The sequence below is a fragment of the Solanum dulcamara genome, chromosome 4 (genome assembly GCF_947179165.1).
Source record: "Solanum dulcamara chromosome 4, daSolDulc1.2, whole genome shotgun sequence".
In the NCBI taxonomy this organism is placed as follows: Eukaryota; Viridiplantae; Streptophyta; class Magnoliopsida; order Solanales; family Solanaceae; genus Solanum; species Solanum dulcamara.
The window spans coordinates 6,116,118-6,255,704 of record NC_077240.1 but is presented as its reverse complement, the minus strand read 5'-3'; the positions used below and the strand labels follow the sequence as shown (position 1 = coordinate 6,255,704).

General features: G+C 33.7%; 18 protein-coding genes and 1 non-coding gene across 37 annotated transcripts in view; 8 read left to right on the top strand and 11 right to left on the bottom strand.

Moving 5' to 3' along the window:
• The window catches only part of LOC129885787 (serine/arginine-rich splicing factor SC35-like), a 5,563-nt gene extending 950 nt beyond the window's left edge, over positions 1-4,613 (top strand). The window contains exons 3-10 of one of the 7 annotated variants that reach the window (XR_008766129.1): positions 17-96; positions 268-334; positions 557-628; positions 2,562-2,765; positions 2,848-3,028; positions 3,120-3,244; positions 3,515-3,783; positions 4,178-4,613. Coding sequence is in view for 2 of the 7 variants with exons in the window: in XM_055960205.1 (XP_055816180.1) it covers positions 17-96; positions 268-334; positions 557-628; positions 2,562-2,765; positions 2,848-3,040 (616 nt within the window). In the remaining 5 variants the exon portion in view is untranslated. Of the gene's footprint in view, positions 1-16; positions 97-267; positions 335-556; positions 629-2,561; positions 2,766-2,847; positions 3,041-3,119; positions 3,392-3,514 lie in introns of those variants that run through there. The other 6 variants (XR_008766128.1, XR_008766127.1, XR_008766125.1 and 3 more) reach the window with 6 other exon arrangements.
• A 3,043-nt stretch (positions 4,614-7,656) lies between these two features.
• LOC129885786 (uncharacterized) lies at positions 7,657-11,332 on the bottom strand. Its single transcript, XM_055960203.1, has 3 exons — positions 11,127-11,332; positions 8,377-8,533; positions 7,657-8,079 (listed from the first exon to the last, which is right to left on the bottom strand). Exons 1-3 carry the CDS (start codon positions 11,298-11,300, stop codon positions 7,946-7,948), a joined length of 465 nt encoding a protein of 154 aa, XP_055816178.1. The 5' UTR covers positions 11,301-11,332; the 3' UTR covers positions 7,657-7,945.
• Positions 11,333-21,450: 10,118 nt separating this feature from the next.
• Positions 21,451-29,971, top strand: LOC129885784 (protein LNK1-like). 5 transcript variants are annotated; one of them, XM_055960198.1, is made up of 10 exons: positions 21,451-21,625; positions 22,024-22,131; positions 22,213-22,257; positions 24,496-25,073; positions 25,247-25,586; positions 25,674-25,748; positions 25,946-26,551; positions 28,001-28,149; positions 29,308-29,443; positions 29,524-29,971. In XM_055960198.1, the coding sequence occupies exons 2-10, from the start codon at positions 22,108-22,110 to the stop codon at positions 29,620-29,622; spliced, it is 2,052 nt and encodes a 683-aa protein (XP_055816173.1). In that variant the 5' UTR covers positions 21,451-21,625; positions 22,024-22,107; the 3' UTR covers positions 29,623-29,971. The 5 variants fall into 5 exon arrangements, with proteins under 5 accessions (XP_055816173.1, XP_055816177.1, XP_055816175.1 ...); XM_055960202.1 differs by having other exon boundaries at positions 29,511-29,971; XM_055960200.1 differs by lacking the exon at positions 22,213-22,257.
• Positions 29,972-32,165: 2,194 nt separating this feature from the next.
• Positions 32,166-40,483, top strand: LOC129885783 (uncharacterized). Its single transcript, XM_055960197.1, has 13 exons — positions 32,166-32,560; positions 34,473-34,546; positions 34,790-34,873; positions 34,996-35,076; positions 35,467-35,547; positions 35,651-35,743; positions 36,244-36,423; positions 36,556-36,623; positions 37,377-37,428; positions 38,270-38,323; positions 38,411-38,503; positions 39,422-39,488; positions 40,009-40,483. The coding sequence occupies exons 1-13, from the start codon at positions 32,419-32,421 to the stop codon at positions 40,098-40,100; spliced, it is 1,161 nt and encodes a 386-aa protein (XP_055816172.1). The 5' UTR covers positions 32,166-32,418; the 3' UTR covers positions 40,101-40,483.
• A 680-nt stretch (positions 40,484-41,163) lies between these two features.
• TRNAV-UAC (transfer RNA valine (anticodon UAC)) lies at positions 41,164-41,236 on the bottom strand. The gene has a single exon. It is a non-coding gene; the product is annotated as a tRNA-Val (tRNA).
• A 575-nt stretch (positions 41,237-41,811) lies between these two features.
• On the bottom strand, positions 41,812-45,761 carry LOC129885782 (uncharacterized CRM domain-containing protein At3g25440, chloroplastic). Of its 2 annotated transcripts, XM_055960196.1 has the most exons (7): positions 45,380-45,761; positions 45,206-45,232; positions 44,217-44,685; positions 42,909-43,310; positions 42,602-42,797; positions 42,282-42,482; positions 41,812-42,140 (listed from the first exon to the last, which is right to left on the bottom strand). In XM_055960196.1, exons 1-5 carry the CDS (start codon positions 45,451-45,453, stop codon positions 42,672-42,674), a joined length of 1,098 nt encoding a protein of 365 aa, XP_055816171.1. In that variant the 5' UTR covers positions 45,454-45,761; the 3' UTR covers positions 41,812-42,140; positions 42,282-42,482; positions 42,602-42,671. The 2 variants fall into 2 exon arrangements, with proteins under 2 accessions (XP_055816171.1, XP_055816170.1); XM_055960195.1 differs by having other exon boundaries at positions 41,812-42,482.
• Positions 45,762-45,982: 221 nt separating this feature from the next.
• On the bottom strand, positions 45,983-49,064 carry LOC129884585 (probable inactive receptor kinase At2g26730). The gene is made up of 3 exons (XM_055958873.1): positions 47,358-49,064; positions 46,865-47,206; positions 45,983-46,491 (listed from the first exon to the last, which is right to left on the bottom strand). Exons 1-3 carry the CDS (start codon positions 48,646-48,648, stop codon positions 46,154-46,156), a joined length of 1,971 nt encoding a protein of 656 aa, XP_055814848.1. The 5' UTR covers positions 48,649-49,064; the 3' UTR covers positions 45,983-46,153.
• A 2,473-nt stretch (positions 49,065-51,537) lies between these two features.
• Positions 51,538-53,266, bottom strand: LOC129885781 (peroxidase N1-like). Its single transcript, XM_055960194.1, has 3 exons — positions 52,779-53,266; positions 52,199-52,361; positions 51,538-52,075 (listed from the first exon to the last, which is right to left on the bottom strand). Exons 1-3 carry the CDS (start codon positions 53,190-53,192, stop codon positions 51,657-51,659), a joined length of 996 nt encoding a protein of 331 aa, XP_055816169.1. The 5' UTR covers positions 53,193-53,266; the 3' UTR covers positions 51,538-51,656.
• A 15,486-nt stretch (positions 53,267-68,752) lies between these two features.
• Positions 68,753-73,158, top strand: LOC129885780 (uncharacterized). The gene is made up of 4 exons (XM_055960193.1): positions 68,753-69,177; positions 69,260-69,320; positions 69,521-69,665; positions 72,590-73,158. The coding sequence occupies exons 1-4, from the start codon at positions 68,958-68,960 to the stop codon at positions 72,839-72,841; spliced, it is 678 nt and encodes a 225-aa protein (XP_055816168.1). The 5' UTR covers positions 68,753-68,957; the 3' UTR covers positions 72,842-73,158.
• A 78-nt stretch (positions 73,159-73,236) lies between these two features.
• Positions 73,237-74,411, bottom strand: LOC129885779 (chlorophyll a-b binding protein CP24 10B, chloroplastic). Its single transcript, XM_055960192.1, has 2 exons — positions 74,114-74,411; positions 73,237-74,016 (listed from the first exon to the last, which is right to left on the bottom strand). Exons 1-2 carry the CDS (start codon positions 74,329-74,331, stop codon positions 73,467-73,469), a joined length of 768 nt encoding a protein of 255 aa, XP_055816167.1. The 5' UTR covers positions 74,332-74,411; the 3' UTR covers positions 73,237-73,466.
• Positions 74,412-75,643: 1,232 nt separating this feature from the next.
• Positions 75,644-80,247, top strand: LOC129885777 (protein WHAT'S THIS FACTOR 9, mitochondrial). 2 transcript variants are annotated; one of them, XM_055960189.1, is made up of 3 exons: positions 75,645-76,311; positions 76,814-77,659; positions 79,401-80,247. In XM_055960189.1, the coding sequence occupies exons 1-2, from the start codon at positions 75,844-75,846 to the stop codon at positions 77,612-77,614; spliced, it is 1,269 nt and encodes a 422-aa protein (XP_055816164.1). In that variant the 5' UTR covers positions 75,645-75,843; the 3' UTR covers positions 77,615-77,659; positions 79,401-80,247. The 2 variants fall into 2 exon arrangements, with proteins under 2 accessions (XP_055816165.1, XP_055816164.1); XM_055960190.1 differs by lacking the exon at positions 79,401-80,247 and having other exon boundaries at positions 75,644-76,311; positions 76,814-77,774.
• A 186-nt stretch (positions 80,248-80,433) lies between these two features.
• LOC129885778 (chlorophyll a-b binding protein CP24 10A, chloroplastic) lies at positions 80,434-81,608 on the bottom strand. Its single transcript, XM_055960191.1, has 2 exons — positions 81,265-81,608; positions 80,434-81,069 (listed from the first exon to the last, which is right to left on the bottom strand). Exons 1-2 carry the CDS (start codon positions 81,483-81,485, stop codon positions 80,520-80,522), a joined length of 771 nt encoding a protein of 256 aa, XP_055816166.1. The 5' UTR covers positions 81,486-81,608; the 3' UTR covers positions 80,434-80,519.
• A 104-nt stretch (positions 81,609-81,712) lies between these two features.
• Positions 81,713-88,685, top strand: LOC129885775 (probable protein phosphatase 2C 62). Its single transcript, XM_055960188.1, has 9 exons — positions 81,713-82,765; positions 82,866-84,238; positions 85,405-85,532; positions 85,797-85,869; positions 86,161-86,248; positions 86,448-86,617; positions 87,338-87,481; positions 87,579-87,707; positions 88,260-88,685. The coding sequence occupies exons 1-9, from the start codon at positions 82,576-82,578 to the stop codon at positions 88,437-88,439; spliced, it is 2,475 nt and encodes an 824-aa protein (XP_055816163.1). The 5' UTR covers positions 81,713-82,575; the 3' UTR covers positions 88,440-88,685.
• A 9,927-nt stretch (positions 88,686-98,612) lies between these two features.
• LOC129884584 (non-specific lipid transfer protein GPI-anchored 31) lies at positions 98,613-100,412 on the top strand. Its single transcript, XM_055958872.1, has 3 exons — positions 98,613-99,038; positions 99,326-99,352; positions 100,040-100,412. Exons 1-3 carry the CDS (start codon positions 98,687-98,689, stop codon positions 100,216-100,218), a joined length of 558 nt encoding a protein of 185 aa, XP_055814847.1. The 5' UTR covers positions 98,613-98,686; the 3' UTR covers positions 100,219-100,412.
• Positions 100,413-101,894: 1,482 nt separating this feature from the next.
• Positions 101,895-104,355, bottom strand: LOC129884583 (protein SODIUM POTASSIUM ROOT DEFECTIVE 3-like). The gene is made up of 3 exons (XM_055958871.1): positions 103,328-104,355; positions 103,136-103,211; positions 101,895-102,386 (listed from the first exon to the last, which is right to left on the bottom strand). The coding sequence occupies exons 1-3, from the start codon at positions 103,646-103,648 to the stop codon at positions 102,256-102,258; spliced, it is 528 nt and encodes a 175-aa protein (XP_055814846.1). The 5' UTR covers positions 103,649-104,355; the 3' UTR covers positions 101,895-102,255.
• Positions 104,356-106,036: 1,681 nt separating this feature from the next.
• LOC129885774 (uncharacterized) lies at positions 106,037-111,004 on the bottom strand. 2 transcript variants are annotated; one of them, XM_055960187.1, is made up of 7 exons: positions 110,957-111,004; positions 110,599-110,652; positions 110,238-110,496; positions 108,909-109,044; positions 107,192-107,283; positions 106,416-106,539; positions 106,037-106,340 (listed from the first exon to the last, which is right to left on the bottom strand). In XM_055960187.1, exons 2-7 carry the CDS (start codon positions 110,636-110,638, stop codon positions 106,254-106,256), a joined length of 738 nt encoding a protein of 245 aa, XP_055816162.1. In that variant the 5' UTR covers positions 110,639-110,652; positions 110,957-111,004; the 3' UTR covers positions 106,037-106,253. The 2 variants fall into 2 exon arrangements, with proteins under 2 accessions (XP_055816162.1, XP_055816161.1); XM_055960186.1 differs by lacking the exon at positions 110,957-111,004 and having other exon boundaries at positions 110,599-110,926.
• A 1,561-nt stretch (positions 111,005-112,565) lies between these two features.
• On the top strand, positions 112,566-115,215 carry LOC129885773 (F-box/kelch-repeat protein At1g22040). Of its 4 annotated transcripts, none has more exons than XM_055960183.1 (2): positions 112,566-112,673; positions 113,473-115,215. In XM_055960183.1, exon 2 carries the CDS (start codon positions 113,598-113,600, stop codon positions 115,023-115,025), a length of 1,428 nt encoding a protein of 475 aa, XP_055816158.1. In that variant the 5' UTR covers positions 112,566-112,673; positions 113,473-113,597; the 3' UTR covers positions 115,026-115,215. The 4 variants fall into 4 exon arrangements, with proteins under 4 accessions (XP_055816158.1, XP_055816157.1, XP_055816160.1 ...); XM_055960182.1 differs by having other exon boundaries at positions 113,470-115,215; XM_055960185.1 differs by lacking the exon at positions 112,566-112,673 and adding an exon at positions 112,687-112,818.
• A 566-nt stretch (positions 115,216-115,781) lies between these two features.
• Positions 115,782-125,557, bottom strand: LOC129885771 (BRASSINOSTEROID INSENSITIVE 1-associated receptor kinase 1-like). The gene is made up of 11 exons (XM_055960177.1): positions 125,018-125,557; positions 124,474-124,606; positions 124,314-124,385; positions 122,169-122,312; positions 121,154-121,225; positions 120,987-121,058; positions 120,833-120,906; positions 119,904-120,038; positions 119,470-119,811; positions 118,558-118,952; positions 115,782-116,426 (listed from the first exon to the last, which is right to left on the bottom strand). Exons 1-11 carry the CDS (start codon positions 125,112-125,114, stop codon positions 116,109-116,111), a joined length of 1,854 nt encoding a protein of 617 aa, XP_055816152.1. The 5' UTR covers positions 125,115-125,557; the 3' UTR covers positions 115,782-116,108.
• A 7,696-nt stretch (positions 125,558-133,253) lies between these two features.
• On the bottom strand, positions 133,254-138,963 carry LOC129885772 (BRASSINOSTEROID INSENSITIVE 1-associated receptor kinase 1-like). Of its 3 annotated transcripts, none has more exons than XM_055960178.1 (8): positions 138,543-138,963; positions 137,998-138,130; positions 137,838-137,909; positions 135,685-135,828; positions 134,668-134,739; positions 134,501-134,572; positions 134,347-134,420; positions 133,254-134,096 (listed from the first exon to the last, which is right to left on the bottom strand). In XM_055960178.1, the coding sequence occupies exons 1-8, from the start codon at positions 138,637-138,639 to the stop codon at positions 134,071-134,073; spliced, it is 690 nt and encodes a 229-aa protein (XP_055816153.1). In that variant the 5' UTR covers positions 138,640-138,963; the 3' UTR covers positions 133,254-134,070. The 3 variants fall into 3 exon arrangements, with proteins under 3 accessions (XP_055816153.1, XP_055816156.1, XP_055816154.1); XM_055960181.1 differs by having other exon boundaries at positions 133,254-133,729; positions 138,543-138,961; XM_055960179.1 differs by lacking the exon at positions 133,254-134,096 and having other exon boundaries at positions 134,333-134,420; positions 138,543-138,960.
• Positions 138,964-139,587: the final 624 nt, after the last annotated feature.

The window sequence follows — 139,587 nt, the reverse complement described above, 5'->3', positions numbered from 1 at the left end:
GTTGGTCTTGTAACAGGACTGGTGAGTCACGTGGGTTTGCGTTTGTTCGTTACAAGTATGCAGAGGAAGCACAGAAGGCCGTAGATAGGCTGGATGGTACTTCACCAACTTTTTATTTCCTGAAGTTGTACTGTGCATATACTGGGAATTTATTTTTTGCATGGTGTTCTGAACTTACTTGTATGTTTTGATTGCATTTTGCTCTTGTTGAATATGTTTGGAGATACATATGTTAACAAGTCCGTGACTGTGTGATTTTTTTGGCAGGAAGAGTGGTCGATGGACGGGAAATGGCTGTTCAATTTGCCAAATATGGGCCAAATGCAGAACGAATGTGAGTAACTGGTTCATTTTGCAAGTATATTATAAGCGTGCTCTTCAAATCTTCTATTGTGCATATTCTACTGGAGCCTTGAATGAATTGCATGGTTCTGTCCCCTCTCTTTTTATTACTTAATGGACCTTTCTCTTCCTCTGGGATAATTCGACTTTACCCCTTGACGTATTGTTTGTGGACTCTTTTAAGTTTCTGATCTCATGCTTTGTTTAATCTCAGTCACCAGGGGAGGATCATTGAGAAAGATCCTGGAATCAAGGGAAGCTCAAGAAGCAGAAGCCCTCGTAGAAGGTCTCCCTTTCCAACTGTACCTACTATGTTCTTTAAACTTGCTGTGTGTTTGTATAGATATTTTCCATGTTACTGATTTTCACCCGTTGATCGTCTTTTCAAATTATTTTGGAGCTTGCCCTTTACTTGACTGTTTTGACTACTTCAGTTGACATGCCAGCCTTACACGACAATTACAAAATGCAAGGTCAAAGAGTTCCTAACTCAAGTTGATGAGCTTTGTCAGTATTTGCCAATTACTTCTCTTTGCTTTTGTTTCTAATATATAATTCTCCTAATAAAGGTATATAGGAAAAGGTAAAACAAAATGAGGCTAAAATTATATCCAGATGTTCAGTTACTTCAATGGGGAACAAGAAAGCTGTTAGGCTGTAAGCAGGCACAATCTACTTCATCATGACCAACAGTAGTAATTAGGTTGACTAGAATTCAAAGGTCAATATGTGAGTGAAAAATTGTTGATGGGAATAATTGGCACTATCTAGATCTGATGTAGTTTTTTAGTGGATAGAGGAAAGCTTGAAGTAGTTGGGGGAGAATTATTAATACATCTTTTCGCAAACTGCATTTGATAGCGACGTAGTGTTGGTTTGTGTTTAATTTATGCTAAGCTTAGATTGCCTAGTTTATGGTATTGCTCCTTGCATAAACTGAATTTGCAGAAAATGGTCATGCATCTGGTTAAATTGGAGTTGTCCGAGTGGGTCTGACATGTAGCAAGTCAATTTTATTACTATTGCTTGCTCACAGTTATTATTCTAGTTTCTTTGCTAATTCGTGGCTGTATGCTTCTATGGTTAGCACATCTTTTCAACCCTTTGGTAGTTGAAGAACTCAGTGACGAGCAAGAGGAAGATAGTGGAGGGGAAATGAACCTTTCATAGGAAAAAATCTAGGCGAAGAGAAAGAGGAATAGATATTCCTTCGTATAGATTTTATAAAAATCTGTAAATTCAGGATATTGTAATTCTCTATCATTCTGAGTATGTCAGTGCTTGACTTCTGTTCCTTCCTGCCTTGGCGTTCTTGGAAGTATAATGTGTATTGACAATTAGTTTTTCTGATAATATTGACCTCAACAAATCAGATGAATAATTTTCATGTCTTAATATATAGTAGCCACAGCGGAACTTATCATACTAGGTATTTTATATTGGTGGTGTGCTGCACTATTTTATTTTCAACAATTTTTCAGAAATTAGCTTGAAGTAGGATCTTTTAAGATGTTCTTCTCCTGTTTGGTTATCACATGCATTTTTCCTCACGCTGTTTCTACCTCTATCTTCATTTGGTATCACCTATTCTGAGGGAAAAGATGTCTAAGAGCTGAGATGTTTCTGGAGTAGCAGATGCCTAGAAGTTATATGGACCATGTGGAAAGTAAGAAAGTCTAGATATTGAAGGCAAATAAAATTTAAGATTCGACAGTTCACTCTGCTTATTTTTTCCTTTCATCTTTTTTACATCTTTAATCATATTTTTATTGTTCACAAGTTGTATAGCCGATGAAGGACTTCACTGCGAATGCAATTAGGTTATACTAATGTTGGTGCGTATATGATCATAAAATACCTTATTCTTAAGAGTAGAGAAGGAAACTGTTTGATGCTCACAAAACACAATTTGCTTGGAAGAAGGAAGAAACCCATTTCTATGCTCATCAAGTGCCTGACCTGCATATCTGGTGAAGCTAGAAGTCTGCTGATTGTTATCTCATATAGTTTTGCCTGCACAAAATGCAAGTTGAATACCTGTGTTGCTAAGACAAACACACATGGAAAACTGTTCTAGGGAAAGCTTGTCTGTAGATTATGTCCAGATGATTTCTTAGTCGCGGAAATATTCTTGGTCCGATAATGACCAACATCTTTCTTCATTTAGTGTACATGGTGATTGATCTTTGGGTTGAAGAGTTGGTTTTCACCTTCAACAGATACCGCGATGACTATCATAGAGAGAGAGAATACAGGAGAAGTAGGAGCAGAAGTGTTGATCGCTATGAGCGTGATAGGTATCGACGGAGAGAGCGGGGTTATCGCCATCGGTCCAGGAGCCGCAGCTTAAGTCCAGACTATGATCGAGATCGTAGCAGGGGACGTGAAAGAAAACACCATAGGCGGAGCCCATCATATGACAGGTTTTCACTTGATCTATTATATACGATGTGTATTGTCTTGTGTTTGCATTATATCAGGCAGTTACTGTGAAATTTATTGCAGTGCCTCCCCAGCTCGGCGTAGTCCCAGTCCTCACAGGAAAGAGTCTCCTCTTAGAAGCTTATCACCTACAAAAGGAAGTCCTGAGAAGCGCGTTCGCAATGAACGCTCTCCAACTCCTCGAAGCTGTTCGCCTCCAGGTCGAGCAATGGATTCACGAAGCCCTTCTCCTCGTGTTGATGAGGTGATAACCTGAGCTTTGGTCTGATGGATCGTATTTTTCTGATTAAATCTATTTGTTAGGTCATTTATGCTCTTTTTTTCCAACTTTTCAGGAGTAACTTTCTGGTGGCCTAATATGAGAACAAGCAGACAAGTGCATCAACTTTAGCTGTCTTCTGAATGTCTTAAAACACAAAATGTGATGCAATTTCTAGGCAGAGTATTAGCTGACATTTTGGTAGGACTGGTCTCCTGGTGTTAAATGTTTCTGCACTTTACGTACTGTATGCCATTACTATCTTTAAGTTTTCAATGTTATGGTACTAGGTTGTGAACTTAAAATGATTTGTGATGCTGAAACTATATTGATGGATTCGTCTTAGAACACTTTTTGCAGTATGCTTACAACTGTTGCTTCTCTATATTCCTTCCTACTGCTGCACTTCCCACTATAAGACTAAGTATGCTATGTATGGATGTACTAACTTTGTAACCAAACTCGTGCTAGGTTTTATAGTTATGATCGAGAGAAGGTTGGTGAGGTTGATATCAGATGATGATGGTGATGGTGATGTTGCTGTCAACCCTCATAATAGCTTATAGTTAGTTCGTGAAATTTGAGGAGGCTGATTGGTAGATTATGTGTTGATTGTCAGTGCTGATGGTTAGCTGTTGATATGCAGCTTCTGATGCTGTTTGTAGTTAATGTATTTGCAATGCATGAACAGCAGATGCTGGCTGGAGATTTTCTATGTGCACCAGTGTATAATATATTGGGTAAGCCTTTTTCTCCGGTCAAGAGCTCACAAGTCTTATCTTGTTTTCATCCATAGTAAAGGAGCTCATCACGTTCTATTATTAAATATAATAATAAGCTTCATCCAAGGATTAGTTTTCCCAAAGAATCTCTTTCTAGCTTTTACCTTCTTTTTTTTTTTTGGGGGGGGGGGGGGGGTTAGTCTTTTGCGAAGTTTGGTGCTTATAAATTGTCTGAAAAAGGGATGGGATGCAACTAGTTATGTAGGATGTACGGAGGATGAATCTACCTCTGTGCCTGATGCTGCTAGTGAGGTGTCCCATTGTCAAAGCTGATGTTAGTTGTCCTACTTGCTGGCCCCTGAATAGGGTGAACATCTCATGTGGTCTATTTTGCCCCCAACATGCATAACAGATGAGAAATATCATACCTTATCCAGCCAGATGATCATGTCTTGTTGTGATGCTTTTGTTGACACTTTCTTGCTCGTGGATCGTGATTGTAGCTGAATGAAAGGCTGGTTAATTGTCCGGTCGAACATCCTTTTAGCTTCTGGGTGCACCTGATCTTCGAGAACTTCACTTGATCTGACGTTATCCTTCGTGATTCAGCTTCAGCGCTTTTTTTTTTTGATCTTCGAGAACTTCACTTGTTTGGTGTTCACTCTGATCTGATCTTCAGCGCTTCAAGATTATTATAGATTCTGTTTTAAACCTTAAAAACCAATGACTTTGTTGTTTGAATCCCTCAACTATCCCCTTTGATCTATTAGGCTGTGAGGGTCTTTGGGATAGTTAGTATTGATGAGGTCTACTGCCTATTTGGGATAGTAATTATTGAAGGCTTGGTATATTGCAGGATAAATCATGGGTGCCTTGTGCATCTCAATATTTGTTGTATTAAGGGAAAAGGCATAAATTTTTCGGAAGTTGTATCGAAAAGTCAGTTACATATTTACACTATTATGATGACTTATTACACACTTAAACTATCCAAAAGGGAATTTATTACCTCCCTGATGTGACAAAACAAATATAAAAAAAGAGTGCGTCAGACTAAAATTAAAGTAAAAAAATTTAAAAAATAAAATCATCCACCTTCTACCTTCTTTTTTCATTACACCCACCTATCCTCTTTATTGAATCTTAATTTTTTTCTTTTAAAATTCATCAAGAAGAATTATAGCTAAAAATCTACAAGTCAAACTTCTTTTTTATTTCACTGTAGATATGGAATAGAAATTATCTTTCATTTAAATTGTCTAGATTCATGTAAATTAAATTTATAGGCAAGATCAAAGGAAAGTTATGGAGAAGTTTGTTTTTTACAAGCAAATGAGGCGTTAAGTGCCTTGTAATTGTTGTTGCGATTTGTTTTTTGGTTGAGAAAATGCTGGAAATTATTCTAACAAAAAATAAAAGAAAAATATAAAAATAAAGGATTTTCGATTCAGTTGAATTTTGCTTTTGTTCTTTTTTTTCTTTTCAAGTATAATGTGTTAATATATGGTGGTAATTTGTGTTGAATTGTGTTGAGATCCGTTAGGAAATTTTTTTTTCTGAACAAAAAGGAAATTAAATAAACCTGAAAATATCAAATTTCTTGTGCATTCTTGCAGGAATTATTGTTGGATTTAGTTGAAATTTCTTGCTACAAAGGGTGGGTCGGAAGGCTGGTGTTTAGGTGGAGAAGACGATTGGTATTGGCGAGGGGGTGGATGGGTGGTTACTAATTAATTAGGATTTAATTAGTATAAAATATAGTTAATAAAAGAAAAGTTAATTAGTAATACACTACATACTGTGAGAGTAGTGTTATAGGAGGTAATAAATTCACTTTTAGGTAGTTTAGGTGTGTAATAAATCGTCATGATAGTTTAAGTGTGTAATTGACTTTTCGATATAACTTCAGGCGGAATTTATGCATTTTCCCTTGTATTAATAATAGGCATGGCGACTGGGCATTGCTTAAGGTAAAAGCTGTGCTAATTTTTACAATTAGTTTTTAGTGCTGTAAAATTTGTGTCGTTAAGAAGTGGATTTTGTCTGCTGGTTCTATGCAGCATCCATCTCTGCTCTACCGTTGCCACTTGAGTTGTGGGTAGTGTTTACCATTGTGCAATTTCACTGTCTATTGCCATGCTTGTGTTTCCTGCAGTTACACATTTATTTGTTTGCACCTCGTGCTCTATAATTTTAGATTGATTTGACATCTAATATTCTTATGTAGTTTGTGTAATGTCCATATAGTCAATCGGTGAAAGACGCTCATATTGAGCAAGTTACTAGTTCCTGATTTTTGGAGAAATAATCTCCATAAGGAAAATGATTGTTGACTATGGAGCTCTTTGGTTCTCTGTGCTTTTCATTTAGTTCATCTACTTTATCGATGTTTGGACGTGGGTTTCTATCATCCAATACTCGAATAAAACAAATATCATCATTATATTTTCTTGAGTAATATTTCTTGTTAGCTATTAATTTAGGTCGAGCTCAACTTTAATTTTGTAATATTTAGTGAGCATTTGAAAAGTAGTGGATAATGGCCACATTTCAATACAATTTGAACAGAAACTCCATACTTAATAGCAAGTGGGATTTCAAGAGTTTTTCCTGGAGTTAGCACACCGTGTTTGAATATCACATGAAAAAGATTCGAACTGTAACGAATTGCTCTGTAATTTCATGTTGTAGTAATTTTGGATAAATTTTATTTTCGTGTTAAAAAAAGAAGCTAAACCTTAAATATTTTAGAACAAACCAGATATTGGGGCCCCCAATGATAGCTACTTGTTCATTTCTCCCTAATTAGTTCGGTACAGAATGTATAATGCACCAAGTTGTATTTTTAGTGCGATTTTCTTTATAATTGAAGGGAGGGTGATAGCGTTGAAGTGCAAGTATTCGTCATCGATGGGTTCCTCCTATCAATTAGGCATCCTAATTATAGACTTACTGAAGAAGTCTGGGATTTGTCATTTCACTATTATGATAATTTAGAAGGCCAGCAAGCATAAACTGTCTGTTAGCGAGAAAAGGGCAATTATGATATGATATACGGATTAATAGTGTCGAGAGCTTTTTGTTGTCAAAATTTAGGGGCAAATTTGGACTTATCATCAAGATCCAACTTTGCTCTTATAACTGTAAAGTTATTTACGAGCCGTATAAATTATTGCTAAGAACTTTTTAAGGGCGAATGGACTGCACTTATAGGTGACTCGTATTACTGTTTGTCACAATAATTCGGCCTTGATTTCCAAAATCAATAAGAGAGGATTTGGTAGAGGAGAAAAGAGCGAATTGAACAAGATTGAATTTTCCTAAATGTATGCTATCACAAGTAAGAGGTCATTTGGTAGAGTGTATTAGTAAAAAATAATGCATGTATTAACTTGGTGTATTAGTAATTACCTTGTTTGATACACTTTTTCATGTTATGTATTAGTTATACACTTTATTATGTATTAAAGCGTGTATTTCTAATACTATGAATTTTAGGTATTAGTAATGCAATGGGATTTAATGCATTAGCATGTTAAAAATCCAATTGTCCTTCAAAAAAATTTTTTAACATCTTTTCCGCCATATTTGTAGAGGATTTCTTTGTAAATAAATACTTTTTTAAAAAATTTATGCAATACATGCTATTTTTAATACATCAAATCAAACAATGTATAAAAAATATCTTTAATAATTAATGCAAGCATAAATAATATAAGCATTACTAATACACTTTATTTAACATTATTCTTATATAACGTACCAGACAACCCCTAAATTACACAATAACACGCCATTTATATTAAAAGAATGATATTGAAGCCATAAATACCTTTTTTTAAACAAGTATTGAAGCCATAAATACGAATAAAGGTCTTAAGACAGCCCTAATGACAGAATTGAATCTTCAAGCCATGATCTTCATTTCACTTTTCTACGAGGTAGAGGTTCAAGTTTAACGATATGTAATGGATATCCTAACACATCTTTAATTGTCAGTTGTGGTACAGCTATTACACCATTGATTGAAGAAAAGAACCAGAACATAAAAGTTGGACGCAACAAAATGACTGAAATATCCTACTTTCTGGTACCGCATTAGAAACCAAAATCTTGTTTAATATACAACGAACTGGTACAAGATGACATGGTAATTACAATCACCGTAGATCCTTCTTACTCATTCATTGGAAGAATGGGAGCCTTTGCCTCCAAGTGTCTGAATTATGGCCTCTAGAAGTTTGATTTCCTTATCTCGCTTGGCTATCTCTTCTTGCTTTGCACGCAGCTCTTCCATGTGCAGCTCAAATACTCCTGCAACCACAGAGCAACATGTAAGTGCAAATCCATTTTGTGAGGACATGGCTGGATATGACAACACACGATTCTCCAATACAAACACTCCAGATGACTGATTGTGTATTATAATGTTCACTCTTGCTTTACGACCAAACGAAACCAATTATGTAAATGACAGATAAAACTCTCTTGGCTGATCCAGACAACTTAATATTCCACTGTGCTCACCAAGCAAAATTGATTTGAACGACATAATTCATATAGCTCTTATTTAGTATAGCTGAAGTTCTAAATTTAATCAGTAGTACATACTTGTAGTATTTTCCAGCTCTCTTGTAACCTCTTGTGCACGTAGTTCAGCAGCCTTCTGAGCTGCCTCAGCCTGTCTTTTCTCAGTCCGTGCATGAGCAGCAGCAGAAATAGCATTATCTAATTCTCGCTCTAAAGTCCGAACTCTTTGTTCAAGAACCTGCAGCCATATTATAGTCATTACTTTCATAAATAGTTGGAGCAAGAATACAACAACAATTACGCCTTGTCGCAAACAAGTTGAGGCCGGTTATATGAATTTTTAATGTTTCTTCATTTAAATTCATCTCAAGCCAATATTATACCAAATTAAGACAATTGCTAAAAGTTCTTATATATTCTATTAGCATAAAAATCTCCGGTGGGTTAAGAGAATCCTACAAAGCATACAACCTAAAGTAAGCATACCAATATGATTATAGCATATTTTCAACTAATTGGTATCACCTATATAAACAATTTCTTCCATACTCACTTGTGGGACTATACTGGGTTTGTTGTATGTTGTGGTATTGGGCTCTATCTTTCACTAAATCTGCATGGATTTCAAGAGATTGTAAATCCTTCGAGACAACTTCCTTTCACGTGATTTTAGATCTGCATGGTCTCTTTTAATACCTTCACTCACCATGATTTCACACCTATGAACCAATGCATAGAGGTCAACATAGGATACGAACAAACAATCTCAAGCGACCTTCTCTCATTTACCCTTGATATGTGCTACTTACACTTCCGGGCGAATGTGGTCACTTTTAGTCTTATCTGATCTTATATCACCGCACATTCATTTTAGCATCCACAACATCTTTGTTCGGCACTCATCTTCCACCCCGTGCAATTATCAGCAATGCTTGAGCTTCTTCTATGAGGGCTGGCCTCAGTTCTCATTGAATCCCTCTCCTCATTCTATAACAATAGTTCCTTTTCTTTTGCTGTAATTTTCACAGAGATAGTTCCATCGTAAACTCACTAATGTGCTTGCTTTTATATATAATAAGACGCAGCCTGCTGACCTACTTTTCTTCACCGACTTTAACCTTTTCTTGGTTTTCCTATTCAACTTCATTGCATCTCTCTTTCAGTTTCCAGAGACAACATCGAGATCAAAGCTAGAACTTATGCTTGTAGGGCTTATGAATCAGACAAAGGTAATTTAACTCAGTCAGCTTTTTTTCTTATTTAAATAGGTGACAGTTCGCCTCTTTTATCTTTGTTCTTGCATGAAATTGTTGCTTCCTCTTAATTTGTTCATTTACACTAAAATCAAAGCTACAACGTAGATGGAATCCAACTATCTATTCAAATTCAACTTGGGGGCCCAAGTTATCCAAACGTTTCTGCTTCCTCTTGTGTCCACATTTTGGCTTATATTAATGCCACAGTTGCAGTTGTCAATTTAGGACACTAGGATGCCTTGGATAGTTGCTGACACCATCTGGAGCTAGTGGAGATAAATGTATTTTTGAAGTCTCCTCAGACCTTAAACCAAAGATTATCAGGTCATTTTCCTTTTAACCCCCGAATCTTTATAACATGTTTGCTAACGGTTTCTGAAATGTCTAGACTTGATATTTACACACTACTCGGTGGGACTTCTGATGTGGTAGCTAACGCATTTCTATAGATAATGCAACTTGCATTATAATAAGATTTGACTAGTGAAGGGGAGTTTAAAAAATCAAGATCTAAAAGTTCTTAAAGAGTCTTGTGCCTCAACTTTCTTCAACCTTTTAGTTAGTGTCTTAGTGATCTGATTTAGTGCTCAAGTTGCTCTATGTTTCTTGTGTTCAGTTTAGATCAACGTAAGATTTCTCCCTTTCTCTACTGAACAACAGCTCACGAGTAGAAAAAAGAAACATCAGCCAATTCCTCTAGCAAAAGAGTTGATCTAACAGCGGATGTAGACATCTGCTCAGCTTGACTTCCAAGCTAACTTATTACGATGACCCTTTAATTCCAACCAAAACACTCCTACATATATGCATTATAATATCAAAAGAATATGAGAGAAACAGGTCCAAACCTTTAGAAAATAAAACATATAAGACGATTCCTTACATAGGTTCTTAGGCTACACTAAATCAGGACTTTTCCTAGTTAAAGTAGACTTGAATAATGAACCTAGACACGCGTAAATTTAAATTAGAGCAGTTTTCCATGAAAAACTACATAAACTCTGGTAAGCACCTATTTCTCCTTTCGGTATGTCCTCCTCTGCTTATTCTACCTGCTACTTTTCTGCACTTCATGAACACAAAAAAAAAATTTCAGCTAAGCACCTATTCTCTCTACTCTTCTCTTGCATCATTCTCCTTTTTCTTTTGTTCTTCTCCATCTCTATACTTAAGTCTGCTATAACAGAAGTTTATCCTGCAGCGTCTTCTCTGAATTAAAACCAATCTAAACTTGTTCTTTAAGATTGGAATATAAGGCCTGCTGCATCAGACTTTCCTGTCTAATTAACACTATTGTTGAGGCATACCAAAAAATGACTATCAGTAAATAACATTTTTCATACACCAATAACAGAATAAACTAGTGTTACATGTAAGCACATTGATTTTCATTTTCATTCACCATTAACAGATTGTTTTTTCCAACTGATCAAACTCACATTGACAGTATTGCATCCAGAAAACAAAATTACACAAAACAATTCACCATCTCAGTACAAAACTCAAGATACTCGGATATAAACAAGTCATCAAAATTAAGTTAGTTGTATTGATGAACCTTAATAGTACGGGCACCTTAATAGTACGGGCTTGTTCGGAGGTGAGAGAGGCTTTGGAAAAAGTGTCGTCGTCGACGAACACTGCTTTCTTCACAAGTAGCTTTTGTAGTGAGTCCAGATTGGATGTCATCTCCGATAGATTTCCGATCGCAGCGTTCCATCTCTCACTCCCCCGTTTACCCTTCTCCATTTCCCCTCTCTCTCTCCGAACCGGGGCCGGATCCTTGAGTATATCACACTTGACCCGATAGTTGGAGCAAACTTCATCTTTGGTCCCTTGAGTTTGTTTTTACTATAGATTGGTCCACAAGTCCAATTTGTTGACAGTAGGCGACCAAAAATGTGTTCTGAAAAAAAAAGAAGTTATTTTCTGGCAACCGAATATCAAAAAAAAATATCTTATTAAAAGGATAATAAAATCATTAATAAGGTTAGTTTAGTAAAATCTATTTTTAATTAAAAATTTCTTAAAAAGTATGTCAAATTAATATAAATCAAGTAATATAAAACGGAAGAAGTGCGTTAATAAAGGGGACTAGTAAGAATTACACCGATAAGTAAATTTTATACTACTAATCACTTCTTTTTTGGTTTAAATTTTATTTTAATCGTGAGTTCACAGGCCAAACTCACAAGGATTGACTAGCCAATTATAGCAATACTAGATGCATTACCTATAAATAGACATATTACATGCAAATTTAATTTCCATTCCCATCCATACATTTCTTCCTAACATGTTCAATTAATGAAACAATAGTTATATATTCGCACAAGCCCTGACTTCACTTTTTCAGCCAAGGTCACATGTAGCGACGTCACAATATTTCAATCATGGTATTACGGATCAGCTTATATGTAATTTTATAGAATATTTGTCATTTCTTATCAATAATATATATCAAATAATTATATTTATTTAAATTGGAACAGATAAAAATAAATTATCTTATATTTTTGTCTCTAGTAAAATTTGAACCTATTATAAGGAGTATATATTGGACACTCCTTTTCATTTTTGCATCCAAATGCAAGATTAGCAAAATAAGCAGAGGCGGATATTGTACATGGTTAATGTGCTTCCTCTTCATTCACTTCACTATACTAAAAATAATTTTTTATTTTTATTTCTTTATTTTAGCATAATTAAGAGAAGTTTTTTTTCTTGTTTTGCCCTTAATGACATTAACTACTCAATCCTTGAAAATAAAATCCATTTAAATTATATATCAATATATATATAAGTGTTAAATATATATATATATATATATTATTTACGAAATCCATTGAATCCAGTAAAAATGAACTTAGTGAGTAACTATTAAGAGGAGGGAGTTATCTTCCTTGTTTCTTCTCCCTAAGAAAAAACTGTAATTACGGGCAAAAGAGTCTTGAAATTTTTTATTTATTGCCTTCATGCCTTTTACTTACTCGGTGTTCGATATTTATATTGGAGTCGGATTAAATATTGGGAGGTAAAATGTTTTCTAATAAAGATAATTCTCTACTCAGAGGAACTAGAACATAAGACCTATGGTTGAAGATGAAGGGTATTTACCACTTACTCAATTAGTTGGGATACAAGACGTAGTTACAAACTTGTCTACAAGTTCAACAAAAAATTCATAAATGTAAAAGTCTAGCTCTGCTTTAGACACTTCGATCCCTCATTGTACAATGTACATGTGTATGTAACGAAAAGTCCACGTTTCTCATATTAGTTTGGTTTGGTTAATTGCATGAAAGGCAGTGAAATTCATGTTTAGAATTTAGGGTGATGAACGTAACATGTACGATTTATTTTTTCTTTGAAGTACAATTGTTGGACACATACATAGGCACGGGATTTTGGACTGCATGCGGAGTGTGTACTCTAGAATCTAGATCCAAATTTGCATCCAAGTTAAAAGTGCCCATTTTTTTGTAAAGAGAAACATTTGCTAGCTACTAAGTGTGTTTGGTACGGAGGAAAATATTTTTATTTTATTTTCTTATATGTGGTCGGACAAAATTTTAAAAGAATATTTTTTATAAAATTAAATTTCTTAAAAACGAGGATAATGACTTTCTTAATAAAAGTAGGAAAAATGAGTTTCATAAATAACATTCTAAGTTCATTATTTCTTCCCTACGTACCCACCCAACGTTCCAGAACCCAACCCAACCACCCCTATCCCACACCCCCTCTCCCCATTCCTTCCTATTCTTGTAGTATTTCTCTAAATTATATATAGCGTCAACGGTAAATTTAAAAATAGTTTTTTTTTGTTTTCCTCCTCCGCGTTAAATTGAAGAGATAGTTCTATTTGCATTTACGCCTTTTCAAAAGAGCCAGGCTAGAGGCTGAATCGCTCACTCAATAATTTCTTTTTGAATGAAGTAGCTTACTTTTGCTTTATACAAACAATAAAAAATTAGTAAAAATATTTACTTATTTTAACAATATATTTTTTATGATAAATATTTTTCTTAGTATCAACTCCCTAAAATTGTGCTCTTTTTCTCATTGTAATGTTCAGTCATTGCAAGTTTGGCACCGAAATGACCCGTCGATCCCTTTTCTCTGCATGTCCTTTTTCTTCTTTAATTTGAAGGATTTTGAGCATGTGATTCTCATTTTATTTATTTTTTGTATACAGCTGCAGATTCAGAGTGGATTCAATGGATTTGAAGGAAAAAAAACATAATTTTTTAAAATAAGTTAGTTGATAGACTATTTAAATATTTTATTAATTTGATTCGCCTAATTCTCTCCTCCATGTGTCCATTTCATACCTCTATTAAAAATAATAGAGATGTCATATATAATACATATGTATTATCTATAATCTAAATAGCCGTACATCTATTTATAATATGTGTATATATATAATCTACGTATATTATTTTATTTTATTTTTAAAAAAATTATCCGACTATTAGTGTATCCCATTTATTTAATCATATTAGCATGTGACTGTATTATAGATAATGAAAGCCTATATATAAGGTTAAAGTTCTTGCTAGACAACATTTCTCCTTGAGATACAACATCCATGTACGCTAAGCAGTCACATCATACCGATCATCCCCAAATTAAAAGAATCCATGTTACAATAAGCTTTTTTATCATGATTATTTCTTACTCGATGTTTAGTACTAGTATTAATAATTAATGAGATTTTTGATTCATTCAAATTCATATCTTATAAAATTTATTAAAGGATAAGCTTTCAAAATCTCTAATTAAGACTGATATACAAAATGATCTTATATTCATCCCACCTTATTAATCCTCAGTATTGATGGTTACAAATTACAATAAGAAATACTCTCTTTGTTCCTTATTAATTTTACTTGCCCATGCTGATCACTTGACACTGCTCTTAAAAAAAAGTACTCCTTTTGTTTTAAATGATTTATTTGGTTTTGATTTGACATGAAAATCAGAATTTAAAAGATAAAGAATATTTTAAAATCTTGTAGTCTCAAATTAAAAATATGTAGAATGTACTCAAATCTTTTTTAATTTCGTAATCTTAAATATTTCTGGTAGAAAGTTAGTATTAAAGAGTTGTAAAAAAAAGAGTCATTATTTTTTAAAACGGACTAAGAAGAAAAGTAAGAAAAACAAATTAAAATGAAGGATTTATTTTATTAAATTAACCTTATTAATTATATTTTGAAAATCTATATATGCTTAACTGTTTTATGTAATTACTTAATGAACAGAATAATATTGAAAGAAAATAAGAAATTTATTTTTAATATAAGTGACATGTAAAAAAGAAACGGAGGGAGTACGTAAATATTGTCAACACAATACTAATTACTGCAGCCTTTCCTATGAGTTTGAAAATGTTGTTACTCTCACGTTCTCTATATATAGGCAAATCCCTTTTGACAATTATTTGAAACATGCATGCATGTGCTCTAATCAGAATTCGTATTCAACAAACTTTTGTATAGGCTTAATCATTATTGATAATTAGAAGAATGGAGAAGACTACACATAGAGATGATGAAGAAGTGAGGGAAAAAACTACTCCAAAGGGTCATTTTGTAGTTTACGTTGGGGAAGAATTGAAGAGATTTGTTCTTCACATATCTTACTTGAAGAACCCTTGCTTCCAGAAATTGCTAGAAGAAGCTGCTCTAGAGTTTGGATTTCAGACCAAGGGAATTGTTTTACCTTGTGATGAATGCACTTTTCACAAGGTTATTCATTTCATTTCATGAACATCATCAAGTGATTAAGTCATCAGATATATATATGCACCAATTATCATAGCTAGAAAATTAATTCCTCTTTATTAAATTTCTCTAGATTGAATATAAATGTTGTTGTTGATTTTTCGGATAGTTACTCAATTAATATTCATTATTATCAATCTCAGAAAATTACTTTTCTTCTTAATTCCAATTTCGTCTAATAATGAAAGTGACTTTCTAAGATAATCATCTCAAATATTGTAACTCGTAGTCCATTGTAAACTATATATATGTAACTATTCTGAAGTTGTTGTTGTGACTTATATAATGATTTTGGTTTCAAGAAAATTGAAATGACATATATGTTCAAACATAACTTTGATCAACCAAATATGGAAAAATGCAAGTTGTTCTAGCTTTCTTTCTCTCTATGTAGCGAAGAACTTTGCGCACGGTTAATTTTTTTTAATCGTGCTGGTGTCCTTTGTTGTATTGAAGCGGAGTTAGGGATAGTGTAAATGTTTTAAAAAATATATATTTACGGTATAAATTAACTCGTTATAATATATATTTTTTTAATTTACTTGTTGGATGATCAAATTAGATGTATTAATTTTTGTATAAATTTTTACATATTATTGCAAGTAACACACAGACAAGATTCACATTTATGATTTATCCCCGCCCATCCGAGCAGTTTGTCTACTGTATTGAGATTACCACGAAGATAAATCTATAACAGTATTTTTGGGTGAGTCACGAAGCGGAGTGTATAAAAAACGTTTTAATACGAATGTTTAATTTCATTTAGCCTATTTTTATTCGTTATATATTGACCAAAACATCCATGTTAGATTTATAATTGAACACGTTTCATCGGCTTATGAACACAAGGCAAATATTTTCAATGAATTTCACTATTTAGAAGCATCAAGGGAAAACTTTGATGTGTTTTAATAAGGGTCAACATGAGTTTCAAAGGGAAAGAAGATTATAATCAAGAGAGGACAATTTTGGTGAAGTTCAATGAAAGGGAAAAAAAAGAAGGTAAAAGTTGAATCGATTAGGCAATTTCTTTCAATAATTGTATGATATTTGGGTTTAATTCTATCCGAACTTTTTTTGGATTATTTGAAGTACGAATTATTTGATTCTTTGAACTTTAATTTTAGAGATAAATGTTAAAAACACATTTAAACTATCCATTTTTTTGAGTTTCAAACTTGAATTATTGAAAGTGTGAATTTCATACATAAACTATCACTTATTAGTTTAGTTTGAGAAACACACCTTGAGAATCACTCTCTCTATTTTTTGAAAAAATCTTGCCACATGGATAAAATATTCCAACTTGATAAAAATTAAATAAACTATTAATATTAATAAAGTCAAAGACTAAAGTATTTCTATCCCCCCAAAAAGAAATTATTTAATAAAAAAAGAAATTAATTTTTTTAAAAAATAAAATTTAAAATATTATTCTCACCCACTCCACCGCCCCCTCCCGACATGCCCCCGTCCTTTTATTTTTTACATTTCTTTTATAAAATATTTTTTAAAAATTCATACTTCACCTCCTCCCCCACTACTTTCTAAAAAAATGTTATTATTTTTGTTAAAAAATATATTATTATTTTTATTAAAAAAATATTATTATTTTTATTAAAAAAATATTATTATTTTTATTTTTTTAAAAAATTATACCCACCCCATCTAACCTTCCGCTCTTAATATTTTTTTAAATTTTTTTTCTCATTTTGTGTAAGATTTGTACCTATATATTTTTTTTCTACTTGCGTACCATGCGAATATAACAACAATAAAAGTCTTTAGGCAAGTAAAAAATACTTTCCTAAAATCATAGGTATATATCTAACACAAAACGAGATTTTTTTTGGAAACAGATGGTTAGGTGGGGCGGGGTAGATTTTTTTTTTTAAAATTAAAATAATATCTAAATTATTATTTGGAGGGGGGGGGGGGAGAGATGAAGTAAGATTAATTTTTTTTATAAAAGAAATTTAAAAAATAAAAGTAAATCTAAAAAAATTGGAGGGGGGGGGGAGGTGAGAGAAAGTGGTGGTGTGGGAGAAGAAAAATATTTGTATTTTATTTTATAATATTTTTTGTGGGGATAGTAATACTTTAATTTTTAATTTTAATTAATTTTAATAATTCATTTAATTTTTAATTTTGTCCATGTGAAGTGTGATGTCATAATTTTTTTTACATAAACGAAAGAGTGCAGTACACACACCATGATGAGAGTGAAATAAAAAAAAAGATATGTGTTTCTCAAACTAATAAGTGGTAGCTTATGTATGAAACTCACACTTCCAATAATTTAGGTATGAAACTCAAAAAATAGGATCAGTTTAAGTGTGTTTTTGACATTTATCTCTTAATTTTACAATTGATTGTATTTCGGATTTAACCCTATATTTAATGCTATAAAAATTAAAAGAAAGCGTTAAGAGAGTAAGAAATGTAAATGTAGTAGTAGACTCGAAATACGGTTTTGTTACTACAATAATCAAATATTTTTCAAAAGAACAAATTTTGAAGAGGTTATAAATTCGAAACACAGTATCACAAGTTTAATTTAAATCTTATAGTATCACATATACTTTTTCTATAAGAAAATGATTTTATGGTTTTCTAAGTCTACAAAACTTATGCAACCGAAATATTCTCTAATCAAATAAAATTATAATTCGACAAACGCATGAAATTGTTTAAAAAATAGCTCTTAAAATGACATTACCGCATGTATAAATTCAAGCGAGGAGTATTATTAATTAGCGATTAAGTAAGTTTTGTTTTTTCTGCACTACATTATCCCATCTGCCCTTTTTATCCCTCTTTACGAGCTATTACTTTTTTTATGACTCAAATTTAAAATTTTACGATTGGATATGAAGAACGTTCACCATTCGAGAAATAAATTATTTGATCTTATTATTCAGAATGATTAGTGTCTAGATTAATATGTGATAATGATTAGTGTCTAAACCAATATGTGATAATGATTAGTGTCTAGACCAATATGTGATAAATTTGTATTGTAATTCAAGGTGTCAAATGAGTGAGTCTGACTTTGAGCGATTAAAAAAGACAAATTGCCCAAATCACCAAATGTTACTTGCATTAAAATGAATTGAGCTGAAATGAGAGTTATAACCCATTTCGTTCAACTTTTAAGCTTTAATTACTTTATTAATTTTTTAAATAATATTTGAATACCTAATAATTATTTTTTTTCATTATGACAATATATAACGTATTAAATAAAAAAATATTTGATCCATCGATCAATTTGAACTATCAATCAATTTTTTTATGGTTAAACTGAATTGCGCTAAAATAAGATGAGCTAATAAATAAATAAATTTCTACACAGAATGCCCCTATTTTGAGGTAATCTTGAATATTTGTCCTCAAATATGTGGTTTTTAATTTTTGCCCTTGTTATTCATTTAATGGAAATTTATGGGCCAAAGTATCCTCAACTATGACCTAGATTTGCTGCGCACAACTAATTTTACATATAAAAATTTCTAGAGAATATTTTGTCTTAAAGCATAATTTCTGCCAATGAACTTATAAGCCGCGTGTTGTTAGAGACATTTTATTTATTGTTTTTTTTAAAGCTTTAAAGGATGAAAATTAAAAAATAGTGATTTTGAGAGGCAAAAATTAAAAATCACTTTAAAATAAAATCATTCGTATGAATAATCTAAAAATAAAATGAGACAATAATTCATTCAAACTTGAACTAATTAAATTAATTATATTTTTATAAATTAATTCTATCACCTCTAATTGTTCTCAATAGTCAATCCAGTAATGTAAATGAAGAATTGACAAAGCAAAAGTACGAGACAAACATAGCGGCATAAACTCGTGTTTGAAGAAGCAATGTTCACATATTTGGAAAATATATTCTTGGTAGTTTTTTATAAATTTATTTTAAATTTTATATTTTAATAATTTCTTTATTTTTATATGTAAGAAATTTGATACTAACACGCAAGAAATATTTACGAGGTCACTTTTTTATTTAAATTGTAAAAGATCCAATTAACCTAATTTCACGAGTAATTAATATGAGAGCGTATCTTATTTTCTTATTTTTTTACTATTATCAAAGCGAGAATTCTTCAGATTTATTCACCCCCTGTTTAGCATTGATTAATCTTTTCCAAGTTTTTGTCTTATTCTTTGACAATGATTTTCTGGCCGTTTACCAAATAAATGGTGGTACATAGCTGTTTCTTTATATTTCCCAAAAGTTAGTTCAATCTATTTTCTATGGTCCCTAGCTTTAATTGACTCATGAATTCGTTTTAAAACTTATTTGTGAATGGTAGAAATTAAAGTATGTTGCCAAAATAGGGAAAAAAGATTATTAATTCACACAATTCCGATAAAATATATAATCAATTTATTTCATCGAAAATGAAAAATCATGATAAAAATTATTTTCGTAAATCTGAATTAGTCAGATTAATAAATTTTGAAAACAAAATATAGAACCTAACATTACACCAATATCTTTAAGCCACTACTCAACAATAATTAAAAATAAAAAACTACAAATTAATCAATAATTATACAATGAATTAATTACTCACATGAAAAATCTAAAAACAGAAGAAAAAAAATCTGGAATAAGACCTTACAAGTGGGAGCATTAATTAAGGTTCAAGCAGGACAATGAGCCCCCTCTCATGCAAGTCGGCAAGAGGGACATAACAGTAAGTTTCGCAATAGAAAAAGTTTTAATTGAATAAAAGATAAATATAATTGAAACACACTGAGAATCTCATAAAATTCAAAACAAAGAGAAATACACGAGTCAATTCCTTAAATGATTATTCAAGTTTTAAAAATTGCCTTTAAGCATTATTTTTATTTTATTTAAAATTAAAATATCACTCAATTATCATTATTTTTCTCCAATTGAGTGATATTAAATATAGTGATAATGGAATAATATTTTCGTCTTAAGTAATATAAAAATAATAATTAAAGGCAATTTTTTAAACTTGAGTGACTATTTAGGGAATTGATTCAAAATTGACTTATAAATTGTTTTCAGTTTTTTGAGTATTTGACCAGCCAACATAATGTCATTTTGTGCTTAAAATAAGCTCCAATAAATAATTAGATTTGTTTGGATGAACTTATTTTAAGTAGCTTATAAATTGAAAAAAAATTATAAGACAAAAAAATAAATTGGGCTCTCAGAGATACACATGCTTTATTTTAGGGAAAATTACTTGATTGAGTCCTTTTAAAAAATTAATTATTGATTTTAGCGATATTTTTTATTTATTACCATTTATAGCAATACATAGCAATATTATGATAAATCTACACTTGTATTAAAAGTGAATTATGCATACAATATAAATATATTATAAGTGTTTTAAAATATATATTATGTTTGTGTAATAAGAAAGTGACATAATGTATTATAAGTTTATTAAAGAATGTGATAAATGCATTATTTATCTGTAACATTTGTATTATATATGTTTTATAAATAGTTATCTGTAATATGTATTAAAACTGTATTATAAATATATTATAAATATTCAGTATTTTTTTTTATTGCTATAGATGATAAATATTTTCTTGTAAGTTTCCTTTATTTTATACCCACCCTCAAATTCTTTGTTCCTCCACTAATTATGTCCCTGATAGGAATTAAGTAAACTGTTGTTAGATTTTTTTAAAAAAAGAAAAACCAATGAGTCATCATCACAAAAACGTTAATTAATCTGATAACCACTATGATCAACCTGTCTGTCATCAATTAGTGCAATATAACAAGAATAAACTATTGGGAATAATTGCGGATTAAGCAAAGCAGTAGACGGAAGCAGAAAGCAAGTTGCTACTTGTTACCGACACGTGGTTTTGCATATATTGAAATGCTTCAAGCCTTTATCGACACGTGTCATTTTTCTGACGTGGACCAATCGGGTCAGGGAAACGGATCGTATCGCGACCCTTCCTCTCAACCACGAATTCTGATACCCACTCTCTAAGTTATGTGACCGCAAATTTGATCCGAGTTGCCACGCGTCAACCACGCCTGACACTTATTTACATAAAATAATAAAAAATATTAAATTATTCCTGAAATTTTTTTCAAAGCAAACAAAGCTGTTTGTTCTCTCTCTCTCTATCTATCCAGAACCTCCAAGATTTGTTTTTCCGAGCATCAAATTAGGGTTCTACTGCAGTCCTTGTGCCGTTCAAGTACCGATTTTCTGCTGAAGTTCTTTATTTTTCCGGCGACTTATCGGTTTTGAGGTGAGTTTTCCGGCAGGATCTTTTTTAAAGTGATATTTGCTCGGTTAATTTTTGCTCTTCTTTATCAGCTTCTTACTGGATGTACTTCAGCGATAAGAGTTTTCACTTTTCAGCATCTGAACTGATTAAAGATTTTATCCAAAAAAAAAGAAAAAAAGAAAGTCAATTTACTACCTCATGGTTGTAATCTATAGAAAATCGTACTGCTTTTTTATTACTTGACTCACGGGCTTCAGATTTTGAAGCTTTTGAGAAATTTGCGTGAAATCATTTTTGTTATCTCAGCAAGATTGTATATTTAGGATGCTTAAAAAGTAGTAGCAGGAGAATGATTTCCTTCAATTGCTTCTAATGCTTTATTTTCCCCATTTCTTGATATGTCTGGTTGGTGGATGGAGATAAAGGGAGGATTTGGGATTTGAATATGAAATCTGATCAGTGTGTTGCATGTGGATTGAGTGCTGGTTAAACAAGTCAAAGGAATGTCAGATTTGCAGTTATATGAGGCAAGATTTTTTACTTTCTGATGTGTGTATTTTTATTATTTGATGCCCTTCTTGACTTTTCTTTACTTTTCTCCTGGCTAGCAAGAGGGTACATTGAGTTTGAACTTAATTTGGTGTGCCACAGAGGTTAGATTCATTTCAGTCGACATATGTATTCTTTTGGTGATAAATGACTGGGGAAATGGAGAAGTGGATACTTTGTACCCAACGAATGTGGTTTGGATGTAAATAGTTGGCTTTCTTTACCATTTTATTCTGCTCTGTGTGATTTTATAATAGGAAAGTAGACATTAGGATCGAGTGTTGTACATGAAATTTGATTTGTCTTTTCATTATCATAATTTGGTGGCGTGTACCGCTACTAACTAAAGATTACTTTTTACTGGCTAAAAGTCCAAAGATTTGGATACTCATGAGTTCACCGAGCCAAACTGCTAGAGTAGTTGGAGTACATTATTTTACTTCTGTACTTTTTACATTTAGGTCCACGTGAAAATGAAAATATGAAAATTAGGAGATGAGAAGTCATTATCTCTGTGGATTGGTCAAAAAACAGCATTTGATTAGAAACTTTTTCTGTCCTCTTTCAAATATGTATCAAGTTATTTGCTTCTTTTGTCGAATACGCTAGAAATTCATGGAACATTTCCCTGCTTTTGAAATTCATTACTTTTCACCTATATGACCATGGAGTCATAATATGAAGATAGAAGAAAGACAGAGTCGTCTTTGTTTGTCCCCTTTTAATGCCAGCAAATGTCTGAGGTTGGCATAATTAGTGGATACAGGCAAACATGTTTTTATTTTTTAAATGAACTCCAAGGAAGATATGCCACTGGAGATCCCAGCAAATGCTTTTGCTTTCCGGCAGGAACTTCTGGACAAAATATATGTGAAGATTTTGAGAAATATATCGTGGAGATGTGCCCCAAAAGAATTTCTAAAGAGAAATTTTATTGTCCGACTAGTGAAAAATGTGGAATATTACCTGCATTTTTTTGTAAAATGGTGCAGGACTAAGAATGTTGCTCTTATATTATATTTTTGACCGATTAGATACATAACATGCTCTTGAATCAAAGGTACAAGACAGAACCATGACATCAAGTCACTGATGTGAAGGAATTATGATTATTTTTTTTGGGAATGAATTACTAGATATCTGTCTATAGCTTTCCCCAATGACTTTGATCTAGTGGTAAGACCATAAGATCCTAGCAAGTGATGTGTGGATTAGGAGCACGCTGCAAGTTCAAATCCTGCCGCAGATAGAAGACCTGGTTATAAGTGGAAAAGGGTAGAAGGTCAGACTCGTCACCTACCAAATTTCAAATCATGTGCCACTGGCCCTCAGGGAATTCTCGATTAACCCCCCCAAAAAAGATGTCTGCCTTTAGCATATGAGTGTGGCTAGTGAGTGTGGCTATTAATCCATATTGAAGGGAAACCAAGGAAAAGCTTATGAAGGGGCTAGTTCTAGCAAATCCAAGATGTTGTTGAAAAGTATATCAAAACCAGAAGGCAGAATCTCATTAATCATATAAAGGTTTGGATCTGCGAAGTTTTTCCAAGTTCTACTTACAAGAAAAAACCCGTAAAAGCTACATTATTTATCATAAAAAACTGTAGTATTAATAGTTACTTTAGTTCCATCAGTTCCTGCATCATCAAATCGAGTACACTGAATTCTTCTGTTAGTCTTACTATGATGACAAAACTAGTTTTTCTACCCTAATAAAGAGGTATACAGTAATGATGTACTGAGAGTGCAGCATTATCTTCTTCAGCATCCTCCATTCGCTATTTCCTACATAAAAGGCGCCACACATTTTTCCGAACAATGTCATCCTCCTTTTTCCTCAGCTGATCTGCCTCCCTTATCAATTATCTGTCATGCTTTGTGAGTATCTTAGATTCTCTCTCCTCAATGACAAGTAATAAGAGAACAGTTAGCGGAGAGTTAGGGGGATTTCTTTTCATCTTCATGGGAGAAGTTACCCCGTTTCTCTCATGAAAAAAAAGAAGGTTACCCTGTACCTGCACTGATAGAAGCATGCACATACCTAGTGGAATAGTTGAGGTGTGATAAGTTGGCTTAGTCAGCACCAATATAGAAGTTGCTGTCATCTCAGTAAGGTGCGCTTGCTTCATTTGTGACTTCATTTTTTAGTCAGTATGGTGAAGGTTAGCTAGTTCCTTTCGTGATTTCTACCTATATCCTTGTAAGATACAAAAAGCATTCGACCTTAGCTGTACTACTTCATTTTCTCATATTACAATATTTAAGTTCTCATTTGAGTTACTCATTTTATGGAAGTACCCTATGCAGTAATTACAACTAAAATTCTGTAACTGGTGTTACAGCTTGATGATATATCTTGGGATGAGTTCTGCCACAATGATGATCATATAGTGCCACATCCAAGTAGTGGACGCACCAATGAACCACTCTCCCAGAATGATAGCCGTAAGAAGCCTCGCCATGAAGTAATTGGTTTAACAAGTAATGCAGGTGATCAGTCTACTGGTAAACATGCTAATCAACAAAAGGATCAAGTATTGAGTAATAGAAGCCCCAAAATGCTGGAAAAGGATTCGTGGGACAATGCACCTGATGTTGCATTTTCTTCTCAACGTGAAAAAGCCGTAGTCGGAGAAGTTTCAAGTTTACCATCTGAAAATACCAGAACATCCAATCGTTGCATCAAAAGTAATAATATAGACTCCATTGAGAGCGAGTCCTGTCCTAATGGTCGCACTCTGGATGACAAGAATACTGCTGTGGGGGAAAACTCTTACAGCTATCCACTTGGTCCCATTTCTCAGGCTGATGATGATCTCAGTTTTCTTGACAATAGTTGTGAGGATAAAGACTCTAATGATCTCTTATATTATAGCTGGCCTGAGATAGAGAACTTTGAGGATGTTGACAGGATGTTCAGGTAATGGCTTTCTTTATTTCAGTCAAGTGGACTTTATAATTCCTCATTTCATCCTTTTTAGCGGGCAAGATGTGAACAAAATTTTGAAAAAAGAGTTCTACCCATAACATCCATGTCATCTTTTGAAAGTGAATAGTCTGTTTAAAAACACTAACAATTGTAATGCATTTCAGGAGTTGTGATTCGACATTTGGATTTGGACCTGGTAGTGAAGATGACCTAGGTTGGCTTTCATCATCAGATGTTATTGAAGGATCTGGAGATGGATTGACTTCTGGTTTTAAGTTTCCATGTTCAGCATCCAGTGCGCTTGGAAGTACATCTGCCAGTCATGAAACTTCAAAGCCAAAGGAAACAAACATTTCAACTAGTAATTCTGGCATTGAAAATCAATTACTTGGCTATAATAGCAGTTCGTGGTCCTCCAAGAAAAATGAATCTGTAAATCTGAGTCATTTGTCTTTTTTAAATGGATCAAGTAACTTAGAGTGCAAGTTAGTACCTGATAAGAAGGTAATGTCTCTGTGCAATATCAATTTATTTAATCTTTAAATTCATATCATGCATCAGCTTACCTGAAAGGTGGTTGTTTTGATGAAGGCTGAGGTACTTGGTGGTGGAGTCCAGGTCGAGATTGCATCTAACAACCAACCAAGAATCAACAATAATGTAGTGGTGAGTAAAGAACGAATGGGTAGTTCCAATTTAGGTGCATTCCTCTTCAAGTTTTGTGTGAGGATGAAGGAACAATTTCTGAGTTTCTGGATTCTAACGTCTTTGAATACCTTCAGCTATTCTATTACATGCATTGATCCTGATGTGAATAATTATTCCTCCTATTTTTTAATTTTCTTATCGTGTCTTCTTTCCAGGATAGCATGCAAAAGAAACACTCCAAGCACCAGAATTGCTCTGAGGGTAAAAGAAAATGCGGTTATCTAGAAAATGAAGACACAATCAATTACACTGATAGCCATCCAGAAGAGCAAAACCTGTCTTCTGGGACCGCAAGCACTCAAGTGAATTTCGCATCTGCAGGTGTCCTGCAGCAAAAGCAAGCTCAAGATCCTGATTTTGGCTATTTGGGTGGTAGCTTCTCTTACATGCATTCAGATTACGGTCATTCAGATGGGAGTGCTGTCCATCCAACGCTACCAATTTTAAAATATGAAAGTAACGGTGTCGTGTCTCTTTCGCCCAAGGACTCTTATGCATCAAATCAGGTACAGTCCATGGAGGGTTCTCCTGAACCTTCTTTTCAGGTGGCTGCTATCACAAGAAATGAGAAGGTGGAGAAGTTATTCCATCAGTCTGGAGTTAAGGTTGAAAATAACCGTGATTTTGAAGGGGTTGGCATAAGAATTCCCACAGAATTAGGATCCTCAGGTTTACAGGAGTGTTCTTCTATAAATTCTGGGTTGGATGAAATTTCAGAAGAAGCAGCTAGTTTTCATCAGCTTCAACGTGTCATGGAACAGGTAGTCAGTTCACTATGAAATTAACTGTATTATGATCTTCATCTTCATTGATAATGAACTTAATAAGAGTTCAGCTGCAAAAGAGTCGATTCAACTCTGCATATCTGACATACCCTCATATGCATGTTCAAGGCAGGGGTGAATGCATGTACATGACACCACTTCGTTGCATTTTTTGTTAATTAATATACATATAAACAATAGTCAGAAACAGTATATATATGATCAAACGACGCCAGTTAATAGCATGCGTCGTACAGTTTGGTGGTCCAGAACTCCAGTTCTCATGCTTGAAATCGGCGATTCTCTTCCCTCTATGTTCACATTTTTCACCCAAAATTGTTTTAAAGCTGTCGTGAGAAAGGGATAGAGGTTGTAGCATGTAAGGATTGATCCCTGCTCTTATCTGGGCTTATAGAAAGGGTTAAAACCAGTTCAACCATGACTGTTTTGTGGTAATCAATGCTATCATAAATAATTAACATAAGCCCAAAATTTTGGAATACATTACTCCTTTTCACAAAAAAAGAAAAATTATTCCTCCATTTTTACTGATGTTGCTTACTATTAACTTGATGAGTTCATTGGGTTCAGAATTTAGTATTTGTTGAAATTTTATAATTTTTCACATAGATATCTATATTTATTAGTGTTAAATATATCGTGTGCAGTTGAACCCATAGCACTAAGACTACATCCACCACTGTCCACTGGTTATAGTGATCTATTGATTACTTCTTTAAATATTGACACAGCTTACGAAAAATCCTGCGTACATCACTAGATCAAGGTTGACTGATTATGTGCTAATCAGTCTATGGGTTCTGGTGCTAATAGCAGACATTATCTTGCACTGGTGTCTTATTATTTCCAAAAACATTTCATGCACCTATACTTTGTATATTCTAAAGTATTTCATCTTATTAAAATTGATGCGGGATGCAGTATATCAAAGACTTACTGCTCGCTCTCCTGTAACTTACGCATACCTCAAGGGATTGTTCTGATTTTTTAGAAAGGTGTGATACTGCAAGTACACACTTGTTTTGCACACATACTTAAAGTGACTGTTCCGATTTTTTTAGAAAGGTGTGACATGGCAGTTACACACTTGTTGATTTGTGCATACTTCAGGGTGATCTTTTTCGTGCATGTGACTGTTGCAAGAGGTAATCAAGTGATTATATTTAGGCGGTTACATATGCCGTCACCGGACTGCAGTAATATTTTGGCTCATTTTTGGCTGATTATGCAGAAACCATCATACGTGTGATATGTTTAAGTATTGTCTGGTAATTGTTCATTTGTCGGTCCAGTACACTTTGGCTAGAATGGGCTTTGCTAGCAGATGTGCCGAAAGTGGATCTTCTATGTTATACCTGTAGTTGAAATTGACTTCTCATATTTACCTCTTTGTAAATTTTACGATGTTGAACTTTCTTGGTTTAGTTGGATGTAAGGACAAAGCTATGTATAAGGGATAGCTTGTACCGGTTGGCTCGGAGTGCTGAACAAAGGCATAGACATGCTAATCTAAATATTGTCTCTGGTGATGATGGAGGTACCAGCGGACCACTGATTAGCAAAGGAACAAACAAGTATGGATGCGTTTTCAATATCTACATTTATATGCATTGGTTTCTGCATAGCTTATTGTGTTGGCTCTCTCATATTACTTCTATACAGCTTTTTGTTTTGTTAATTTATCAGTTTTTATTAGTTTATATAGTATCGTATGCTTAATTTGCATCATTGTTGAGCTTGGCTTTGTGTTGTTCACCGATGGCATGTTCAGCTTGTGGTTGAATACTAGCCCAACTCTAAGTAGTAGCATCCTAATTTAAGTCTAGTACTTCTGTAGAGTTGTTTGCCCATTGAATTATATTTTTCTACAAAAGGCATGTCTATACAAGTTTATTCGTCGAGATTAGCCACTGATCAGGGTGAAATTAATAGTATGGAGTGGAATTGTAATAGTACTACACATCTTTAGTGTTCTTCACTTCCACCTACAAGTCCTGAAAGGCGACAAGTCTGGATTTAGTTCACATGTTCAACAGCAGAAGCAAGAATTTAGCTCAGTAAGGAGTTGGTATATTTAATATTTACAATAACATTGTGGAAGGGGAGCCTTGGAGTAACTGGTAAAGTTGGTGCCATGTGATCAGGAGGTCACGGGTTCAAGCCTTGGAAACAGCCTCTGGCAGAAATGCAAGGTAAGGCTGCGTACAATAGACCCTTGTGGTCAGGCCCTTCCCCAGACCCTGCGCATAGCGGGAGCCTTAGTGCACCGGGCTGCCCTTTTTTTAATAACATTGTGGTACATAAAGTTATGATAAACAAATTTTATAGTTATAATTCCCTCAACTGTAGAATTTAAATGCGTACATAAACTTACCTATATAAATTGATAAATGGCATACATAATGAAGTGAAGATGTAAGATTGGATGAGTTTTATGCACGGTGTCTCAATTGACAGGACGGTACTGCAGGAGCTTATTTTTTCCTGAAATTATGCCCCCCCCCCCCCCATTTTGTAGTCATTGAATTATCAAAAGACAGTTTATACACGACTATACTGAGTTAGGAAAACCTGGGGTAATATGTTACAGTCAGAGAACCTTTTTAAAAGCAAACCGTGGCACGAGTGCTGGGCTCCTTTGGGGAGGTGGTGCAGCAGCGCATGTAGTAAATCCCTTTCATTTTTTTTCGGCATCATTTTAGTCAGTAATGTTTAATTGATTGTATTTTCAGGTGCACAGGATATGTAGACATCGAAACAGACACAAATCCTATAGATAGATCTATTGCACATTTGCTATTCCACAGGCCTTCAGATTCAGCTGTTACCCCTGCCCGTGATTCCTCGACTTTGAAGTTGCCTTCCATGGTAAGCTTTTTGTTATTTCCTATATTCATGTTTAACTGTTTGCTGTATGTAACCTTATCCTGCAAAGAATCATTGGGCAGATTCATGGGTCGTTGTCTAGCACACCAGTGATGAGTGACAACTTGATCTCTCATGGAGAAATTGCACCTCAAACAGATGGAGAAGTTGCTGATCGTTGACCATAACTATTTAGCAAACAGTGTGCTGTCTATTTTCAGTTTGTGGGGGGTTTGACGTGCAGAAATTATCAAAGATCTCTTACAAGGAACCTTATGTTTTCAATATTTTCTCAGGGACTGGTTTCTGGTCTCTGTGAGAACATATCCTTGTATGAGCTTTCACAATCAACTTTTATTTTAGTTTCACTCCAACCCTTCCACGCTCGGAAGGCATACACAAACAACTTTTCCTGTGTATACGTAGATTGAACCAACTGACTCTTTTTGTTGTTTGTAAGTAGATAATACCTGGAAATTTTCCGGAAGATATTTGCAAGTCTTGAAATAGCTCATGACCTGTTCCGTTGTCTTTGTTTTTCCTTTTCCCCCTTAAAGCTAATTCATAATTTAGTTCACTATGGTATGGCTACAAAATTAAACCCAATCGCAATTCAAGAAGGATCACTTGTACTAAAAAAAGCAAATGAATTGTGTGCGTCAAATTTTGATCAATTGGATCTTATCTTTCGATTGATTTCTAGTCGTTTAGGATGCCTTAGCAGGAACGACAAGGTCAACTGAAAACAATTACTGAACTATTTAGCCTTTAATGCGGGTCTTTTTCTCTACTAAAGTCTAGTCCTCGATGCTCAAAGAAGTTACCTACTCTGGTCATGAGTAGATGTCTGTTCGTTTTCTGCCTTAAGATTGATCTGAATGTATAGTTGAACATTTTTTGATGCACCCCCACAAAAATATGAACATTATATTCGCATATATTTACACAAATGAGTAGTTGGAAAACAGTACTTTTCGAAAGAGAGGTGCTTCAGTGCTTATTCTAAACAGAGCTGCTCATGTATTTTTGTCAACAAAAGCTGGCTGGGGAGATGTAGTGAGATGGGAAGAAGGCTTGGATGGGCAATGAGGCCAAACAAAGGCACCCATAGCGAATTTTCTCTTGTTAGCCAAGTCGCCTTTAGCAGGTAAACCATATTCAGCAAGAAGCTTGTCGATCATCCACTCAGGCATGTGCTGGTAGTCCTCTTTGGTGTACCTTGGATAGTGCAGAGGCATTTGGAAGTAGTCGACGCCGCTCTTTTTCTTGCTATCCATCACGTTCTGTTTCGCTGCCTACAGTGAAGGTTGGATTTATGATAGCTGATTTTAAGTAAATATTATATAAGCATGTCAAATATCACAAGGATGAAGTGATGTACCTTCCCATGTCATCCATTTTTTGGCACCTCGTGTGCTTTCAACCTTGAATAATCATGTCTATGGGCTTGTGTGTGTCCATGCAGGAAGAGGGTAAAATGTAGCTAAAGCCTAAAAGTGTATTGAGCCATGAGCTGATTTCTCATTTCTCAATATTCATTGGACTCAATACAATTCCTTCTACATTGGGCTCATATTCATGTTTATTTCACTTTTAAGACAATGCAAGGAATTCTCATATTGTTAATTTAGTTTTGGTTGGAGAAACTAATAGAGGCAAAATAGAGTGTATACTAGCCTTTAAGATCTATAAAAAGAAAGGTTTACATGTGAAAATGACTACACAAACTGTAGAAAGGGTTTCGTGGTGTGAGAAATAATTATTATTTTTAGTAAAAAATGTTAAAATTGACAAGGTTCTAGTTGAATTAATGTGAAGATTTGGTAGGAAGATAATTCTTTTTTGGTATAAAAAGTCAACGTAGGAAATTTGTAGTTGAAATGTTGATAAACCATTAAATAGTTTCACAAGATAAACCTTGACATTTTAATCCATAGTGATGTCATGGATGACATCAAGCGGAAGATTTCATTCCTATATTTTGAAGTGAAATAAATATTGGTTGGTTGTGTCAGAAGATTAAGCAAAAGAAAATAAACTTTTGCCCAACCTCGTAAATTTCTGGTGTTCTTTTTATTGTTGTGTCATTTACTATTTATTAGCTGTCTTTAGATATACTATGATATTGTCCGCTTTGGGCCAAGTCCTCACGAATTTATTTTTGGGTACGTCCTAAAAGGCCTCATACTAATGGAGTTAGGGGAACACATATATATTGGTACATTTCTTCTTCTCCATCCGACGTGGGATGGATTTATTACTCAACAAGAATTTTGACATTATTCCTTGTAAAATGAAAAAAAGTCAATTAACTCAAGCTCGCATTTAGGAACTTTTTCATCATGGTTATTGTTTCACTTCTTCAATTGAAAAGACAACATTTAGTAGGATTGGAACTTTATATAGTAACGTAATATGGAAACGTTTGTAATACTAAATTTGATAGTCAATTATCATGTCATTTACTTTCATAATTCTATCTAATGTAAGATACTAGATCTATTGTAGTACTTTCCTGTTTCAATTTACATAAATTTATTTGATGAGGCACGTTGTTTAAGAAACAAAACAAAAGACATTTGAATCCAGATATATATGTTATGATATTTGTGTGATTATTTTTTAAAACGTGTACAGATAATTAAATTAGGATGAAGTGAGTATAAGCTTAGGCCGATCCAATTGGCAACTAGTCATAGGAAATAGCAAGTACATATCAATAATATCAATGTGGACGCATTGACCGGCTGACCATTGCCTCAAGTATCAAAAGAATCTTCCAGTGCTGGTTTTTTTAATAAAAACTTGGGCGCCCGGCCCAATCGTTAAACCCAAGGCAACGATTTTGTTCGCCGGCGCCGGCGGGGTACAAACTCATCTGAATCTGAGACGTCTTTGGTGCGTTCAAGATTTCGAGAATTTGCGTTGTATAACATTGTTGTAGAAGTTTGGTTATGAAATTAAGGTAGGCGGTGAAAATGGAGAGAGTGTTCAGTAGGCTTCGGAATTTGGACGCTTATCCTAAAATCAATGAGGATTTCTATAACCGTACGCTTTCCGGTGGTATTATTACCCTCGTCGCCTCCGTTATAATGCTCGTTCTCTTCGTCAACGAGCTAGGTATGTTTCCTACATTCTCATCTCAAAAGTTCGTATTTTTAAATTGATTCATTGACTGGAATGACATTAGAAGAGAATGAATTTAAAGGATTTATATAGTCGGCCTCAATTATTTTGGATCGAGGTGTAGTTGATTTATAGATTTTGTTTCCTGTGGCTCCAGTAACTTCTGAAACTACTATTTGGTAATGAGATTGGTACGTGTATATTGTTTGTCCTGTGTGTCTTTAATTCCTTTCGGAAAGTGTATCGTGTTGATCCATTTCATGGAATCTTTTCCTAGGCTAAGATAAATTGAGAACCAAGGTTATTGTGGGTAAAGGAGAGGAAATTATTGCCTATTCTTACACCTCCCACCATCTCTCTTAGACTGGTTAAAAATGATTTTGTGGAATGTAAATACAGGATGCTGTGTGAATGAAGTTGGCTAGAATAATCCTTATTCTGGGAGATTGTAGTTATGGAATGATATTACATCATTATTGAGTTTTGAGTGGTAAGTAAGAGAAAGGACCTCCTTATTGAGTATGCATCCTTTTGCATCAAGAAGAATTGAAGAACATAAATCACTTTTCGTTGGTGTTGATTGGTTTTTGTGAGATCGGCAGATTATATATTCCATTTGCTGGCAACTTTGGAACTTGTTTTTGAGCAAGTTTGGGGCCAATTGGGTGATACCTCCATCAGTGAAAGATCTTTTCTAGATGGGCTGTTACTGCAGTAAAGAAAGATCTGAGAAAGATTTGGAGAACTATTTCAGCATGTCCATGTTTGGTGTTATGGAAGGAAAGTAATCAAATGTTTTGAGGGGAAAGTTATAGCTGTACATATTATAGGTTTTTAAATTAAGTGGTATCTGGTGGTTGTTAGAAGATTTATTCGAGGGAAATATCATGATAGACTTTATTAGCTCATTACATCATTGATATTTTGTACAAGAGGACCTGTTTTTTTTTTTTTTGTAATTCTCAATGCCGATTTAGTGCTTTGTAGTTTATGTAAATAGTACTTTGGCTTGCTTGGAAAAAAAGAAAAAAAAAGAACCAAGAATGAGTGACTTACTTCTGTGAGTGTAGATTAAAATTACGGTGATTCTGTACAATCAGAACTTCTTTTAAAAAAATAATTAAAATGATGCAACTGTCATCTGGAAGTACGTGAGCAATGGCTGGGGTATTTTCAAATAATCAAGTTCTAAGAGATGAAAGGATTGGAAAACTTCCATAAAGAGAGTTTATTCTAAGGATTTAGGGATTGTAGTCTCAAGGTTTCAGGGATTACCACCACTCAGCTTCAAGCTCAAGAACTTTTTGATAGTTTGCTTAGAACTTAAGATTTAATGATCGGCTTTTATCCTAGATACATGGATAGCAGTTCCGGACAACTCTATATGTAGATGTTCTCCTTCCATCTTCACTTTTGGGGACAAACTCCTACTTTTGGACTGAGCATGCTGGGAGTTAAAGATTTTTTTTTTTTTTGATAAGAACAGAATTTTATAGAATTTGCAAAGGTGTTACTGTCCCTAAAAAGAAGTATTTCCATTTGCATCTACTGTTGTTTCATATGTATAAGTGCGTTTGTAATTGATTTTGTATTCACAAATTTTTTCCTCGGTTTAATCTTTGTTTGGAAGTTTTATGATTCTTTGAAAATGCAACATTTTCTGTAAAAACTTGCTATGGTTTATAGTTTGTTCCAGATTTTGTGCTTGAAGATCTTACTTTTTTAGTTACTTGACCGCTGAAGTCAAAAAAATATATCTCCTCATAGCTACAAATTAATGCTCATATGTCAATAGAACTGCTCCATGGTTACTTGAAGGGAGTGAACTTCCCCTTTTCACATATTTAATTTTTAAGACAACCAAAATGTCTTGTTCATCAATCTTTTTCCACCTCTTGATTTGCAGGATTATATATCAACAGTTATACTGCAACACAGCTTGTAGTAGATACTTCAAGGGGAGGAAAATTACATATACGTGTAAAGTTCACTGCCTTCTTAAGATGTCAAATCATCCATAATATATGATCTCTGAGAGCGCTTTTTATCCCTGTATTTTTCAAGATTTTATGCTTTCTATGAGAATGTTGATTTTATCTTTGGCAGACATAATAGCTAAAAGTGTCTTTTCAGAACAGTATACTTCAGAAAAATCTGCCTGTAAAATTTGATTTTTCTTTAGTTATAGATGCAGACTTGATGTATCTTTTGTTCTTCAAGCAGTTTGATATCACTTTTCCAGCTGTTCCATGTTCACTACTCAGTCTTGATGCCAGGGATATTAGTGGAGAAGAACATTTTGACATAGTATGTGTGATGCACATATTCTTAAATTTTCTTTTTTGCTTCTACTGTAATCATTACGTCACTGTGTTTCTTTATTCTTGAAAACTCATTTTCTTTTTATTTCAACTTCAACTATCTTGCAGCGACATGATATATTTAAAAAGAGGATTGACTCCCATGGTGCTGTTATTGAAGTCAGACAAGATGGAATTGGTGCTCCTAAGGTTTGTTGGTGATTAATATTCAATGTTTTGATGTATTCCTCGGCATATTTATCTACTTATTTAAATATGAAGGCCCATGTGTTCATGAATATTTGGCAATAATCTTTGCTGTGGACTTCCGCCTTCCGGATATAATAGACTCTGCTGCATTTTTACGGTGTCAGCTATCTTAATGTTTTAGAGAATAGTGATGCTTCATTATGAGTTACTTGCATGTGATACCTAATTTCCTTCCATGGGTCCTGTAGCGAAGGGTAAACATGTTGTGTTAGCCTGGGGATCAGATATCTTATTGTCCTCTTTGTTTTGTTCTGGTTTAGATTTACTATTTGTTTATACTTCACTAACCATGGCGTGTTCTCTCTCTCTCTTTTATTTGTTTCGATATAGATTGAGAAGCCTTTACAGAGACATGGTGGCCGACTTGAGCACAATGAAACATACTGTGGGTCATGCTTTGGTGCAGAAACGGTACTCTTTCATCGAAAGATTACCAATTAGTCCTTTGTAAGAACGTAGTGTCAAAGACTACATTCCATATATGTTACATCTATGTCTCCCATGTCTATTGCAGGCAGATGATGAATGTTGTAATTCATGTGAAGAAGTTCGTGAAGCATATCGAAAGAGAGGCTGGGGGATGACAAATCCAGATTTAATCGATCAGGTTTAATCATGTTCATTTTTCTAACTGAAATTCAGAATATCAAGTACATCTAAAAAGAATAGGTGCATTCAATTGCTTGTTGACTATTATTAGCATGTGGCTGTTGACCTTGAACGCAGGAAAACAAAATGTGACAAATTAGTCAATTTAGTGTCATCAATCATTGACAATCATATTTCGACCAATTTATTTTGTATTAGCTTGTTGCTTCACCACTCTGCAAGGGGTTTGGGGGAAGTTTGAGACAATTTAATTAAATAGTGAAAGAGAGTATACAGTATTATTGTTCAGCACAACGTAGTGTGAAGGTAGAAGTTTTTATTTTCGCATAGTGGAAAGGATGAATAAAATGGGAAGTAGCAGAGGACTTGCTAATAGTTGTATTTTATATATTTTTTCAGAAGTATATTGACTCGGAATCGATGTTACTAACCTCCATACTCTTCAGCGATCATTCTTTTATTTCCGCGGTGTTACTTATTTGATATTTTAATTTTTAGTGTAAAAGGGAAGGTTTTGTCCAAAAGATCAAGGATGAAGAAGGTGAAGGATGTAATATCCATGGATCTCTAGAGGTCAATAAAGTTGCTGGAAATTTTCACTTTGCTGCTGGCAAAAGCTTTCACCAGTCGAGCTTTCAACTCTTCGAATTGATTTCCTTACAATCGGATACTTATAATGTAAGATGCCTTCTATAATAATTTACTCTTAAAAATAGATTGTTATTAGTAATTTAATAGATTGTTATTAGTAATTTGATATGTTTAGAAATGTTGGCTAACATTCAATTAACATTTTTTTATGTCATGCAGATAAGTCACAGAATAAATAAGTTGGCTTTTGGCGACTCTATTCCTGGAGTTGTAAATCCACTTGATGGGTAATTTCCTTACTCTCTGCAGACTGTACTATGTTTCGCCGTGTGCTCCTGTCTATAGGTCTAGGTCAATGTGCAGTTACCTGGCTATTTTGAAGTTTAACATGCATTTTCCCGACTTATATGTCAAAGCATAGTTATAGACTGCAATTAGCACTTAGACGAAGGAAACCTTTTCACCTTAGAACATTGGTTGTTCATGTAATTGCGATTTGGCACATTTGTCTTTCTGTTCTTGCTGAACAACTATATTTATTGTATTTTCTCTATGTGTATCGCGTACTCTCCCTCCTTTTCCACCCTCTCATTGGGAAAAGGAAAAATGGAGAACATAGTATTTCCATTCTTTTTTTTCCAAATAATCAGGGTGTTAATACCCAGCTTGAGCGTACCTCGATAGTTCCACGAGATATGTGTCGCCTCCCTCTAGAAGCAGGTACCAGGTTACTCTTTCCACCCAGGTTAGAACAAGCGGGAAGAAATCATCTAGTGTTTTTGTCTCTACTGGGATTTGAACCTTGATGATTTTCAATCCACTTTATTGACCACTAGGCACACCCTTGGGTGCGTATTTCCATGAAAGATGGGAAGAAATCACAGAGTGTTTTTGCCTTTGTTGGGATTTCAATCTGAGACCTCATGATTTTCAACCCACTTCATTAAACACTAGGCCATACCTTTGCTGCATACTGCAATTCTTTTTAATCTTTTGCAATGGTATATTGCCTAAGAAATTTTGGTTCTGTTACTTTTTAGGGTTCAATGGACGCAAGAAGCTCAAAATGGAATGTATCAGTACTTTCTGAAAGTAAGTGTTTGTGGGCATAACATTCGTCCTTTCTGTTTCTTTCTCTTCCTGGTTTGCATGTGTCTTTGTATGCTTTATAGATATGCATCTGATGTCGGAAACTGGTATGAGGAAGAGAAGGAAATAAGGAAATTAAGTAACATGATGAAAGGGAAAAGGAGGACTTGTACAGGAGAAGCATAGCAACTCATAACTTTAAATTTCAAGTTTCTATGAAGCCAAGACCCTCCCTGTAAGTGTAGGTAAAGCTGTGGTGGGAATCAGAAATATGTAAATAATTTAGTACCTCTCAAAAAATACTTCCACGGGGCTGAATGTGCTCACAAGGAAGCCTTAGTTTAAGCCCAAGAAGTGCTCTGTAAATCTATGCTAATTGCGTCATTGTTACGGTATTTAATTCTAAATCATTAGTTAACCCATTGGCCGCCAATCTTAGTTGCTATGTCCAGCATGAGCTTGGTGCTTGGCTATTTCTGTTGATAAAAAACTTAATTATTGATTAAAACATTCAATTTTAGTTGCTTTTGAGGGAAAACAAAGTTTTCTAAAAATTGAAATAAAGTTTGTGAGCAAAATATAGAAAACTGAAATTAAAAAGAATCATTGTTATGCTTCATGATCTGGAATGTTGTCTTGCCAGCAGCGGACGTTACATTAAAGACAAACGCCAATTATTGCATTATTACACAAAGTACAGATTACAACCAAAACTGCAACGCAACATATGAATCTCCTACCCATACTTGTGATTTAATTAGGAATTAATTGGCAAGAATCAAACTGTGTTTATTTCAATGTTGAGAAAATATGAACTAACTCAAAGTGTCTGCTGGTGTTTTAGGTGGTCCCTACAATATATAAAGGTGTTAGAGGGCGTACTATTGATTCAAATCAGGTATTTTTTAAACCATTTTTAGACGAACATTTTTTCTTGGAATTTTTGTATATCATCCTAATGTGAAAGGACATTTGTTATGTATAGTTCTCAGTGACCGAGCATTTCAAGGGTTCAGATATGGGTCTTTTCCAATCAATTACTGGAGTTTACTTCTTTTATGATCTCTCTCCAATCAAGGTGAAATCTTCCATCCATTTTTCCCATTTATTCCTCTTTCTATTTTATTTATTTATATTATATATAAGTAGAGGCTAAAGTGATGGAATTAAAATATGGGTTGGAGGGCGTTTCCCTTCTGTATAATATCTATTAGATATCCCAATTTGACTATTCTCTCTAGGGGTGTCAAATGGGCAGGTTGGGTTGAAATTGGAGATATTAAAATGGGTTGAAATAAAAATCGGATTGGGTCATGACTCGCCCAATTTGACCCGCCTAATCGCCATAATTTTAACATATTGTTATTTACCTTTTATAACTACAATTTGAATTTCAACTCAAGAAAATAAAAAAAATAAGTTACAAATGGATAGATAAATCCTAGAAGATATAAAATAGATAGTAATTCATACCTCAATATGGGAACATACATTACACCAATGCAAATAAAGAGTCTTTAAACGGGTTGAAATTGAGATTAAATTGGGCTCAATTCAAGTTTTTTTTTAATGGGTTAAGGCTTGAATGAGTTGAGATTGACCCAATTCAAATTATCTTGAGCCCAACACAAAATTCCGGGCGGATTGGGCGGGCTATCTATATTTGAGCTCATTTTGACACCCCTAGTACTCTCTATCATGAACATGCAAGTATGAAGGTGAAAACTTCCCATAGGACTAAATTTTAAAATATGGTTCAATGCCAAAAGTAGCACGAGAAGGGATATATGGTACGGCACATTACGAGTCCAAATCTTGCTGTCTTAAGTTTGGTGTTTAAGTGATCACGAGTTGCAGTGGCCTTTATCAATTGAGTTTCGAAGCCGGAAATTGCTTACTTTTTGGTTGTTCAAAAATGAAAAAAGAATCTTGAGAAGTGATTAAATTTGCAGTGGAGCTAGATGGATTATTCTTCCAATTTGATTTCTTATTGCAGGTGACTTTCACAGAGGAGCATGTGTCGTTCTTTCATTTCCTCACCAATGTTTGTGCAATTATTGGAGGTAACTCACCGTCTGATATAGTATTCAGCTGATCTTTCTTTTTCTTTTTTTTTTGGGGGGGGGGGGGGTATTTAAGTTACTTGTGATTGTTGGAGTTTCTCATTCTACGACTACCGAGGAAGGTAGAATGGGTGGAAACTAGACAATTGGAAGATCTCTTTTGAGCTGCTCATCTATTCCAAATGCAATCAGGAATTCTTTCAAGTTACAGATATCAGTTTTCCCATCATTGTGAAATCCTACTTGATTTGCCATTAAGCTTGACTGAGTTGCATTGCTTTGGTAACACTTCATTGCGATAGGGTGTCAAACAAATTTCTGTCCACAACTTTGTTTATCCAAATTTGTCTTTGCATTTCATTTCAAATCAACAGTATTTAAGCTGTTGCCCTGGTCAATCAAGTGGCGAACAATCATTTTTTCTAATCACTTTGTATGAGTAATATTCGTGTTGCTCAATTTTTATTTCATACAACTTATATAGGATACTTACAGCATCATCCTTTCCCCCTTCATTCAGGTGTCTTCACAGTTGCTGGAATAGTAGATGCATGTATTTATCATAGTCAAAAGGCCATAAAGAAGAAAGTAGAACTTGGGAAGTTTGGTTAATGACACTATTGCGAGCTAGTGCTTTATCATCCTTGATGCAGTAGCTACTGCATAGTACTGGATGCTTGTTCATTTCATTTGGTCCTCGGCCCTTCTGATGGATTCATTTGGTTATTTATTATGTACAAGCCTTCCAACAAGAAGGAAGACATATGCATCAGGTTTCATAGGGTAAATTACATTCACAAGGGCTGAACTCCAAAACTGCAGAATATTTCTGTAATTCCTGCTTCAATATCTTTCTCATTTTGCTTCATCTTTCACCTTTAAGTTAGACGATCTTGTGTATTGTGCAAAGAAGAAATGATCTTTCTGTAGCTCGGATTGGAAGTCACATGCCGAATGTTTCCAGTAACAGAGTAAATTGTAATTTTGTGTTACTAGTTGACTTGTGCCGATGGGTTACCACTTTGTATACTTTAATGTCAAAAGATGAGCCTGAATTTTAGCTGCGTATGATTGGACCACCGATTTGCCCGGCAAAAATGTGAGATCATGGTAAATGTTTGCTTCTCATTTCTAATTTAATTGCCTTTATGGATGGGGGCTAACACACAAAAAGGAAGATCAAAGACGCAGAAATGCACCAGCGAAGTTTTAGCTTATCGAAGCTCGTGATAGGTTGAAACTTTGATTCAACGGGAATTCATACACCGGGGAAAATATTCTCTGTCAAAATTTTCAATGAAATACAACTAACTTTAGCTATAGATGGCGTCTAAACGAAGAACACGCAGGTGAGATCATAAAGATCTTGAGGAAAACCTGTTTTAGATTTTCTACATGACCAGCTTGAACATAAATGGAAGCCATATTGCAGTAACTGATACTGTGATTGTTAATTCGCTCTCTCTCTCTCTCTCTATTTTTTTTTTTTGATCATATCACAGTATTTTAATCTAGCTATAGATTTCTCTCTTCTAACTTTTCAAGTCTAATCTAAAGCGAGGGCACCTTAAAAATATATTAAAAAATCAACAAATAGGAAGAAGTAAGTCATTCTTACCTTAGACATGTTGTAAACTTTGGTCCCATGTCGTCAATTTGACAAGTGCAAAAATAATGTTACTGCCCAGGATCGAACTGGGGACCTTCAGTGTGTAAGACTGACGTGATAACCACTACACCACAGCAACATCTTGATATCTGTTGTCAGCTTTTAAAATATATACTGTATTTTCCTGAACATCTGAATCCATTTAAAATGAAATTCATGGAATAGGTTTTAAAGGTGGAGGACTACCCCCATAAGACTCCACTGGCCACTGGGTATGCTACTGTTGTTGTTCATGGAATAGGTCTGAAACCATAACTTTCCAATTTGGGCTTGAAAAGAGCAAGAAATGAAAAACCCAACAAATAATCCATTATATTCAATTCTTATATTTAGTTATAGTTATACCTACGACAAGGAGGCTGTACCAACGTATGAAATTATTCAATTTTTTTTTAAAAAAAAATTATTCAAATTTAAGAGGAGAGTGCCTAATATCCCGACCGTCGACTCTTAATGTTTGATTCTACGGTTATTGTATTTTTATTTTGTCTGTCTCCCCCCCCCCCCCCGGTATATAGCTCTGTTTGTGTCCATATTCATAACACACTTAACAAGAAGTACCAATTAAAGTTCCAACTTAGGTTTAATAACTCCAGCATACGTTGTTTAAAGGCTAACACACCATTGCCTGTTGTAGTAGTAAGTTGATAAATCTGCAAGAGAAACCCTTGTCAAGGGACAAGTTGTATTATCATATATACTACTTGGAATACAAGCATGAATAGTCAACCTGAAAACTTAGTAGGACCCACGTCTCCAAGCATTCAAACTGGTTGCAACATTAAAATACGACAGTTTAAAGCGGTTTTACTTTTCGACTGCTTGTTAGCATGAACTCTTCGCACTTTAACACTGAGCAACATACTTACATGGACCGGACAGAGAACACACAGCCGAAGTTACTCTGATTGCAATATGAGAACATGAAGCCTTTGCTTTTCACTGACGAGCCTTATTACCATTGAACTTCCCCAGCTTAACTCCTGCAGTAAATGTAGACACTGTTGAACGATTCTGCTAACAGATTTCGAGACAAAGACAACTTCACTTGAGGGAACATCCACTAATCAATCCAAGATTCAAGCTAGTTTATCTGCAGTAAGCTGAAAGCAGCAATTGCGAACCTTATACCAAGCTTGGCTTGAGGATTGGATCTGGATTAGTGTATCAAGGCTATCTATTTTTTTCTCGTAGATGTGATAAGATGGGAGTAAAAGAGAGATCCGACTCCTTTCATTCAACTTCTGAGGGGTTCAAAGTTTAACTCTGCCTCATTTTACCATGCAAGGTAAATGATTCTTTCTCTTCCTCTTTAAGCTCCACTCCTATGGGCCATCACACCATTCACGTAATGACGGTAAGTGTTAGGTATAATCAAAAGATACAACCAGCACTAAGCTTCATTAACAACTTAATGCAATTGATAATTAATGATTTGTATTACCTGCTTGGAGAGGTAGAAACATTTTGTAATTGCATGCACACCTTTATAATTTAACTTCAAAACCTTGGCTTCAACTATTTTCTCTTTTTCTCTTCCGAGCAAGATATTCATGATACTCTACCAATTCTTTCTCCATTTTCTCGATAAATTGACTTGTATGCTCCAAGGACTGGTCATATCGATACTTCTCCAAGGCCTGCAGTTTTACAAGCCAACAGGGTAAATTGTCTATTGGATAGAAAATCCTTTTTGTTATCACATAAAGGCTGATTCAAGCATGATATCCCAAAAAAAATGCATACATTACCTTCTCTTTAGACAGAGTATCTGGAGGAGACATAACATCTGGTTGAACATAATTCTTTCCACGATAAAATATTATGGTATTGTCTGGCTTAATGTCAATAACAATGCCTCTGCTTAGCCGAGTCAGCTCTGCAGCATATTCATGAATCTGCCCAGGCTTGCAAGGCCTGCATACAACCTTAACTGTCTCATGTTTCTTCCAGTGAAGATGCATATTCAACACCACCCCTCCAAATACTCCTCTCCTCCCAACTGGTACATAATTTTTCTTTTTCTCACCAGTGCGCTTCAAGTAAAACTTCTCCTCTTCAGTTAAAATTTCAGGATCATGTGGTTCATCTGGAGCTTTAGGTACCTCAAAATTTCTCAATTTCTCAATCAACCAAGCTTCCTTTCGTTTTGCCTACAATATAAATGCAATAACCAACATAAAAAAGTTAGATCTCATCACTCTTTTTTTGCTTTATTCATCAGTTGGAGCATTGCAGAAGAAAGTCATGTAGTTTACGCAAACATGTGAAAGCTATACCAATGTTATCAAAGGCGCGCTTAAAGCGCGCTTAAGCCCTAAAGAGAGGCTCAAAATGTGTTGAGCGCTTCGCCTCGCTTAATGTGCGCTTCAGTGTCATCATCAAGGTTCTAAGACATACTTTTCCTTGCTAATGAACCTCTTCTGAAGAGACAACACTACACAATTGATATTTCACTTTATCGTAATTATTTTTCAATTTCTTTGTTCATCTATTTGTCATTCATGCTTATCAATTATTAGTCTTGGTTTAAACATATATATTTTGTACTTTTTTTCCATTTGCGCCTTTTTTCATTAAAGCCCGCGCTTTATTTGCGCTTTGCGCTTAAAGCCCCGACAAACCTTAGAGCTTTTTTGCGCTTTTTGCTTTTGACAACACTGAGCTATACTCACTTGATGTACATACATGGATAAATAATTCTCTAAGATATCAGAACAAAAAGTCAGAGCAAGCAAGAGAGCAATGTGAAAAATGATGACATGCCAGTTTTCATTTTCTTCCTTTTTGTTTAAACGAAAAGAAAATATTTATTACTTCTTTCTCTACCCTCTACCCAGTCTAAAACTCTAAATTGTTCAAGAATGCAGAAGCCAATAGGAAAGGGGACCAAAAAAAGGGAAAGCAGCACAAACATAAGCTTATTCACATAAATAAATCAGGACAATAGAAACCACTGAAATGCTTGGTAATTTAAACTGGAAAATTACTATATAGAGGCAAATTATTCTATTCAACATATCTTAGACATGGATATCATCACCCTTAATGGATCCGACCTTCTCAAGTTTGTATCTGATCCTAACTTCAGGATTTGGAGATCTCATTTTCTTCTTTGCCTTCAGTCGGTAAAATCTGAGTTCATTCAATTTTGCTTTTTTAGACATTTTAAACTTCTTCAGGACACGCTTCGCCTTTGTCTGACCACCTCCTTTTCCCATTTCTTGACCAAATCTAAATCTGACAACACCTTTCTCTGTATTCAGCTCTATGGATGGACTAGAGAACCACCTAGCATGGAGCAATTTCAAAACAATCTCACGAGATCCGGAAGTTAATGAACTTGGCAATTGCGAAGGGTTCATTGCAGGATCTTGATAAGGTAATCTAGGAATTAATCTCATTTGATGATAGCTTCTGGAAATTGAGGAGTTGCCATGACTAAGAAAACGCATAAAGGAAGTAGCTTTACGCAAATATGGATTTCGAACACTTTGTCCAGAGTAACAATACATAAGAGGAGCTTCCCTGCATAAAGCAAAACCAATCAGCAGATAACTTACAAATATGCTTAGAAAAACTAAAAGAACATGTAAGAATATATGTCATCAATTCATAACAACCTATAACACAGGCTAAAGATGAAATTGTTGAATAACCGTAATTCCAAATGTTAAATGTCTTTTTTGGGGGGTGGGTGGGTGGGTGGGGGGTATTGACAATTCATTCTAATTAAGAGAGGTGGAAAAATCACACTTCCATTTGAAATGAAGAATATATCTGTTCTTATTGGAAACTCTAAAATAAGTTCTACATATCAGAGAGGTTATTTCTCCACTCCGGCCATGCGAGCAATGGCGGCTCAACCCTTAAGCCACTAAAGCAGTAGCTTTAGGCCCCAAAAACTAAGGGCCTCCAAAGAACCAAAAATCAATTCAGTTCGCTCAAATACGAAAACATACCGAAGATGCAGAAAAAAGAAATAAATTCGACCGATTAAACAAGAACCAAAAGAACTGAGCAGACAAAAGATGAAGGAGATACATACCTACATACATAAAAGAGACAACCAGATCTGATGAAAGGCAATGTAAAATGTTAATATTAATTGTGAGAAGCACGCAATAGCACACTCGGAAGAAACCCTAAGTAAAAGTAGAATATAAAAAAATTATCTCGATCAAGCGTCAATAAATAAAAGCCTAGATACGAAAGTGTGTACCTTGAGCCGACATTGATACCGGAATGCCTGAATATGAGGGAAGACCCTTTTATGCGTTTATTTATTGCAAACATGATATTCACGGCGGCGAGTAGTGGTTGCTCAGCCCCTCTCTTTACCGGTGAATTTTTGACCCGCCAAACGAACAACCCCAACCCAAGAACTATGGGTCCCCGTTTAAAATTGGGTCCTTATAAATTGGGTCTAATGCCAAAGCCCATCAAGAATTAATGGGAAAATTTGTTAATTAAACACTTTTAACACCTGATTTTAGTTTTGGAAAAGTGTGTATAGCAACATCGAACGGAATCCATTTTTTCCAACTTCGTCCGTGTTTCTAAAAAGATTTTTTCGATGTGAATGAGAAATAAAATGAGGATCAAATCAAAATAATTGGGGCGATGATATGAGTTTAGAACGTGCTCACATGCTCCAATAAGAAACCAAACTATAGTATACTGAGAAAGCATCAAAAATAAAAATGCAAGGAAACAAATGACTCTTTCTAAAATTATTAATTAAAAAAAAAAGAGATTTTTTAAAACCGTCCAAACTACGTAAGAAGAAACTTTGTATAGATATGTTGCAATAATAGTTGTCCGATTCATTAGTTTTACTAAATCTGAATGTTGTGACGATAGAAACGTTGTTGATCGAATTGAATATAGTATCATAAATACTAATTGCTCAAATTAATATAACATGCACATGTTACATGGTACAATATTCCAAATTATGTACTTTATGAAAAATTAATTATGTAAAACGACTTAATTATCGAGACGGAGTTGCAGTAGCTATGGACTCATCTGTCATAGATTGATCCGTAGAGAAGGAGCGATCGTCTTCATCTTCCGATTCAGGTACCACGCCGTTAATACTTTCCACTTCCCTCAACAGCTCACTCACCTCCGGTCGTTTTTCCGGCGACTTATCACAACACCTTATAGCCGTCTGCAGCAATTTCAGCATCCCTGAGTTGGCACTTCTATGAACAGCTATTTCCGTGTCAAAAATCTCAGCCGTCCATTCTTCTCGGACTGCCCTATGAACCCAACTGCAGAGATCAGCACCGGTGACTCCCGGTGGAGCAGAATGTGAAGAAATTCTACCTGTTACAATAGCGTACGTACACAAAATTTTGTATACGTTGTGTCAATCTCTTATTACGATTTGATTTATAAGTGGCTTTGAGTATGAGATTGTGGTGAAAATGTCCGTTTAAAAAAAATGATACATTTTCTACCTGCTTAGGGAATTTTTATTTTTACAAAATACCTAAATAAGCCGTGAGGTGAGGTATACTTATATATCAATGGTATCCAACAATGTGATCCATATAATGTAATTCTTACTATTGTATATCATTAAAATAATAACAAAAAATATGTATTGTATACTCCAAAGATATACATCTTTAGATAACTAATAATGTAGTGTACGCAAATATTTGATTCTGCTTAGATCAATAATGAAAAAAAATACCTGTTAACAATTCCAGGAGAAGGCAGCCAAAGCTCCAAATGTCAGATTTCTTGGACACTTTCTTGGAAGCCAGATATTCGGGTGATCGATAGGAAACCATACGTTGAGTAGCGATGGGAAGTGCCATAAGGGAAGTGAGACCAAAGTCAGCAACACGAACATCATCATTTTCGTCAAGTAAAACATTAGTGGATTTTAGGTTGCCGTGGGGAACAACAATGGCGGCAGCTTGGGAGGAACTGACGTTCACGTGTAGATGCTCTAATGCTCGAGCGACACCACGAGCAACGGCTAATCTTGAGCTCCATCGAAATGGAATTCTATCTCTCGTCCATTTTCCTCCTATTGTTCAAGCAAAACGAAAAAAAATCAATTATGTATTTGAGTGATGTAAAATAATATATTTGAAGTTAAATTTGGTTTTAGAACAGACTAAAAATAAAAGTGGATTATAGGACAAAAGGACTTTAAAGAAAAAGCAGCAGTAACATACCATGAATTCGATTGTATAAGCTTCCGTTAGGTGCAAATTTTAAGAGAAGCAACTTCTCATTCCTTGTATAATAATAACCAAGAATAGGCAACAAATTTGGATGATTCATATCACCAATAGCTCTTACTTGTCTCACAAATTCATCATTTGTCAAAGGTTTTAAATCCCTCAAACGCTTCACAACAACAGTAGGTCCATCTACCAACATGGCCTTGTAACAATTTCCAAAATTTCCTTTTCCCAAACCTTCTGCTGATGCTCTCAGTAAATCATCTAATTCAAAATTTATTTCACTTCCTAAGAATATCAATTTTCCTTTCTCTAATTCAACTTCTGATACCACACTTGTTGATTCCACGCTTCTGGTTTCCGTTGGCGTAGTTGTGATATCAATTTTGCTAGTCTCGATTTTTTCAACCTCCGTTAATCTTGTATTCTTATTCGCAAGCATTTTCTTAAGCTTTTTTGTTTTCTTGAAGTAGTAAATGACAAGAAATAAAAGAACAACAATGCCCACAACGTTAATTACTACCAAGATTGGAGTCAACATGGATAATTTTGAACTATTTGAAGATTCATTATGTGAACTACCACTTGTACTTAGAGTAGATGACTCATTATCCTTGATGGTGGTGCACGTTGTGTTAGTAAAAGGAGGACCACATAAATCATGGTTACCTAAGTACGAGGACGGACCAAATTTTTGAAGAGCTGTTGTGCTTGGAATTTCACCAGATAGATTGTTGTTAGAGACATTGAGAACTTTCAAAGTTGATTGATTAAAACCGGGAATTGGACCGTTCAATTTGTTGTTCTGTACCTGCAATGACTCTAACGAATTAAGTGTTAGAAGAGAAGGTGAAATTTCTCCATCCAATCTGTTACCGGATAAATCAATGTTCTTCAGATTTTGGTTCTTTGAGAAGTCCATCAAGTTCCCTGATATGGAATTGTTCTTGAAGCTAAGTGTTTGTAATTGAGTGAGATTGACAAGTGCATGTGGTTTGAGTTTTCCAGTAAGGCCAAGATTTTCTAGCACAAGTCCAGTGACTCGACCGTTGATACAGCTAATACCATACCAATTTGGGGTGTTATTCATGTAACACATAAGGCTGTTCCAACTTTTTTGGAGTAATTTAGGATTGTTGAATTCAGCTCGAATCGCCAAAAGAGCATCCCTTTCTGTGCCATGATAGCCTATCGGAGAACCATCTTCGGCTATGGATAAGGTACATAATTTCATCATGAAAAGCGAGACAACATAGTACTTGAAGAGACTAGAAGAACCCATTGTTGTTTGTCAAAAGGCAAAGAGATGCACACAAATAAGGTTCAAAAACAGGGGATGTAGTTGATAGCTACATTGTTGAGAGAAGAAAACAAGGACGATTGTTACGAGAAATTGGTTGTATTAGTTGTCAGCTGAGAATACTAGGAAAGCAGCTAATTACTTCGTTAACTTGTAGTACTAGGTACATATTGTTTCAGCAAAAAGAGGACATTAATCTCAAGGAGATAGGTTTGATTATAGGAAACCTCGTGGCAGTGTTTTGTCTAAGAATTTGCCGCAAGACAGGGTCTTTTTATCTTATTAGTCAAATAAGTTCTATTGGTTCAAAGGGTTCTTAGCGTCAAAGTTATACTTTCGTTTATAGTGATCAATAGTGATTTCTTCATGCTGATTAAAATTCATTCAAGAAAACGAATCTCAAAATCCAAAAAAAAAAAATGTATATCAACAGACACCCCTGCATGAAATTGCTATGGGGAAGAGGAGATTGCTCACTCCGAATGTTAGTCAATTTTGGACAGCAATTTAGAACTTATATCATGTGTTAGTGTGATCATTTTAACATTTTGTTAAATTGCAATTTAAGCAATTGTCCATTGATGACATTTAATGTCATCTTTATTATTCTTTCTTTAGTGCATAAAAATGTCTTTCATTATCATCTTTATTTAGTGCAAGACTAAATCATTTCATTATGTATTTTTAATCTAATTATCACTAATAAGTGGTACACTAAATCATATTATTATGTATTTTTAATCTAATTATTACTAATAAGTGGTGCACTAAATCATAATGGTGCACTAAATCATAATGGTACACTAAATGATGATAATGATGACATTCTATTATTTTTTCATCTTTGTATGATTTTCTCTCCTATAAATAGAGAGGTCTTCTTTGTTTTGAAAGGAATATATGAGAAGAAAAAATTGAGAGAGTTAAGTTTATATAAAAAAGAGAGTTCTTATTAGTTGAAGGGAGGTGTTCTTTGTGTAGAGCTTTAAACTCAACTCTTGTCCAGAGTTTGTTGAGTTACATTTTTGTGATAAGGCTGTTGTATCCTGGAGGGGACAAGTCAAGAGGACTACTGCTGGACCAGTGAAACGATTTACTGTAGTGGGCTTGAATCTCCTTAAAGAGAGCGAGATATCCGCGCATCAGCCAAGAAGTGAAGTTATTTTCTTCATTTTTATTTTTCAATTGTAATTTGTAATCTTATAATTTCACCAACATCATGTTAAGAAAATAGACATTGGACCAAACTCAACTTCAAAATTTAGCTCATATCATGAAAAATTGTTCAAAACCGACTACAACCTATACCCTTATTCTCGATCCAATAGTTAGTAGGTAAACAAAGAAAAAGGACACATTTGTGACATAGAGGGCAGGCCAAAAAGAAGGATTGGCATACAGACAAGTTTCTGAAGAATGGTCCAGACAAATCTGACATTTGGTATTAGTAAGGATGGCAATTGGTATGCACGTTTTTTTAGCTAAATGATGACTTAGCTCCAAAGCCGACGATATATGTTTGCATAGAATATCTTCAAAAATGACTGCTTCGAGTATAGAATTATAGACAATAGCCTTCAATTATTTGCAAAATCTCATGCAGGGTCATCAGAGACTTAGTCGCGTGTGCCAGCTACAAAATAATTTTTATTTCTCACTCTTGTAACCAAAAGTCAGTTGGATTGGGTCCATCTAATTAAGGTTTGTGTCCACTAGGAAAGCTAACCTTTCCAATTGATACATTAATCTTAATCAAATCCTCCTTTTGAACTACTAATCCATCGCACGTGAATGTGCATTGTTTTATTCAATTTCATTTGTCTTTAGACTTTTTCGTACTATTATGAATACTCTTGGTTGAATTCTCTAACTAGGTACTCTTGTAGCATCCTCCGCATAGAAATCTATCCAAGTCTTCCCAATTTTCCAAAAATTTCAAAGTGGTGAAAATACGTAAGTTGTAATGTATTAGCTTTCAGAATTACGTCCCTAGTACTTCATGGCATTCTTTCTTGGCTATAGATTGTCCTCAATCACCTAACATCATAGGCGAAGCTAGGATTTCAACTTCATTGGATTTGAATTTTACAATGACGATTTTAAGTAATGATAATTGGGTTCTATATTTAATATGTGTACATATTTAATGAATTTATTAACACAAATAAGTAACTATTTGAGCAAAATCTACTGAATTTGACTGAACAAGCATGCACGCTGCTAGCTTTGTTCCTGCCTAACATATATGTCTGAGGCTAATACTATCACCTCAAAATTGTTTGGATTTCTTAATGTATTCTCCATTCCATGTTTTAGTATGCAAGTAATTCTTCCGTAAAATTAATTATAGGAGGAAATTAAAAACAGAGCTGAGAGCACGCGCTCCAACAAATTAAAATTTTGATATAAATTCTATACATTGCCAATATAAATGTTTTTACGCTATTAATGTAGTTTTACCTATAATGATAGACTTCTCACCCAACTCTTATTCAAAGCCCATCTGCACACTCCATTTGCTTCCTTTTGAGCTAGTCAATGTTACTACAGCCATTCACATATAATTATACTTATTTATGACTTGATCACAAAATTAAGATTTTTCATAACTTTTTGTAGTTTAATTTTGCGTATTTTTAGCGTACAACTTTTTTGCATAATCAGGTTAAGTCCACCTATAACAATAATTATTCTTCATAACAAGTCTGATATGATAACCTAGAAAATAAAAAGTAACTTACGTTAACCGTTTAAATTGACATAATAGAATGAAAAAATTTCATCAGTATATATAATTTAAATCCGTTGTCTTTTATTTTTTTCGTTTTCAGGAGGTTAATTTATTAGGAGATTACCAGGAGCAACAAGAAGTTCACTGGGTAAATGCTTTTATTTATTGATATTAGATACCACTAACAATTCCATTTTGCAGCTTGCGCTTACTGAACGAAACTAATTAGTACATAAAATTAAAGGGGACAATACATGCATCAGTTGAATGCAGAGCAAACTTTACGAATTTCACCATTAGTCCCTGTCAAAACTCCAATATTGCTCATTTTAACCATGGACCTTCCAAATTCGACGCCGAATCTCAATCCAAGAAATCCCCTGAGACCTAAATACCTTTGAACAAACACCTTGGTCGAATCATCGGTCCACAATTTCTGGTCTGATTCCAGAATTCCGCGACCATTCCTCAAGTTAGAGAAATACGAGGTGTCAAAATTGTTCACGCTTCCAGTGTCTAGTGCCACACGCTTCGAGCCATCCCCGTTTTGGGGACATAAGGCTCGAAGCTGAGGAAGAAAGGATGCATCTATTGAAGGGTCAGGGCCACCAGTGGAGTTGAAATCGTATATCCTGTAGCTGAAGAATTGGCATGCTGAAGTTCCAATTGTGTGCCCACCTGACCATACAAAATTAAACATTAGGTTATATTATTTCACTTTTTGTAAAATTTGCTATGTAGTATTCAAGGATAATTAATTAGAGGGTAACATATAGTATATATTATGTTAATTAGACTTACCAACAAGGGTGACAAGATCTTGAGTGTTGAGACCCTTTGCAGAAAACTTTTGCTTTTGAGAATCAACAGATTCAGTAAAACCTGGCAAATCAGTTGTGTCGGATGCTCTTGAAACGCGTCCATCTCTACGTCCCGTGGGTACAGACCAGGTCAGTCCCTTAGTCTGCATCAATAAAAATGTAAAATTACGAACATCTTAATTTTTTATATACACCGATAATATAAGGGGGGGGGGGGGGGGGGGGAATTACACTAGCTACTTTACTACTAGTATATTTTAACTACTTATAATATGTAAGTGGTAACCTGCAATATAAGTTAGGTGACTAATTCCATCTTTTATATATTGTTACGTATAATTATCTTTTTAGATGATTTGATAGTGTCAAAATTTATGTTACTTTTTACAGAATTTAAACTCTTTTACCGTGATGCATGGGACCATATATAACTAAAACATAAAACTACGTTCTTTCATGCAATACCCATTTAATTTTCTTTGTGTAATTTATGTTATTATTCGTGTTGTGAATTTGAAGGCAAAACAAAGGGGTATATATATATACAACAACAAAATTACCACAAGAACAGAATCACGAGCACCAAGAGCAAGAATGTCAGCACATGAAACAACTCCGGGACAAATAGTTTCAATTTGCTGCTTAGCATCGTCAATAACCTCGTATCCTCTCAACAAGGAATTGGGAGGCGCTGTTCTCTCAGTGTCAGCACCAGAAATGAGGATGGAACCGTCACAACCTTGTACGAAACAATCATGGAAGTGCATTCTCAACAATCCTGGCGCCACCGTTGGATCAGACTGAAAATGAGACCTCACCGTTGATTGAACGATGGATTCGGCTCTTGGGCACGTACGGGAATAAAATCCAACACGAGTCCCTTGGCCTAATACCATAGTCACATCAATTACCAACACGAGAATAAAAATAATCGTAACCAGTTTGTTGATTGAATTGTAATAGAAGTACTCCATATATGATGTTATGTGTGTGTGTATACTATGAATAAAATTCTACTCTCTTTTTTTTACGTTGCTTAATGATTGAAATTGTATAAGAAACCTCGAAGTATTTATAGGCACAAGCAAATAAAGGATATACATGCAACTTAAGTAGCTAGATCGATGGGAGTAAGAGACCACGAGTAAGCAAAGGTGGCTAACAATATTTGAAAATGACTGTTTGGGGCCTATACGCGTTTGATTTTTTTCTTCTTTATTAATGGAGTTATTAATTGTTTTTTTGTTTGTTTGTTTGCTCTAGTGTGGTGAGTGGTGGATCAAGAATTCAACGTTGTTTTGTGGCCATGAGTTGGCATGCAACTAAGTATTTCGTCCGTCTCAATTTATGTAATGTAGTTTGATTTAATGTAGAGTTTAAGAAGAAAGAAATTTTTTTTAAAATTTATGATTTAAAATAAGTCATAAATATTTGTGTGACTAAAAATCATTTCACTAATAAAAAAATAAATATATTAAAGTCAAATTGTTACTAAATACAGAATTGTATCAATTTATTTGAAATTGACTGAAAAAATAAGGGAGTTATATAAATTGAGACATAGATGAAATAGCAGCGTTGATTCTGTCTTGTCTCTTTTAAGTCAAGTTTGTAATTAATATGAGATTTGCATGTAAATTTGTATGTATAAAATTGTGAATTTTGTAGGGTGTATAGGTGTCATAATTGATAAGTTAATAATGTGAAATGTTACTAAAAAGAAGGTAGGGATTACTAGAAATATGAGGTCATCCGATCCCCTAAAAAAGGAAAAGCAATATTCAAAGAAGCACTCACAGCTTTAATTTTGTGAAAGAATAATTGGTGGATTTCACACTTACTTTCGGTTCCATGTATTTAAAAAAGATTTCGTCAATAGATGTTAGTATTTGGTAAATATTAATTGCAGATTGGGACATATATTGGATTAGTGAGTTAATTAATGGTTTGTTAGTGGTATTGTCATAAGAATAAACCACAAGGAAAATAGAGAAGCTCATTGTAAAAATATTGTGCAAATCAGATTCATAGTACTAATAAATTGACCATTCCACTATATACAACTATACATGTATGGCACTGACTATATACATGGAAGAAAAAAAGACTGATTTTGATTCTCTAAAATTTATAATCACACATTTTAAATTAATGAAAATAGTAGAGGTAGCTCATGCTGTGCAGGGCGTTATTAATTACTTCTCACATTTTATTTAACCTGCGTCAATTTTTTTGATTAATTTTTAAAGTTAAATTAAATTAGATTAATTCAATATTTAAAATTTTATATTTAGATGTTCGAAAATTATATAAAAATATTAGCACTTTAAATTATAATTTTCTCATATTAATATAATAATAAAAAATATTTTAAAATATTAATCAAAGTTCATATGATTGAACTTTTAAAAATCCAAACGTTATAAGTAGAAAAAGTAGTTTGTAAACGGCTACAATAATAATGTACAAAATATGCTCATAAATGTTTTTGTTTAACAAAGTATTTTTAACAGTGCAGCAGGTCCCTTCCCTTAAAGATGGATAGTATGTTACTACTTCCACACTCTCGTATATTTGTCCACATTATTAAAAAAAATATTTTAAATTACTTATTAATTTATTAAATTAATATAAAATTAATTATTTTTTGAAATATAAATATTATAAAATTACAAAAAAAAATCTCAATTATTAATCTTGGTACTATTGATGGGTAAACATTTAAATAGAGTGTATTATAAAGAGTTAAAGGGTAAATTAGTAAAAATTTCTATTTTATTTATGATTACTTAAAGAATGTGTAAGAAAAGGTGGACAAGTAATATGAGATATGAAGAGTAATTTCTTCTTGAATTTAACTTATATACATTGAAAATATAGATAATTTTTTGACGCTATACTCACAAAAATATATATTGATAACCTTCCATGAAAAATGAAATTTGTAATTTGAAAAAAAGGTAAATTATATAACGTGTGTGCTACAACAAGTAAGATACTTTCTTCGTTTCAAAAAAAATGATCTAGTTTAACTTAGCACGAAGTTTAAGAAAATAAAGAAGATTTTTCTATTTTGTGGTCTTAAATTAAAGTTATGTCAAATGTACTAAAATATTCTTTTTGAAACAGATTAAAAATGAAAGAAAAACAATTTTATTTTAAAACGGATGGAGTATTTACTGTTTTTTTTTTCTTTACGCTATTAGCATATACTACGAGAATAAATGTAAACACGTTTCAGATTATTTCTTATTTTGGAGTAATTTAACAAAGTTGATTCCATCGAGGAAACTATAAAAAATGTAGCATGTTAAAATATCAAGTTTGGATTATTTTAGACCCAATTTATCATGTTTGATCTTTAGGTTAAAGGATTTATCCTCACTGAATTTATTTATTTATTCCTCCTATATATATTTCCCTAGGCTAAAGTATCATCGTATATGTCAACACCCAATTAGAATTTTTTACCTGGTATAGGCATTCTCTTTCACCACTTTTTATTCAACTTTTGGGGAAGCTACGAGAACACGCCAATTAAAGCATATATACCAATTGAGAAACGAATAATGTAACGTTACGTGTGGGCCAATAAAATGTTTTCTCCCTTTAATAATAAGTGACATTTTAAAATTAAGCACACCGTTTGAGAAACTACTCATTTCTAGAAATTAAATTGTTTTTTTAATACTATTTTCCCCCAATCAAAGAAAAACTAAATAATGGTTCTTGGTTACGTAAACAAGCATAATTTTAAAAGAACAAGATCATTTTTTCTTTTATAATTCTAAAATACCATTTAATTTAAAATAAATTTAATAAATTAAAACATCACTTATTTTTGGAATGAAAAAAATTTTAAGACGCCTAAGTTATAATTAAGGTACTATCTCCGTCTCATATTAGATGGACACTTTCAACTTTATACGGTGATTAAGACATCATTAATATATTGAAAGATTTTACCATTTTGTTCTTTGTTTATATCAATGCAATATACATAGAGTATAAAAATAACTAGTATTGAGAATTGTTTACATTCAAAATGTCATATTAATTGTAGGGGTAAAATAGAAAAAAAAAATTAATTCTATCTTGATTTAGTAAGTAATCAAATAATATAAAATAAATATTTTCAATAAGATGCCCATCTAATATGGGAAATAACTTGACTTTAGTGTCATTGACACATAATTACATATTTAAAATTATGCAAGCGGAGGAGTTATCACGTCACTTGCATAAAATTCAGAATCTATTCAAATTGTCGTGATTTAAGAATTAACAAAAAGGACGACCCACAATAATAATTGGGAATGGATAATGTCGATGTTGATAGGACCTTGGATAAGCATAAATGGCAGCTCTAATTTTATAAAAGTGTTTTAAAATTTAATTATCTAAACATAAATTGTTCCGCCTCAATTGTACTTTTTAGTAAATCAATTTATTTTGAAATGCAGATTTTTGAAAATTTGATCAAATTAATTATAATGATGTAGTAGAGTTTCAAAAGTCAAACTAATTTTTTGAATTATAAATAGCAATTTAGTAACAGAGCCAAAATTTTAGTCAAAGAAATTAAAATATAAAAAAAATAAAGAAAATTGCACACATCTTATAAATGTATAACCATATAAATTATTTTTCTTACTAATTTACATCATGTAATTTTTCGACACTTTTAATACTTTGGACAAGTGTAGGTCTACCATATTCCATGCAATTACGTATAATTATCGGTTACAAAAGAGGTAGGGGTAGGCCGAAGAAGTATTGGGGAGAGGTGATTAGACAGGACATGGCGCAGTTACAGCTTACGGAGGACATGACCTTAGATAGGAGGGTGTGGAGGACCCAAATTAGGGTAGAAGGCTAGTTCATAGTCTCGTTATTCTTCTCTATTCATAGGTGTAGTAGTGCATTACGATCTCTTGCGCTTTGACTTCTGATTTCTGTTATTTCTGCTATTATTTATTACTTTCTATGCTTTGATTACTCAACTTTACCTGTGACGCTTTCATTATTTATTAATTATTTATTTAATCGTTATTTGTTATTAGTCTTTATTTATTTGTTATCTATTCGTTATTTGTTTGTTGTTTTTCTCATAAAGCTTTTAATTTTTTATTCTTATCTAACATTTTTTATGCATTTATGCTTTTACTGAGCCGAGGGTCTCCAGGAAACAGCCGTCCTACCTTGGTAGGAGTAAGGTCTGCGTACATTCTACCCTCCCCAGACCCCATGGTGTGGGATTTCACTGGGTTGTTGTTGTTGTTGTTGTTGTTGTACGTATAATTATCGGTTAAAACTTGAGTGAAGTATAATTACAAAAAATATTAGTGGAGTTGTTTGTTTTGTCCTTTGTGTGTGAAGAATTGTATGCTCTACGAACTATAGGATTTCTTATGTCTATGATTTGGATTAAATTCATGATTACCACCTTATTATTTTAATAATATATTATTGGACAAGTTAAGTTAAAAATGAAGAAAGGAAAACTTCAATATCTTAACGTCATCCAAGGTTAAGGTTGGAATTAAGATGGAATTCTTGTGGTCGGACTCCTTTTCGAAAAACTTCAATATCTTAACGTCATCCAAGGTTAAGGTTGGAATTAAGATGGAATTCTTGTGGTCGGATTCCTTTTCGAATTCTGCACATAGTTTTTTTAAGATGGAATTCTTCTATGTTCCATTATTATTCATACTAATCAGCCAACTATATATTAATATATTATTAGATGAATTCAAAAAGAGAAGAAAAAAAATACTAATCAGCCAACTTAACTTTCGCAGCCAAGAAAAATAAAAGCAAGCAAGAGGCATTAATTTCCTTTATAGAAATATCTAACAAAAACTATAACTGTACAAGCAAGTTGTATGCAACTATATTCTAAGCAGGCATTACTCATCACACTACAGTATCAATGGCTGATGCAGATTTAATTTGGAATAAGAATTCATCCGAATCCAATATTCTTTTTTTAAAAATATATACGTGAAAGTCCACTAAAATTTCAATAAATGATAGATCTATGAACCTATATTATCAAAAATACAATAAATTCAATATTAATAACTCTAAAAACCAAACCTATTAAGCTTAATTAAATTTTGAAATAAGGATCTCTAACTAGAGTAGTGCGCTGTACATAGAAAACCTTTATTAAATTCTTCAATTTAAATTTAGTAAAATTGTGTTAGAGTGGGTAAAAGTCCCATATTAGCTGGAGAATGAACTGATAGTCTGCTTATATGGACTTGGGTAGTCCTCCTCTCATGATCTAACTTTTTGGGTTGAGTTAGGCACATGTATCATATTTTTACATGGTATCAGAGTCAGATTCATCCCCGTTTAAGCTCCAATCCACGCTCCAATTGGGCCTAAGCGTGAAGGAGAATTTTAGAGTGGGTAAAAGCCTCACATTGGTTGGGGAATGAACCGGTCGTCAGCTTATATGAACTTGGGCAATCCTTCCTCATGAGTAAACTTTTGGGGTTGAGTTAGACCAATATGTCATATCTTTACAAATTGTACCAGTGCTGGTTGAAACGCAGTAGTACTAGCACGTTGTACATTGAAGATTCATGAAATCCAAAAAGGGATAAGCAATTATTCATTCTAATTCATGTGACACAATTTGATTTGACATAAAAAAAAAATTAAAAAAAATACTTTTGAAATTTGCGATTTATAATAAATTTTATCAAAGTATATTTGTGTGGCTATAAATTAAATTATTTCAATAAAATTTAAAAGAGAAATTATAAAATTGTGATATTCTTTTATGAACTAATTAAAAAGAAATATGTCACATAAATTAAGAAATAAACAATAATAAATAAATGAATAACTGAAAAGTCGTCTCTCAAATAGTAGACCTGCATTATGTCATTATCTTCAATAATATGAGTTAGGTGAATAACGCGTTCAACTTGAGAAATATAATAGTCAGTCGGTTTGCATGAATTTCATGAAATGATCAAAATATTTGGGCACTATATAAGTAAGTCAACGTTGACCGGATCACAGTGAGTGAAAGATACATTCACCAGACATTTCTTTATCTAATGCTCCAAAAGCTTTTTCTCATTTTAAGAAATTTATTTATTTTAAAAAAATAATATTTATAATCAAATAAATTGAAGCTCTATCGGTATTTTATTGTTTTTGTTTTTGATGCAAATAAAATTGAAGCTTAATCAATTTTATTTTTTAAAAAGATTGAGGTCAAATTGATCGAATCGGTCAATTCTTTTGTCGATCATTTTTAGTAGTGTTTTCTTTTTGGTAATCGTAATTAATTTAAGTTTATTCTGTTAGTTGAATCAAACATGCTCCACTTTAGCAAATTTAAGAGACTAAACTATGTTCAAGGTTATATTTAAAAAAAAACTAAAATAGACCTACTCCTATAAATAAACGATAATTTTGACTAATAACTCCGAAAGACACCCTAAGTTGGAACATTATATTTATGCACAATGGAGGATGTCATTTCGTTTTAATAAAAGTTCTCCAATGTGAAAGGAATTAACAAAGTGGTCATGCATTTGAATCTCTTTCACAACACAATGCTATAATTTAATTAACGGGAATCCTAGCAAGTTAATTTAGTCAGTTTTAATTTACTGGCTGTCAGTATATAGATAATAAAACAAAGGACTTGTGAGAAAGTTCTTCAATTATCAGGCATATTACAACTGTTGATTGATTATTTATATAATGATTAATCATGATTACTAGCCACCATTGAAGAAGTTAATTTGACTTGGGAGCTCAGTTACAAAATTGCCAGCATACAATTGGATAAGTAAGTGACTATTAACGTCTGACTTTATGCGTAGCAAATATTGATTTGGTACCACAATATATATATATATATATATATATATATATATATATATAAAATAGATAAAAGAAAATTCAACTATATATCTATGAAATATCTTTCAACCTAAACATGAATATTCCTAGTTCATTATTTCTCATGCAAAAGCAAAATTAGGTTGGTTAGTCTATACTATTCAAATTTCAAAACAAACATTCAAAGAAATAGACATTGCGTTTTATATAATAATAAATCATGCAGAAAAACACTTGTATTAATGGTACAATAGATTGAGCTTATTAATTAATTCTAACAAGTATTGTCATTGATTACTTCGAAAAAGAATTTACTTAAATAAATATATGCAATTTAAAACTTAATTTTAGATCCGTTACGTGACAGTATTGCTACTGTACTTTTTCACCTTTATAAATTCATCCTACAAATTTTATGAAAATTAATCCTAAAATAAAAGTGAGTTTGACTAGAGCTCAGTTTGACATTTTTTAAATTAAAAAATCAGACAAAAGGTATAAGACAGATGGAGTCATGGAGCAACGTGGAAATTGCACACTTAGCTATTTTCGTTTGGGAAAAAAAAAAAGGTGGAACACTACAAAACAAATCTCGTGGGAGCTGTACATTTTGGACAAGTAAAAGATTTAATGCAATTAAATATTGGGTTGGATTAACCAAATCCTACTTTGTGTTGGGTTTAATAGATAGTTTGAATGAGAAATTGAGGGGAAAAGAAGTGGAGGAAAAAATGATATGTTCTCTCTTGCTTTATGAAATAAGCTTTGGTTCCACATAGGTGGTGGAAAGGAAAAATCTCTTACTTAAAAGTAGAAGCACTCCTTCATGTTGCTAAAGGGTCAAGAGGTCTCCCCTCGCGCCGTCGTCGCTCGCTCAGCTCGGCTTTTTGGACCAAATTTTCTTTAAATTTTAATTAATTAATGTTATTTATTTAATTAATTAATTAAGTGAAAAAATCCTGATCCGTGACCCGCGACCGAAAAGTTGCAAACCTTTTCTGAAATAACATCTTCTTCCTCTTCTTCCTGCACTTCCTAAAACTCGTGTGATATACAGTCTTAGAGTGGTTCGCAGTCACCAGAATTTGCAGTACCTCTATTTTGGTGAGTAAATCGTTCTATCCTTGGAGGAAAAATTCCAAAAACCTCAGGTACGTTGAGGGAATAATTTTCTTAAGGATACACTGTGCATTCAGTGTGTTCGATTTTGTTCTTACTTTAATTTTTTAGATTCTGTATTTTATTACTTTCAGTAGTTATTATTACTATTTTAATATTTACAATACAGTTTACTAACACTTTGTTTATTCCATTACCTGGAATTGTACATGATCATAGATCACAAATTAGCACCAAACATCGCTCCTAAGTTTAACGGATTCGAAACTTTCGAAGAGATGAAGTTAGGTATCAAGTGCAGATAGTCGATTTTAGAATCACCATTCATATGTATAGAGAGAGCCAGAGAGGATAGTATCAATTATGCTGAAGAAAAGCGGAAGAAGAAGCAACAATTTGAAGAGAAAAAAAACTGGTACATATTAAATAGTACGGTGCAAACTAAGTATCCCATTAAATTTCACGTAATTAAATTATTTATTTATTAACTCAATTTATTTTAACGCCTGTCTAATTGAGTTTATCTAAAAATTGAGTTGATTTAGACTATTGATATAATTCAAATTGACCGAAATCTTGTTATATTTGTATAAAGTTTTTAATTTATTTATTGTGCTATATCTAGCCATAATAAGGAGAGAGAAATTTCGTTAGGTAATTAAACAAACAATAATAAATAAATAAAAAAGAAATCAAAACTTGGTTAAAGTTTAGATTGTTGGGTTTTGACTCATTATTTAGTTTAGTTTAATTCATTCTTTCTTCAGCTCAAATATTTAACTCACCTATCTGTTATTCAATTTATTTTGGTCCATTTAAATTCAACCAAACACACTCATTTTACACCCTATATGACGTAAATAAGTATTTAGCTTGTACTCAAAAGAAAATATAATAATTTGCTGTGTGAGACTGTTCACAATTATATTATGATGATTAAAGATGTGAAAAGACGGTGAGATAAATTTATAAAAACCATACGAAGGGAAGTTATATACAAATATTTATGAACACCAATAATTAGAGGCACTATTACAAAAACATAAATTTCTATGGACGTTCCTATCTTAACGTAAAATTCATAGAAAACATTTTTGACAAATTTCGTTGGAAATTTGCATTTTTTTATTAGTGAGGTAACTATCTATATAACTTGGTGGAGGTGCTGCGATTGTGGTGTCTCATGTTCAAATCCTTGTAGAAATGTGCTTTTCCAGCTTCTTCTCCCGACCCATCGATACATAAGCTAGAAAGTATCGATATCTCTAATTAATTACTAACATCTATGATGGCATTCCCCCAATTAGTATGCCCTAGAAGGTGTCAATCTCCAATTCTTCTATGTTGTTATTCTCACCAATACTTAAACTAGTTTAATTGGTTCTGCACAATCTCTTCGTGAATAAAAATCAAAATGTATACAATTTATAATTTTCTCTTGAATATATATAGTACTAGCTATAAGAGTCCATGCTCGTGTGGACCCCATATTTCTTATTGTTTTTTTATTTCTTTCACATAGTGACCTGTGACCCGAAAAGGAAAGAGTGAAGTATTGGTGATTTTAGCAATTTCATAAAAATTAAATTAACCGGCTAGGTGTATTTTATTATGGGAAATGACTTGTTTTGTAATATTACCATGGGTCATTTGCAATTTGCCCTTATTTTGTGTTGGTCCTTAATTTATGCATGCCCCTCGTAACAAATATAGTAATAGTATTTTTTTGCGGGGTAAAAATTTATATTTTCGTTTCATGATATTCACAAGTTAGGTTAAGATATGACTTCAATTTCTAAAAACTCATATCCTAATCGATATAAATTCAACTATTAATAAAGGACAAAAATTTAAAAAAAAGGTCATTTAAAGAGCAAAACTTGCAATTTTATGTATTATTATTATCAATAAACCTTTTCGCAATATTACCAACGCCATTTTCCTGATGGTGGGTTTTCAATGGAACTGGAAAGTTAGGCCAAAACTTGTTATGTGCCCACTGTTTAATTTAACATTTATAGAATATATTATAAGGAGGGAGTTCTGAATTCAAGGAATGAAGATTATTATAATGTATATAAAGAGGACCAGTTATTTTTTTTTAAGGCTCATAGCCTCCAATGAATTTTTGCGGAAGTGACAAAGCTAAGATGTGGACTTTTAAGGTATTAGGATCTAATTTCTTAAAATAACTATACTTTATTTACATTTTTTATTGCAACTAACATGTATTATTTTCTAATTGTATTGGATTAATAGTGAATCTACGCGTATGTGCATTGCTAATTTGCTACATTCTAAAAATATGTAAAACATATTAAACTGAACGTAATACGTTACTACACGTTTCGTTCATACCTACCCTAATTAGTCAATATTTTACATTATTCAGTTAATCATTCTTCGTCGCACATGCAGACATGCATAAATACTAAACTAAAAAAAATAATTAAAAATCCCACCAATCTCCACTTTTAAATTACCTTGCATGAAAAAGCAACAAATGCTTTTTTTGGGGGGGTTGTTTAAGAAAAGATAGCACTATGGGAAACATTTTTAAATTTTTTAATAGGAACAACACGTGTATGAGGTGCAACTCAAATATGTATGGTTTTTTTTTCATATGTTGTCAGTCGAGGTCAAAGTTGACATAATAAGGCGGATGGCGCCTTTTGATCCCTTCTAAAATTTTAAAATTCGAAGTTTCCTTACTTTAACAAGTAAGCAACCTCAGTTCCCTTATTTTAACAAGTCGACCGTGTGGAATTGAAGAATTATAAATGACCTTACAAAAATAATTTAATTGTGTGAGTGGGAGCTTAGCTTCCGTCTGGGTATGCGACCTTGGATTGCTGTTGCATATTCAACCGCTTTTTTTTTGAATCTGCCTCAAGCAAGCCACCCCAACCCTACCGCCAAAAAGCCGATCCCATAACATAAGAAAGTCGTGGAGAACATAAGAAAGTCGTGGTGTGCATAAGCCCCTTTAGAGATCTTGAATCAGATCAATATCATGAATAACAATATCCGAACACCAACCAGGAAGAAAGATTTTGTGCTTTTCACCTTTCCGCCAAACCAGAACGAGAGTCCTCGTCGAGTGAAGTTTCTGCCCTTGTTGAGTGAGTAAGGCCTGATCGAGCTTATGTGCTTGCCAGGCCCAGCAAGAAAGAAGCATACTAAATAAGCATAAAGCAGGAAAGCAGCGAAAGTTGGACTTCCTCCAGCATTGGCTTCCTTCTTACCTATGATGATAAAGCACTAACACCTTCCTCGTTGGGGCTCCTCGCACTGGGCTAAAGGTGATACTATCTACAACTCCTGAAAGAAGGCCAAATAGTGTCTCATCCGACATTCCTAGCTATCACGCACCAAGGGTGCCAGCTTGGCGAAATCAAAAAAAAAGTTAACGCTAACTAAGTTTTTAGTTACCATGAGGAAATTTCATTCTCTTTTTTACCATCTAAAATCGAAGAAAAGAAAGAAGGCGTACTTAGTACTGGTGCCACAGAGAGATATGTTTTTAGATCTCGCATTGATGTCATGGTTAGCAATCAAATCTGAAATCTCAGACAAAGCATCTGAGACCTAAACGAGTAAGAACAATTGTTGGTACGTAGTCGCTTAAGCAAAGCGAAAGTCAGGTACCTGAGTTTAACTATTCCGAATTTGCATCGTATAGGATCAATTCGGGAGAAAGCACTTCTTATCAATTTTTTATATATATATTTAACATTTAAATCCGAAATCTTCTATTAAGGAAGGAACAACCTCATCCACTGTTCCACATGTTTTGGTAGTGACTCAATGTATGCTTTTGATAATGGAGAATACTATTCCTTTTTTACTTTCTTGAAATTAAGAAGGAAAAGGGTAGAGAACAATTCGCTGGAAGGGGAATTAAATTTTGAATAACTCTTAATTAATGAATTAAATTTCGACTGTCTTGCAAAATCTTAAATAAATCATGTCAAACACTTCCATGATAAAAACACAAAGATCAAGATATATTGTATTCCCTCCCTTCTAAAATAAATGAATTTTTATCATATTAAAAAATCTCTCAGTGACAAATATAGTCATAAGATAAGAGAAGATAGTAATTTTACGATATGATCTTGTAGTAATAATAATTTGATCCAGATATAAAAAATAAAATTAAATATGTATATTTTCTCTCTGATTAACTCCACAACTTTCTTTGTCACCAATTTTTAAATTTTCTTCATTCAGATTTTAAAACTAGAAAAATTATTATATGATACACCTGACTCTATCTTCGACTACCAAAAAGCGAAAGAAGCCCACATGCCCACTCTTCTTTCCCCCTATCGCTAGGGGCCTCGCTCATCACACCCTTAGTCTTTTTTCCATCATCCTCTGCCAGAAGGAAAGGAGCATCGGTCGGAGACCTAAGAAATGAGGCCTGACCCGATTCAAGGACAAAAAATGGCTATGTTAACAATGGAAGTTTATATCAATATAACATGAATCAAATATATAATGTCTTATAAATTTTATAAGTGCAGATGTCGTTTGGTCTAAAGAGTAATTAACTGTGCCCATCCCTTTTGCTTCACTTGAGAGTTAATAGAACACGTTTTCATATCAAACTCTTATTCTCGATTGACGCATTTAACCAATACAATTACATATATTGACAATGGGTATAGATATTTAAAAGGCATAATAAATAAGTATGCCTTTTTACTTGACCTCATTTTAGATTTATACCCTCCAAATTTAGTTGTGCACAGATAGGAACTTAAACTTGTATCAAATTGAATAAGTAGACAAACATGTCCTATGTGGCACAATACACATAGGATGCCACGTGGGACACAAAATTATCATGTAGGATATCATGTAAGATAAATGTGTCTATTTGTACACTAGTAAAGTTAGAAGTCATAGTTATAGCCAAGTTAAAAGTCATATTTATGTATTATGCCTATTTTAAAAGGCTAACTACTTCCAACTTATGAAAAATAAAAAGACACATCTTAACCACAAACTAATAAACAATCCTCACAAAAAATGTTACCCAAAAAAAGAATAGCTAACATAGAGATAGGAGGGAAATGAGGAAAGAAGAAATGGTAAGAAAATAAGCATGCAATATTTTACTTATGCAATAAAAATCTCTAAAGAACAAGAGATTTATGAGAAGTTTACTGGAGAAGGAAAAAAAACACTAAAAGCCAAGGTTTAATATAAGTGGGCATTTGGTCATATTTATTTCATTGTGAATTTTTTGAAAAGTAATTTTTGTTTTAAAGTGAAAAACAATATTTGAAAAGTTGAAATTGTGTTTAGTCATGAATGCAAATTAAAATTGTTTTTAATTATTTGTGAATAATTTCGAGTGAAAATACCTACTTATTGTTTTTCAAATTCTTAAAAATTCTGTAGGCTGAATTCTGGAAATTTATGGCTAAATATGTTTCCGAGTTAACTCCAAAAAAATTTTAAATATAAAAAATAATCATGTCATGTGCATTGAAAATTTAAAAGGGAAATTTACATAAATGTACTACATTAAGAAAATATTTACTATTTATAGCAATAATATTTTTTTTTCACTGAACACTTATAATACAATTATAATACAATTTTAATACACATTAGCGAGAATAATTTATAAAACTCATATAAGACAAGTTTTATTCATGGATACTTTATTTATCACATACTTTAATACACTTATAATACATTGTGTCAATTTCTTACCAAACAAGTATAATATATTTTAAAACACTTATAATACATTTATATTGCATGCATAATTCACTTTTAATACATAGTAGATATATCATAATATTGCTATATATTGCTATAAATGATAATAAATAAAAAGTATCGCTAAAATTAGTAATTATTTATTAAAAAATATTCTTTCTACTAATTTTTCCAATTTAAAACTGCTCTATTTAGTTCTGCCATTATTTTGCACTTTTGTCTTCTTTCCTTTCATTGAATATCCCACTCCTTCTCCCTTTTAAAAGTGGTTAGACTTAGGGGTGGGCAGGCCCAAAATTCAAATTGAAATTCGGACTTTTTGGGCTTATAATGACAAGTTACTATTAGATATCTTAGGCATAAACGTCCTTCAATTTTAGGTGTATAAAAGTAAATATTAAAATTTGTATAAAATTGAATAAGTAGTTATACATATTCGATGTGTCATAATACACGTAAAACGCCACATAGGACATAAAATTACTATGTAGAACTCCATATAGGACGAATGTGTCTAATTATGTTCACGTATTGCTATATAGATTAGAATTATTATTAGGAAAAAATACGTTCAAAAAGAAAATAAATGATATATATATTTTAAAAAGAGCATTTTTGATCCATTAAATAATAATAAGAATATTTTTATATCAAAATATTAAGAGTTTAAATTTTGTGCATCGTCAATGTATAACTTTTTAACACCATCAAGTAACACTGACCTGCTACAACTGCTACAACATTTTTGGAACACTCATTCTTTTTATTTTTCTCACTAATCTCTCTCACTTGAAAACCTCCGTATTCATAGCTCCTCAATTTTTTTTAAAAACTTTTCTGAACCCATATGTCCAGGATCCCTTCTCTATCTATAGATTGTTCATTGCGTTGTATTTATCAATAACTTCTTTTGAAAGAATGATTTGTATTTTTTTTTTTCAATTATTGAAACTAATGTTTATTTACACAAGAATCTTCTCATAACAATTTTCAGTCTCCATTACGATTCCAACACAATAAAAGTGGAAAATTGTGAGATCTAAATAAGAAAACAAAATTATCCCACCAGGAAGATAGAATAAAATGAAGTATTTTAAAAAAATTAATTATGTAATCAAAATTAAATTAATCAGAGATTATATTGCAATAACAAGAATTTATCTAACACTTTTAAGGATAGACACCAAAAAAGAACTCTGGGTCAGAGTGTTAATTAGGAATATTATGACCACTAAAAATTTGATTCATATGGAACTACAACGATTCATAATGAACATCAAAAAAATTAGATATTTGAGACAATAAAAAAATATATTTTTTAAGATTCGTAATATTTGAGGGTTGAAGAATTACTTTAGTGATTGATTTATCATAATGTTGAGAACAAATAATAATAGTTTAATAAATAAGATTCAGTAGTGAAAATTTTTTGGTCTTGAAGAATTACTTTGCTGATATGAAATCCACGAAAAACATAAGATGTAGTAAACGATGTTGAAAAGGAAAGAATTTTGATTTTATAATTAGGATTCAATTTTCTTTTAATATGTTTTAGTCATAAATTATAATTATATGAAAAAATAAAATTACTTGATGGTGCAAGAAGTCTATTACACACAATGCACAAAAGTTAAACTGAAATATTAACAACACGAATATTTTTGAACCAAATTATAAATAAAAATTATTTTTATTCATTTCACATAATTTTTAAATATTTTCTCTTACCTTTTTTTTTTTACATAAAATAAATAAAATAATCAAAATTTAATAAAAATTAAACGAATAAGTCATGTTGGTTAGCCAAACAACTCTGCGGTCGTTGCTGGCATAGATTGGTCACACTAATAAGGTTGTTCAACTTGTTCGGTTCTTTCAATATCATCAACGTTGTTATCTCCGCCTCCACTCCATTCTTGTCCTTCAAATCGCTTTCGCCTTAAAGCCTAAAACCCACTTCGTTTCTGTCGACCCCTATTCTTCTCCTTCTCCAAAGACCCCTTTTTTCAATGGCTTCTATGGCTCTATCCCAATCCGTCTTCTCCACTCCCACTTCTCAAAGATTTGAGAATGCCTCCTTTCCTTTACCCACCTCCATGCTCAAACAATCTCTTGTTGCTTCCAGATGTCATTCATTGTCGACCCATTACAAGAAGATTAGGAATACTTTCATCGCCAATTGTGCTACTCCAGAAAATGATTCCAAAACAGAAACCCCAATTGAATTGAGTATGCATTGGTGCAGTTAATTGTTTTCTTTTACCTTCTTTATCTCCTTCTAATGTTTGAAATCTTGAATTGTTCATTATAGGGTACCCTGCATTTCCTACTGTGATGGATATCAATCAGATTCGCGAGGTTTTGCCCCATCGGTATGCATTTTGTTACCAGTTTATAAAAAAAAATGGTTATTTTGTTTCATTAATGACTTCACAAGACAAATTATTTAGTATTGGGGTATGAAATGGACGCGAATGGGGTCTGATAGATTTCTAGGACTTACCGCCCACTAGTTTAGGATTGAGGCATAATTGATTGATTACTTTACTGATGAGGGCTGCATTGTATTCAGTTTTCCGTTTCTTCTAGTGGATCGAGTGATTGAATACAATCCGGGAGTGTCTGCTGTGGCCATCAAGAACGTGACCATCAATGATAACTTCTTTCCAGGCCATTTCCCTGAGAGGCCAATCATGCCTGGTGTCCTCATGATTGAGGTATGCTTATGACTTGTCTGGTATTCCATGAAACTGACTGAATTTTCATTTGTATTAGTTAAAGGTTCGACCTTTTCGGTTTCTTATTGAATGTGGCATAAATAGATTCTCTTTTCAAAACTATGAAATTGGATTAATCTAGTTTATTATCACCTATTTCTGATTTTCATGTCAATGCTAATGTAACTGATGATTGTTCTGAACTTCTCCATATAGTATGTTAGTTCATGTTGTTATTAAACAGAAGTGAAATCCTTACTTTTCAAGAGTTACACTTTTTGTGGCTTGGTTTTCAATATTTCTTGGAAGAGTGCTTCTAATGAGTTATGAAAGTACACGAGATAATTGACTCGTTTTTGGAGATTTCTTCAATTTATTACCGAGTGTTCCACAGTTAACAGAAAATAATAACTCTATTCAGAAAATGGGGCTAAATGGCTGAATTGGACTTAGAGTTTTTGACATATTTGTTAGACCAGATTTTTCTTTGATCTCTTAGGTATCCACTTAAAGATCTTTTATCATTTAAGAGTTCTTTTCTACCCCAACTCATTAACGTTTTTTCCCACCTTGGTTCTTTTGTCCACATAAAATTGTGAGAGCCAGAAGATAACTGAATTTTGTCCTCAATTTAAAAGAAAAGTAAAAAACGAATAGGATTTGATGCTCTGCTGACTGAAAATTTTTCTTATAATTAGTGAATCTCTTGCTGAATTTTTCACTATGACCTAATTGTTCGTAGGAAGAATCTGTTGTCATTTTTGTGAAACTGGAACACGAGTGAAATGCTATTTATTATAGTAGATGTTTGAGGGAAGCTTTTAAAACATCACATACTATGTACTAATTGGAGAAAAAAATCACATATTATGTCCTTCACCTTAACATTTTGCTCATTTCCCTTTTCTTTCTCTTCTTTCGATTTTCAGAGCTAGCTCCTGCAAATGTTTGAGTCTTCTGGTTAGAAACAAAGCCATTGTTCTCCATTTCAAAAAAAAGAAACAAAGCCGTTGTCCTTTTTTCTTCATACTCACTCGAACCTTTGGGAAGATGGTTATGCACTACTAAAAAAAAGTCGTTCTCATACCACAGTTCAGTATAAGATAATATATTAGTGTACCACCCCAATCTTTGCCTCACATTTGAAAAAGACGGCATTTGTGATATCTATTACAGAGTGCTTAAACTGCCATGTGCCCTGATTGATTATCTCATCCAGGTTGTCAGTTTTAGGTTGAACTCATTGTCGCAAGACATGCATCACAGTAATGGGCTAAATTTAGGCTGAACTCATTGTCACTAGTTGACCCCATGACATGCATCACAAAGAGAGAGAGAGAGAGAGAGAGAGAGAGAGAGAGAAGAGGTGGGAAGGGGGGGGGGAGGGAGAGGGGAAAGAGTTTCAATTAAGAATCGATGCTACGAAACTTCTGGGCTTGAAAATAATGAGATCACATTGCAGTAGTTTTTCTTTTTTAAAGTCACATTGCAGTAGTTTACAAATGACAGTGCATTAATTTTTTGCTTAACAATTGTGGTTGGAACTTGGAAGTACACTATAAGAGAAACTAATGAAGTCCAAGATGATTGAGAACAAGACCAATTCATTGTTCGAAGAAGAGTCCTGCTCAACACTTCTCAAGCGAAGGCTCAGACATTCGTTTGACATATATTTGTTCTTGTTTGTTCCTGTGCTATCAAAAAAATCATTTGCTCTTGTGTGGTTCGTGATATCAGGCATTTGAACCCTTTAGAATTTCTTATCTTAAGTATACTTTCCAATTCTTCCTTTCGTGAAACATCTGTGATTATTTAGAGAAATTAGTGGTTGTATTGATATTTGATACCTATTTCCTCCATGGGTTATTCTTATATGTTATCCTTCCTGAATGGAGATTCATGGACATAATCTTATCCTAGCATGGAAGATAACACTACTAATTTTAACAATCAAATAAAGATAACACGATTAATGTGGAGATAGATTACGACCTTTGATACTAGCCTAAAATGCTAAGGTATCCTCTATAATGTAATGCCTGCTCTTCATGATTTGTTAACCAATGAAAAATGAGTGCCTGCTATTCGGTGGGAGAACTAATTGTTACATGAACACCAGATTTCTCATTTTATAACTATTATGATCTATCCTTCTTGGAAACCTCCTCTAGTGGAGCTTCTTCGACCTAATGTCATTATAACATGGAAGATTATGTGTGATAATTCTAGCAATATACGGGCTGTTCTGAAACTTCTACACTTCTTTGCTCTCATCAAAATGCTTTTAATGGTAATGCAGCAGCTCCTGGTGATTTTTTAATTATCTTTTTTAATATTCATAGTTTTCTCATAATAGAAGTGGAAGTAGAGTAAGTTTAAGTGAAAAGGCAATAGCTGGACTCCATTGTTATTATACAAAAAGCATGGAGGAGCACACCTTGATGGCCTCAGAGATTAAATGACGTTAGTTACTGCTAAAGCTATACCTCCCCAGGTTTTGAATGCACCTATTCTGTATGACAATGGGGAAGTCAAAATCTCCAGCTTTTTCAGATTTGTTCCCAACTATCTGTCTATCCCAGATCCTAGAGTAATAGATTATCAGGATGTGTGTATACTAAATACAGGCAGAACTACAAGGTAAATCTTTCTTTTTTAAAAGGGAGTTCTAGAATTCAGTTTAACATGAAAAACTATTACAACAATTTATAACGAAAAGGGAAGTTAATGGCATATGTAGGTAGGACGAGTTGTATTGCAGAATCATGCAAGATTGAATGCAAAACTCATCACTTATTTTCTTCTTCGTTTTAACTTGTTTAGATGAAGTTATTGTCTAAATCTCTACTTCTTCTGTTATCTTACCTTTGTTGCTGTAAGATTAGTTTTATCAAATTCTGATGGGTGTATTTCGGTCAATCCAGGCAATGGCCCAAGTTGGGGGCTTGGTTATGCTACAACCTGAAGTTGGAGGCTCCAAACAGAACTTCTTCTTTGCTGGAATAGACAAAGTAAGGTTCAGGAAGCCAGTGGTGGCTGGAGATACTTTGGTAATGAGAATGACACTGATCAAGCTACAGAAACGATTTGGAATAGCAAAGATGGAAGGTAAGGCATATGTAGGAGGGGATGTAGTCTGCGAGGGTGAATTCTTGATGGCTACAGGCAGTGAGTAATGCTGTGAAAGCTACTACTAGGAAACTTTCTAGCATCTAGATCAGTTTTTTCTCCATGCAGCTACCCCATTAATCTTAAACTAGGGAATCTCATAAATTTCTTTATCTGAAGATTAGTTGCAATCTATGAGCTTTTGGTTTCTTTCCTTGCCAAAGATAAACAGGATGATTGTGAATTCCTGTATCTGTGACAAGGTCCCTTTGTCCTTGAGTGCATTGTTATGACAATCCTGATTTTGGTTGTATGATTATGTTTAACTTATAATCCAAGAGGCAGCAAGTAACTGACAATTCTGCCATCCTGGTTGAATTATTTAGTTGGTGAGGGTTTGTGCAGCATTTTAATCAAATTTACATTTGTGACTGCAAATTATACTCATTCTTGAACTAGGCTCTTCAGTTTAAGTCATGATTATTGAATCATTTAATTGGAACTTCCACAACCATATTGCTGCCTCTGCATTGTTACAATTTATATACTGTCCCACTTAGGCCAGAGCATACATAGTTTGTAATAGATAAACTGTCTAAAGGGGGAAAAGCTTGAAGTGGCGAATCCAAGCTTTGGTTTCTTCTTTCTACATTCAACGACTCTTTTACATTGAAATGTTTAATATGAAATCCCTTACAAACCAAGAGCTCCCAGGGGTGTCTTCCCTTGCCCAGCCTCAAAATAGAAAATTAACATGGCTAACATAGCAAGTCTAGCATGCTTGATCTCAGCAACCTTTAATCTCTCAAGCTTCTCTGTGTCGGGGATGTAAACTCCATTGTTAAGTGTACCAGCTAATGCCAAAGGATCGAAGAATTTGCCACCAGGGTAACCCTGTTCGCCTGTGAAGTTGGCAAAGTTCTCAGCAGTTTTGGACCATGGAGTGGCCCATTCTAAGGACTGAGAGTCAGGGTCGAAGAAGTCGACCCACCTTTTGCTCTCAACCCAACCCATGAGGAGAAGCTGAGTGCCAAGAAGTGATCCAAAAGAGAAAGGTGCAATAGCACCAGGATCAGCACCAGCCTCAAACCATGGAATGCCACTCCATGCTTGCCCAACAAAGATGCCCAATACAGCAGCCATTGCCCATCTGCCATGAATGAGCTCAGCTTCTCTGTACCATTTCAAGAATGCAGGGTCCTTCCCAAGACCAAGTGGATCAAAACCATAGTCACCAGGGAGCCTGCAGGTGCAAATACAAGGATAAGCCTTTGCAACAGAATGAAACAGGAGAGGAAGGGCTCTACAAGTTGAGGTAAACTTTGTAAAAGTAAACTTACGAGCCATCGAGCCACTCGGGGTCAACCAAGTTGCCACCAGCTTTTACACCAGGAATCCAAGATTTCTTAGGAGCAGCAGCAGCAGCTGCCACAATGAACCTCTTGGGAGTGGCAACTCTGGCAGCAACAGGAGCACCTAACAAGGCCTGAGTTTTCTTGCCACCGGTTAAGAAAGAGGAGCTCAAGCCATTCAGCACTGCAGCAGATGTGGTGGTCATGTTTATTTTTGATAGTGGTAAGCTGCAAACGCAAAGTTTCTACTTTTTTTTAATATAGAAGTGAGATTCCTGGTTATATGGTCATGAGATCAAAAGGAGCAGATGGTAAGGAGCCAAGTAGGATAAATGAAATCTGCACATGAAATCTAGTGGATAGATTTCGGACCAATAAGATGTTGAGCTCCATCTCTATCTCCCCCTATTTGTAACCATACACGTGGACACCTTTACATGGGGTCTCTAATGCCCCTCTCTCAAATAAGAAGATATTGGGTTCCTTAAATTTTTTAGAAAATATTTTTCAATTTTTTTTATATTTGATTGATCAAAATATTTTTTTAAAATATCAAGAAAATGAAAATAAGGTTGTAAATGACATTCTAGTACTTGAAATTTGTGAGCAACAATCAAAAGTAGGGTTTGGAGAAGATAGAATGTACCTTACCTCTATTTAGTAGAGAAAGAAAAATTATTTTCGAAAGATCCTAAATTTAAAAAAAAAAATGTCAAACAGTTTTAAAAAGGGATGCAAATATGGGGGCAGTCACAACAACACATTAATGCAAAATGGAAAGTGTTACACAACAAACAAGAGACAGAACCGCAACGGAAATGAAATAATGCAATAATTGGCACACAAAAAATACCAGTGAAAGCTAAAATCGAAGATCAAGAAACTACAAAAAGAGTGTTTATACTACTAGTAAGAACACCAGGGAAAGCCTATTCTGCAAGAAAGCAAAAGAGCGCAACTTACAACTAACATTCTATCCTATAATATTCTATCCTAATAAGCAATTTTTAAGACACTTATACTAGGTCTATTTTGTCATTTTTATTAGGTTATAGTATTAATTTGATATTACACCATCCATAGAACCTCTTTTCATCCTATTATTGACTCCAAACTTAATCAACATTACAAATGGCAAGCTTGCAAAATGCGACCCATGAACTTATGACCTCGAAGTCTTGGGCCAAGTCAAGTTAAATAAATGTGCATGTCATCAAGAAACATTTCATGAAAAATATGTCCAATTTTTTTCAGTTTGTCGAGTGTGTTAGCTCCACCCCCACTCACATTCTTCTCTTCAAATGTATTGTGTCTGTCTACCTTAATTCTTCTACTTCTCCAAATTGGCTGCACGAAGCATTTATCTGACCTTATAAAAAACACATTCATATCTGCTAAATTTGGACAAAAGGCCAAGTTTATAAACTTGTCATATCTGCTAAATTTGGACAAAAGGCCAAGTTTATAAACTTGTCCGTGATGTGTGAATAACTAAGTGAGTTACTAAGATTTTTATAACCGTATTTGTTATTATTATTATTTTTTAATATTTAGAAAGATACTGCAGTTTGAGTCATATTATGGGTGTTTAGTATAATTAATACTTTCAATTATTCACCCCCTTTCCTCATTTCTTGTTTCCTTCCCTTCTGCAAAACCCTTCCAATCGTGCTAACCCTCAAACCATATGTTTTTTTCTCACAAGCACAAACCCACATATGAATTTGTTAGAAAAATCTCTATTCTCAACCCTAAAATCCATAGCCACCCAAAACATTGTTTCCCATTATCACAATCTTCAGCAACATAGAACCATAGTGAAAGTCCGTTTGAAATGGGTGAAAAACAGAGGTTTGGACCACATTATCGATGTCCAAACGGATCTTAAAGCAGCTTGTTTACTAAAAGACGCTATTGTGCGTTCACCAGTTGGGTATCTTACTGCTAAGTCGCTTGCTGATTCCCAAAAACTCCTTGGACTTACAGTTCCTACACTTAGGTTCATTCGAAGATACCCAACTCTTTTTGAGGAGTTTCCTCACCCAAAGTACCAATCTTTGCCTTGTTTTAAGCTTACCCATATTGCTAAAAATCTTCATGATCAAGAATCGAAGGTGTTTGAAGATAACCAGACTGATTTGGTTGAAAGGCTTTCCAAAGTTCTTATGATGACAACCAACAGAATGGTACTTCTTTTTACACTTTTTTTTTTAATCATTTGGTTCCATATTTTGTTGCTAAAGAAGTATGGTTTGTGTCCAACTTTGATCTTGTTGCTAAATAATTGGAGCTTTTCTTGAGGATCTTTTTTTCTAAAAGGTACTAATTATTTTATGAAAACAGCAGTAAGACTGTGCTTTTCTTGGGATTATTGCCAATTGAATGTAATTAGACTTCTGTCACTGCATTTTACCTATAATGTATCCAATGTGGAGTAGCCAGTGGATTGCTATGAATTCGAAAATGCTTTATATCCTCAAGTTGTGGTTTTGTTATATGGTAGTTGTTGGTGCAGTAAACTGGACCAATTTGGCTTAGTTGTGAAGACTTCCCATGTAGTTTTTAAGTATCAAGATAAAATGCCATTTTGTGAATTTCAAACTACAGCAGCAGTACTGCTCTTTTTCTCTATGTGGAGCTGTTTCCCGCCCCCATCCCATTTATCAAATTTGACTTTAATATTTACAGGTGGCGCTGCAATCATTACATCCTTTGAAATGGGATTTAGGATTGCCTGATGATTTTGATAAGAAATTAACTAAGAAATTTCCAGATCATTTTAGGATAGTTAAGGGAACAAATGGGTTGGCTTGCTTAAAGCTTGTTCAGTGGCCAGAAAAATATGCTGTGTCTGAGTTGCAAAAGATGAATGATGATAGCAGCCCTCTGGCGGGGTATAGGGAATTTAAAAAGGGCAAAGCTGCATTAGAATTTCCCATGAGTTTCCCAAGGGGATATGGGGCACAGAAGAAGGTCAAGGCCTGGATGGATGAGTTTCAGAAGCTGCCTTACATCTCACCTTACGAGGATTCAAGGGGAATCGACCCCAATAGTGATCTTATGGAAAAGAGAGTAGTTGGGGTTTTACATGAGTTCCTGAGCTTGACACTATACAAGAAAACAAAGAGAAATTACTTGAGGAGCCTGAGAAAGGAATTATACCTTCCAGATAGATTTACTCGAATATTTACTAGGTATCCAGGAATATTTTACCTCTCACTCAAGTGCAAGACGACGACTGTGGCATTGAGAGAGGGGTACCGTCGTGGGAGACTTGTAAATCCACATCCTCTGACACGCCACAGGGATAAGTTTCATCATGTTATGAGGACTGGGTTAATTTACCGAAGCAAAGGAGTGGACATTTTGCCTCAGCTGGATAATGTGCTTGATGAAGAAGAGAGTGAATTGACTGATGAAGAAGAGATTGAATTGACTGATGAATGCGATGGAACTTCTGATGCAGAGACAGGTAGTGATGAAGACTAGCATCCCCTCAACATAGGAAATTCATAGAGAGGAAAAGCTCTTGAGGTACCTTGACTTCTGTTATTCTCTCTATTGAGTTGTTATATTGGTGTTGATTGTACTGGATATTATATGTATATAAATGTCCTTCTGTTATGTGAAAATGGAATCTCTACTTTAAGATCTCCTGTGGCATATGGTGGAACAATATTGAAAATTGGCAACTCTTTTGGGTTCATTGAATAGTCGTCGTTGGTAGAAAGGATGGTTTTACTAATACATATAACCTCTATCTAGAGGGTACCGTTATATTGCAGTTCATACAATATGAGTTCCTCTATCCATTTTAATTTAGAAAGAAGGAAGATGGATGTGAAAATCAATATGATCAATCGTGGACATGTTGACATGGTAAATTTTGAGAATTGGTACCACAAAGGAAGGATATTTCAATTAAATAACCTTGACAACTATAAACTAAACAACAGAAAAGATGGTTATATCAAATTTCATTTTTTTTTGTTAAAGAAATTAATAGCACACATCTTCCTAGTCTAAATATATTCCATAGAACACAATTCTACAACAACAACAACAACCCAGTGAAATCCCACAATGTGGGGTCTGGGGAGGGTAAAGTGTACGCAGAACTTACTCCTACCAAGGTAGGAAGGCTGTTTCCAAAAGACCCTCGGCTTAATAAAAGCACAAAAGCATAGAAAGAGGTTAGATAAGGCATATATGGGAAAGCAAATACAGAGAGCGACAAAGATAAAATAGAATAATCAAAGTACAGAAAGTGATAGATAATAATAGAAATCAGAGCACAAGAAATTATAGTGCGCTAATGCGCCTACTAATAGGGAGGAATAACAAGACTATGTACTAGCCTTCTACCCTAATGTGAGTCCTCCACACCCTCCTATCTAAGGTCATGTCCTCGGTAAGCTATAACTGCATCATGTCCTGTCTAATCACTTCTCCCCAATATTTCTTCGGCCTACCCCTACCTCTCCTGAAACCATCCATAGCCAACCTCTCAGTCCTCCGCACTGGGGCATCTGTGTCTCTCCTCTTCACATGCCCAAACCATCTCAGTCGCATTTTCCGCATCTTGTCTTCCACCGAGGCCACTCCTACCTTGTCCCGAATAGCCTCGTTTCTAATCTTGTCGCTCCTGGTATGCTCACACATCCATCTCAACATTTTCATCTCGGCAACTTTCTTCTTTTGAATGTGAGAGACCTTAACTGGACAACACTCCGCCTCATATAACATAGCCGATCTAACCATCACTTTGTAGAACTTGCCCTTAAGTTGTGGTGACACCTTCTTGTCACATAGCACACCGAAAGCGAGCCTCCATTTCATCCACCCTGCCCCAATACGGTGTGTGACATCATCGTCAATCTCCCCGCTGCCTTGTATGATAGACCCAAGGTACTTGAAACTACTTTTCTTTTGGATAGCCTGGTCACCAAGCCTAACTTCCGCGCCAACCTCCTGAGGTGTCTCACTGAACTTGCACTCTAAGTACTCTGTCTTGGTCCTACATTAAGCTGATATAACAGTTTTCTCGCTCATTTAATTGGCTTTTTAAATTTTGATGGTTTGTGTGCTTTTTTGTTGATGTATAACTCTCAGGCATAAGGTATTTCATTTTACTTGATCATATATTCCAAGTTTATCAGAAACATTGTTCTCACGGCTGCTTAAGGAGGAAAATATATCCATTGGGATGTGGATACTGTTTGTTTTTTGTTTTTTCTCTGGATAAAGTCTTATTTGGGTGTCTTCTAAATTACAGGAGCAAGCATTTTTTGTGACTCTTGGTACCCTATTAAGTAGACTAGGATGCAAAGATATCCTACATTTCCAGAACAAGAAGTGGAACTGTTGACTATTAAGTGATACTACCTCTGGGAAAAATTATAAGATATCTACACCTTGTACTTTGTATTATTATAAGATATCTACACCTTGTACTTTGTGGTATATACTAAGATAAAATAAAATTCTTTATGCTTGTAACCTGATGTGGGAGACTCCAGAGAGAACTTCTTTTGCTGTAATAGACAAAGGTTCAGGAAGTCATTGGTGGCTGGAGATATTTTGGCGACGAGAATGACACTGATCAAGCAAGCTGCAAAAACAATTTGGAATAGCAAAGATGGAAGGAATGGCATATGTAGTAGGGAATGTGGTTTGTAAGGGAGAGTTCTTGATGGCTACAGGCAGTATGAGTAACGCTGTGCAGCTATTAGTCTATTATTAGGAAACTTTCTGGCAGCTTGATCAGTTTTCTCCCTCCATCTGCCCTCATTAATGTTAAACTAGGGATTTTCTTCTTTAAAAAAAAGATCATCTGAAGAGTAGTACTATGAGCTTTTGGTTTATTTCCTTGCCAAGGCTAAATGAAATGGTTTGTTTCATTCAGGATGAATGCAAATTCCCTGTATGTGATCACGGGTCCCTTTGTCCTTCCGTGCATTGGAAAGATAATCCTTATTCTGATTGTATGAGCTTTTGATCTTATAACCCAGAAGGCAGCAACTCACTGAGAATGCTACCTTCCTGGTTGAATTATGCTCTTGTGAAGGTTTGTCCTGCATTTTGATCATATTTTTATTTGAGACTGCAAATTATGCTCATTATTGAACGGGGTTCTTCAGATGTTAAGTGATGATTCTCGAATCATTCCATTGGAATTTTAACTACCATATCTCCGTATCTATATCATTACAATTGTTATACTGCCCTACTTGGGCGAGAGCAATGTTATTTTCTTGAAGTATATAAATTATGTAAGATAATAAACTGTATCAAGGGAAGATTTTGAATTTTCTCAAGGGGGCAAATCCAAGCTTTGGTTTCTTCTTTCTACATCCAGTGACTCTTTACAATGAAATGTTTAATATGAAACCCGTTACAAACCAAGAGCTCCCAGGGGTGTCTTCCCTTGCCCTGCTTCAAAATAGAAAATTAACATGGCTAACATAGCAAGTCTAGCATGTTTGATCTCAGCAACCTTTAATCTCTCAAGCTTCTCTGTGTCTGGGATGTAAACTCCATTGTTAAGCGTACCAGCTAATGCCAAAGGATCGAAGAATTTGCCACCAGGGTAACCCTGTTCGCCTGTGAAGTTGGCAAAGTTCTCAGCAGTCTTGGACCATGGAGTGGCCCATTCTATGGACTGAGAGTCAGGGTCAAAGAAGTCGACCCACCTTTTGCTCTCAACCCAACCCATGAGGAGAAGCTGAGTGCCAAGAAGTGATCCAAAAGAGAAAGGTGCAATAGCACCAGGGTCAGCACCTGCCTCGAACCATGGAATGCCACTCCAGGCTTGACCAACAAAGATGCCAACTACTGCAGCCATTGCCCATCTGCCATGAATGAGCTCAGCTTCTCTGTACCATTTCAAGAATGCAGGGTCCTTCCCAAGACCAAGTGGATCAAAACCATAGTCACCAGGGAGCCTGCAAGTTCAAATATCGTTAAGCCTTTGCAAAAGAATGAAACAGGGGAAAGGAGCAGAGACAAAACTTGAGCAAGTTCAGGGATCAAACTTTCTTCTCGAACCACATATACATGTTCTGAATACACCAATTCTAAATCCTAGACTCATCTCTAGGTGATGGGGGTTGAGGGTCGGATATATAAAGTGAACTTACGAGCCATCGAGCCACTCAGGGTCAACCAAATTGCCACCACCCTTTACACCAGGAAGCCAAGATTTCTTGGGAGCAGCAGCCACCACAATGAACCTCTTGGGAGTGGCAGCATCACCAACTCTGGCGGCAAGGGGAGCACCTAACAAGGCCTGACTTTTCTTGCCACCAGTCAAGAAAGAGGAGCTCAAACCATTAAGCACTGCAGCAGATGTTGTAGCCATGTTTGTTTTGTATATGTGTAGGAATAGGATGATAGTAATAAGCTGCTATGCAAAGATCTGGATGGTGGTTTGTTGTGTCTCTACTTTGAATGAAGTAGAGAGATATAAGGTTATGAGGTCAAAAGGGGCATATGGTAAGGAGCCAAGTAGGATAAATGAAATCTGCACATGAAATCTGGTGGATAGATTTCAGACCAATAAGATCTTGAGTTACATCTCTATGTCCCTTGTTTGTACCATACACGTGGACACTTCTTTCTCCTTTAGTTTTGATTCTCTGTCTTAGTTGTTACTCCTGTACTGTATGCATATATGATCTGTAACACCCACCCACTCCCACCCTCCCCCATAAAAAAAAACACAACCTCTCAAATGCTTGAACTAAAGATTTTTCTCTTCTTTTTTGTGTCAGCAAATGTCGTTAATTAAAAGGTTGTGTTGATTTTAAGATATTGAGTATCATAGCTTCCACTAAGTTCTATGAAGCTAAGGTACTAGTACTTGTAATTTGTAACAGCCCTAGCTTTCATAATTAGTGTCTAATACTTTTATATTACATTACTCGTGATGACACTTGCAAAATGCAATCCATGAACTTAGGACCTAGAAGGGCAACTCAAGAGTTAAGTTCTAAAAATTCTAAGGGAGAAAATGATGTGGTTTTATACACCCTCTCCCCACTCCACTTCATTTGTATATTCTTTATCCGTGAATAATAATCAAGTAATACTGTATCACTCAAAAGATATCTACAATAGGACCATTTTAGGCAAAGCAACACTTAATAAAAAATTAAAATTTATAAGCTTGAAAGACAAATTAACCACTACGATAGGACCATTTTAGAGAAAGCAATAACAAAGATCTCATTTGGGTTTGCGGCCCATATAGCAATTGAGAATCGGTGGTGGTATTTGAGAGTTTCCAGGTAGCCAAAACCCGTTTTTCCCGGGTAAAACCAAACAGAAAACAACGACCATCATCACTCCCAAGAAAAGAAAAGACATGAACATCTATCCACAAAAACAACTCATCTTCAACTAAAATATTCTATCTTTAATTGCTAGATGCATTTGTTGTCATAATAGTTATGGCTGATTCCTTAACAGGTTCTCAATTCTTTGCCACCTATTTTTCTGCTCAAAAACCCTTCCTTTTACTCCCACTTGTTTCCCTTCACTACCCAACTCCTGTCAGAAGAAGAGGAAGAAGAAAACCACTTCACATTGCTTTCTGCTCCACACCCACTTCCCCAAATATTGATGTCATCTCCACCCATGGTATGTTTTCCTTTTTAAATTGCTTGTTTTCTTTCTCTCATGTGATAAAAATATGTTCTTTTCCCAATTTTTGATGTTTTATCTTTTGGGGGTGTGGCAGAGCATTCTGATGGCACTGTACTGTTTCGGTTTGGGGACCCAAGCGAGGTAGCGAAAGAGAATGAATTGGAGGAACCCCTTTTGGGGGTTGAAGAGGTGGAAAGGGATGGTGAGGAGGAAGTTAGTGTGGTGAAGGTTTTACATGGTGGTAATGAGAGAGAAGTCATTGTCAAGAAAGTAGAGAGAGAAGCCGAGGGTCAGGCTGTGACTGTGGCCACTGATGCTGGTGTCTCTGAATCAGTAGCAACTAACAACAGGAGTAATGATTTTGTTGAAAAAGAGATTGGATTGTGTGAAGATTTTCCCGCTGATGAAATTGGTTTGGTTTCACCTCTACGAATTCAAGATCAATCTGTGGCTGAAGTCGATATTGAGAATGCAGGACATGTTGAGGAGATTTTTAAAAAGAAAAATGATAGTGAAGCTTCAGTTCCACCACCAGATAATTCCAATCCTTCTTTGGAAATTGAGGAAGAAGTGAAGGGTCAATCAAGTGATGAATCATTTGAAGAATTGGATGATGACAAGTCACCTCTTTTAAGTTCACCTGCAGCAATGCCTGAATATTCTGACTTGGTAAACACTAAGGAAATTGAAGAATCTGAGGGAGAAGGTTCAAGTCAATTGACAGAGAACGATGGTGACAAGGATTGTCACGATGATTCAAATCCTTTGATGGAAAATGGTACTGCTTTGAGTGAAATTGAGGCAGCCGAGGATTATATTGAGATTGTCCAACAGACTCAACAAGTATCTGAAAATATTGATCCTATGATGGAAGAGCCCGTAGAGAGCGCTCCCGAGGTAATTAATCTGGGGAATACTGAAACTGTTGTTGATGAAATTAATCTAGAGATTACTCCCGAGAGAATTAATCTGGGGGATACTGAAACTGTTGGCGAAATTAGTCCCGAGAATGCTCCCGAGGGAATTCATCTGGGGAATACTGAAACTGTTGTTGACGAAATTAGTTCAGACAATGCTCCTGATGGAATTGATCTGGGGAATACTGAAACTGTTGTTGACGAAATTTGTCCAGAGAATGTTCCAGGGGGAATTAATCAGGGGAATACTGAAACTGTTGTTGATGAAATTAGTCCAGAGAATCCTGATATTAGACATTTGTCTATGGATGCTGAAGACCAGAGTATCGAAGTCCTTAATTTTGAAAATGATGATCTAACCGAGCTGAGTAATTTGTCTGTATTTACAGAAGATCAGGCTTCCCAAATTAGTACCTTCAAGGATAGTGGTGAGACTAATGTGATTGAAGCAATGCCTCTGTCTCCTAAGCTGGGGGCTGAACCAATTCTTGATGAGGAAGTTGATCAAAACCTAATATCAGAGTCTAATGAAGGTGAAAGTCCATTACCAGTGAGTTCTATCCACCTATCAATAAGTTTTGACGTGGTAAATTATGTGCGTGTCATTACAGTGCTCTGATTGCTCTTTCTTCATGTATATGGTAATCTTATTGTGGATCAGATGAAGTCACCTAAACAGATTAATTTGGACTGTGGTTTAATAATTTGTGCATCAAATGTTATCTGGCCGATGTTGTGATTTAGGCATTTATTATAGACTGGTGTATATTGTGCAATATGTGGCAATTCCTGAATTAAGAGCAGCATATACGTCATATTCTTATTTATTCTAGTTATGTATTTAACATGCTCCTTTGCAAGACTCCTCTCTGAGTTAAGCTACAATAAGGCTGATCTTCAAGCTCAACTAGATACGGTAAACTTGGTTTTAAATGCTACTAGATGTTTGTTGGCGTGCAGCATTTGAAAACTTTATTATTCCTCCAAGTGCACTGATGATTGAAGAATCAACAAATTATAATTTCATCATGGCTGTTTTTTTTAACCTTCAAGTTCGAAATTCTCGTAGTTAATTAGCGTAACACCTAGTTGTTGGTTTTTTATCTCAATAGAATAGTATACAAGATGGAATGTTTATTGGAATTTGGAATTGTGAAATCACATTACTACATGATATCATAGTGAGTTAGAGACATATGTACAAAGGTATAATGGATATGTGTCATCAAAGAAGCTGCTATTGGTGAAACACTTTAGCATCCCTCTTCTCTTTCATACAAGTCCCTTCTTTCTCTAGTTTCCAACACAGTGATCTGTTATTCTTCTCCTATGCTAGTAGTATGCAAGTTGGGTGATTGTCACACACACTAGTTGGTCAAAACCTGGTCACAGAAAGCTTTTACTTCAGTTATCAACTTTCACTTTGATTGTGCTTTAGAACTTATGCTTTCATCAAATTAGTAATTCATCAGCAATTTCCTGGTTAATATTTCTCATATTTGATGCTATCTTTTTGACCAAGTAGTTAGCCATCTTACGCTACTTTAACATTGATCACTATCCTAAAGATTTGGTTAGAACATATTTGGTACTTGAAAGATTCCATGTACGCCTCTTCATATAATTACATGCTTGAGTGTGTTGTTTGGGAGCAAAATGAACTGGTTCTTCCAGCACACTGCAGCTATAATTTATTCCCTTCTATACTTTTCTCAGCCAGATGCAAATTTGCCTAGCTTATCCTTGGAAGAGGAAAGAAAGGAAGATGTAGAAAACACTGGGATCATGGAAGTGTCTGGTCATGAAGTTGCTGAGGATGAATCTTCAGAAGTCTTTGATAGCAGGTATTCATATTCTAAATTCTTTAGATATATATGTTGCTAAATTCGTTAAAGATTGTTGATGTTAAGAGTTATTTTGTTTACACGTTTCTTTAGTATTATACTGTTGTAGAGCAACACACATGTTATATCCTTTAACAAATAGGAGTAGCTTATTTTGGCAACATTGCCCCCTATACATCATAAAAGATTAAGAGGGTAATGTCCTTATGTTTACTTTGAGCTAGTAGTAATGCATCTGATGTCCAATGCTCTCATTTTCAACAGCAAGGAAGCTACACCAGCAGCAGCAGAATTAATTCTGTCTTCTGGTGCTACTTTACTACAATATCCCTCCAAGGTATTTCAGATATGCCTTTCTTATAATTTTCAATTTTTGAAATTAAAAGTGATCACTTAGTCATAAGGTTGAATTGAGTTTTATGGTATTTTTACTATTAAGATGCACAAAAAAGGTAGTTCAGCTTTTAAATATATACTCACAAGTTTTGAATTTCCAGATGAAGTAAATGTTTATTCATTAAAATTGAATTTGGAATATAAGTCAAAAGATATTGATTATTATTTTCTTGTAGCGAATAAAACATCATGATTTATGAGTAAGAAATTCGAAAAACAATAAATAAACCAGGCATTCGCAGGTGGACATGAAGCATACTTTATTGCTTGTGGAAAGTGGCTAGGGGTAGCCGATGGAGTTGGTTCCTGGTCATTGGAAGGTAATTGCTCTCTGACTTGTTTTTCTATCATGCATGGCACCTGTATAGCCTTGAGTTCAGAGTGGAATTCATGAATTAACTTCCATGGAATTTTAGAAGGTTAGAGGCACCTAGTGATATTTTCCAACTCATTGATGATCAAGTCCCGGAGCATTTTAGTATATGTCTATTTTAAGAGAATGTGCCTTTTATTACTCAGGGAGTGATCCAGGAGTATATGCCCAGGAACTCATGCAAAATAGTGAATTCATTGTTTCTCAATGTGACAAGGATTCAATAAATGACCCTAAGCAAGTTCTTAATCTGAGCGTCTCAAAAACAGATTCCCCAGGATCTTCAACAGTCTTGATTGCTCATTTTGATGGAAAGGTATATTCATTACAAAATTAATATGTCTGTCTTATGCTACACAACACCTCACACATACCTATAAAAGCATAGTCCGGTGCACGAAGCTTCCCACATTCACACAGGGTTTGAGAAAGGGCCACATCTCAAGGGGGTGTGATGTAGGTGGCCTACTCTGATACAAATACAAGTATCATTGGCTGATTACACAGATCGAACCATTGAGCTATAAGTCACATGAAGACAACTTTACTGATGCTCCAAGGCTCGCTTTCAGCTCACACACACCAATATGTTTGTAAATTCATTATGGATTGACATTTGAATGAATTAAGCTGAAAACTCGATTTGAACTCTTTTTAGTATCATGCTCTTTGCTTTCTCTAGCTTTTGTTTTTCAACGAGTCAAAAAGGGAGAAACCTTCAATTTCATATTCTGCAGTAACAATCGGCGTTGTTTTAACTTTGAAATGTCTTATTCTTTAAATTCGACAACTTGCTAACGGTTTTCATCTAAAAGATATCATTGTCGTATGTGTGCACTTAATAGCAATATAAGAGTATTAGGAAGTTAACACTGCTGTACGGTGAGAAACTTTTGCTAAGGATATTGATTGCTGACATGTTACTGGAACAATCTTCCAGTTCATCAATGTGCTTATATGCCAGAAGAAAATCATGACAAGTATTTATGAATGCTCACTCATGAACTTATTTTGAAATGAAATTTATTGTTAGCAGGCTCTTTATGTGGCTAATATTGGCGACTCTGGATTTATCATAGTAAGGAATGGCCGTGTTTATAGGAAGTCATCACCCATGCTTCATGAATTCAATTTGCCCATACAAATTGATAAAGGCGATGATCCATCTCAATTTCTGGAGGTATGTATGTGCACATGTTGAATGAGGCAAGAGAGATGTATCCAAGCTTGTATCTAGAAATTACTCCATTTCTTGTGCATTGCACCTTATGCTTCAGGAATACAAGATAGAGTTAGATGAAGGGGACGTCATTGTCACTGCAACAGATGCACTTTTTGACAACTTATATGATCAAGAAATAGTGTCAATCGTCTCAAGGTCACTGGAAGCTGACAAAAGTCCTCAGGTGTTAGTGCTATTTTTTTTTACATTTTCTTGTCTTACCTTCTATGAAATGGTACTATTGTTTTCTTGTTTTTTGGGTGCTATCCGAAGGTGACAACTTCTTCTTAGAGCAATAATGGATGCAGTTAATTTCAAAATCAATAGAGTCAAGTTGGTTAGTGGCCGTCTATTTACGCAGCAAAGAAAGTCAAAGGCTTTAGCTCGAATGCATGACTTATGTCTCTTTTTCCATTTATAAATGTAAGACCATAAGTTCTAGATATGGGGGTTCACGCTATAGCTGAACACAAAGAGATGACACCTTTTTTACTGGAAAAGATTGTTTTAGTTTTATTAAATTGTTCTACCAAGTGCTTCAGGTTTTGGTATTTCTGTCACAACATGGACAAGCACTAACCTCTCCTTTTGGTTGTGCGAGTATCCAAGCTCCTCTACGACCTGCAAACTTTCAGATTAATTTTAGGATTGCTCCTCCAAAATCCATCGTGTAATTAAATCACATTTCTTGTATGTAACTGCAAAGTCTTTATATGGTCTCTTTTTTCTTCTTTAGGAAACTGCGGAGATTTTGGCAACAAGAGTGCAACAAGTGGGTAGTTCTACTTCAGGGAGAAGTCCATTTGCTGATGCAGCTCAAGCAGCCGGATATTTTGGGTATACTGGTGGCAAGCGCGATGATGTGGTTGTCATTGTATCCGTAATTCAAAAGGTAATCATGTCAAATGACAACTAGTACTATTGTATTATATATATCTAGTTGCATTCCACGTAAATTCCTTTATTTTTTCCTTCCACTTTGTAAGAGTTTTGATGTCTTGAAGAAAGTAACTGTAACATCTATGCTGATGGGGTGCAATTGCTTCATTGAAATGTAAATTGCTATAGCAGTAATTCAATTGTCATTGAGCTAGCTAAATTTCGAAACTAAATCGAAATAAACGAATGCATTTTTTTAATTTAAGGTTTTAAGTATTCAAAAGTTACATGTCGAATATTATTAGGATGCAGTTTAGGAAATTCTTTGTTAAATATCACTCAATTAAAGAGGGCATGCCAAAGCCCAAGGCATGCTTGTGATATGATTGGAATGTGAGTTGGATTGGTCCCAAAGAACCTCAAAGTCACACTTTTTGATATATTTGAAGATCTTTTTATGGGCAATACGAATTAAGTTTATTCCCAAACTTGTGTGGACCAAATCATTTTTTGGGTTTGAAAACTATTTCCTCTCCTCGTAAAGGTTGTGCAAATATGTAGAAAAATGCTGCTGCTTTATATCCCACGTGAAATCTTTCTGCTGGAACTGCAAGCTAACCAAAAAGAACTCTTGTCTAATAGTCTACCACTTAATTCCAAACACAAACATATACTTATTGGTGAATTATGTATATATGTAAATAAGGTTACGAGGCCGAAAGGCATAAAAATGCTCTCTAAGTGCATGTATGCACCGGTAAGAGTCTGTTTGGCATTACTGCTAAAAATTGTTTATTTTTTGAAGTACTTTTTTAAAATAAAATTTTAGAAAAGTGATTTTGAAACAAAATAATTTGTGTTTGGCTGATTCATTTGAAAAGTATTTTTTATAAACAAATTGTGTTCTGCTAATTTTTTAAAAAAGTGTTTTTGAGAGTCAAATTACAAAAAAATAAGTATTAATGAATTTTGTAGAGAGAAATTATTTTAAATATCTCTTATAAAAAAATTAATTTAATTTTTATTTTTATTAAATTAAAATGTACATGTTCAAATTTTCATTCAATATTATACATAGATAAATAAAAAAATATTAATATAATATTAACATGATTTAAATGTAATTAAAAATATCAAACAAAATAAATTTAAAAATCATTACACAAATTAAATCACTACATACGAAAAATTTACCACAAAAAAAAATAAGTATAAGAGACATATTGACAAATATGTATATATGGCATGGATATTTTGATCTTGAAAAAAAATAATTGTGTTTCTGCTTTCTGCTTCTGCTTTTCTTTAAGAATCAGAAATTTTTAATTTATTCCCAACAATAAAAAAATTATTTTTCTTTCTATTTAAAAATAATTTTGCTAATTGATCAAACATTTTAATTTTTTAAAATAAATATTGTTGACTTCCCAACAACAATGGCAAAAAAGCTCTTTGTGTGAAACTGTGAATATTAACATGAACAAAAAAACAAAATTGAAGTCCATCGAGAACGAGTGCTTAACCAAAAAAAAAAAGAAGAGAGAGAGACAGAAGAAGAAGTGGGAGCAAAATTCGAGTAAATTTCACCCGGTGACTATTAAAATGTGAATTTATCATACAAAACGTATTTTCAATTTTTTGCTATATAAAAGTCATTCAAATTTAAGAATTAGCACAGAAAAAATATTTTCTATTTTAGACCACATAAAAATCATCACTCAAAAGCATCATATTTTTAATTTTATTTTGTCACATAAATTCATTTAATTTTAAATAAATGAATTTCACCTATTTTTTTTAATGTTTTATACCGAAAATTGGGAAAGAGAAGAGGAATTCGTGGTTGAATTCTTTAATGTATGGAGGTGGAGGTGGTGGAAGGGACCCATGAAAGCATCACTAATCCCGGGAGAGTAGCAAAGCAACATAAAGGAATTAAGTAGCCACACCTCATTCACACTTGACTTCTTTTTTGTCACAAATTCAATCATAGGAATGAGCACCTGGTATCGCATCATGTTCTTGCATTCAAAAGGAGTTTATTCAGAATTAAAAAGTGGTTGAATATAATATTTTTTAGGCGCTTGAGTGACCTTTTAGGTGAAATAGCAAATAATAAGTGACTTTTCTGATACATATAAGATATGTACAAGCATGTGTCTTTGGAAACTACCTCTAATGAAAAATTCTCAGGTTGCCACTTATATTAGTGGTGGTACTAAAACAATGTAATAACCATTAAGATGCGCGAGCTCAATGAATCAAAATCATAGCGGAGCCACATGCATGCCTTCCCATATATTTAAGATTTACTCTTTTTCAAAATACTTATCACAATTTTCTTTTTAAGAGTTAAATAATAGGAATTTCAATCTATTTTAAGATGTATTTTTTTATTATATTGATATAAAAAATTATAATGTATAATTTTTAAATATTTAAGTTTTAGTTTTGAAATATTAAATTAATATAATTTAATTTGTCTTTAAAAATAAATTCTAAAAAAAATAAAACGTAACAACTATTTTGGAATGGAGAGAAAAATAATTGAAAGATGAAAAAGTATATGATTTTAACAGCCGTCGGTCAAGGGAAAAGCAGTACAGCTCATGATTTTGAGAAGTGGACTTCACGTATACTTTGATTAATTAACAATTGTGAAAAGATTAATCAAATTAGCACCCTGCTTTTCAAAAAAATATATATGTCGTTATTAATAATAGCAGGAAGTGTTATAAAATAAATTAAATTTAGCAAAATAAGGAGGAGAGAGTGAGATAAAGAGAGAATTAAGAAATATTGCAGTATCTATATTCATATTTTAATTGTCAAACTTTGGCAATTTATAGCTAAAACAAGATTAAAATTAGTGGGCAACTAGTGGACAACCACTTGATCTTCCTACTTGCTTTCTAACAATCCCCCTTAGATGTCCACGTGTAATGTCTCTCAATAAAAATTTTACAAGAAATAATATACATAGTTATTTTGAACACCGATTGATGTTGTGCCTCTTTAAAACTTTACTAGGAAAACCCCAGTGGAAAAAAAGCCTAGTGAAGAAAAAAGAATACACGCATCTGGTAATGCACCTTGAGTGCTGCCTCATTAAAAACCTTACCAGGAAAATCCAGTGGAACAAAACCTTGGTTAAGGAAAAAGAGTGCAGCACGTATTTTACTCCCCCTAATGAAAACTTCATTTGATATCTCAAAGACGTCGCATTCCAATTTTGTATATCATTTTCTCAAAGGTTGAAGTCGGCAATGCCTTGGAAAACATACCTACTAAATTGTCACTTGAACGAACTTGTTGGACATCTATTTCACCCTTCTTTTGAAGATCATGAGTATAAAAAAAAATTGGTGAAATAGGTTTTGTTCTATCTCCTTTGATGTATCCTCCCTTCAGTTGAACTATACATGCAACATTGTCTTCATACAATATTGTTGGAACGTTTCTTTTCAAAGAAAGGTCACATGTTTCTTGAATGTGTTGAGTTATTGATATTAACCAAACGCATTCTCGACTTGCTTCGTGAGTGGCTATTATCTCTGCATGATTTGAGGAAGTGACAATCATAGTTTGCTTTGTTGAACGTCATGATATAGTTGTACCACCACATGTAAATAAATAGTCTGTCTGCAATCGACCTTTATGGGGATCAGAAAAATATCTCGCATTTGCGTAACCAATCAATTGTGACGTGGATTCATTTGAGTAAAAAAATCTCATATCAATAGTCCCTTGAAAGTATCTGAATATATGCTTAATTTCATTCCCGTGTCTTCGTGTTGGAGAAGAACTAAATCTTGATAACAAGCTTGCAGAGAAAACTATATCTGATATAAAATTGTTGGCAAGATACATTAATGCACCAATTGCACTAAGATATGGTATTTCAGCACCAATAAGTTTTTCATCATTTTCATGAGGTCGAAACGGATCTGTATTAATATTAAGAGATCTCACAACCATTGGGGTACTCAATAGATGTATTTTATCCATATAAAACCTCTTTAAAATATTTTCAATATATGTTGACTGATTTACAAATATCTCATTTGTAAAATGTTCAATTTGTAGACCAAGACAAAAAAAATCTTTTTGAGGTCTTTCATTTCAAACTCCTTTTTTCAGACAGTTTACTGCCTTTGGAAGTTCTTTCGGAGTTCTAATAATATTCAAATCATCAACATATACTGCTATTATGAAAAATTCAGATCCATACCTTTTTCATAAAGACACAAGGGCAAATTTAATTATTTTTATATCCTTCTTTTAGCAAATATTCGCTAAGACGATTGTACCACATGCGCCCTGATTGTTTCAATTCGTATAAGAATTTCTGAAGCTTTATTGAGCAAGTTTCTCGAGAATCATTGTATGCTTTAGGCAATTTGAACCCTTCGGAAATTTTCATAAAAATGTCATGGTTCAATGAGCCATATAAATAAGCAGTGACCACGTCCATTATGTGCATTTCAAGCTTTTCATAAGCTGTCAAATTCATTAGATACCTGAAGGTAATTGCATCAACGATAGGAGAATATATTTTCATATAGTCAATGTCAGGCCTTTGCGAAAAATCTTGGACTACAAGTCAACTGTAATGGGGAAAATTTATAAAAATTTGTTTGCCTTATGTGCACAAGTGCTGCTGCATGCAAAATAGCATGCCCCCATACTGAAAGAGGAAGTTTTGTCCTCATTAGCAATGGTCTAGCTATCAATTGGAGACGTTTAATTAATGATTCTACTAGACCATTTTGAGTATGAACATGAGCGACCGGATGCTTAACTTTTTTTCCAACAGACATACAATAATCATTAAAGGATTGAGATGTAAATTCACGAGCATTATCAAGACGAATTATCTTTATTGCATAATCTGGAAATTGTGTTCTTAATCTTATAATTTGAGCTAAGAATCTTGCAAAAATCATGTTGCGAGTTGATAATAAGCACACATGTGATCATCTTGTAGATGCATCTATCAAAATCATATAATATTTAAATGGTTCACATGAAGGATGAATTGGCCACATATATCACCATGTATACGTTTCAGAAACGCAGGAGATTCAATTCCAATCTTAGTTGTTGATGGTTTAATAATCAATTTTTCTTAGGAACAAGTAACGCAAGAGAATTCCTTAGATTGAATAATTTTCTAATTCTTCAAAGTGTGTCCATGTGAATTCTCAATAATTTTGCGCATCATATTATAACCGGGATGGCCCAACCGGTCATGCCAAATGATAAAATCATTAGAATCAGTAAATATTTTATTTACTATGGCATGTGATTCAATAGTACCAATATTTGTATGGTACAATCCAGAGGAAAGTGCAGGTAATATTTCGTGCACAATTTTCTTCTCTGTATTTATTGTAGTAATATAAATGTATTCAACTTTTCCTTCATTCGCAGTCTCAATATAATAGCAATTTTGGCGAATAACCTTGAAACTTAACAAGTTTCTTTGAGGCTTACTATAATACAATGTATTATTAATTACCAATATCGTTCCTCCAGATAGTAATAAGGTCGCTCTTCCAAAGCTTTCAATTAATTTTGTACTACCGGATATTGTATTGACATAGACCTTTTTCATAATCAAATGACAAAAATATTTTTTTTTAATATCGTATAAGTTGTGGCACTATCCAAAAGACACATATCTCAATTACTCATCTTGGATCCAATTGAATACTGTGAAATTTATTTATCTTCATAAAATAAGAATACATTATAAGAGATAAAATAAGTAACAATATTGTTAGAAAAACATAAGTCATTTTTTCTTCTTTTCTTTTAAATAGATAAACGTAAAAATATGATAATCAAAAGTACATAAAAACGACAGCATATTGTAAATCATATAATGAAATTAAACATCAATTATAATCCTTAAAGAAGTCTTCAACCTCCAAATGAGTAATATCATTAAAGTCATTAAAATCGTTATCCTTCAAAGCCAGATTTGCTTTAATATTATCATTATGCGAAATTCTTGCCTCAACATTATTTTCAAACGCCAAGTGTAACTCTATCCGAGCATTAGAAGAAGATGCACTACCTCTATTTGCCTTTTTTGAAGGAATTTTGATAAAGCCATACAAAATGCTCAGGCGTTCGACATTCATTTTTTCAGTGGTCTTTCATGCTACAACGATGACAGTTAATTCTTGAAAGGCCACTTTGAGAACTCATATTGTTCTCCCTTTTTTGTTGACCACCGCCACGACGATTATTATATCGTCTTCTGCCATTTTCACGTTCACGCACATTATTGTGGCATTGATTTTTAGTTTATCTTCTTTCAGATTGACCCTGTGCTTCTACCACATTTGCTTTCGGTAACGGAGCAGTTCCAGTAGGACGGACTTCATGATTTTTCATTAAAATAGCACTATGTTGCTCAGCAACTAGAAGGCATGAGATCAATTCAGAGTATTTTTTAAAACCTTTTTCATGATATTGTTACTGTAATATCACATTAGAGGCATGAAAAGTAGTTAGTGTCTTTTCTAACATGTCCTCATCATTTATAGTTTCCCCACATAATTTTAATTGAGAAGTTATTCTAAATACAACAGGTTATACTCAATTACAGTTTTAAAATCTTGAAATCGTAAGTGCATCCACTCATAACGAGCCCTTGGCAATACTGTTGCCCTGAGGTGGTAATACCTTCCTTTTAAATCTTTCCACAATTCAAGTGGATCTTTCACTATAAAGTATTCAACCTTCAGGCTTTCATCTAAATGATGACGAAGGAGAATCATAGCTTTCGCTTTATCCCGACTTGATGTTTTATTTTCTTCGATTATAGCATTACCAAGACCCTTAGCGGTAAGGTAAATTTCAGCATTAAGTACCCATGACAAATAATTTTTGCCAGAAATATCAAGTGCCACAAACTCCAATTTTGACAAGTCCAACATGATGAAAAATTGAGATAGAAATTAATTTAGAAATAACAATGACAACTAAAATTAAATTTTTTCAGTAAATATACCTGATATAGAAGTTAATTTTCTGAAAAAAAATTAGAGTCTCGTGCTGACAACGTGTTATAAAATAAACTAAATTTAACAAAATAAGGAGAAGAGAGTAAGATAAAGAGAGAATTGAGAGATATTGCAGTATCTATATTCATATTTCAATTACCAAACTTTGACAATTTATAACCAAAACAAAATTAAAATTAGTGAACAACTTGCCACTCATATAAAAAAAATAGAAGCAACAAGTGAACAACAACTTTGCTTTTCCTACTTGCTTTCTAACGGGGAGAACCATAATATAACTTTTTCTTTCCAACTAATGTGCATATAATTGCATAAGCACTTGGCGACTCATATTCTAAATTTAAAAATTTAACAGTTAAATTCAAAAATTTGAATTTTACATGGTGATCAATTATGATGTATAGTGACTGGCTCTATGCAAGATGTGACGTGTGGCATTTAGTGAACACCAAACTTAATAGTGGCTGACCAAATTTGAAAATGGAATTCAAACTTTGAGCCGCATATATCTGACAGCGTATAAATATTTTTATTTTATTATTATTATTATTATTGATAGATAGTACTGGTAAGTTTTTTAATTTCAAATATTTTACATGGTAATATTTTTAATTAAAATTATAAAATTCAATTTTTTTTATTTATTTTTAAAATTTATGTCCAAATAAATTTATAAGATAAATAAATTGAGACGAGAAAAGTAGTATTCAAAATGATTTTGAGGGATCACAATGATTCCCCATCCATGTGTTTCAATTACAAATTCTGCAGAAAAAGTGGAATTGTTGTGCGTCAATTTAGGCCTTAAAGTGTCCCACTTTATCCTTTTCAAATGTAAAAGAAACTAGTCTAATTAATTGTTTATCTTTTTTTTATTATTTTTATTTTAAATTGAGCAACAAATATCATCATAGTAGGATTTGCATGCCAAGGAATATGGTTGGTCTTTTTGAAGTGACAATTATCAAAGAAGAAGTCATTTTTGGTAGGACATTTCTCTTAATTAGCTGTCTCAAAATATTCCATCCCCTTTTACGCATGGATTGTGCTACTTTTTCATCGTACCAAGCACTGTCATGTCTTTGAGCATTATTGGAAGGAGACCCGAAAAAAAAAACCAAGCATTAGAAAAACTTCAACAGTGGTTAATGAAGTTTGGCCTAATAGGTTACCAAGTAATTAAGATCAGTCTGCTGAAATCAAAATGTCTTTGTTTGATTCTCATTGTAACATGATCAATTATTTCCAATTCATTTGTTTGTATTTTTACTAGTATTATTAACGTGTGTTGGAATTATTTAATTTGGTGCTAATTCAAGAGCCTCACTGTAGTAGGCATACAAAACAAAACAGAAGTTTTGACCTTTCAGCTCAAATTTAGGGGTATTATACGGCGTTTCCTTTTCATTTTTAGCCGTTGGCAAAGTCCAATGGAGTTCTTTCAACTTCTTATCAATTTTCTCCTAAAAATAAGGGCTCATCGGTCGTATTTAAACGTTTGACTAGCCCCTTTTCAAAATATAAACTTGTTAATTATGGGTCCCAATATCCACATAATCATATTCCTTTTTTTGTTTTTGTTTTTAAAGAAGTTGAAAGTAGGAAAAAATAGGGAGAGAATTACAGTAAGGAAAAATCAAATCCTCACCCCATGTATAATTTCAAATAATCCATCAATTATCCTACTAAAATTTTCCATACATAATCATAATAATAACTCGCGAGAGAATATTTTCTCCATTTTAAAGTTGTTGTCGGGAAAAAAAAAAGGCCAACTGATTTAAAATCAAACGATTAACGTAGAATAGTGATTATGTTTTTCCTCTATGAGTTTCTATTCCCTGCTAAGTAAAACACCCTCAGAAAAGTCTCTGGAATTTTGGTATTTCTTAACATAGGTAGAAAAAAAGTAGTGGAGCCAACACATATCAAAATGTAGTGTAATTAGTTGAAATCTTAACGTATCGTAACCGTTACTGTCTAACTCATCTTTCTATCTCTATGTTAGTTACGTGCAAAAATACTGTATCGAAATACTAAATTTGATAGGCAAATGAATAGTTAGTGAAAAGTACTCACGTAATTTAGCAACTTGTTTATAATCAAAACGTCATAAAAGATGCAAAATATAAACAGTCCTATATCCAGTGTATTCTCCCTCTTTCAGTTTTATTTGTCCATATTTAACTTAAGATGCATGTTAAAAATTAATTATAAAATAATAATTTTATTATATTATTTTTAAATATAATAAATTGAATAATTTTAAAAATATATATATCTAAAATAAATATACTTAATGATAAAAGTAAATTAAAAATTAAGTAATAAAGAATTTTTAATTTTTAAATAAATTAATTTAAAATACAACAACAACAACCCAGTACAATAAATTAATTTAAAATAAATAAATAAAATAAAATGGGGAAATAAATATTAAAGTAAACTAGCTCGACAACTTTGTTTAAAAGGGTATTAAAAGAAAAGGCAACACCAAAAAATAAAATATACGGTAGAAAAGAGATGACATTTAATAGGGTTCAGCATAAGAAAGACACATTAATTCAGGATTCTCCACCATGTGTCCTTTCATGTTTATTTCTTAAGCAATATTTATGTGCTATGGTTGGAATTTTAAAAATTAATTATTTTTTAATTAAAATTATTTTTAATTTTTTTAAAAGTTATTAATAACTATAATTTATAATATTTTTATATAATTTTTAAATATATAAATTTGACATAATAACTAAACGTGTTTTTTAACTTGATTTTTAGCTAATAATTTATTTTTTAGCATTGAATATGCATAGATATACATTTAAACTTATGTAAAATTGAATAAATAAATATATTTTTTTAATATAATATTGTGTGTGCGTCTTCTTGTGAATTTTATACATAGTAAGTATTTATTTATGTTCATTCAAAATAAAAAGCATAAATATCAGATAATGCTAAATTATAAAAGAGCTTTTATGTTAATGCCTAAAAATTTAAAACTTTTTCTTCAAATTCACAGTCATAATTTAGAATTTTGAGTGTTAAAATTTTAATCGGGGCACATAAATTGATGTAAATATAGTCATAGCCAACCCGACCCGACTCTTTACCTGCCCCATTCTCCTTTTACTCCATTTATACCTCATTCCAACCTTTCATCTGCATTCTGCAACTCAAAAACAGAAAAGTTCCCAAAACTCTCCACTCCTCCCTCACAACTCTCACCTTTTTTCTTTCTCAAAATATGGCTTCCAAAATGAACTCATTCGTTCTATTTTGCCTTATTGCAATATGTGCCTTTTCTTCCACGAGTGTAGAATCAGCATCTCGCTCGGCCCCTGCTCCGGCAGTAGACTGCAACAACTTAGTACTAAACTTGGCTGACTGTTTGTCTTTTGTTACAAATGGAAGTACAGAGAAAAAACCCGAAGGTACTTGCTGTTCAGGCCTTAAAATGGTGTTGAAAACTGATGCTGAGTGCCTTTGTGAGGGTTTTAAAAACAGTGCTCAGTTGGGTGTTGTTCTTAATGTCACTAAAGCTATGGCTCTTCCTGCTGCTTGCCATGTCTCTGCTCCTTCTGTTAGCAACTGTGGATGTGAGTTTTCCTTATAAACATTGCTTCTGTTTCAATTTATACGAGGTAGCTTGACTGGACACAAAAAGAAATACTGTTAAAAACAGGTGGACTTTAAAATAAGTCATTCGATGAAAATTATCTCATTTAGAAGTTAAATTGGTACTAATATCTTTCGCAAAAGCATTTTCCTTACCACATGCTCTGTTTCTGCTGAATAAAATAATCATTAAGAGTAATTCTACTATGTAATTTGATGTATTAATTGGTATTTAATTTACTAATTTGTTTGTTTTGTATTTGGACAGTGAGCACTGACACTGGAGCTGCTCCCGGTACGTACAGATCTAGTGTTTATAGTATTTTAAGTTCCTTTTTATGTCGGTTTGTTCAATTTGTTTACTTTAAAATTGGTTTAAATATCGTATTACATTCTTAAAATACTTAAGGTGTATAATTCCTAGATCTTGACCTCTAGTTGAATACCCTGCAAATTGCAATTGACTGAGCTAAATTAGCTGCGTCAGTAATTTTTTTTATTTTGTTCTGAAACAAAATAAACTGAAATAACAGAATTGACGTAATGCAATCAGTATATTAATTTTACTATCATGCTTAACTAAGATATCCTGAATAACAACATATCCACACGTGGGGTCTGGGAGGGTGGTGTGTATGCACAACTTTACCATCCTTTTGAAGTCTTCTACCAGTTTTAATCTTCCTAAAAAGTTCTTCAGGTAGAAGCTAAGTGAATTTTACTTCTCTTATCAAAAATGTTAATTTGATTACTATTTGCTCTTTTTCTTATGAGGATGTGTACTATAAACTTAATTAACTCGTGGATCTGAAACCATAAGAATGTTGCGTTTTTCCTGTCTAGATGTTGAAAAATGAAAAAGTTCCATCTTCCCTTTGAGTTAGTGTTTGGGGTTAAGTTAGGCTCAAGATCCATTTGTTTACAAAATTGATTTTGACTATATAGATGGTATTGGATTTAGTTGTTTAATTTGCTGATGCAGCTCTTTCTCCAATTGCTGGATCACCAACCATGCCGGCAGTTGCCCCAACCACAGCTGAGGGAGGGAGTGAGGTCGCTCCGGTGCCAGCTCCTGGAGGTTCCGATTCTACTACACTTGCAGCTCTATCTTTTGGGCAATTGGGTCTGACCGTAGTGGTTGCATTTTTCTGTTGGTTCTAATCACACGTTTTGCGGGAGATCGAGCAGCACAGATTTGTTGTCGTGATGTTTTGTCATTAAACTTTACATAGTTGATGTACTCTAATTTTATTTATAGTAGTGGTAGGTAATTTTGTGAGACCACGTAAATAGGGATCACTTTGTTTTGTGATGAGCCTTCTTATTTGGATGATATTTTTTTTGTCAAATCTTTACTTCTTCCTCCAGTTAAATTGGGTTTCAATTTTCATTACATTATTGCCCTCCAATAAACTAGTTCTACAAATATACAAGTAAATTGCACACCTATAGCAATATACAGTAGGTTAATGGAGTTGTTTTTACTACTCTTTAGTTGGTTAATTTATGCTGGAATTTTATTTCTTCTATTGACTTGTCCTTTATTTTTAGCAACATGTTATGGTGAAAATTTAGTTCCTTTTTTCTTCTTGTGTAGGATTCTTACAAACTTTTATAGTCTGTTCCTTATGTTTGCCAGTGAATTTTGGTAAATTATTTATCTTGGCCTTTTCATGTACCAGCAAAAGTATACTGTTCCTTTTCTTTATTCACAACATTTAAAGGTCTGGTGACTGTACGTTTCACTGAAGTATGTATCATAATGTCAGGATACTTTTTTTCATGTTTGGGGCTTGGCAGTTACACAGGACTAAGGCCAAAAGAAGTCTGCTTATATTTTACTTTTTAGTTATAGTTAGTAACGATTCAATTTTAAAATGTTTATTTCACCATACTAATATCTCTCACTTGTTTTAGACTATAAATTTTTAAAATCTCCTTTTTAAAGTTCGTGTCAAGTCAAACATCATCTAAATTGGAACCGAGGGAGTACAAGTATATAAGTTATACACATTATTCTGTATTATAGGGTGTATGATATTAGCAATAAATGGTATATTTTCATATGGATAAGCATTGGTAAAGACATAACTTCCCTTAATATACCAAATCAACTTTTACACATATTCTCAAGTATGCATTAAGTAGATAAATTAGCTGTAAAATCTTAGGCATGTTACAAATGAGATTATATTATAAGTCCAAACAAATGTTTTTTTAAGATAGAAAGGAGGCCTTGCTTAGCTAGCAGTCAAGGAAAGAATGAAGAATGAAGAGTTTAGAATTGGGAAACTTACATAAATATGCTACAAGAAAAAATATTTATCATCTATAGTAATAACATTTTTTTTTCGCTGAACATTTGTAAAATATTTATAATAAAATCTTAATATCTAAAGCCTATAAATTACAGAAGCTTTTTCATTTGTTCAAACTTTTTTGGTCAACATATGGCTCATAAAGTACTTCTAACAAAGCCCATAAACTGCAGAAAACAGCCCATGGACAACTGGTCTAATATGTAAACCGGACTCCTGTTAGTGACCAGACAAAGTGATGTACCTGTCAAAATTAATTTATGAAAATATGACTCGTCCAATTTGATTAATTACCCGCTTATTTGTTAACTTATTCTATCTTGACTCATTTAAGTTCAATCCATCTAAAAGCTAGTTAGACTAATTTCACTTAGTGTGTAGTACTCCAAAACACTCCTAAGAAATCTTGTCAAAAACATTTAAATATTTTTGCTTAGTGATAAGTTATATAATTAAAAAAACAAGCAAAAAAAATTATTAAGAGTTGAACGGATTGAACTATGACTAGATAAATTATCATATTAGAAAACATTTATCAGGTTTAATCAATTAAGATGTTTTTTTTTCTCCCTTCCTAATAATAGGAAACAATAAAAAGGCTCAAGGTATAAATGGGACAAAGAAATCAGCATCAGTACTGGCATTGTTCACATGATGAGAGTTTTAACAATTTTTGCACACCAGGCCTTTTTTCATGGATGAAGGGACCATAGGATTTAAAACAGAACTCTACCTAAATAGAAACCAAATGCCAAAAACACTTTTTGTCTTTTTGAGGTTTCTTTTTGGCTATTTCTTTAATAAGTCTCTCTCTTTCTTGTTCATGTAAATCAACAACAATATTGTTTGGTCACTTTTAGGTAATGGCCATTTCTCTTCTTCAACAACTATTTAGGGGCCAAAATTCAGCTCTTTTCACTTTTGATATGCTTTCCAACACACCAACTGGTGACACGTGTCCCATCACTGTTACCCTTTGGCTATCCAAGTCTATGCTGAAAGATGTCACCCCTGCTCATTCAAGAAATATATAATTAAGATTTGGGCAGATCAGTTTTGAAGGTAATGCAAAAGGTATAATCATGAAACCTTAATCCTTTGATGGATTAAGATTTATTATGAATCTTTATCATTATTTGATATGATAGCTCATAATAATAAAATATTACAATAATTGCGTCTCATCCTACGTAAATTAGAGTTGGCTATATTAATCATCACATCTAGGCTCTATTTAAGATCATGATCAACAACAACAACATACCCAATGTGACCTTTACCCTTATATTTATGGTATAAAAAGATTATTTCTGATAGACTCTCGGTCAAAAAAAATGTATGATAAAATTATTTTGACAAATATAAAAGTTAGAATCGTGTGAAACCACTTAAAAAAAGAAAAGTACTGACAAAAAAAATGAAGGGTAACTCAAGTAAAAGAAACAATAACAGTAATCAATCTGAAGACTAAGATAGGAGTAATAGAATAATGTAATAATAATGATATTGATTTAAAATAATGAAAACAATAATTTCTCCACATAAAACCAAAACTTTGGCATGCAAATTTTGTGCAACTTTTTCCACAATGTATCATGGTAAGTCTTGTGACCACTCATTGACCCGTGATCTTTCTTCATGACATAATTGATTACCCCCCCCCCCCCCCCCCCCCCCCACAAAAAAAAAAAAAAAAACTTTTTTTTCCTGAATTATAATATCTAAATTTCTCAAAGATGAAATAGAAATATGTAATGTACCTTCCATCTTGGAGAGATGTTTCTTGACTTTACCAGCACAGCCTTGACAATGAAGTGACACTCTCATCACAATAACCTGCATAAATAAATAAATATATGCCACCACCGTAAACACTAGAAAATATATTTTTTTCAATTAGCAAAAATATTAAAATAGATTTAAGATCATATTTTTGAATATAAAATTGTAACCTGGAAAGAGTTATCTGAAGGAACAATTTTGGAACCATTTTCTTGACTTCTCTTAGAGATTGTCAAAACAGAGGAACTAGCAGCAGCAACAACATTTCTTGATGTCTTACTTATAGGAATAGAATCAAGTGTACGAGGTACATCCCCTAACCTAGTACATTTGTTAATTAATTTTGTATGTTCTTCCATCGACATTCTACGTCGCGCTGCAGGGACAACAACTGACCTTGAATCACAACTCAAGCACACTGCAGTTGACACTTGAGGCTGGCAAATAAATCCTCTCATCTTTCTGTATCCTCCTAATTTCTTGTAGTTCATTTTTCCTTAGCTATATTTTCTTTTAGGGACAAAGTTGTGAAAGATATATGGTACTATTTAAAAGATGGCCAAAATGAAGTGAAGAGAGTGGAGAAGAAATGCTACTCTTTATTAACTTAGCAACCAGTGGGGCTTGCTAGTCGCAGAGTAGCATATATACTCCACACTATTTTTACAATAAATTCAACTTATATAATATGTAACTAATAATGTAAAGAGCTATTATATTGTTATTGTAATATAATTTATTATAGAAGGTAGGTTAGAGTGCTATATTTATTAGGGTACCATCAAATGTTTATTACTATGTTTGGATATGAGGGGGAAAAATTATTCTCACTTTTAATATTATGATTATGATTATGATTATGATTAGTAGAAACAGATTTATTATTGAATACTATATAATAAGCTTTGAATTTGGATGGTCAAATGATAACAGAAGGGTCAAGATTTTGAGGAAAAACTGTACTAGAGTACAACTGAACTCATCAGTGGTTTCAGAGTTGGAGCTGAAGTTTTCAAAGTCAGAGATTGAGGGATTCCTGTTAATGGAGCCAAAGATAGTAAAGTACCAAAGTGCTAATCTCAATTCAGTTCAAGCTTTGATTCTTTAGACTATTTCTGTGTATAAATTTGGTTAACTTCTTGACTTAATGATAGTTTAATATTTTTTGTTTGGACTCTTTGTAAATTTTAATTTGTCATTAGTTGTAAGTGTTCATAATAAATGAGATGAGATTATTAACGTGAGAAATAAAATAGATCGTCAGCCACGATAAATTAAACTATATTAATATTGTAATGTTTTTACTATGTTATGTGTATATAAGTTAAATATATGTGCAATCAAATGATTCTTTAGGCCTATGTTGGTCGGACTCTTCAAAAATGTTGTTGGGTACTTAGGATTTTCCAAAAATAGAGTATTTTTTAGCGATACAACACACGTGTTACAATAGTTTTGGAGAGTCCGAGCAATATAGCTCTAGCTACATTAATTTTATCTATTTTTATGTTAACCTAAACTTGGTGTTGGGTACTAGTTTTGCGGTCTAACTAATCCGGATTAAAATAGTCCTTGATCTCCATTTGACATGTGTCATCATTGAGAAATGGAGGGTGAAGCTCAAGGATCAGAATTACGATGGCTCAAAAGAACCTATCGAGTTTTGCATCGAAAAGCCCCTCTTTAATTAGATGGTAAAATGCTCTCTATCAAAGACATATTCATTCCCATGGCTCGAACCCGATACCTTTCATTATTGATGAAGTAGTAGTTACGACTCTACCGCAACCTTTTTGATCTAATTGCATTAATTTATCTTTTTTTATGCAATGCCATGTGAAGCTCTATTTGCCCCTCTTAATCCATTGCCATGCCTTTGGTAGTTTAGCGCACAGACACACACACACTCTCTCATCTCAAGTACTAAAGCTTAACTATTGCACTTAGCTATCACATTAAATTGTAGAACCATCTACCTATATTGTATTATTTTTCTTCATTAATGTTATGGAATATTTTCCTAGTAATACCTCTTCCATCTACTTTATTCTCTCCTAAACTAAGTAAATAACAACACCTCAGCTGAAGTGCTTTTAATTACATAGTATTGAGTTTTTACTCATCATGGTAGCTCTTTAGTAAAGGCTGCTGCAATTATATTTATTAAGTGATACCTAACATTATTGCAACTTGTTTCTACCAAAATTAAGTACATCACTTTCCATTCTTTACTGAGGGGTTACTGGCATTGCAGCCCCCCCCCCCCCCCAAAGTCAGAAAACTAGTTCCTTTGGGTGGTCCTAAAGACTGATGAAAATTATATGTGATAACAACCCATGCCTAAAAATTCATCAACATTTATTGGTTGGTTTAAGATTAATAGACACATCGTTTTCCTTTCAGATATTTGTAAAGGCACAAATAAAACTCTCAAACTGATCTATCATATACATATGTACATAGAAGAATCAACTTAGTGCCAAATATAAAAAGTATGAGATGTCCTGTAGGATTAGTTATCACACCATATATCTGAGATAAATAATTTCAGAACTAACTAATACTCCAAACCAAACGCAAGATAAAATAACCCTTTCATTTTATTCCGGAACTATCACCCCTTATAACTCATACCAAACAGCCCCTTAGGTCCAGAGTCCGTCTTTAGGCCCATTCTTTCCATCTTCTAGCCAGGAGAAAAGGAATCTACTATTGAATTTGCAAAATAATGTTTCAAGTGTGGTAAGAATTTGGAGAAGAATTTCTATGGACTTCAATATGTCATTAAAATGACAATTGGAGCCAACTCTTTTTTTTCCTTTTCCGCTAGAAAGCAAATCGGCAGTTTTGTCTTCATTAATCAGCAAAATTCAATGCCGAAAATCTCAAGTTTCATCTTCATTAATCAGCTATACAGTGCTAATCCATCGCAACATGATGTTTTTAAACAGCAGGGTCAACTAGAGCTCACTAGTATTCATATGTACATACTGTTCTATTTTTGTTTTCATCGTACATACTCTTCTATTGACAAAGACTTTGACGGATAAAGAGATACATGGAAGTACAAGGAATATTGTTAGATTCTGGTTAGAGTTAAAACATGCTGATGTCTGAGAATGCAATGTCACCAAAATAAGCAGTTATGCTCTTCAACCTTCCATGAAGTATATTCTCTTCGATCTGCATAAGGAAGCCAGCTCTAGTAAAACTGTTTAACAGACAATGCTATCTCAACAACAAAGAGAAGCAGATTACCTCGACTTTCAAGGGGGGAGAAGACAACCAAGAAAGCTCTTCAACTTGAAGTAAGTCAACATTACGAGGCAAGTACATAATGACATTTGGCGCTATGCTTTGAGCAACTTGGAACAATGAATAACTGCACAATAAGTAACTTAAAGAGTCTCATCAACAAAGCACACGATCATCCTGTTAGACAGAATTAAGGTGCATCTGAACTATATAGATAGAATTACACAAGAGCAGAACATAAGGAATGAAAACTCAGATTAATGATGGAACAAGAGATAAAAGAGTTGGTCTAAAAACCATTGACAGAAATTGAAGATCGAATTACTTATGTACTCCATCTATATCCTCATTTCCCCACCTAAACCCACTTTCTCAACCGCATTCTGGATCTGGGAAATTTTATATAAGTCAAAGCTTGACGATCAAGCTTTAGATAGCTTAATGATTCCCGCCTTTTAATTGTAGCAGCCTTTTTGGAATATTTACATCTACAGAAAAGTTCTTGAGGTAATTTAAGACTAATCTAAGGGGAAATGATATGAACGAAAAAGGAGTTAAAAAGTGCCAAAGTATGCAGTTGATTGTCAGCGACACCAAAAGTCAACAACGGAAAAATATTCTTACATAGTGAAAACTGGAAAGAGAGTAGATATAATATTTACTAAATAATCCAACCGATGATGATTGATAGGTTTAATACACAACACAAGAAAGTAATTACCATATAGCATAAACCAGGGTGACATAGAAACAACTAGTTTACCAAATGATGAACATACCCATTTTTTGGCTTCAGCAAGTCAAGAGTAAAAGATTCCTTTGTGCTGTATGCTGGACCACCCCATGGTGGTGAAAGAAATACTACGTTCCCCTAGTAAAGAGATGATGGCAACATTTAGGAAGAGAAACAGCAAAAGAAAATCGCAAGGATTGAGTGGGAGTTCCTCAACGGGGCATTATATTTCTGTTTTCCTGAATTTCGTGGACATGCAATACTGAAAAAACCTTGCAATGGCCTCATTTTTTGAAATCTAAAAACCATTACTTTGCTGAGAACATAATGATTGGTGAAGGTACAAAACACATAATCGATAATCCAATATGCAGCTATCCAACCCATCAAGATCTAACATCTTTAGTTTCACGCTACTCTAAAACAAGTGGAACAATAGCATAACAAGAAGTAAAATCTATCATCCAGTAGTCTAATCCTCAAACAGTTTAAAACTTTAAGGAGATGAACAGATGCTCTTTAGTAAAGGTCAGAATTCTGCATTTAGAAATTTTAGCTGCTACTTACTAAACAGGATACTCTCTATCCTCAAAGTCTACGTGATTAAGGCAACTACTGTATACATCCAATGTAATATCATTTTATGCAACTTAAGGCTGCTTCCAGCAATAAATAAGCAGAGGGTGTCAATACTTCATTGAACTTTAGGCTCCTTCAAGTGACGGAAGTTAACAACCTTTTGTAGAGACAAATCTGGAATCTCGAACCATATATCATAACATAAGAAAAACAATAGATAACCTCACTAGACAAAACATGATGCTCTGTCATCTATTTTCAAAAGCCATGCTGTGCCAATAACTTGCAGCACAGCTTAAGGTTTAGCCTTGCGACAATTGTACAGCTGTTCCAGAAGACAGTTTGATAGACATAATTTTTCTTCTTTTGATAATCAAAAATCTCCGAGTGTCAAGAGGCACATGCTTTGAAACTCGGTGAATAATTGGCCTTCCCCTTTACCCTACTCCACTTAAATACCTTGTTTTTGCCTGCGGCAAGATTTGCTAGACATAAACTTCTTTAAATCATTTTTCTTTTCAAAACTGTAAAACTAGGTGCAGACATAATTTCAAAGCTTTAACATGACAAAATACAATCTAAAGATACCAGAAATCAAAACTTTCATTAATCTGAGCCATGTTTATCACTTTTGTAGAACAATATTTATAGCCAAAATTGTTATTCAAATATTAACTGCCAACTAGAAACAGCAGTTACTTGGATCTCTAAATCAAGAGTTCCAAATCAGTAGTCATCATGTTTATGAAGACTGAACAAAACTGTTTATTGATCTAAATACCAAATAGCCTGAAGCATGAAAACGGCCTCTCTCTATGCATGGTCAAAGGCTTTACATATTTGACAATTCCCAAACTGCACAATGCAGAAGTCTTAATGCTGGTATCAGCTAAATCTTGAAAGCCATACCCTTGCTTTCTAAGATCTTAATATCGAGGAAGCAAGAACTTCGTATCAAATGTGAAAATCATTAAAAGCTAAAAGCAGCTAGAGATAGAAGATTATACTAACAAAGAGAAAGCATGAACCACTTATATAAGGCAACTAGCACTGGATAGGATCCAGGTTAACACTTCTACTGACTTTATCTTGATAAAGGAATTATAGCTGCTAACAGAGAGGATATGAGAGAGAGAGAGAGAGAGAGAGAGAGAGAGAGGGAGGGTGGGAGAGAGGAGCTGTACCTTCAAGGACGGGGCCAATTGGAAAAAGTCTCCAACAATGAATTCAATATGATCTGCAACACCATATATCTTTGCATTTTCAAAAGCCAATGCGATCTTTCTAGGATCAATATCAATAGCAATGACGTGATGACACCTATGTATGAGATCATGGACATCAGTCTACTACTACTAATATAAACATCAGAAAACAAAATGACAAGTCCTTGATTGATCCACAGCAGAAAAATGCAATTCCACACATCCTTTGGATAACCAATATAAATGAGCTTCAACATACATTTCCGCGCTAAAGTTTATTTCTACAAGTTTGGCATACAAATATTCATTGCCCACTCTTTCATTTTTGATGTACGAAATGAGGTTTCTTTGGTTCTGATCCAAAGACAAACTATTAACTTACAACATGCAAGGCAAAAGAAATAGGCCAAATCCAACTGCAAGGTGATACATAAGGGTAATAAGGTATGGTGATCGCTGTTGCTGGATTTTGTGACATGCTCCTACATGAAGTTGGATACTGGGCTGAGAAAGCTTAAGTCTTGGCAGAGCCATGAAGGAGTGAGTTGATGGGCCCTCAACGTGGCAAGGGGAGTTGGAAGAATAATAGTAGCAGAATTCCTTTTGGGATTCAACTTCTAAACAATCAATATCTACTATATGAATTCTTAAAAAGAGGAACATATCTTAGGTTATGCAGTCATATACAATTTACAGACACAGTTTTTGCACATGGCAATGTCCCATTCCCAATTAAACGGAGCAAGGGAAAATCCTTTTTTTGCTCCTCTTAAACAATGGCCATATATACAAAGCAAGAAAATTTGAAGATAGAAAAATGCAGTCAAAACTCAAAAGCAGGCCCAAAATGCATCTTTTTGAGTCTAAGAACCTTAAAGATCATTAGACTACCATTCAGGGCCATCAAGCACCATACTCTTGTCAAGAACTTTAAGAAGATGTTTTTCAAGACTCATGTGATGCAGGTAGGTCAAAGAGCGCAAGTGCATTGTATTGTATTTATGAATCATCACCATATAAGATTTGCATCTCCGTGAGACTGGAAAGAGTCTTTTTGAGTCAAAGTTTCAGCAAATGAATTTATCTGAAAATAGCTAAGCAAAAGATTAGTAACTTAAGCAAATATAATGGAGACACATTTTTGTGTATACTGCAGGAGACGCATAGAGAAATATTCCAGTGCAAAGATGGACTAAATAATGGATTAATATCCATATTCTCTGTTTTTAGTATATTAGATGCAGAGCTAAAAAAGATGAGAGAAAAAAGAAATGAACACAAAGGAATTCGTCAAGAAACACAACATACATAGTCGCAAACTGGATAGCATTGCCACCAACTCCAGCGAAACCATCAATGACGACACCGCCGCCACAGCGGCGGGCATGCCTAACGGCAATGTTCTCCGGCGTAACGGAAAACCAGCCTTCTTCATCCATCTTAATGCCTTGGTCATATCTCAAAAAAAGATCATATCTTTGGAACCAATACTTTTTCACAAGTGGACTAAGCCCTACGTCTTTAACACCTACTGCTTTCTTAATTCTCCATTTTCCTTTGAATTTAACTGAGGAAAAAACAAAAGATTCTCAAGAAATTAAGTAATGGTTTCAAGATTTAAAAAAAAATTAGGGCAATGATTGTTCATTCTACTTGCCAAATGGGTTACCTCTTCTCTTGATAATCCTGGGTTTTCGTTTTCCAACCATTTTTGGTGCTTCTCCTAATACCAAACAGATTGAAAATTTGGGAATCAAAGCTTTCGAAAAGAAATTAGGCGGGATGAAAATTTTGGGAAATTATTCCAGTAGTAGATGAGTGAAAGATATTAATAAAAGGGAAACGTCCAAAAGTTTTTGTGGAAAATTTAGATTTCAAATCATGCTATCAAATTGTATGTACAAATGTTAATTTAAAATCATCACTCTAAATCACACAAGACTTCAGTGTAAAACAATTGAATTTCACGTGTGAAGATGATTTATGCAACTTTACAAATGATTTGTAAGAAATGAACGATAGCTTACAAGTAGAAATATTTGCCTTGCCTTTAGAAGTGCAAAAGCAAATTACTTCAAGATTTTTTTCCTTTATTTTGTTTGTCTTGTTTTAATATTTAACCTGAAATTTCTCATCTTTAAAATATTTAAAAACAAAAAAAGAAGTCTGAGAGCAAAACTCCAAATTAAGTTTAAATTAAATATTAAGTATTTTTTTTCTTATTTATCCTGATAAATAAAGTTATTTGGTCCCTATTGCTGCTTAGAAAAATGACACATATTCATAAAATTAATTAAAAAACATTCAAACTACATCATACACCATGATTATTAATAAATAAAATTTAAAAATGCCACATTTGATTAGGTAAATATGTGGAGCCAAATCTAAAAGTTTGGTTGAAAAAAATAACCTAAAAATTTGGAGATATGCATGTTTTTTCCAGAAAAGTGTCTAAAGGGTTGAGGTCATCATATAACACGTTGAATATTAGTCATATACATCGTTGTTGTGATGTTAATGCCATATTACAGGAATAACAAAGTATGTCGTTTTCATTACATTATTTTAATTAATGACGAACGGTACCAAGGGAGCACTAATCATCAATATATAGTAGAAATATTTCTAGAACTACAAATTTATTGATATTGCAAATATTGAAAGTAACGATTTAATAATTCTAATTAAGACGCAAATAATTGATTAACACGAGGTAGGCCAACACAAACTACGTGGACGGCCAAACCATTAATCCATCTTTGTTTTCTACTCAATTTTATTTCATATTTTCTTCTTCTTTGTTTATATTAGTAAAGTAAAACTTTAACAGCTTTAAGGGATTCTTTACTTAAATATGATGCAAAGTTCTACAATATACAGCTTAGTAAATAATAATTAAAAAAACAACGTAAAGCTTCTTCCAAGAAGCAAATTGCAAATGATATTTTGAGGTTTTAATTAAAATGTGTGAAACAAAAAGTCTACCCACAAGTCTTTTATTTCTTCATACAATTTTCTTTAATATACTACCTTCATCTTCGAGGAAAATATTTGTACTTAGTACTAGTGATTTTTTATATCCAAATAGTAGTTAATATGAGAGCCTTGGTGGAAGATCAAGATGAGTCATTTTGGATCTATTTAATCAAACAATTTATCTCAATCTCAAACTGGTTAACACTTAACACTCCGCAACTTCAAGATCAAAATTAATAAATTAATTTATCATTATTAAAACAATTTTTAAGTTAGTATTAAACCATGTATCTATTTTCTTTAGATTTGTTCTTTAAACAACATGGGTTGTGGTGGAGTGGTGAGACTGCTTTAACCGAGGTCTCGGGTTCAAATTTTAAGTATGAAAAAAATCTTGTTGGGAGCGACACCTCAGAATGAGCCCTACAATGAGCGATTCGAATTTAGTCGAGGCTCCACGAGCTCCGGACACTGGGTGAAAAATAAAAAAAATTAATTATATTTTGTGAAAAGCACACGATTAGGGTAATAATTTTTTGGTCATTACATTTTATAAAATAATAATTTTCGGTAAATATTTAATTATATCGAAATATTTATACATAATTCATATATATATATATTGACTTGACGTGAACGTGAAATGGAATACTAATATTTTCTTTTCATTAGTCTTATTTTCTTGTCCTTAGAGACTGTCACAGGTGAACAGCACTACCACAACTCGTTGTCTCAATGAAGCAATGGCTGGAGAAGACAGAAAAGGTAACAATTTTGAGGCTTTCTTTCCTTCGGGACCCTATAGTCCTTATACCCCCCCACCCATTCACCCCCACCCCTCCTTCAAAGCTCATCAGCAAACCCCAAATGATGAGTGTTTCCCTTAAACTTATTCTTCATCTTTGAATAGGTAACAATTCTTTCTTATGGGAATTTTCCGATTTCCTTTATGGGTTTTGATGTATAGATAGGATCCTTAAACCCCTTTTCAATTTGAATGTCATGGGGCTTTTGGGAGGACTCTATTGTGAAATTTCAATTTTGAGGTTTTTACTTGTTTAGGTTCTTTTTTGTTTATTGGGTAGCTGTGAAAATATGGAGGAATTTGTTGATGATTTGATGAGTATATGTCTGCTAGTAATTTTCTGCGTTTTGTTGTGTTATCAGTGAAGATTTGTGTTGTTTCATGTTGAAATTTCAATTTCTTGCAATTCATCTGCTTGTATGTATTTAATTCACCTGTGATTAGGAGATCGTTTCTTTAAGATCTTGTTACTCTACTCCAATTAATTACTTTTCAGTTTGTGGTTTATCTTTTTTGTTTTATCCTTACTAGGTCCAAACTTCAATTTTTCTAGAGTTAAGCCTTTTCCCCTCTTTCATTATTGGAATTATTAGGCCTTAATACAGTGCCATGGATATAGACGATTAATATAACTGATCCTATCTAGTTTGGATTGAGTCTCAATTGATCTTTTTCACTCTTTCTTTCCCCCCCCCCCCCCCTTCCTTTTATGATGCTAGCTGATTTTTTCGATCTTATGGTTTTGCGGATTTTTAGTAGGAGGCATGCACTGAATTGGTGTATCGCTAGCTGGATTTTATGGGTTTGTGGCATTATAGTAGAAGGCATGCACTGAATTGGTGGGTGCAGGTTATCAAGGTTGCAGCATAAAAGGGGAAAGACTAATGGGTAGCATATTGAGTCGGAGTAACCACAACTCTAATGTGGGGGATCTCGTTGAGGGCTCCCAAAGTGCATCATGCAAAAGACAAAGGACATCAGATAGCTTCTGGGAGCATAGCCCAGGATTGATTCCAAGCCTGCCTGATGAGATATCTATTCAAATCCTCGCCAGACTTCCTAGAATACACCACTTAAATGCAAAATTAGTTTCGCAGAGCTGGAAAGCTGCTATTATGAGTCCAGAACTTTATAGGTGTAGAAAAGAACTTGGAACAACAGAAGAGTGGCTCTATCTTTTGACAAAGACTGAAGGTGATAAGTTTTTGTGGTATGCTTTTGATCCAATCTCCATGAGATGGCAAAGGTTGCCACCAATGCCGGCAATTGCGGTCAATAATGAACCTACAAGTGGTTTATCTGGACTTCGGGCATGGAACATGGCAGGTTCAAGTATAAGAATTGCTGATGCCATAAGGGGTTGGCTCGGAAGGAGAAGTGCTCTGGATCAAGTTCCATTTTGTGGTTGTGCTATTGGAGCTGTTGATGGATGCCTCTATGCCCTTGGGGGATTCTTCAGAGCTGCAGCCATGAGGTCTGTCTGGCGGTATGACCCCATTGTAAATGCTTGGAATGAAGTAAATCCCATGTCTACTGCAAGAGCTTATTGCAAGACAGGTGTCTTGAATGGAAAGCTTTATGTAGTAGGAGGTGTTACTCGGGATCGTGGGGGACTTACTCCCCTTCAATCTGCAGAAGTATTTAATCCTCATACTGGTATTTGGTCTGAAGTCCCAAGCATGCCATTTTCAAAAGCTCAGATGCTACCCACTGCTTTTCTAGCTGATCTACTCAAGCCTATAGCTACTGGGATGACATCTTATCGGGGTAAACTATATGTTCCTCAAAGTTTGTATTGCTGGCCTTTTTTTGTTGATGTTGGAGGAGAGGTCTACGATCCCGAAACAAATGCATGGATGGAAATGCCAATTGGCATGGGAGATGGCTGGCCTGCTAGGCAGGCAGGAACAAAGTTGAGTGTCACTGTTGAAGGAGAGCTGTATGCATTGGATCCTTCTAGTACTCTAGATAGTGCTAGAATAAAAGTTTATGATCATCAAGATGACACTTGGAAGGTGATTGAAGGAGATATACCTATTAATGACAATTCAGAGTCTCCTTATCTTCTTGCTGGTTTTCTTGGAAAGCTCCATGTGATCACTAAAGATGCAAATCACAATATCATGGTCATGCAGGCTGATAGGCAAAATCATTCAGTTCCTTCTCCATCAACCTCAGCAAATTCTTTACAAAAAATTTTACACGAAGTTCCAGAACCGGTTTTAGGATCTGAAGCGAATATGTGGAGAGTTGTTGCTTTGAGAAGTGGTGAATCTGTAGAGCTGGTTAGCTGCCAAATCCTTGATGTATAGTTATCTCGCACAAGGTTGCTATTCCCCTTGTTTTGATATTGCCTTTCTGTTTTTCCCCTCAATTAATACAACCAGTTACTTTTATGATTTACTTGAAGCTTGTGTCTTGAGGAAACAGCAACACTGTATATTGCAGCATCCAAACATTTATATTACATATATAATATAATTTGGCTAAAGTATGTTCTGAGATCTCTGTGCATGTCTGATGGAACAGGTGATAGATTAGTACTTGTTTGTGGTCAACAAAGTTGATCCATTAGGTACTTGATTCATCATTTGGCAATGTAAAAACAAAAAACTTGAATTTATGATTGTATGCTAATATGGTGAATGAGTTACTGTTTTTGTCAATCATCTGTACGTTGTGAGTTACTTGAAAGATGGCTTAACCACTTAGATGAGGAAAGATTTATAGAGGTTATTCCACACCCACCATACAGCTTATGCATATTCCAAATATTCCATAGCTTTTGCAGGGATGGAATCTAACTATGAATCAACACAAAGGAAAGAAATAGGTAGCGTATAAGGTTGTGGTTGCATTGCATGCTCAAGACTGTTTTTCTTTGGCTGACTGATACCGATATCATTGTTCTATTTGCCTTAAATGATACAGATGATTTATTGAACTCTGCTGCTTTCTGCATAGTGAGATATCTGAACCATTGCAACTTTTCCTTGCCCTTATCTGACATTCACCAAAAACTTCTCTTGAAACACAGAACTCAGTAGATGACTAAAAAATTTAGAAAATTTTAGAACTGCAAAGTTATGTGTTATATGTTTATTTGCCGAACAAACAATCACTATCCGATACATCCATAAGGAAAAATTACATTTGCGCTTCACAGCCATTCCTGCTGCGGATTAACTTCCACATTCAAACTTTCAGTTGACCCAGAGTAAACTATAGACATTCAGATTTCATCAAAATTCCTGACATACAATATAATCTTAAAAAATAAAAAAGAGAAGAAAAAGGAAAATAAATATGCACAAAGATGAAAATTGGCTATTACAAATACAAAGGATTTCCCTTAAAAGAGTCCTATATGTGCTGTTGGCAGAATAGCTGAAAGATCATCTTGGCCCTGATAACTCATCGGGTCGTAGATTATAAGTGGAGTCTGCAATAATCCAATCAGTGTGAGGATGGTGAGCATGGTTGAAGTCTTGTCGGAACATCTCCTCCTTCTGCCATTCTTCCCACCTCTCAGCTAGGCCATCACCTTCAAGCATTCTGACCACTTCTGACATCTTTGGACGTTCCATTGGGGAGCTCTGTGTGCAGAGTAGAGCTACCTGAATAAGCTGTTTCACCTCTTCTTCATTGTAATTACCCTGAAGATCTGCATCTACTAATGTTCCATACTTCTCATCCTTCAGAAGTCCCTTGACCTGAAATTTTGGCAGAAGTTTTAAGCTCAAATAAGGTGCATAACCATTTATTCATATGACTAGTATTTAAAAAAGAAATCAGAGTGTATTAATTTCATCATAAAAACAAGAAAGCATTCACCATAGAAGTTATTAAGATCTTTGATAAGCAGCCCTACAGGGAGATTGAAAAGACAGAAAACCAGAGAGCATGAGGCTCCTGATTCTGTGTTCATATTTGAACCATATTAATTTTCCAAGTTCAGATAGTCACTTTGTTTACTTTCTAAGTTTGGATAGTCACTTGTCTTTCAATTTTCTAAAACTTCAATTTACTTCAACCACAGTGAAAGATTTGACCATCCTCTTCACTCCCAAGTCCTAAAGGGTGGGTTCCCTTTCTAGAGGGGATCCTCCCAAAGGAGTCCCCCCTCTCGCAAAGTGTATCCTCTATTTCACCTACTCTCCGATGCAAACACTCACCAAATACAGAGGAAATAGCCTAGCAATTCTGTGCAAAGAAAAAAAAGAGATATAGTTTTATCTGCACAGAAGGCGGCAGTTAATTTGGCATGGAAGAAGTATCTAAATCTTCTGATATAGCAACATGCTAGACGAGTGCTTTTGCTAACCAAAGGGAGAAAGATTTTAACACTAAAGATCAATTCCAGAACAATCTGCTACAAGACGACAATAAAAGTGATCCACCCTGACCATACCGCTAATGCAACAAAGATTTTAGCAAAAAATGGTTGAGTTCTAGAAAAAGAAACAAAAAGATTACACGAAGAGTGCACAAATCCTAGTCCCAGGAATCAAATTATTTTGGAAACCTGGATGTTTCAAATGTAGTATAAAAGATAATTTGAATCATACATGCCAAACTACGATGTAAAACCTACTAGAGCTCACAATTTTTTACTTTTTTGGGGGGCTCAATATAAAACTTTTTACTTTAAACAGAACCGCGGCCTTGAGAAAAGAACAAAGAGAGCTATGAGTGTGTGTAAAAGAATGACGGAGATGAGATGAAGATGAGATTTCTCATTGATGGAAGAGAATATAAAACAGGAATATGGAATTCGGGGATATTCGAGGGAAAGGGAAGGGGGACATGACAGTCTAATTAGCCAGTCCCACTTTGTAGTGGGGGTGTTATTTGGAGAAAATGACCAAAATGGTCCTTAATGTATTGGTAATGCTTTATTTTGGTCCTTAATATATTTTACTTGATTGAAATAGTCTTTAATGTATAACAAAGGTGTTCATTTTAGTCCTTAATATATTTCACTTGATTGAAATGGTCCTTAATGTATAACAAACGGTGTTCATTTTAGTCCTTTCCCTTAAACCTAGTAGATTTATCCAAAAAAGTGTTAAATTTAATTGTGGACACCACCTGGCTAACAAAATACAAAATTTACTATTTTCTCTTGCTCAAAACAGAAATAGGTATTAGATTAGTAGAATAATATTTTAGAAAAGAGAAAGTAGAGAAAATAGTGTTAGATTTTATGGAGTTCTTTCTTTAGAGCTTACAAAGAAGACAACAATGGTGAATTTTGTTAGCCACATGGTCCATAGTTAAATTTAACACTTATTTTTTAATAAATCTGTTAGCTTTAGGATAAAGGACCAAAATGAACACCTTTTGTTAAATATTAAGGACCATTTCAATCAAGTGAAATATATTAAGGATCGAAATGAACACCTTTGTTATATATTAAGGACCATTTCAATCTAGTGAAATATATTAAGGACCGAAATAAACACCTTTGTTATACATTAAGGACCATTTCAATCTAGTGAAATATATTAAACACCAAAATAAAACATTATTCATACATTAAGGACCATTTTGGTTATTTTCTCGTGTTATTTGGAACAAATGATAAGAACAGATGCAGGTCTACAAATCAGCTTTTCATCATGTTGAGTACAGCAATGATGGTGTTCTGCTTATAGGGAGATAGCATGCAAGGTGCAGGAAAGTGGGATCCTCTCACCCGTGCTCACTTCCATGTTAGAAGTCAGTTGCACAACAAAAACTAGCAATTATAAAGAATATAATGTTTTGACTTATAAAAGAAAAGGGAAAAGATACAAGCTAGAAGTAGAACAACTAGAGCATGTTATGTTAGTAAATGCTTACCCAATCTAGCAACATGACATCATCATCATTTGCGAGTCGAGCAAGATCAAACGCCCTTTGCCCAGTTATGAGCTCTAGAAGCATAACTCCGTAGCCAAACACATCAGTTTTCTCTGAAGATTTACCCGTGGATAAATACTCGGGGGCGATATGCCCAATTGTACCACGTACAGCAGTAGTAACATGAGTATCCTTGTAGTCCATGAGTTTGGCTAACCCAAAATCCCCAACAACTGCTTCATACTCCTCATCCAACAATATATTTGCAGCTTTGACATCACGGTGAATGATCTTAGGGTCGCAATGATCATGCAAATAAGCAAGGCCTCTTGCAGATCCAAGTGCTATACACTTCCTTATTGGCCAGCCAAGTGGTGGATCTGATTCTGGCCGCTCTACAAGAATGTAAATTTACCGTAAGAACAAGTTCAAGATGCCAAGTGAACTGTCGCAAGTTTCCATTTTAGCTTGAACAGAATTTAATTAATTGATATCTTGCGGTTCATGCATAAATGAAGATTACTTTCCATCTCTGACACTATGAATTCAGAACATAAAACTTGAATGGAAATCTTAATATTTGGTAGGACATCAAGGATGGCAATGATCTTGAAATTGCTTGATAGACCAAGAGTAAAATCAAAAAGAACATCAACTTCCTAACTAGGATTTCATATTCATAACTATAAACAAGTAACTCCTAATACAACATGACAATATCCAATAATGCCAAGTTTACACAATGATGTACACATCTGCAGTAACTTCTCCAAATAACTTATATTACCAGAACATAACTTAAAGTTAAAAAAAAGTTATCGGTTTTCAGCTTTTTCAAGTGCTTGATCTGATGTACTTCAACTCAATGGAGCAAAGAAATAAAAATACGGAAAATTACAGACTAAGAGATACCTCTTAAGCGTGAAGCAACACTTCCATTTGCCATGTATGGATAAACAAGCAACCGTTCAGTTGCTGTCATGCAAAAGCCCCATAAACGAAGTAGATTTCGATGCACGGCCATACTAATCATTTCAACTTCTGTCTGAAACTGTAATTCCCCACCTTGAGTACGCTCCTCTTTTAATCTTTTAACCGCAACTAAAGAGCCATCAGCCAACCTGCCCTTGTAAACCTTGCCAAATCCTCCTCTGCCAAGTATATTTTTGTTGCTAAAATTGTCAGTTGCAACTTGTAATTCGCGCAAGGAAAACCTCTTGAGTTGTCCAAGATGAACTTCTGGATCCTCCTCAGCTGCAAAAGAACATAAAATTGTAAGAACTCATTAAATTAAAATTAAATTTGAAAACAAAAACGAATTGAGATGTTTGATTGAGGCTTCCCACCTGGAACATCAAAGAAGTGGTCTTCTGGCTTCCTTCGACGCCACCAAGCAAGCAAAATCGCAGGAGCTGCAAACAGAAGAGCAGCCCCTGCAGCAACACCGCCAGCAATCGCCCCGGTTGCACTGTTTCCCACACCTAGGAATTTCCAATTTTAAGTTTTTAATTTTTTTTTTATGGATGAATAAAACTTAACATAGAAAGTTCAAAAATTTTAAGAAAGGGATATGGTAGTTTCGCCATTTACACTCTCTCACTGAGGAATATGTTGTAAAGCTCAAGTGCTAACAAAAGAGAAAAGATGCAGAAATAGGTTAAGGTCCTTCAGTTTATGTATAACAATCAGGTACATGTTTGTTATTCGGCCTTTTGTGGTGTTGGTTTATTTACAGTACGCAGAAATGGCAAGGATACCTTTTGACAGCATTCATGGTCAATGGGAATTGCACAGCAAGGAGATTTTTCTCCCGCATGTTGCTGGTAAATGCACTGAAACTAATCTCTCACCAAAGTTCTGATACCATGTCAGAAATAAGAGACATGGGAAAAGAATTGAGAGAATGCATGACAATAAATTCTGAAGTCTGGGTCCTTTTATAGTCGCAATATCTAATGCATACAGTTGCATTTTCTGATGTAGGATACTTCTATCCACTCTTCAATTTATAAGTCTAATCTATTTATACAACCTATCAAACAGTAGATAATCCCAAAATCACCTGTAAACTTATCTCACATAAAATACTAAAAGTTATTAAATGTGCAAATGAATAGCTTGTAAAAAAAAGACCTTGTTAGGGGTTAAGTCTCCTCCCTAAAGCAGTCAGCCCTTTGCCTTTTTCGTGGGGTGGGGGTTGGGGGGGTGGAGGGAGGGGAATGGGAGAGAGCAGTGTCTTAATCTTAACCATGAAACATAAATTATTTTATCAAACCTGAAGAAGTGGGTGTTGGAGAAATAGGAGGAGGTGGAGAAGCTGGAGGAATATCCAATGGGTTATTAGCAAAACTGAAATATAGACATTTAGATGTTAGAATTTTTTTATCATGATTCCAGTGACAGAACTTAAATATATACTAGTGACAGACCTGATAGGAGTAAAAAGCGAGAAGGAACCATTGACTGGAACGGGTCCTGTTAATTTATTGTTTGACAGATCACTGCATTGTGAGGAATGACCATTAGTACCTAAGAATTAGAAAATACTTATGGCGAAAACAGCACATGATAAAAAATGTGCCATCTTTATACTTACAGCACTTGAAGTGAAGTGACTGTGGTTAAAAGCATCGGAATTTGTCCAGTCAAACTGTTATTGTTAAGCCTCCTTCAATTTAGCAACAAGAAAATAATAACAATGAGAAAAAAGTTTGATCAATCTTAAACAGACAGAACATGGCTAATTAATCAGTCCATGTGTACCATGTACTAAATACTTGACTAATGAAGAACAGATAGTAATATTAGAAGATGCTACAAAATTCATGCCCAATATCTGAGAGAGCTTCTCGACACTGTTAGCAGGTTGAGATTTATGTTTCTATATACAATCTTCAGAAGTATCTAGTTTTCAGAGCTTAGGGTAATAAGAAGAATAGCATGTACATTTTTTATCCTGTTCAGCAGCACACCAATGAGCCTTTATAGAGAGAAGCAACCACAATTTTATCAACCACTCAAATCCACCTAGCCTTTTGCAAGCCTATAAGGGAGATAAGAATGATGCCTGCCAAGGATAATGGACAAATTTCATTGTCAAGTACTTGTGTTGGACACACATCACGCATATGTGTGTCTAACTTCCTGTATATTTCTTTGAATTTTCAGATACACATGTCCATTTTGGACACCCTAAGACACAGACTTAGGGTACTGCTATGAGCTGCTTTACTCTCTCTCTCTCTCTCTCTCTATGAATAATTTAAGCCACACAGAAAATAATGATGCTGTCCCATTGGTAAAGATACTCCAGGTGTTCGAAAATTTTGTGTCTTCATGTCCACATTACTTGGCCAATAAGGAGCAAAGTCTATCCCTATTATCCAAATAACTAAACAAGAGAAATAGTAGGTTCTCTCTGACAACAAGTTTTGCTAGACTATTGGCAACTACAGAGTACAGAGCCACTCACATGTGCTAAAATAGGAGGCATTTTTTGACTAAGCAAAATCTTCAGAAAATAAAAGCTTATGGCTTAAGAAACTATTCAGCCAAGCAAACGAAAAAGAAAAACAAACATATAGAAGAGGAAAAGGATGTGTAACCCATACAGAAAACGTAGTTTCTGAAGCTTGCCCAAAGTGTCGGGGATTGGACCAACTAACTTGTTCACGTAAAGATCCAAGCTCACCAAATTCGTCAAATTCCCCAGTTCATAAGGAATTCTTCCACTTATATTATTACTATAAAGTTCCCTGAAATTAGGAAAAAGAGGTCGTAAGCAAATCAGTTCTGAAACTTCCAGACCACACAATCTGCAAAAATAAAGGGCTATATAATAGTCATAACATAGCTATGTAGCACGTTAAAAATTAATAAGTGCATCCACAAGCTACACCTTTTGAGAGAAAAGAAAAGGAGGTTCAAAATGTGTTTAAAGTGTCAATGGGAACATCTGCGGCAGAGGGGATTCTGTACATTTTAATAGTATTTCATTACTGCTTACAGCATCTTCACTCACTCATCTTGCTACTTCAAACAAAAATAATTTGAGTCAAATCTTATTGCAATTTGAAAGGAACCCATACAACTTTTAAGCTATTCCACATAATACTGATTTTACAATCTATAGATATGACTATCTGCATGATATAGGAAATGTAGAAGTCTCGGAATCAATTTGAGAGTAGCATAATCAACTGTCGACTTAGCAAGCAAGAAATGAAGCTATACGTAGAAGGTTTCAAGTATTTTATGTTCAAAGGAATCACCAGCATATGTATTAGTTAAGATCAGTTTAAACGGAAGCAGACAGTTTTTTTATGATCCACTTTCATCGGCCCACCAATTATAAAATTGCACAAGAAATTAAAATTAATTTAACCACTGTGAAAGCACATTCACGCCACATTTATTATGAATTAACTCACAAAAAAATTGCCCAAAAATTAAAGAAATGACCCAAGTTCAAATCCTATGGCAAAATACATTAGGTAAATTCTTCCCATCTGCTATTTGCCTAAGCCCTACCTTGGTAGACAGAGTTAATTGGTACATGTGTTGGTGGGAGGTAACAGGTACCCGGTGGAATAGTCGAGGTGCACACAATATGACATTGACACCACCACCATTTTAAAAAAATAATTAAAGAAATGATTCATTTAGGTATGAGAATTTGGAAAAAATGGAAATTGCTAATACCAGAAACCAATAGTCTAATAGTGCATAGATTGAACATGACAAATAGAATGTCCGCTCCTGTCAAATAAATCCACTCCTTCCCAGTTTAACGAACTATGCCTGGACTAAAGAGTAAAAATATGTGGAAACTGGGACTATCAATAGTAACAATATATGGAAACTGGGACTATCATTGCAGTAATTTAATTCTTGAATGTTGCAAACTTTGCCATTTAAGGAGAAAGTATCGTGTAAATTTGGGCATATTAAAAGGAGAAGTACATCATCTTGGATTAAGGGAATATGTAGGTATATCCACTAGAAACATTCTAGTACCTCTAGAAAAACAAGATTTTTTATTTAATTTGGGTTTGGGTATCAAGTCAATGGAGCAAACTGAAGTTCCCTGACAAGTTCAATAATCTAAACATACAAGATACAATGTATCTTATAATGCCCACTCAATGCACATAAAGCATCAGCAATATAATAGGAAGAGCTACTTACCTAATCATAATTTCTCACCAGAAAAATAGAACATAAGGATTGTCAGAATTGAATATAATTAAAAGCTGCTGGCACCATATACTAGTGAAAATTGAATGAAGAAGAAATAAACTAACAGTTTTCAGATTTCCAGTCCTTGAGTGAGAGTCATTCATGATCTTTGAATAGAATTACTGGTTCCTAATAACAGCTATACACTAACTTTAACTTTCTTGGCAACTATTTAGGATTTTTTGACCCTATCCAATCACAATCAACTCAGAGTATACAAACACTAGTGACTTAACATAGGAATGTAGATGCATATATGACATTTGTATTGTGACAATTTACTAGGGGCAGCCCGGTGCACTAAAGTTCCCTCTATGCGCAGGGTTCGGGGAAGAGCCCGACCACAAGGGTCTATTGTACACAGCCTTACCTTGCATTTCTGCCAGAGGCTGTTTCCAAGGCTTGAACCTGTGACCTCCTGGTCACATGGCAGCAACTTTACCAGTTACAAATAAAAACTAAAAGGAAACAGTAAATGCTACAAAAAAACAGTTCAATTATCACAAAAGGTAACTTACAAGTATTGCAAATTCGAGAGTTGACCAAGCTGTGGAACGAGTTGACCCGACAAATTTGCATTTCCAAGATCGCTGCATGTAAAACGAATGGAGCTAAAATTGGTAAATGAACCCTGTATCACGAAACATCAGGGAGGAACCTAGGTTTTCAGTAGCTTACACTCTAGTTACGCTATTCTCACTGTTGCAGGTCACATGAAACCAAGTACAAGGATTGACAAGGGTTGGATCCCAACTCTGTAAAACATTGTTAGGATCAGCCAAGGTGGTCTTCAGTGCATTCAACGCATCACCTGTATTACATGAAGTGATTAATAATCAGTAATTATCTTGTCCAGGCACCTCCTTAGTCACTAATACTGTAATCAGTAGTAATTCAGCACTTTCTTAAAGCTGTTTCTTTACTAAAATTAACCTCTTTATTGGTAAGCACATTAAATCGCAACTTTCTTGGCATTACTTATACTCAAACTGACTTTCTTCTACCCCCACCTCCCACACTCCCCAAACACACACACACATACACAATTATTAACAAATTAAGCTCCTAAATAGTATCAGTTAACTGCAATTCAACTGTTTAATGCAATGAATATACCCATTTAGCTTCAATTGTTAAACAGCCAATTAGGAACAGAAAAGGTCAACATCTTTCAACTTAATACAAAGCAACCAAACTGAAAATGTAAAGTCCAAGAACAGACCTTCAGTGTTACCATAAACAGGAACCAGCAACAGCCCAATTAAGCAAAGAAAAACTGAAGCAGACCCCAAGATCGCCAAGACCCATTGATCCATCATCCCACCTAGTCCCTTCACCACAACCCCACCTGCTAAAAACCTAGATTTTCCTCATAACAATCTTCACATACTAACTCCACATCTTCAATAAGCCAAAAATAATCAAAACCCTAATCCAAGAAAATGGAAGTCTTCAAATCTGAAATCCCAGAAGCAGCAGAAAACAGTATAACAAAAGCAAAAGGGATCAAGAAAAGACTTTTTTGATTATTATTTTTTTTAACTTTCTTGAAGTCTCTTGGAGAATTGAGGGATGGGAGATAAATCACAGAGACTGAAACTGTAATAATGGATTGAATAATGGTAGTAACAAAATTCAACGGTTTAAGGGGAAGAATGGTGGTAGTCGTCGTTGCAGAAGAAGAGAGAGATGTTGGTCAAAGGTTGTGCTTTCACAGTTGTCTATTCTATTCAGGAAAATGTGTTACTAATTAGTGCTCTTTCAGTTAACATTTGATTTTATGCATTTCTTTCTTTCAGTTGCTAAATTTGACCCGCTAGGAAATTTTCTTTAGAAACTAATGACATGATTTTCTATTTGGAAACTATTTAAAATTTGTTTAGACTTTAGACTAACTTAATGGTAAGTAATCTTCTTATTTGTATTGTATCTTAATATATGCGGATTGTCAATTAAATTTTTATATGATTTTTAAATATTTTAAATTATTAATTATTGTGATTTATAATACTTTTATGTAAATGTTATTCTCTATCTCAATTTATGTAAACATATATAAAATTTGGAGAGTCAATTAAATTTTTAATATTTTTTTAAAATATTTTAAGTTGTTAATTATTGCGATTTATAATGCTATATAACATACTTAAAAGAAAAGTAAGATGAATAAATTGAAGTGGAGAATGTACTAAATATAATTAATAGAGGAAATTGAAGTAGAAGGACAAATTGGACATTTCTTGTCCTAAGCAGCCCAATATATGTTACTTCATTTGTCTCAATTTATATGTTACTCTATTTGTCTAAATTTATGTGGCTATCTTCTAATTTTTATATGGTTTAAGTTGTTAATTATTGTGATTTACAGTATTTTTTTATCTAATTTTAAAATAATATATGTTACTCTATCTGTCCCAACTTATGCGGCACGTGTAAAATTTTGAGAGTCAATCAAAATTTTAATATGTTTTAAAAAAATATTTTAACTTGTTAATTATTATAATTTATAGTATAATTTTTTTGTAATTAAAATATATAACATATTAAAAATGAAAGTAAGACAAATAAATTAAAGCAAAATTAATAAATATAAATAGTGTGAAATGATCAGATAGTTTATCATTTAAGCACAAAATAAAATATTTAACTATGTGAAGAGTTTGGGATGACTAAGCAAGTAGGTTGACCCCAAACTCCTCACATTGAGGCTTATAATATAGAGTAAAAAATATTTTAACTTGTTAATTATTGTATTTTATAGTATAACTTTTTCATAATTTAAATATAACAAACTAAAAATGAAAGTATGACAAATACATTAAAATAAAATTACTAACTATAAATAGTGAAAATTATCAAATAATTTATCATTGAAACGCAAAATAAAACATTTAACTATGTGAGGAGCTTGAGATGACTAAGCAGCTAGCTTGACTCCAAGCTTCTCACATTCCCTCTTATATAATAGAGTAATAGAGAGAAAAATATGTAGAACTCTCACCCCTAGTCATTTAATTATTGCACCAAGTTAATTTTTAAATATTTTGGATCAATAATTTTAAAAAGATAAGGGAGATTGGTGATGATATCGCACATCATATTAGAGTGGGTGGATGAATTGACTTATTTTTTAAGGTAATGTACGATAAGAACGTGACGATAAGGCTTCAAAGGTATATTTTATAGCGTGATGGATAGATCAATATTGTTGTATAGGGCCGAGTGTTGATCAGTCAATAACGCCAACATTCAGAAGATGAATATAGCGGAACACTCAGATAGATGTGTGAACATACTAAGAGAGATGTGAATCATGTGATCAGGAATGAATTTCTATGGGATAAGGTGAGAGTGACCTCTGTGGTAGATAAGATGAGAAAAATGAGACTGAAAATAATTCAAGCATGTGAAGAGGATGTGTGCGGATGTGCCAGTAAGGAAGCGCGAGCGCTTAACTGTAACATGAGTTAAAAGAGGTAGAGATAGACTAAAAAAGAAATAGGAAAGGTAATTAATTAGACAGGACATGACATAACTTCAGCTTAGTTTACTGAGGACATGACCCTAAATATATGAAGGTTTGAATCGATGATTAAGGTAAAAGGCTAGTAAGTAGCCGATTATTATCGCACTTTATGTGGGAGATGTATGAGGTATTTAGTAATTGTGTAGTCTCTTCTTTTTCAATATGTTGTATTTTACTATTCTGTTGTTACACTACTCGTGCAATCGTGCTTTGGGAACATTTTTTTTAAATCGGGGTTTGAAAACAACCTCTTTATCCTATAAAATAGAGGTAAAATTTATGTATGTTCTATCTTCTTTATACCTTCATTTGATACATTAGATATGTTGCTATTGTTATTAGAGTAATAGTAAAAAAAAAAGGCAATCATTTTTACTAGTCATATATTTAACTTATCTGTCAATTTTTTGTTTATTTTTTTAAGTACATCCAATCAAACAGATTTTCGTAAAACTTGTGTTTTGCTTTATTAGGGCAAACGTGTACATCTTAAAATCAACTTTACAAGTTGATGATGATTTGCTTGTTACATTGAGGTTTACCAATACTGCTACTACGTTAGGATCCATTTTAGTTGTCAGACTTATTAAAAATAATTGATTGAAAATAATTGTTATTTTAAAAAATTAAGATATTTTTATTTTTATTTAATAAATGTAAAGAGAAATTAATGTGGTGAAAAAATAGTAATATTGAATTGAGATCAATATGCCTATCTGACTAATCTTAAACTGACATCTAATAACAAACTCACTAGGTCAGTTTCTTTTCCAAATTAACCCCTTTAGGAATTTTCTTTTCTATGTTTATTTACTTATATTTGGGTATAAAGAGTACCTCAGCATTTTGCACAAGATTTGTAGCTGAAAATTAAAATAACAAGTTAGTTGAGGTTGAAGTTAGATTTTTTAAATTGAAAGTCTATCGAAAATAATTTATTTATCTAGTAAAAGAGGAATAAGGTGTGTGTATGTTCTACTCTCCTCAAATCTTATTTATGAAATTATACCGATATTTTATTATTGTTGTTGAAGTTGAAGTTAAAAAAAGATTTGTGGATTTAAATAGTTATAATCTTTTATGGAAAAAATCTCTGTGGCTTTAGGGAGGTGTTTTAATTAGGAAAGGGGATGTTGGGTCAAAGACGCACGCCCAATGGGTGGGGCCAAAGCAATAGTGGATGAATAGTATTGGAGAGCAGCTCCTTTTTATTTTTTGTCTTTCACACGATGTTCAGTACTCATATTAGAGTTCAACTACATTCTGATTTACGTCGAAAAATTTCACATTAGGAGATAAAATATTTTCTAACAAAAATGACTTTATACCATGGGGATTTGAATTCAAAATCGCTAATTAAAAATAAAGAAATACGTATCACTCCATCGTAATCTTTGGAAAGTAGCTTTGTTCGTGTGACTCACTGTTTGCCCTTATTTCAAACAAATTTTTAATGTCTTTGTTTCATTTGTGGAAAAATTACCCTACTCATTTTTCCAACTCATATTCCATATGACCATATCAACACTTGGATGCTTTTATATTACTCATTCCGGTTTATAATTTTTAATGGTGTTTTAAATTTGAACACATCCTAAAAAAAATTACTCATGCATTACTCTCTATTTCGTCATTAATGTGAGGAGCATATGAACTTCTTTTGTTGTTTAGTAGTATATTTAGACCTGATTTAAGTTCAAGAATTTATTCAAATAATTGGTTTTGCTACTAAATATGTACGGATAGTTATATGAAGAGACATGTGCAAAATGAGATGAGTATATTTGAGCATTTTTAATTGCTAAGAAATATATTTGAGATAAAAGATAACATTGAGAACTTCTATGAGTTGAAAGGTTAATCAAGAAAATATATTATAACAAAATATAAAGGAGCATTTTTTGTCCTTATCAGTTTTTTCTTATTATTATTATTATTGGTGGAAGAAAACCAATTGCTAACTTATGTGTCCATTACTTATATAAATACTTAGATTAAAATTACCCTACCGATTATTCCTAGTCACATTCCATATCTACTTCTTGTTGTTAATTTAAGATTTTTTTAATAGATTATTTAGATTTGTACTAAAAACAAGGAAAGCCAAAATTAGGGGACAAAACATTTTATACTTTCCTTTATAAAAAGTAGGCCAAGTTAGGCATTTGTGTTTCTCTATGGTTTTTATTTTGTAGAGACTTTCAAGAACAAATGCTTCATAAAGTTGAGCACTAAAATAATTATGTTCTATAAAAGGGTATTTACAAAAAAATGTGACTATTCAATAAAGCTTGATGATAAACCGTTTTCCAAAGACCCTTTATGTTGAGTAATGGCCACTGTTTCAACACATCAACAACTTTGCTAAATCAACATGTTTTAAAAGTTATAAGTAATAGTCAAAATTGGAGACTTGGAAATTGGACAATTTTGAAGGCTCTATAATAGTATAAATATTTACCAAATTATGATTTTAAATTAACATTTTATTTGGACATATAATTTGGATTTCAAAAGTTATATATTTCTCATAAACATTAAAATTTCATAATTTCTTAAAATTATTAAAACTTTTTTCAATTCTCACAATTTTACATAGTTCATAAACAAAATGATATCTCGAATAACTGTATTGATAAATCACACATCTCTATGTTGTTTTTTTATAAATAAATATGTGTGGTTATATGTTATTACAAACTTTAAAATATACATTTACGAAGATTCGCTAGTCCAATAAATCAACAATAGTAGTAACTGGTTATTCTTCAATATAACTTTCTCACATGGTACATACAATCTCTTCACGTAGTTTATATTATTATTTTTACCAAAAATGATTTCACAAAACTTGGAATTGAAGCTGGGATTTGAATTAAAATTGAAATTGAAGTTTTGTTAAAATTTCATAAACAAAAACTAATTTCAAATTACTTTTAAGGAATTATTTTTCGATTGTGGGTTTCATTCTTGCACAAAAGTCATGCTAATTTTTTCTATATTTCTATTTTTATGGAATGTCTATAAAAAGATAAATTAAAATGGTAAATTTAAACTCTAAATTACATGATCAAACACCCGGTTAATTTAACTCAATATGTGAGGTATAAACTCAAATTTGAATGACAACCGCATTGTATTCAGTCCATACCAATTACTTGTATTTATTTTGGTGGGACAAATTTCATATTAATGAATTATCTACATTAATTATTACTCCACCTTAATTAGCATATTTTATAATTCTTTTATAGGACAAAATTCCAGTTTTAGGTGTCGTATATGGTTTGAACTAAAAGAAAGTTGAGGTTTAATTTTTCTTTTAAAAAGCATGTAAAGTGAACACAAAGTTATTCCCCTTATATTTAAATTTTGCTTAGATCAATAAAGCAAAGTTTAAGTATATTTATAATAAGATAATTTAAAGTATTAACAAGGGAAGAAAAAATAGTTATACTACTTAGAACAGATTAAAATAAAAAGATTAATTTGGGAAAGGAGTAGTTAAAGTAACGGTGGATTCCATATTTTATTACTTTGTCCATTAGTATAAAGTTAATTTCGTGATTAGGTCCTAAACATTATTGCCTTTTTTTGTTTTCCCTTTCTCTCTGGCCTTTCACTTTAAACAAGTAGCGCACGTGCATGATGATGTTCGTCTGGCTATTAGGTAGACAAATTAAACATATTCAATGAATCATAATTATTTTGAATGTTCATATGCATTATAAAACAACTCAATAAACGTGTAATTATATATGCCCCCAATATTATTAGCATTTATTAAGATTTAATAAATCATTAACTATGATAGGGAAATATTAATTTACATGTGCTACATAAATATCTGTTGTAATTAATGATAGTTAATTTATGAGAAAATGTCATAAATAGTCCTTTAACTATAAGAGTAGGTTTAAAATAATCTCTTTACTGTATACTTATCGGATTTAGTTCTTTAACTATTCAAAAACTTATTATGTTTGATCCCTTAACTATATACTTATCGGTTTTAATCTTTTTACTATACAATTGCCGATTTTAGTCCTTTAAATATTTAAATAATTAACAGATTTGATCTCTTATCCATTTTTTTACACAAATTTAGGTACAAATTAACAGAATCTATGCCTCAATGAAATTAAATCATTAACCCATTTTTTCAGTTGTTTCTCTCTCCCGCTATTTTTTCTTCAAATTAATCTTATGAAAAGAATCTTATCTCAACGATTCAAAATAATATTCATGAGGAAAGAAAATATAAGTCATAATTTTATTAAACGGAGGATAAAATAAATCATATTATTGCTACTGATGACTTGAATATACTAAAATTTATTATAAAAAGGAAAAAAATTATTACCCAATAGGTGTGGGGAGAGATTTATTTATATTTAATTGAAACAAATTTCTTACAATGAGAATAAAATTAAAAGTTCTATTCTCACATATTTTGATTCCAAATTTTGTATTCCAACGACTTTATTGAAGGAAATTTATTTAATTATTCAGAAGTTGAAATTTATAAAATGGTAGATTTGCAATTTTTATTGGTTTTTTTAATTTTGAAATAGATCGATTTTATTATTTTATTCGTTTTATTTCACGTAGAGAAATTTGAGTGATAAGATAATTTTTTTTTATTTTTCTTTGGTATGAAAAAAAAATAAAAAATTTGTGATGATTATGTATCGTTAACCGCTAAAGAAGGGAACATAAAATATTCAAGTCAGTAGCAACAATAATATACTTCATTTTATCCTCCATTGAATAAATTAGAACTTATATCTTCTTTCCTCATTAATTTAATTTTGAATATTTGAGGTTATTATTATTTCATAAGATTAATTTGAGAAAAAAAGTAGCGGAAAGAGAGAAACAACCGAAAAAATGAGTTAAAGATTTAATTTCACAAATGTTTGAGTTCCGTAAATATAAATCTAAGTTATTTGTACAAAAAATGATAAGAAACCAAATCTTACAACTATTTAAATACTTAAAGGACTAAAACCGGTAAGTGAATAGTTAAGGGACTAAAACCGGTAAGTATATAGTTAAGGGACCAAACATAATAAATTTTTGAATTGTTCAAAAACTAAATCAGTAAGTGTATAGTTAAGAGATCATTTTAAACCTACTCCTATAGTTAAGGAATTTTCTCGTTAACTTATTACACCAAATCAATTGTTATATAAAATAATGCGTTCCATCATTATATAACTAGATTTAACTAGATGATTCAATAATACTTGAAATATCAATCAAAATATTTAATAAATTATTATAACCTGTTAGAAGTAGATTGTTAAGCACAAAAACTATGACACAAGTCAATAATTATTCTAATTACATTAACTTTTGGACCCAATAAGTCAAAAAGTAGGACATGATATTATACCTCCAAATGCATGAGTCACGCCAAAATCCTTGACCTTGATTAGGTCTCTAGTGGAATTTGTTATAAAAAATTATTGAAATTTCTTTCGCTATCTAAAATTCATTATCCAATTAATTTGAATTCAGTAGAATAAACGCAATAAGGAAGATAAAAGTACTTCGATAAAGATTTTTCATTTTCAGAGCTTGATCTTGGAATTTTCTATGAAAGATGGAGGTCCCAATCATTCTCAATTTTCTCGTTGACCCAACATTATAGGGTCTACGCAGCTGATTTATGACTTTGTGAGTTGTGTCTGTTTGGCAATGTTGGAAAAGACAAGTATGGTTACTTAATAATGCTGCATATCCAAGTCCATTGAATTTTCACAAGTAGCCCACATCCCTACAAGCCCAACAATCAGAAAATATAGGCCCAATTTCACTATCTATAGTTTTTCGGCCTCTTTTGTTCCATATCAACAGACCCGCCAATCCATTCTTTTCCGGCCCAATAAAAGACCCCTTTTATACGGAAAAGTTACAAATTCGTCAGTCGATCAAAATAATTATATTTGTTAGCTATAAAATTATACACTATTTTATATAAAAATATATACTTTTTGTATATCAACCATCAATCATACGGATTGTTTTACAATACTGTCACTCCTTCTCACACAACACATCATCTTCCGGTTCTGATACGTGTTCCATATAACTTGACAGGAACCACTATTTTATCTGCTATCAAGAAAACAGTTGATCCTTATACACAAGTAGTCTACCAACAGAACCCGGACGTCAACTTTGTTAAGTCCAACAAATTCTCCTACGCCATTGTAGTCGTGGGTGAAGTCCCATACGCAGAGATGTTTGGCGATAGCTCAAACCTTACAATATCTGAACCCGGTCCTAGCACCATCAATAACGTCTGTGGAGCAGTGAAGTGTGTTGTAGTCGTTGTCTCTGGTCGTCCAGTCGTGATGGAGCCTTACATTGCTAAAATAGATGCTCTTGTAGGTTAAGGTCCTTCAGTTTATGTAAAACAATCAGGTACATGTTTGTTATTCGGCCTTTTGTGGTGTTGGTTTATTTACAGTACGCAGAAACGGCAAGGATACATTTTGACAGCATTCATGGTCAATGGGAATTGCACAGCAAGGAGATTTTTCTCCCGCATGTTGCTGGTAAATGCACTGAAACTAATCTCTCACCAAAGTTCTGATACCATGTCAGAAATAAGAGACATGGGAAAAGAATTGAGAGAATGCATGACAATAAATTCTGAAGTCTGGGTCCTTTTATAGTCGCAATATCCAATGCATACAGTTGCATTTTCTGATGTAGGATACTTCTATCCACTCTTCAATTTATAAGTCTAATCTATTTATACAACCTATCAAACAGTAGATAATCCCAAAATCACCAGTAAATTTATCTCACATAAAATACTAAAAGTTATTAAATGTGCAAATGAATAGCTTGTAAAAAAAAGACCTTGTTAGGGGTTAAGTCTCCTCCCTAAAGCAGTCAGCCCTTTGCCTTTTTCGTGGGGGGGAGGGGGGGTTGGGGGGGGGGGGAGGGAGGGGAATGGGAGAGAGCAGTGTCTTAATCTTAACCATGAAACATAAATTATTTTATCAAACCTGAAGAAGTGGGTGTTGGAGAAATAGGAGGAGGTGGAGAAGCTGGAGGAATATCCAATGGGTTATTAGCAAAACTGAAATATAGACATTTAGATGTTAGAATTTTTTTATCATGATTCCAGTGACAGAACTTAAATATATACTAGTGACAGACCTGATAGGAGTAAAAAGCGAGAAGGAACCATTGACTGGAACAGGTCCTGTTAATTTATTGTTTGACAGATCACTGCATTGTGAGGAATGACCATTAGTACCTAAGAATTAGAAAATACTTATGGCGAAAACAGCACATGATAAAAAATGTGCCATCTTTATACTTACAGCACTTGAAGTGAAGTGACTGTGGTTAAAAGCATCGGAATTTGTCCAGTCAAACTGTTATTGTTAAGCCTCCTTCAATTTAGCAACAAGAAAATAATAACAATGAGAAAAAAGTTTGATCAATCTTAAACAGACAGAACATGGCTAATTAATCAGTCCATGTGTACCATGTACTAAATACTTGACTAATGAAGAACAGATAGTAATATTAGAAGATGCTACAAAATTCATGCCCAATATCTGAGAGAGCTTCTCGACACTGTTAGCAGGTTGAGATTTATGTTTGTATATACAATCTTCAGAAGTATCTAGTTTTCAGAGCTTAGGGTAATAAGAAGAATAGCATGTACATTTTTTATCCTGTTCAGCAGCACACCAATGAGCCTTTATAGAGAGAAGCAACCACAATTTTATCAACCACTCAAATCCACCTAGCCTTTTGCAAGCCTATAAGGGAGATAAGAATGATGCCTGCCAAGGATAATGGACAAATTTCATTGTCAAGTACTTGTGTTGGACACACATCACGCATATGTGTGTCTAACTTCCTGTATATATCTTTGAATTTTCAGATACACATGTCCATTGTGGACACCCCAAGACACAGACTTAGGGTACTGCTATGAGCTGCTTTACTCTCTCTCTCTCTCTCTCTCTCTATGAATACTTTAAGCCACACAGAAAATAATGATGCTGTCCCATTGGTAAAGATACTCCAGGTGTTCGAAAATTTTGTGTCTTCATGTCCACATTACTTGGCCAATAAGGAGCAAAGTCTATCCCTATTATCCAAATAACTAAACAAGAGAAATAGTAGGTTCTCTCTGACAACAAGTTTTGCTAGACTATTGGCAAATACAGAGTACAGAGCCACTCACATGTGCTAAAATAGGAGGCATTTTTTGACTAAGTAAAATCTTCAGAAAATAAAAGCTTATGGCTTAAGAAACTATTCAGCCAAGCAAAAGAAAAAGAAAAACAAACATATAGAAGAGGAAAAGGATGTGTAACCCATACAGAAAACGTAGTTTCTGAAGCTTGCCCAAAGTGTCGGGGATTGGACCAACTAACTTGTTCAGGTAAAGATCCAAGCTCACCAAATTCGTCAAATTCCCCAGTTCATAAGGAATTCTTCCACTTATATTATTACTATAAAGTTCCCTGAAATTAGGAAAAAGAGGTCGTAAGCAAATCAGTTCTGAAACTTCCAGACCACACAATCTGCAAAAATAAAGGGCTATATAATAGTCATAACATAGCTATGTAGCACGTTAAAAATTAATAAGTGCATCCACAAGCTACACCTTTTGAGAGAAAAGAAAAGGAGGTTCAAAATGTGTTTAAAGTGTCAATGGGAACATCTGCGGCAGAGGGGATTCTGTACATTTTAATAGTATTTCATTACTGCTTACAGCATCTTCACTCACTCATCTTGCTACTTCAAACAAAAATAATTTGAGTCAAATCTTATTGCAATTTGAAAGGAACCCATACAACTTTTAAGCTATTCCACATAATACTGATTTTACAATCTATAGATATGACTATCTGCATGATATAGGAAATGTAGAAGTCTCGGAATCAATTTGAGAGTAGCATAATCAACTGTCGACTTAGCAAGCAAGAAATGAAGCTATACGTAGAAGGTTTCAAGTATTTTATGTTCAAAGGAATCACCAGCATATGTATTAGTTAAGATCAGTTTAAACGGAAGCAGACAGTTTTTTTATTATCCACTTTCATCGGCCCACCAATTATAAAATTGCACAAGAAATTAAAATTAATTTAACCACTGTGAAAGCACATTCACGCCACATTTATTATGAATTAACTCACAAAAAAATTGCCCAAAAATTAAAGAAATGACCCAAGTTCAAATCCTATGGCAAAATACATTAGGTAAATTCTTCCCATCTGCTATTTGCCTAAGCCCTACCTTGGTAGACAGAGTTAATTGGTACATGTGTTGGTGGGAGGTAACAGGTACCCGGTGGAATAGTCGAGGTGCACACAATATGACATTGACACCACCACCATTTTAAAAAAATAATTAAAGAAATGATTCATTTCGGTATGAGAATTTGGAAAAAATGGAAATTGCTAATACCAGAAACCAATAGTCTAATAGTACATATAGATTGAACATGACAAATAGAATGTCCGCTCCTGTCAAATAAATCCACTCCTTCCCAGTTTAACGAACTATGCCTGGACTAAAGAGTAAAAATATATGGAAACTGGGACTATCAATAGTAACAATATATGGAAACTGGGACTATCATTGCAGTAATTTAATTCTTGAATGTTGCAAACTTTGCCATTTAAGGAGAAAGTATCGTGTAAATTTGGGCATATTAAAAGGAGAAGTACATCATCTTGGATTAAGGGAATATGTAGGTATATCCACTAGAAACATTCTAGTACCTCTAGAAAAACAAGATTTTTTATTTAATTTGGGTTTGGGTATCAAGTCAATGGAGCAAACTGAAGTTCCCTGACAAGTTCAATAATCTAAACATACAAGATACAATGTATCTTATAATGCCCACTCAATGCACATAAAGCATCAGCAATATAATAGGAAGAGCTACTTACCTAATCATAATTTCTCAACCAGAAAAATAGAACATAAGGATTGTCAGAATTGAATATAATTAAAAGCTGCTGGCACCATATACTAGTGAAAATTGAATGAAGAAGAAATAAACTGACAGTTTTCAGATTTCCAGTCGTTGAGTGAGAGTCATTCATGATCTTTGAATAGAATTACTGGTTTCTAATAACAGCTATACACTAACTTTAACTTTCTTGGCAACTATTTAGGATTTTTTGATCCTATCCAATCACAATCAACTCAGAGTATACAAACACTAGTGACTTAACATAGGAATGTTATGTAGATGCATATATGACATTTGTATTGTGACAATTTACTAGGGGCAACCCGGTGCACTAAAGTTCCCTCTATGCGCAGGGTTCGGGGAAGAGCCCGACCACAAGGGTCTATTGTACGCAGCCTTACCTTGCATTTCTGCCAGAGGCGGTTTCCAAGGCTTGAACCTGTGACCTCCTAGTCACATGGCAGCAACTTTACCAGTTACAAATAAAAACTAAAAGGAAACAGAAAATGCTACAAAAAAACAGTTCAATTATCACAAAAGGTAACTTACAAGTATTGCAAATTCGAGAGTTGACCAAGCTGTGGAACGAGTTGACCCGACAAATTTGCATTTCCAAGATCGCTGCATGTAAAACGAATGGAGCTAAAATTGGTAAATGAACCCTGTATCACGAAACATCAGGGAGGAACCTAGGTTTTCAGTAGCTTACACTCTAGTTACGCTATTCTCACTGTTGCAGGTCACATGAAGCCAAGTACAAGGATTGACAAGGGTTGGATCCCAACTCTGTAAAACATTGTTAGGATCAGCCAAGGTGGTCTTCAGTGCATTCAACGCATCACCTGTATTACATGAAGTGATTAATAATCAGTAATTATCTTGTCCAGGCACCTCCTTAGTCGCTAATACTGTAATCAGTAGTAATTCAGCACTTTCTTAAAGCTGTTTCTTTACTAAAATTAACCTCTTTATTGGTAAGCACATTAAATCGCAACTTTCTTGGCATTACTTATACTCAAACTGACTTTCTTCTACCCCCACCTCCCACACTCCCCAAACACACACACACACATACACAATTATTAACAAATTAAGCTCCTAAATAGTATCAGTTAACTGCAATTCAACTGTTTAATGCAATGAATATACCATTTAGCTTCAATTGTTAAACAGCCAATTAGGAACAGAAAAGGTCATCATCTTTCAACTTAATACAAAGCAACCAAACTGAAAATGTAAAGTCCAAGAACAGACCTTCAGTGTTACCATAAACAGGAACCAGCAACAGCCCAATTAAGCAAAGAAAAACTGAAGCAGACCCCAAGATCGCCAAGACCCATTGATCCATCATCCCACCTAGTCCCTTCACCACAACCCCACCTGCTAAAAACCTAGATTTTCCTCATAACAATCTTCACATACTAACTCCACATCTTCAATAAGCCAAAAATAATCAAAACCCTAATCCAAGAAAATGGAAGTCTTCAAATCTGAAATCCCAGAAGCAGCAGAAAACAGTATAACAAAAGCAAAAGGGATCAAGAAAAGACTTTTTTGATTTTTTTTTTTTTTAACTTTCTTGAAGTCTCTTGGAGAATTGAGGGATGGGAGATAAATCACAGAGACTGAAAAAGATTTTTCATTTTCAGAGCTTGATCTTGGAATTTTCTATGAAAGATGGAGGTCCCAATCATTCTCAATTTTCTCGTTGACCCAACATTATAGGGTCTACGCAGCTGATTTATGACTTTGTGAGTTGTGTCTGTTTGGCAATGTTGGAAAAGACAAGTATGGTTACTTAATAATGCTGCATATCCAAGTCCATTGAATTTTCACAAGTAGCCCACATCCCTACAAGCCCAACAATCAGAAAATATAGGCCCAATTTCACTATCTATAGTTTTTCGGCCTCTTTTGTTCCATATCAACAGACCCGCTAATCCATTCTTTTCCGGCCCAATAAAAGACCCCTTTTATACGGAAAAGTTACAAATTCGTCAGTCGATCAAAATAATTATATTTGTTAGCTATAAAATTATACACTATTTTATATAAAAATATATACTTTTTGTATATCATATAATTTTTTGGCTCTTATTTTGGTGGATGGCTATAATATGTAGTTTTCCTCTTTCATTTCCCCAATTTTTGTATTTTTTTAAGCCTAAGGTAGGAAGAAAGATATATATTTGCTAACTATTATTTTGGTGGGCGACTATAGAGTGTAATGTAGTTTTTCCCTTTTGTTTCCCCATTCTTTTTTATTTTCCAGCTATTATTTTGACGGACAACTATACAA

Coding starts and splice junctions, on each gene's coding strand:
- LOC129884583 (XM_055958871.1), bottom strand. CDS start 103,648: ATGAACTACAAGAAATTAGGAGGATACAGAAAGATGAGAGGATTTATT. Junction 103,212..103,327: donor CTTCAGATAACTCTTTCCAG/GTTACAATTTTA, acceptor TTATTTATGCAG/GTTATTGTGATGAGAGTGTC. Junction 102,387..103,135: donor ACATCTCTCCAAGATGGAAG/GTACATTACATA, acceptor TTGAATGAGCAG/GGGTGACATCTTTCAGCATA.
- LOC129885772 (XM_055960178.1), bottom strand. CDS start 138,639: ATGATGGATCAATGGGTCTTGGCGATCTTGGGGTCTGCTTCAGTTTTT. Junction 135,829..137,837: donor CTCTCGAATTTGCAATACTT/GTAAGTTACCTT, acceptor TCCTAATTTCAG/GGAACTTTATAGTAATAATA. Junction 134,097..134,346: donor TCCAACACCCACTTCTTCAG/GTTTGATAAAAT, acceptor ACTGTTTGATAG/GTTGTATAAATAGATTAGAC.
- LOC129885778 (XM_055960191.1), bottom strand. CDS start 81,485: ATGGCTACAACATCTGCTGCAGTGCTTAATGGTTTGAGCTCCTCTTTC. Junction 81,070..81,264: donor CCTGAGTGGCTCGATGGCTC/GTAAGTTCACTT, acceptor TTGAACTTGCAG/GCTCCCTGGTGACTATGGTT.
- LOC129884584 (XM_055958872.1), top strand. CDS start 98,687: ATGGCTTCCAAAATGAACTCATTCGTTCTATTTTGCCTTATTGCAATA. Junction 99,039..99,325: donor TTCTGTTAGCAACTGTGGAT/GTGAGTTTTCCT, acceptor GTATTTGGACAG/TGAGCACTGACACTGGAGCT. Junction 99,353..100,039: donor TGACACTGGAGCTGCTCCCG/GTACGTACAGAT, acceptor TTGCTGATGCAG/CTCTTTCTCCAATTGCTGGA.
- LOC129885782 (XM_055960195.1), bottom strand. CDS start 45,453: ATGTTTGCAATAAATAAACGCATAAAAGGGTCTTCCCTCATATTCAGG. Junction 45,233..45,379: donor GGTATCAATGTCGGCTCAAG/GTACACACTTTC, acceptor GCCTTTCATCAG/ATCTGGTTGTCTCTTTTATG. Junction 44,686..45,205: donor TGTCTCTTTTATGTATGTAG/GTATGTATCTCC, acceptor TGCTTTATGCAG/GGAAGCTCCTCTTATGTATT.
- LOC129885779 (XM_055960192.1), bottom strand. CDS start 74,331: ATGACCACCACATCTGCTGCAGTGCTGAATGGCTTGAGCTCCTCTTTC. Junction 74,017..74,113: donor CCCGAGTGGCTCGATGGCTC/GTAAGTTTACTT, acceptor TTGCACCTGCAG/GCTCCCTGGTGACTATGGTT.
- LOC129885781 (XM_055960194.1), bottom strand. CDS start 53,192: ATGGAGTACTTCTATTACAATTCAATCAACAAACTGGTTACGATTATT. Junction 52,362..52,778: donor CTCGTGATTCTGTTCTTGTG/GTAATTTTGTTG, acceptor TTATTGATGCAG/ACTAAGGGACTGACCTGGTC. Junction 52,076..52,198: donor AGATCTTGTCACCCTTGTTG/GTAAGTCTAATT, acceptor TTGTATGGTCAG/GTGGGCACACAATTGGAACT.
- LOC129885773 (XM_055960183.1), top strand. CDS start 113,598: ATGGGTAGCATATTGAGTCGGAGTAACCACAACTCTAATGTGGGGGAT.
- LOC129885780 (XM_055960193.1), top strand. CDS start 68,958: ATGGCTTCTATGGCTCTATCCCAATCCGTCTTCTCCACTCCCACTTCT. Junction 69,321..69,520: donor CGCGAGGTTTTGCCCCATCG/GTATGCATTTTG, acceptor CATTGTATTCAG/TTTTCCGTTTCTTCTAGTGG. Junction 69,666..72,589: donor CTGGTGTCCTCATGATTGAG/GTATGCTTATGA, acceptor CGGTCAATCCAG/GCAATGGCCCAAGTTGGGGG.
- LOC129885774 (XM_055960187.1), bottom strand. CDS start 110,638: ATGGTTGGAAAACGAAAACCCAGGATTATCAAGAGAAGAG. Junction 110,497..110,598: donor CAGGATTATCAAGAGAAGAG/GTAACCCATTTG, acceptor TTTTTTCCTCAG/TTAAATTCAAAGGAAAATGG. Junction 109,045..110,237: donor GCTATCCAGTTTGCGACTAT/GTATGTTGTGTT, acceptor TCTCATACATAG/GTGTCATCACGTCATTGCTA.
- LOC129885777 (XM_055960189.1), top strand. CDS start 75,844: ATGAATTTGTTAGAAAAATCTCTATTCTCAACCCTAAAATCCATAGCC. Junction 76,312..76,813: donor TGATGACAACCAACAGAATG/GTACTTCTTTTT, acceptor TAATATTTACAG/GTGGCGCTGCAATCATTACA.
- LOC129885786 (XM_055960203.1), bottom strand. CDS start 11,300: ATGGAGAAGGGTAAACGGGGGAGTGAGAGATGGAACGCTGCGATCGGA. Junction 8,534..11,126: donor AACAAGCCCGTACTATTAAG/GTGCCCGTACTA, acceptor ATATGGCTGCAG/GTTCTTGAACAAAGAGTTCG. Junction 8,080..8,376: donor AGAGCTGGAAAATACTACAA/GTATGTACTACT, acceptor CTGTGGTTGCAG/GAGTATTTGAGCTGCACATG.
- LOC129885784 (XM_055960198.1), top strand. CDS start 22,108: ATGTCAGATTTGCAGTTATATGAG. Junction 25,749..25,945: donor GAATCAACAATAATGTAGTG/GTGAGTAAAGAA, acceptor TCTTCTTTCCAG/GATAGCATGCAAAAGAAACA. Junction 26,552..28,000: donor TTCAACGTGTCATGGAACAG/GTAGTCAGTTCA, acceptor TTCTTGGTTTAG/TTGGATGTAAGGACAAAGCT.
- LOC129884585 (XM_055958873.1), bottom strand. CDS start 48,648: ATGGGTTCTTCTAGTCTCTTCAAGTACTATGTTGTCTCGCTTTTCATG. Junction 47,207..47,357: donor CTTATACAATCGAATTCATG/GTATGTTACTGC, acceptor CTTGAACAATAG/GAGGAAAATGGACGAGAGAT. Junction 46,492..46,864: donor TCTCCTGGAATTGTTAACAG/GTATTTTTTTTC, acceptor CTATTGTAACAG/GTAGAATTTCTTCACATTCT.
- LOC129885783 (XM_055960197.1), top strand. CDS start 32,419: ATGGAGAGAGTGTTCAGTAGGCTTCGGAATTTGGACGCTTATCCTAAA. Junction 35,077..35,466: donor ATGGAATTGGTGCTCCTAAG/GTTTGTTGGTGA, acceptor GTTTCGATATAG/ATTGAGAAGCCTTTACAGAG. Junction 37,429..38,269: donor TGTATCAGTACTTTCTGAAA/GTAAGTGTTTGT, acceptor CTGGTGTTTTAG/GTGGTCCCTACAATATATAA.
- LOC129885775 (XM_055960188.1), top strand. CDS start 82,576: ATGGCTGATTCCTTAACAGGTTCTCAATTCTTTGCCACCTATTTTTCT. Junction 82,766..82,865: donor TGATGTCATCTCCACCCATG/GTATGTTTTCCT, acceptor GGGGTGTGGCAG/AGCATTCTGATGGCACTGTA. Junction 85,533..85,796: donor TCAGAAGTCTTTGATAGCAG/GTATTCATATTC, acceptor CATTTTCAACAG/CAAGGAAGCTACACCAGCAG.
- LOC129885771 (XM_055960177.1), bottom strand. CDS start 125,114: ATGATGGATCAATGGGTCTTGGCGATCTTGGGGTCTGCTTCAGTTTTT. Junction 119,812..119,903: donor CCACTTCTTTGATGTTCCAG/GTGGGAAGCCTC, acceptor GTTCTTTTGCAG/CTGAGGAGGATCCAGAAGTT. Junction 118,953..119,469: donor TGTTGCTTCACGCTTAAGAG/GTATCTCTTAGT, acceptor ACATTCTTGTAG/AGCGGCCAGAATCAGATCCA.